Consider the following 144,179-nt stretch of genomic DNA (forward strand, 5'->3'; position numbering starts at 1 on the left):
ATGGAGGCAGTAAGGTGGGACTGATCATCAAGAGTTTTGTTTGAATGTGAGGCACAGGGCAGCTTTACGAACAAGTCTGAAGATATTAAAGGAGTAAACCTGATAGGTTGAATATTCCATTGCAGGGCGTGTTTTTCCTCCTCTTTGTATTACGCTGCGTTGAAATTAAGAGAGCACTTAGAAACAAATTTTGGGTGCTGGGACCATTTCCAGGCCTGACACCACATCCTGGCCTGTGAGTAGGGAGTGATTTTATGGCAGGCAGGCAATGAAGAGACCACCTCCATGGTGGCCACAGGACAGCAGTCAGCTTCCAGAGGTGGGAATGCAACACATCCCAAGCCACACCAATGTGAGACCAATGGGAGCGTTGTAGATGTAATGAACTCCAATTGGCTTTATTGGTTGGCCAATTGGAATATGAGCTCCCTCAATGATAGCTCATTGAGGGGGCCCATATAATCACCTGTGTAGGCTTTGTGAGCCAGACTTAAGTTGACTGGACTGCTGGCAGCACTGTTTGTAGCTGCTCCTGTAATATCGTTATTGTAAATAAATATTGGTGTGATGACGGAACTCCTGCCTCCCGTGGATTACTACAGTAGAGAATGTCATTGATAGATTGGCAGGTAGGCACGACTGGCACCATTAGCATCGGTGGAGTGCATGTGAATGAATATGCCCAGTGTAGATATATACCTCTATTGCTTCAGAATTGAAAGACAAAGCTGTGATATAGGCAGAGAACGGTCTGGCCAATTGATGTCGGTACTGAGCTTCTGCACAGCCTGAACCTTTACGATGCACCAGCCTCCTGCTGTGAGGCCACCACCCCTAACCTGCTGGTTACACAATGTTGGTTGGTAGAGGGTAGGCTGTGGATCATTCACAAGGTCAGTCGGCATGCTCTTCTACCGTTCCAAACTGTATGTAAATTAATTTGGTTGTCGGGCTGTCACAGCTGGGTACGTGAACGGTCCCGATCTTAACCCACCTCTGGCAAAAGCAAAGGAAGATGTTGATCCATCAGAGAAGCAAAACAGAATTTAAAAAACAGGTTTACATCCGATTCATGATTCGATTCATAGACGTTTACAGCAGAGAAAAAGACTATTTGGCCCATCATGTCCACACGGATCAACGAAGATCTGACCATTAATCCCACTTTACAGTAATTGGCACTGGAGGTTATGGCAGCGCAAGTGAATATCTAAATACTTCTTAAATGTTATCAAAGTTTATCACTCAACCACCATTTCAGGCAATGAGTTCCAGACTCCTACCCCCATCTGGGGGAAATTTCTCCTCAACTCCCCTCTTAGCCTTCTATTTCTTACTTTAAGTATATACCCCCTGGGTAATGGTCCCTCTACTAATGGAAAAAGTACATTGCTAGCCACCCTATCTTCTATGACCCTCATAATTCTTTACACCTCTATCAAGTTCCCTCTCAAACTTTTCTGCTCCAGCCTATTCAATCTATCCTTATAGTTCAGACTCTCCAGACCAGGCAACATCCTGGTAAATCTCCTCTGCACCCGTTCCAAAGCTTCCACGTCCTTCCTATAATGAGGCGACCAGAACTGTACGCAATACTCCAAATGCGGCCGTACTAGAGTTTTGTACAACTGCAACATGACCTCATGGCTCCGGAACTCAATCCCTCTACCAATAAAGGCCATCACACCATAGGCCTTCTTCACAACCCTATCAACCTGGGTGGCAACTTTCAGGGATCTATGTACATGGACACCGAGATCCTCTGCTCATCCACACTACCAAGAATTTTACCATTAGCCAAATATTCCGCATTCCTGTTATTCTTTCCAAAGTGAATCACCTCACACTTCTCCACATTAAACTCCATTTGCCACCTCTCAGCCCAGCTCTGCAGCTTATCTATGTCCCTCTGTAACCTGCAACATCCTTCCGCACTGTCTACAACTCCACCGACTTTAGTGTCGTCTGCAAATTTACTTACCCATCCTTCTGCTCCCTCCTCTAGGTCATTTATAAAAATGACAAACAGCAACGGCCCCAGAACAGATCCTTGTGGTACGCCACTCGTAACTGAACTCCATTCTGAACATTTCCCATCAACCACCACTCTCTGTCTTCTTTCAACTAGCCAATTTCTGATCCACATCTCTAAATCACCCTCAATCCCCAGCCTCCGTAAATCTTATGAGGAAAGGCTGATGGACTTGAGGTTGTTTTCGTTAGAGAGAAGAAGGTTAAGAGGTGACCTAATAGAGGCATACAAAATGATCAGAGGGTTAGATAGGGTGGACAGCGAGAGCCTTCTCCCGCGGATGGAGGTGGCTATCACGAGGGGACATAGCCTTAAATTGAGGGGTAATAGATATAGGACAGAGGTCAGAGGTGGGTTTTTTACGCAAAGAGTGGTGAGGCCGTGGAATGCCCTACCTGCAACAGTAGTGAACTCGCCAACATTGAGGGCATTTAAAAGTTTATTGGATAAGCATATGGATGATAAGGTCATAGTGTAGGTTAGATGGCCTTTAGTTTTTTTTCCATGTCGGTGCAACATTGAGGGTCGAAGGGCCTGTACTGCGCTGTATCGTTCTATGTTCTATGTACTCCAGTTGTGGCCTAGTATGACTCAGTATGATTCAAGGAATAAACACTTCTTGAAATCTGCCTGTTACAATTTCAACATCTACCATTGAAGAAAAGAGCTTCCTAACTACCAAATGCTGTTATTGGTAGTTGCATTTGTCAAAGAATAAAGAAACGTGCAGCACAGGAACAGGACCTTCAGCCCTCCAAGCTTGTACCGATCATAATGCCCTAACTAAAAAAAACTTTCCGCCCTTACTCAGTCCATATCCCTCTATTCCTTCCCTATTCATGTATCCGTTCAGATACCTCTTAACTGTTGCTAATGTGCCTGCTTCCACCACCTCTGGCAGTGCGTTCCAGGCACCCACCACTCTCTGCATGAAAAGCCTACCTCTCACATCTCCCTTAAACTTTCCCCCTCTCACCTTGAACCTGTGCTCCCTTGTAATTGACTCTTCCACCCTTTGAAAAAGCCTCTGACGATCCACTCTCTCTATGCCCCTCATAATTTTGTAGACCTCTATCAGGTCTCCCCTCAGCCTCTGTCTTTCCAGTGAAAACAATCCTAGTTTATTCAATCTCTCATCATAGCCAACACCCTCGAGACCAGGTAGCAATCTGGTGAAGCTTCTTTGCATCTCTCTCCAAAGCTTCCACTTCCTTCTGATAATGTGGCCACCAGAACTGCACTCAATACTCCAAATGCGGCCTAAACAAGGTTCTATATAGCTGCAACATGATTCCTCTTGTACCCAATGTACCGGCTGATGAATGCAAGCGTGCCATATGCCTTCTTAATCACCTTGGACATCAGTTACATTGGGGTATATCTTCCGATCCCGCCCACTGTGGAAACATCACTGGCGGGACAGAGAATTTGATGGACTATTTAAAGTTCCGTTGACCTCGGGTGAATTAAAACTTCACCATTCTCCATGGTGGGATTTGAACCCGGGTCCCCAGAGCATGACTCTGGGTCTCTGGAGTACTAGTCCAGTGATAATACCACTATGTCACTACATCCCCATTATCCCCATTCACATATGTGCAAACCGGATTCTCCCAGGGCCCGGGAACTAACAGCCTTGCCTGAGACACCTCGCCATGACGCCGTTCAGTTCTGGTTTTGATAAACTGGCCAAGGTATCTGGGTGCCAGGCTGCCGTGCCAGGGATCAGTCCTGGTGGTGCCATGCCCTTAAGATGTGGGGTGAGGGGGGCTCGAGGGCTCAGTAAGAAGTAAGTTAGGTGCAGTAGGGGGGCCTGCACTGTGCTGGGATGACTGAGGGTGGTCAAAAGATCGGAGTGCTATTTAAAAATGGCACCCCCATCGGCGGATACACTTCCTGATCTAACTGCAGCTTCCGAGGGGCATTCCTCGCTGAGGTCAAACAAAATGGCAAATGTTGCACGTTTTACTATGGGCGTAAAACGCGTTTATTGGAGTGTATTAACACGCCTCCGAGTTCGACGTGTGCTTAACACTGCTAGGCTCTGTTCTATGTAATTATTTAAGCTCTGGAGTCGCCAGCTGCCGTATAGGCAACGTCACAAGTATTCCAAGGTCAAATTCAAAGTAATAAAGACGATACACCGATTAGTCAAGTTCAAACGATCAATATTTATTATACAGTTAATAATAAATACTCATGCACACACACTAAGAGACTAAGCTACAACTAAACATAAGCAAACAGAATACTTATCTAACAGGAACAGGCAAGGTCAGAGAACGAGGCCTTCGTCCTGGTTTTGTCTGCAGCCTTCAGCAAGCGTTCTGGCACTTGGGAGTCTAGCGGGCTTGGATCGCGTAGCGAGCGTTGAACTTACGGTTTCGGCGGCTGGTGCTCAACGGCTGGAGTCAGGATACCAGGTGTCAGTCGGGGCCGGAGCACAGGTTTAACAGACCGGACAACACGAGGTCCCTATCTTTTATAGGGGTTCCGTTGTCCTTCCCTCTTCTCGGGCGGGCTCTACCTATTGGATCAATTTCTTATCGATACTGGATTAATTCCCCAATGCGAGGGGGTCTCCGTGATGGAGGGGGCGTTTCTTATGTCCTTTTGTTCGGAGGTTTCTGGTGCCTCGATGTCTGGGTCTTGATTGGAATGTGTCCATTCAGAACCAAATGTATCTATTGTGTGGGTGTTCAAGTCTGATGGCCTCATTAGCATGCAAAGCGTTTTGCCATTTGCACCTAGCTAAGGTCTCTTCACCTGAGCCCAAACTGGTTTCTGCTGCTGCAGAATGCAAACTGCTCTTTGCAGACTGCTGTTCTGGCTGAACTGTCTGTTTCCCAGCAGCCTTCCATTTTAGTTTGGCTCAGTGTCCATTTTGCGTGGCCAGCATGGCTACATTCCCTCCTTGTGATCCTCACAATCATACTATTGTGAAGGATCACCTATGTACTTTGCCTCCTTGTGTTCTGACCTCTTGCCAGTTCCTGTTCTACTCTGTTCTAAACTATGGGAAGAAGAGAAAAAAAAAATTTAACTAACATTTCTACTTGGCCCTATGTCAAAGGGACATGCATTACTACAATTGGGAACCTCTACCTATCACTATTAACCTTAACCTTAACTTAAACATTTAATCACTCTAAACCTTAACCATTCACACCACAACATCACACTTCCCAACTCGGCAGTCGAGTATGGAACAATATAATACATGGCTGAATTTTATTTACAGAGTGTTGTAATCAGTGAGGGGTTGAGGGGTTTGGTGGAATCCGAAGATGGGGGATTGCACTCTATAGACGGGTGAGGTGCTGGAACGAGAGGCTCTCCTCTTCCATTTCCTCAACCTGAGGGTCTGCACTAGGATGGTGAGGAGCGCAATCACCAACAGTGATTCGATTATGTAGGACATGGAGTACCACGTCATGAATTTAGTACACCAGGTCTGAACCTCGCTGATCAGAGCTGAGCACTGGGGGTTTGTTGTACTAACATTTACGGTGGGGGTTGTGGGGGAAACGTGTCTTGTTTCCACACATATACATATGACATTAAATAGTAATAAGTGGGCTTCCATCATTTTGCTGTTCTTCCTCTTTCTCTTCCTTCTTCCTCCGGTATTGACAATCCTGGCTTCGACCTCTGTCTCGTCCTTTGAAACCTTTGGGATCAAGCACAGTATCTGTCAATACACAGTTTAAGACCTTTACTTGTTAGTGCATCTGTCTTTCAAATCCCAATTGACCCTTTAAAATGACTGGCTAAGTCACACCCTGTGACTCCCCTCATTTTTTTTTTCAAAAAGCGAATTTAAAGACCAGCATACACCTAACAATCCTTCCTTCTGCGAGCCGTCTCGCAGGCTTTGCTGATTTACCATCCGAATGTTCCCGGATGTAAATAGCATGTGGGATGGTGGCCGAAGGGCTACCTAACGTAAAATGAAAACAAAATTTGGAAAGAAACGTCCGAATGAGTTGCGTATGGGCCGCTACGGGTATGAGTTGGATGGGATCCCCGGGTAGGGCGTGCTGTGCCATACCCGAGCTTGGCTGACCAAGGGTTGGTTCTCAGACAGGGCGGGTCCTCAGTGCCGTTTGTCCACTGCCTGAGTAACCTGGAAAAACGGGTACGAATGTGTTTACCATGACTTGCAGCCTCTATTTCGCCGAATAGAGGGGCACCTAAAAAACCAAGGGAGCCAAGATGCTCCAACTGAGGACATCCCTGAAGTTCTCAGAGATATCTGCGGACAAGCTATTTGGCGTGTGGCCTTACAGCTCTGGAAAAGATCTCCAATCAAACCGAAGTTCTCAAAAGTTTCGGCAGACAAGCTAACGTGTATGTGAGGTGGTCACAATCTTTTCAGCTGAAAAGAAGATGTCCATCCTCCAACTGAAACATTGTACAATCCTGAGACAAACAAACATAAAACGAAGACAAACATACGTGCAGGTTCCATCAGAAAGGACATCGTTTCCCTCAAACGATTCCTATCTTACATCATCTGGACACCTCACTTTGATTCTGCCTCTGTGAACAGGGTCACAAAGGGGTTGCCGTGTCGGGAGTCAGACACCGTGTCGTCCTGCTCTCCCGGATCCCACACCCTTGTGTGGATCAGGCATGCTATTTTGGAGTTGTGTGACCGGGGGTCACTTTCATCATTGCGGACAAGTCTGTAGGAATTGTCCCTGTGCCATTGGGTAGCGTCGAGTGTGTTGTCGGGGTAGTCGGGGTCGGGTGGTGGTTCTGGGTTTTTGAGGTAGGTGACTTCCATGGGGTCACTGGAGTCGGGGTCATAGTTGGTGCAGTGTGGGCTGTATGGCTGTGTGGTGTCGCTGTCTTCAGAGTCAGTGTCTGTCCTACTGTCTCTGCTGTGGCAGCTTGTGGGCGTGTCGGGGCGTGGTCTGTAGTGGTCTGGGGGCGGAGTCGTGGGCGAGTCCGTGGATGAACTGGTCTGTGAGGGGGATGGTGGAAAAGTGTTTCTGGTGGGCGGGGTGAAGTGTTCTGCTGCATCCAGCAGGACATGGTGAGCATGGTTGGCCTGTGTTCCATATGCCTTTAACTGGTTTATATGGAACCACGCGGTCTTCCCATTAGGATATTTGATCCTGTAAACGGAGGGGCTAATTTTGTCCGAAATTGAGTAGGGACCGGAATATTTTGGAGCCAAAAAACTGCTGGGGTTATAAACAGATAACATTACCTGTTGCCCAACCTGGAATTCTGTGGTGTGTACGGTCTTATTGAAACAGGCAGTACGTTGCTGTCGGCGTTTCCCTAGCTGGACTGCGGCTGCGAGCTGTGCAGACCTCACAGTCTCAACTAGATCTCTAACTGCCTTTTCATGTGTGAGGGCCGTCACTTCGGGGCTTGTCATGTCCAGTCCTAAAAGGAATTCTGTACCTTTCATAGGGCGTCCGGTCATGAGTGTGTGTGGTGTGTATCCTGTCGATGTGGAGACAGTGTTCCTTATGAACATAAGTGCAAAGGGGAGCACTGAATCCCATGTGGAATTGTTCTCTTGAACCATTTTCCTAAGGGTAGTTTTTAGGGTCCGATTCATGCGCTCCACAATCCCGCTGGACTGTGGATGGTACGCAATGTGGAAGTTCTGTTTGATTCCGAATATTGTCAGGACGTTCCTCATGACCCGTCCTGTAAAGTGAGATCCCTGGTCCGAATCGATACTTCGGGGTAAACCCCATCTCGTGAAGATGTGGTGGGTCAGGATCTTTGCAGCTGTCTTTGCTGTATTTGTTCATGAGGGAAATGCCTCTACCCACTTGGTAAAGGTATCTATCACCACCAGAACGTATTTATAGCCATTCCGACAAGGGGGCAATGGACCTATAAAGTCGATCTGGAGGTTTGTCCAAGGGCCGTTAACTGGGCGAGTATGCCGAAGTTGTGCCTTCTTAGAATACCGCTCCGGGTTATTCTGAGCACAAATCAGGCAATTCTCTATGTAGTGCGTTACATCATTCCTGAGATTAGGCCACCAACAGAGTTGCCTGAGGTGCCTCGTTGTTGCATCAATTCCCTGATGCCCGTGTCCGTCATGGAACAAGGCAATCATCTGATTCCTGTCCTGCTGTGGGACCACATAAAGTTGGTCCTTAATGATCACACCCTCATGTGTGGTCAGTGCGTGTTTACAGTGCTCGTACGCAGGCACAAAGTTTCCCTTGAAAACCTCCCTGAGGTCTCCGTCCTGTTTTTGTGCTGCCACGAGATCTTTAATATCAGGCTGTGAGACTTGGACTGCGCTCACAGGGGCGCTAGCTGGTGCGCTAGCTGGGGGGGTCCATAAGTGTCCTCTCCTGGAACCTGCCTTAGCCAACGCGTCGGCTTTTACATTCCCAGGGGGTGATGACCTATGGTGACTTCGAACTTTTATAATGCCGAAGGTCCTGTCCTTCGCTTTCGCTAAAATATGCTGGAGTAGAGGGGCTGATGGAAGGGGTTTCCCGTCTGCGGAGACAAAACCTCGTGTCCTCCACAGGGGCAGAAAATCGGTTAAACTGTTACAGACATATAAGCTGTCTGAATATATGTCTGCTGGGCTGGGGAAAGAATCGGGGTGGTCCACTATGTACGCTATGGCTGCTAGCTCTGCTGCCTGCGCGCCTAAGTGACCTGGTAACTTAAGAGCTATCTCTTCGAGAGCGCGCCCCTGCGCGTCCTCTACATAGATGCCGCATCCTGTGATACGCTCACCATTTAAAACTGTGGAGGAACCGTCTACATAAATCCTCAAGGGTCCACACGTGTCTGTGGGCTGGGGGCTTTGTTTCGGGTTCCCTATCTTCCTGGGGGGTGTTTTTGCGATAAAGGGTCCTGTGTTATGCAGGGGAGCTACAATTTCACAGTCATGGGGCTGTCCGGGGTATTGGAGGTTGTCGGCTAAGTATGTGTGGGTGCGTGTCCGTTTTACAGTAATGTCCCGTCCTTGTAAAAGTAGGGTCCACCTAGCTGCCCTAATCTGGCTAACTGAACCGTCCTTCAGTCGACCGTCTAGGAGTAGCTGTGTGGGTGTATGTTCGGTTAGAATGGTGATGGGGTTTAGTCCGGTAATGTAGGAGAAATACTGTACTGCCCAGAAGACAGCAAGGAGGTGCCTCTCACAGGCCGAAAATCCTTGTTCTACCGGGTCTAACAGTCGGGAGGCATAAGCCACTGGTCTTAGCTGCTCGTGCCGTTCCTGAAGCAGCACGGCCGAGAGGGTCAGATCTGTGCTCGCTACCTCTATTGCGTACGGTGAAAGTTGGTCTGGGACTAGCAGCGCGGGTGCTGCACTAAGGGCTCGTTTCAACTCTTCCACAGCGCCTGTGTGCTGCGGAAGCCATTCCCAGGGGGCTCCTTTCTTAAGGAGGTCTGAAAGTGGGGCGGCTTTTGTCGCGAATCCGTCGATGTGGTTCCGACAATAGCCAACCAGTCCTAAAAACGACCGGAGGGCTGATACATTCTGGGGAAGGGGCAATTTGACAATCGAATCAATTCTTTTGAATTCGATCTCGCGTTTGCCGTGCGTGATGACTGATCCCAAATACATCACTTTACTTTCCAATATTTGGGCCTTTTTCGGGTTAACTTTACAGCCAATTTCAGTTAAGAGTTCTAGGAGTTCGGCCAGAAGCGAAATGTGCTCTGCCTTTGTGTCTGTCTGCAGTAGTAGGTCGTCTACATACTGTACCAGACATTCGGGTCGGGAAAATTTTTCTAATCCACTTGCCAGCTGTCGGTGGAAAATGGAGGGTGAATTGTGGAATCCTTGTGGGAGGCATGTCCACGTGTACTGCTGTGTTTTAAAAGTGAATGCGAATTTGTATTGGCACGCTTTTGCCAATGGTATTGACCAGAATCCATTACTGATGTCCAATACCGTGAAGTACTTGGCGTTGAGACCCTGCTTGAGCATGGTCTCGGGACTAGTAGCTACCGTTGGGGCTACTGCGGGGGTTACTTTGTTGAGTTCCCGATAATCGATGGTCAGACGCCATGATCCATCGGGCTTCCTCACTGGCCAAATAGGGGCATTGTTGGTGGAGGCTACCGTTCTCAGTACACCTTGGTCCAACAAGCTGCCTATAACTTTTTCTATTTCCACCTCTGCCTCGAGGGGAAATCTATACTGCTTTTGCGGTCGGGGGTCCTGTCCGGTAACATGAACTTGTCCAGTCATTCTGCCACAGTCATGACGGTGACTTGCAAATGCTGTCCTGTGTTTGTTTAGTAGGGCCTTAATTTGTCTGTCGGTGTGGAGCGTAGTCAGGTCGAATGAGTACTCTCCCACTGCGCTAATCCGATTAGCGTAGTCTCCTACTGTGAGGGTGGCTGGGGCTCTGTCTGATCTAGCCATTCGCCAGACACACTGGTTCACTGGGTCGAACGACAAGCTGTGGGCGTTCATAAAATCTATCCCCAGGATGTGCTCTGCTGTCCGGGGAAGATTTACTAAAACTACGGGGTGCCTTGTGCTAATGTTCCCTAGCTGGATCGCTACGGGTGCTGTGATATGTCCCTGCTGCGAGTGTCCGGTGAACCCGCTAAGTGTGATGGTGGAGGTGGTCGGCCACGTGTCTGCGTGTGCCGTGGTTGTGGAGTTAATGGTGGTGCGGGATCCTCCTGTGTCCCACAATAACTCTATGGGCTTCCCTTTGACTTTTGCCGTGACTACGGGCCTCCCTGATGAGTCCCATAGTGTGTCACAGACCCAAGTGGGGGAGCCCGAACACCGTCAGTTCGTCTCGTCCACATTGGTGGGTCCTGACTGTACTGTTACATTGTGGATTGGTTTTGCTTTGTTGCGGTTCAGAGTGCCTGTCTGCTGGCCTCTCTGAGATCGCTGGGGTGCTTGGCACTCTTTAGCCCAATGCCCTAACTGTCCACAGTTATAGCATTCCTGTCCTTTCTGTTGAGGGCTGCTCTTGCCTTCATTTACCCATGCGGGCTTCTGGTGCTCTCTGACTGCTTGGATGTCTGCAGCAGCCTGAGCCTCTTCTGGGGATCTAACCTTTGCTTTTGCCTGAAGCGATTGCTCCCAAGCGCGGGACAATCTTTTGAGGACCCATTTTTCGTTATGGGCCTCTTCTGAGGGGTCGTAATTATTGCAAGCGCTCTGTCCTGCTTCTGTTGCGTGTGAGATAATTGTGCGCGTCCACTTAACCATGTTTTCGCGGGTTAAATGCGCTCTATCTAGTTGTCCGAAAACTGCGCTGAAGTGAATCCACAGCCTTCCTGCGAATGCTGTGGGGTGTTCGGATCTCTTCTGCCTGCACTTATTCAAGCCTTCTACGGGGTCACCTCTATTGTACCCGATGGCATCTAAAATGGCAGTGTGCATCTCCTCTAGGCTGCCTCCTGCCACGTTTTTTGGGTCGGGGAGGGCTGCCACTACACTCTGGTCTAAGCTCAACACGGTGAGCTTAACCTGCTCTCTCTCATCCAGGCCGTACATGGTAGCCTGCTGTTTTACTTTCGCGAAGAACTGGTGGGGGTCTGCGGTGGGGAGGAACGGAGTGATCTTTTCACAAGCGTCCCTTAGCTGGGTTACTGTTAAAGGGGTGGTGTAAGTTATGTCTGGGGCGCCTTCTGATTCGGCTTTCCTCTGTGTGGTTACGGGATTCATGGGTGCGGTTATGATCTGAGCTGTGGGGGGTTGGGGTGCCTGTCGTTTCTGCTGAGCTGCGGGCGCACATGTTCCCTGAACATAACGCTGCGCTGTCTCGCTTAATTCCTGCCAATCTGGGGCGTTTTCCCCATCTAACTGAGCTCCAAAGGTGCTTTGGAAGCCATTCTGCACCGAAAGCAGAGATTGCAGTTCCGCAATCTGTTTCCTGCATTTCGCGTGGTCAACTGTGCTTTGTCTTTGTTCGGTCGTTGCAGCATGGAGTGCTCTCAAAGCTGCTTTGAGATCGGAACATTGCCTCTGCAATGCCTCCACCTGCTTCTCCGATTCCTGTCTTATCAGAACGGCACGTTGCACGTCCTGATAGGCTTTCTCATACTGGGTCTGGGAACTGTTCAGATGAGCTAGACAAGACTGGTGAGCCCTCTTGGCATCATCCACCTCTCTACCCTTCTCTGCCAACTTCCCTTTAAGATCCAGGTTTTCTTTCTCGATGTCCCTGACATCGACCTTACTCATTCGGTTCCTTTCCTCTAAATCTGCCCGGAGCATCCTGATGACCTCCTCTGCGCCTCGCAACTGTGCCAAGCAGGACACAATCGCCATCGGCTTGCGTGCTTTACCTAAACTCTTTTTGTGTATCTGAGAGAGGTTCTCCCACCAAGTATGACCTATACTTCCGGGACCTGTCTCCTCATTTGCACAAAACTCTTTCCAAAGGGGCCATCCCTTTCCCTGCAGATATTTGCGGAGTTCCAGCTCCCACGTGGGACACTGGCCTACTCTGCTACTGCTGCTGGTCGCTGCGACCACAAACTTTGCTGGATCCATCAGACGTTCCATTGCCTGCATGGCCATTTCCTCTGACTCTCTTTTTATAATTTGGAACAGGGGGTTGCTGGGGTGGTGTTTCGTGAAACGGGTACGGCTTACGCTATGTTCCGTTCAAAAACTGCCGAAAGTTTGTCGCAACAAAAAGCTTTCAGTTTTACCTTACAGCCCTGTTAGTACGCATGCACTAAACACACTTCCGAATTTCGCTTATTATTTTGAACACCTTGAATACTTGTGATCTCTTTCTTTCTCTGCAATTTGGAGTTCTAATTCAAATTTCAGGGTCCTGGACACTGTGGTGTTTCCACTTACAACAGGGTCCCGGCGGATGTCGCCACTAAATGTTGCACGTTTTACTATGGGCGTAAAACGCGTTTATTGGAGTGTATTAACACGCCTCCGAGTTCGACGTGTGCTTAACACTGCTAGGCTCTGTTCTATGTAATTATTTAAGCTCTGGAGTCGCCAGCTGCCGTATAGGCAACGTCACAAGTATTCCAAGGTCAAATTCAAAGTAATAAAGACGATACACCGATTAGTCAAGTTCAAACGATCAATATTTATTATACAGTTAATAATAAATACTCATGCACACACACTAAGAGACTAAGCTACAACTAAACATAAGCAAACAGAATACTTATCTAACAGGAACAGGCAAGGTCAGAGAACGAGGCCTTCGTCCTGGTTTTGTCTGCAGCCTTCAGCAAGCGTTCTGGCACTTGGGAGTCTAGCGGGCTTGGATCGCGTAGCGAGCGTTGAACTTACGGTTTCGGCGGCTGGTGCTCAACGGCTGGAGTCAGGATACCAGGTGTCAGTCGGGGCCGGAGCACAGGTTTAACAGACCGGACAACACGAGGTCCCTATCTTTTATAGGGGTTCCGTTGTCCTTCCCTCTTCTCGGGCGGGCTCTACCTATTGGATCAATTTCTTATCGATACTGGATTAATTCCCCAATGCGAGGGGGTCTCCGTGATGGAGGGGGCGTTTCTTATGTCCTTTTGTTCGGAGGTTTCTGGTGCCTCGATGTCTGGGTCTTGATTGGAATGTGTCCATTCAGAACCAAATGTATCTATTGTGTGGGTGTTCAAGTCTGATGGCCTCATTAGCATGCAAAGCGTTTTGCCATTTGCACCTAGCTAAGGTCTCTTCACCTGAGCCCAAACTGGTTTCTGCTGCTGCAGAATGCAAACTGCTCTTTGCAGACTGCTGTTCTGGCTGAACTGTCTGTTTCTCAGCAGCCTTCCATTTTAGTTTGGCTCAGTGTCCATTTTGCGTGGCCAGCATGGCTACACAAAGTGCCGTTAAACAGCGGTGTTGTTCCCAGCGCTGTAGGGGCTGAGAAACACGCTGCTAAATGTGCCCAAAACCAGACATAGGTTTTTCTCCGGTTAAATCACATCAATCATCATGATATGTGTACCTCGATCTAACCAGAATGAAGTGCCATATACAGCACGGGTTCAATTTCCATACCGGCCTCCCCGAACAGGCGCTGGAATGTGGCGACTAGGGGCTTTTCACAGTAACTTCATTGAAGCCTACTTGTGACAATAAGCGATTATTATTCTTTTGATTGGCAAACAAATTGCTCCCGGGAGGCATAAAGAACAGCAAGTCGACTAGGGTCAAAGACTAGGTGCAATTCAGCAGACCTAAGCTGAAGTCCCCTGAAACAGCGCATTTAATGGGGTGTTGCTCGGTGGCGTCGAGAAGCATCTCGCTGTTAAACAACACTTTGCCTTTTTTCTGGGCCTTGGCGGAACGCCCTGCTGGCGATCATGAGGCCATACTGGAAGGCTGCCCTGATCTTCCCCCCTCCCCCTTTCAGGCCCCCGCCCTGCTTTAGACTCCCCGCTTCATCCCCCAAGCTATGGGAGGCCCTTGGGGACCTTACGCCCCCCAACCCCCTCTGCCTATTAAGTCTCCCCCCCCCCCCCCCGCCAAAAGGCCTGATCCCTGGTAATGCCAATGTGGCAGTGTCAAGGTGCCCAGGTGCCAGAGGGAGAGCCAAGGAGCCACCCTGCCCTGTCCCTGACCATAATGAGGTCTCCTATGGCCTGGGAGACCCTCCAGGTGCTGTAAAGCCTGGTCCACGTTTGTACCGCTCAGTACTAAATGGCACCCTGACAAGGTGTCTCAGGGTCATCCGTTGAGTCCTGGGCACTGGTTGAATCGGGCGGATGTATATTTAAATTAAATATGCTGATCTGGGTCACACCCAGTGAGGGCGAGATCCAGATTGCAAGATGTTTCGAGCATCGCGAATCTTGTGAGATTCTATAGCCTCACCCGACACAAAGTTGAGTGCGATAGGGCTGCTGAACCACGCCCTCTGTTCTGATCCGAGTTAATGTTATAACGGGAAAGAAAGATCCCAGAATGTAACACTGGCTCAATGTAACTTATACTTTTTTTCAAACATGAAGCAACAGGACCACTAATTAGTTTTAACAACAAGGAAAACATTTATGAAACATGAAAAAATAGATTATAATAAAATACTCCTTTATTTCCCCCCTTCTGTTAACAAATACACACAGGTTTTATGATTAACACAGATGACAAAGTACATTTGAAGCTACAATGGTTTCATTAGCACACAAAGTCCATCTTTAAAACATACAGATTGGCTGTAATGAAACATACACAGTCCAGTCTGAACCTAAATTAGTTTCAGTGGATATCGCCTCAGAATTCCCCCCAGATGATTGTGACATGAGAGTTCCCAAGTTCCACTCCCAAAAATGTGTTTTAATACATCCTCTTGCAATGAGGATTTCCAATTAGCAAGTTGTATTTCAAAATCCACTCCACATTTTCCAAAGGACTCGTTGGAACTTCCGCTCCACTTCTACTACCTAATTCACTCCAGGGACGGAATTCTCTGCCACCCGGGAATCGGCGGGGGCCGCGATGGGTCGAAGTCCCGCCGCTGACAGGCCGTTCCTGCTGTTGGGAATTAAAGCACGTCTGGTGCTGGCGGGATTGGCAGCGCGGGCGGGCGCCGGGGTCTTGGGGGGGGGGGGGCGGGGCAATCTGGCCCCGGGGGGTGTCCCCACGGTGGCCTGGCTCGCGATCGGGGCCCACCGATTGGCGGGCGGATCTGTGCCGTGGGGGCACTCTTTTTCTTCTGCCCCGCCATGGCCTTCATCATGGTGGGGGCGGAAGAGACCCCCCTCCGCATGCGCCGGTATGACGTCAGCAATCGTTGACGCCGCACCGGCGCATGCGCAGACTTCCGCTGGCCAGTGAAGGCCTTTTGGCCCCGACTGGCAGGGCGCCAAAGGCCGTTCGCGCCGGCCGGCGTAGCGAGAGCCACTCCGGCGCGGGCCTAGCCCCTAAAGGTGCGGAATTGGGGAGGCCCGACGCCGGAGTGGTTCATGCCACTCCGTCCCGCTGGGACCCCCCGCCGGGTAGGGGAGAATCCAGGCTCAGGATTTTACTCCAATCAATTTAGGATTCCTTTGTCTTGACTGACTTCCACTGTGTACACCAACTCTGATATCCAGCCAATACTGCCTTCCCAATTACTTTCAAATTTGTCTTGTAGACTGTGGTAAGACATTCCAAACATTTATGATTACTTTAGAAACTTTCAGAAACTTAACTTACCAGCCGATCTCTTCGCAGTTTTGTCTGTGTTGCCCATGAACAATATCCTGTTCTATTTCCAGGTTTTGTAGAACCAACCGTTCTTCAGTTCATTTGGAGCTTGCTTTGTTGCATTTTAGTGCTCTGAGTAGAACTATGAGAGCTGCCTTTTAACTGTTTCCCTATCTCCAACTGCTGTCAGCTGAATTGTGGGAGATATTCCCTCTCCGGCGGTCTAACTGCACTAACGTCCCTGACTTCCAGTTAAACTAAAGAACAAAGGAAAGTTTTTTCCCTTACAAGGGCCTCTTGCTGCCAAGCAACTATATTTACTCTTGACATCGAAGCTATCGCAGTTGGAACGGAAACCACCCCCAAACACCTTTGTTCAGCATGAATCTATCTATAGGTCCCTTCCAGGCACAGAAACATTAAATTGAACCTACTTAAAATTATACTTTTTTCTTTAAATTTAGAGTACCCAATTATTTTTTACCAATTTAGCGGGGCCAATCCACCTACCTGCACATCTTTGGGTTGTGGGGCAGACACAGGGAGAATGTGTAAACTCCACACAGACAGTGACCCAGGGCCAGGATCGAACCCTGGTCCTCAGCGCCGCAGGCTGCAGTATTAACCACTGCGCCACCATGCCGCCCTTAACATATATACTTATTACTAATGTTTACGAATATAAATATAAATCCCTTAAAACTATCTTTGTTTTCCTAACAACTCTTATTAACAATAATGGCTCTCAGGCCATATTATGAGTTCAATTCCTATAGTTATATCATCTACTGTGCTATACTGCAACAGGAGAACAATTCCTAAAAAAGTCAAAGTAAGAAATCCTAAACAATTATTGAACAAGGCTTCTTTTTAATGTCTGCAAGAAAAGCATTGTAATGACAAATGTATAATAATATAACAATAGTCAAATATCATACACAGAAAATTGAAATGCAACTCTGGAAGTAGTGAACATCTTCAGAAATGTTGTTACAGTACTTGTTATAATAATCTTGTCGATCAACAGTCTATTGTTGTAATTATATGAATTGCAATGGAGAGAAAATACTTTTTTCAGAATACTGTAAGCATTGCATTTGCCAACACTACGGCATTGCTAAGCGTGCGATTGTGCTTTGGAGATGCCAGCGAGAATTTCCCTCACCACGTGCCTTGTGACCCGAGCCATTTTTGCTCATTTTGTTCAGACTGGGATAAAAGTATAAAAATACAGCTCAATCACGAGCTCTTCCACTAAGAAAGATTTAATGAACTTGCACTGCCTAATACTTGTTTTAAAACTATTTGAAATGTCCCATTTCAGTATAGATAACTAGTCTGAATTTGTGACTTTGTAAAAGTGAAACGGCTCATTTTAAAAAGGTATAAAATAAACAAAACAAAAGCTGCAAGTCTGAAGCAGAAAATCCTGGATATGCATAATCAGGCCGAACAGAATCTAATAGAAGACAGTCACCAACAAAGGTGAGATGAAGAATTTCATTGGCTAACAATGCACATCAAAAATTATGGATGAGCAAATCTCAGTTTTCCACTATGTGCAGGAGACAACTGCGATTCTCCACTGCCGATGTGTTTTTTTTCACTTGGAGACTTAGGGACATATTGTTTCCCTCCAGTATTTTATTTATTTTTTTATTTCATTAACTTGCACCTGACACAGTCAATTGTGGGAGGATCATGTAAACTTTCTCTTACAATCTTTTGTTTATTCAACTTCAGTGCAGATCCGACATCTGTTCAGTGGTGGCTACATATATGAACAAACGTATTCCTTTTCTGTCTCTTCCTTTAGATCTAAAGTAAAAAAATAAAAGAATCACATAGCTGTTATTTATTTTTCAATTTCCCCCTTTCTCCTGCAGATCATGTTTTGGTGCTGTCAGAGATCCCACCGCACTCATTGCCCGATGAATGTATTTAAGAGTGGGAATCTTGCTTTATTGCCTTCAGTGCCTAGGGGAAGTGAAACCAACTGCACTCCTAACTTCTCCACTCACCGATAGCAACTGTTATCTCCAGCGTCCTGCAGGAGAGAGGGAAGTGTGCCAGTGAATCGAATATAATCTGTTTTGGCCAATGTGGCTATGAGGTTTGCAGCAGTTATAATTTGAGGGTGAGTTGAGGTTTATGAATGTTAGGTATGAGTCCTGATTAATAGATTGTTGTTTGGTGAGCAATAACAATGTGGTGTATTGCACAATAACTCAGGCTAGTGGTGTAGTTCAGAGGTCATGGCATTTGAAAATGCACTCCCTAGCCTTGACCTCTTGTGTGAACCTTTTGTGGCGCTGCATCCAGGTCAGGACTTGACTCCTGGACAATGACCACCAGGGCTCACAGAGCCCACACTCTTCTAAGAGTGCCTGAAGGGCCTGGTGTTCCTTTGCAGACAGATAACATCACTCCTCCTCTGCACCTCCTCGACCAAGGACTAAACTGCAGCGTGGAAAATCTTAGAGACCCCTTGCTACCATGGGGTGCTATTACTGGGTATTTTCCGACCTACAATAAATTGTTGGATGGCTTCTTGCACCTAATCTAGCCACTAACCTCTCCTTTAAAAGGTGTATTAGTCCAGGTTACTTTTAACTGGCCCTAGACTCACAATTGTGCAACCCCTGCTGAGGTGTGCAGCCACTCAGCAATGGGGTTAGTACTGGCTGAACACTGAAATCATGTAAATCGGTGCGTATGTCAGCTTTATGGAAACCATCTGATTTTCATAGCGGGCAGGCAATCCGTAAAGACAGCTTTACGTCCATTCAGCAATGTGAAAATCAATTCCCCACCATACAGTCTCCACTATAGTTTTTCTGTGTCATCAGCTGAAAACCTATTTGGTATTTTGTGCGGTGACCTTTTTTCTTGACATACCTAAACATTAAAACTGTTGCTAACAGCAGCATGGTGGCACAGTGGTTAGCAGTGGCTGCCAATGGCGCTGAGGACCCGGGTTCGAATCCCTGCCCTGGGTCACTGTCTGTGTGGAGTTTGCAAATTCTCCCCGTGCCTGTTTGGGTTTCACTCCCACAACCCAAAGATGTGCAGGATAGGTGGATTGGCCACACTAAATTGCCCCTTAATTGGAAAAAATTATTGGGTACTATAACTTTATAAAAAAAAACAACTGTTGCTAACATGGCACTAAAATGCTTTACGAATGCATTTTCTGCTTGTCGCTTCTCTTATCTCCTTCATGTTCTTGCATGTTGTCTATCATTTGCAGTATGTGGTACAATCAACACTTTTCTCATTTTAACATGTTCCCTCCTTGCGTCCTTGTTTCAGAAGTTTGAATGGAGTCATTATGACAACGTCATGGTCTGCGAGGCCTTTGAATAGACACGATTAAGCAAGTTTTGCCAACACTCCACCTCTGCTGTTCAAAATCAGTACAAGAGTATTGCAGAACTCCAGCGTACCACACAAACAAATATTGCCAAAGTGCCCTTTCTGAAATATAAGAAATGTTTGTTGCCTCATCATTTTCAACAATTGTTCCACTGTTGTCATGAACATTTTTCTAGCAACAAGAAATTCCTATGTTAAAGAATCATCTGCTCAGCAATATTCAAAGTGTTCTTATTCTTATCGACGAGAAAAACAAAGCAAACTATCTAATGTTCAGATTATTTGAAGAACATGTCAAAAATGTAGTTTTTTGATAAAACAACATTCTCATTATAAAGTGAATTTTCACAAATTCTGCGTTTTACACTAAATGAAGTCATTTTGAAACATAGGAACTGTTGTAAGGTAGAAAAAGGCAGCAGCGAATTTCACACAGCCAGATCTGGTGGGTGGCAATGTGGTCAATTTGCAGAATTGTTAACGCTCTGGAGGCCGTTTGGCCCATCTTTCCTGCACCAGCTCTCTGAATGAGCGATTCACCTAATGCCATTCCCCTGCCTTCTGTCCGTAACCCTGCACATCCTTCCTTTTCAGATAACAGTCTTATTCCCTTTTGAGTGCTTCAATTGAACTTGCCTCAATCACACTCTCAGGCAGTGCAGTCCAGGCCTCAACCACTCGCTGTGAGAAGATGATTTTCCTCACACTGTTTTTGCTTCTTTTACCAATTGCTTTAAATCTGTGTTCTCTGGACCCCTCATGATATGTAATACCTCAATCAAATTTCCTGGCCACCTTCTTTACTCCAAGGAAAACAGTCCTAACTTCCCCAATCTTCATAACTGAATGTCTTCATTCCTGGAACCATTCTTTTGAATCTTTGCTGCACTGTCTCCAATGCCTTTGCATTCTTCCTAAAGTGTCCAGAACAAGGTGCAATACTCCAGCTGAGACCAAACTATTGGTTATACAATGACCTCAACATGACCTCCTTGTTTTTGTACTCTATGTTCCTATCAATAAAGCCCAAGATACCGTATGCTTCATTAACCACTCTCTCAACCTGTCTTGCCACCTTCAAGATCTCATCCACATCTCCGCTCAGGTCTCTCTGCTCCTGCACCCGCCGTGCAATTTGTTTTATATTTGTCCCTCCATGTTCTTCCTACCAAAATTAATCTTTTCACATTTCTCTGCATGGAGAATGTTCTCTGGTTTGTTGAAATAAATTGACCTCAGCCACTTTAACATTTTTCGATTATAAAAGTTGCTGAAATGGAGCAAATAAATAATAATAATCTTTATTAATGTCATAAATAGTCTTACATTAACACTGCAATGAAGTACTGTGAAAATCCCCTAGTCGCCACTCTCTGGCACCTGTTCAGGTACACTCAGGGAGAATTCAGAATGTCCAATTCACCTAACAAGCACATCTTTCGGGACTTGTGGGAGGAAACCAGAGCACCTGGAGGATACCCACGCAGACACGGGGAGAACTGCTGGGATTACAGAGTAAAAGTGCCAGAGACAAGTTGCAAATAATTACTGGCCAGGGGTGTTGCAGTACGAGACTCTGGTGTGTGTGTGTGTGTGTGTCTGTGGGGGGGGGGGGGGGGGGAGAGGAGGAGGAGGAGGGGTGATGGGCATGGGACTGAGGGGTGTAGGGGGCTTTGATTGGAAGGGCAGGAAGGGAGAGGGCATTTAAGGATCCGTTACCTTGGGGGGGGGGGGGGGGGGGGGGTTTATACCTGATCTTCAAAGAGGCCATTCATGGAGGTGTTCCCCATCGCCTCCCCCTCAACCTTTGCTCAATGTCTGGACAGGGTAACTTGCTGAGCTCCCCCCAACTACTCCTCCCAATGTCCCTGAAGCACCCCGGCTGGCCTGGGTGGGAAGGAATCGTTATTGACCATTAATTGGCATTCAGGGGCCTCAATAGGGGCATGGGCAGACTAACTGCCCTAGGCCTCACCCACCCCGATAACATTTTGGACAGGTTGGGGGGAGGGCGGTGGGATGGCCACTTGGGGAATTTTACAGACCTGCATTCTCACAAATTCTGCCCCATGTATTTGAAGCGAGGCTTCAATCCACGGCCTTCTGAATCAGAGGCAAGGCAACTACATCGATGTGACAGTTAATATTTCAGGGTCAGTTTTAGCAGTTGTTTGCACTTTTTATGATAAAAATAATTGTGATGTATAAGTCCTATTAGTGTTGGCATAGCTCAACTTCAGGAAGCAGCTGCCTTCAAAGATTGAATGCCACAATTTAAAAAAAAATCTAGAGTACCCAATTGCTTTTTTCTCCAATTAAGGGGCAATTTAGCGTAACCAATTCACCTAACTTGCACATCTTTGGGTTGTGGGGTGAAACCCACGCAGACATGGAGAGAATGTGCAACTCCACACAGACAGTGACCCAGGGCCAAACCGGGGTCCTCAGCGCCGTGAGGCAGCAGTGCTAGCCACTGTGCCGCCCCTCTGCCACAATTTAACAGTTGGTACAATGGTTTTTTATTGAGAACTCCAGATGCTGTTTCTACAATTGTTAATCTCTGCTTAATCCCCAAAATATTACAAACATTAAAGTATGGGGTGATTAGTAAATGCAAAGATCAGCATTATGAATAGGAGGTGAATATTTCAGCTACTTACATAGTTATTGCACTTTGTCTATAATGAATTGGTGAATTCAGCATCCATTTTCTTGTTCGCTTCATAATTTTCCTAATGTAGCAAAACAATGAAATTCTGTTATATACTGCTCTTCATTTGTACAGACAGACATATGCATTGTAAACATAAATGGTAACAAAATTACTTTGCAACTGAGAAACTTGTTTATTTTGGGAATTATGCTTGCATCTGCCAAGCATGTGTTTGATTTGAAATGAAAATGAAGTGCTGGAAATACTCAGCAAGTCCAGCAACATCTGTACAGAGAGAAAGAGAGTTAATGGGTGCAATTCTCAGGAAACATTTCTAAGTGTGGTAGCGATCGGGAATTGTCGCTTGCATCCCGCCGCTCGGCCCAGCGAGGCCGGCAACAGAATTCAACATTAATTGGTCCACTTAACGAGGCCTCATGGCCTTTTGTCACTAATGAAGGCTCGCCAGCTGATTTGCCGGGATCGCTCTTGCCAGCCTCCCTGCTAACAAGGTCAAGCAGCACTTTTGCTCAGCCAATCCCAGCCAGCTCGCAATAATGACGCCGAGGAAACCAGCCCCACGATTCGGGGACACTGACCTGGGGAGGCGTCTAGACACAGTGGAGGCCAAGAGAGATGGCCTGTTCCCCCGAGGGTCCCGGTGGGTGTAGGGCAGCCAGTGCTGCCTGGGACGAGGTATCGGCAGCAGTCAGCTCGGGCAGTGTGACCAGGAGGACTGGCCTCTAGTGCAGGAAGAAGGTCAACGACCTACACCGGGCAGCACGAGTGAGTAGACACCAATGCCCTCCCACCCCTCCCAAAGCTCCCAAGGGAGCATCCACCCCCAACTCCTCAAGCAACTGCCAACCCTCCCTCCACCACTCTCCCCCTTCAACACCCTTAACCCCCCCTCCACACCCATCTTCCTACCATCGTGAACCATGCGTGTGTCTCCTCAGGAAAAGCTTTCCCATAATTGTCAGGAGAGGGCCCAGACTGGCGGAGCGATGCCGGGCTTAAGAATCCTCACCTCCTTCAAGGAGTGTGCCCTTGAGGTGGCTGAGGACAGGGTGGTCAGCAATGCGGAGGCTGGTGGACGCTGCAGAGGTGAGGAACCACTGGGGTCCACCAAGGGACCTGCCATTGTTATAGGCGCGGCACAGCTATCATCCCCACCCTCCATCAGCGAGGATACACATACCTCGGTGGGTCATGTTAGTGAACAGGCTTCGGGGGCACCATCTGGTGAGCACCGCACTATTGTTGAAGCACATCAGGTGGAGGCAGGAATCCCCAGGCGAGACAGCAGTTGGAGGTCTGCTGGAGCCCTGGACCCAGCTGGGTCCCAGCCTGATGCTGAGCCTCTGGTGCAGGATTACCCGGAGCTGTTGGAGACAATAGGAAGCAGCTCGGACATTCAGAGGGTGCTTCAGCATCATGCCAGCAGATCCATAGCCGCTTGGAGAAGTCCCAGAGGTTATGGGCACAGGAGATGTCGCCAGCAATGCGTGGCACCGAGGTCAACACTGCTAGGGTGGCAACCACAGTGGACAGCCTGGTGCACGACGTAGGCACCATTAATGAAGATGTCAAAGGTGCCGCGCAGTCGGTGATGGCCATGACGGAGGGTCTCAGCAGCATGTCTGCCTCGATGGGCAACCAGTGCCAGGCCGACCTTGATGAGGTTCTGTGGGGCATTTCCCACTCTCATATGGGAATGGGTGAAGTGCTGCGGAGCTTGTTCCAGTCGCAGGTGGGCATTGCCAAGGCACTGCAGAGCATAGCCCAATCACTGAGGAGCATTCCTGAGGGCGTCGACACAATAGTGCGGACCATGGGGAACCGCCAAGGTGGCAGCGCCAGACGATGCAGGGGCAGTTGGGGTTCGAATCAGCTGCGTCTCCGTCCCAAGGTGAACCCCAGGGCCCTATGGGCACTTGGCGGAAGGAGGGGGCGCTGAGTGCCAACTCAAACCCGTCCCATGGAGTGGCAATGGTGGACACCAGCTCCTCCGACTTCCATCCCTCTGATGAGGCTGTGTCTCACATTCAGCACAAGGGACAGGGCAGCACGGCTGTGCAAGTACCGCTGACAAGTGAGCCGGGGCCCTCTGGCCTCAGAGCCTGCGAGGGGCATCGAAGGCCACAGGATGACGTAAGCAGCTGGTACTCTCCACCTCAGATGTGCATCCTAGCAAGACATCTAGACGTAGTGGTAGAGCTAGGAGGGCCAAGCATGTTGAGGATCACTGAGGGCACCGGGGGAGGGGGTGGGTAGGCAGAGGGTGAGGGGGATTGGAGGGTGGAAGGCTGTACCATTGGGAGAGTGGGGTCTTGCATTACACATTAAACACCTTTGTGCACAACCAGTATGATGCCTCTATCACTTTCCTCCGCAACGCGGGCTGACTTCTGAACTCTTGGCCCATCTCTCCAGGCACCTCCCCCTCTCTGTGGCACTCACCCACCCTCCGGCCGTGGACATGTCCCCAAAGCTGTGTTCCGTCCCCTGGGTGTTCGGATGTTGGCTGCTGTGTGTGTGGTGTTGCCTCCTGCAGTGTTCAAGCACAGTGTGCAGGCATCATTGAGATGCTACACAATGACTCCCACATACTACATGGCCCATCCATCCACGGGAATCCTTGGGATGTATGAGCTGCTCATCTAACCATAATTGCCAATTCCCTATTAGCAATAGCCTTCAGCCGCATGGCCCGAGGCCACAACAGTAGGTAGGTTATGGGTGGTCAGTGGGTCAGATGGGTAGGGACAAGGGTTGCCCCCAGAATGGGGAAATACGATCCATTTGGTGCCAGGAGCCCTCCTATGGTGGCCCACCCCAGCCGAGAGTCCCCCATCCCCGCCGAGCAGAGGGCAGCAATCACACCGCCCCCGGGCTGTTTGCCTGTGAGCAAAGGTGGCTACCCACCTCCTTGGCTCCCCACAGAAGCCCTTCTGCCAGGTTCACGTTTTTCAATAGGAGTACTAATCACGCCAGCGGGACCACGTGCTGCTGAATGACAGGAGGCCGTTGGATATTGGGTGGCTCCCATTAATTGTACGGAAATAGGGCTTAAGTGGTGATAATTGGTTTCTTGCCTCGCTATGGCAAGATCCGGATTTCACCTACGGGAGCGGGCTGGTTGCATCGCAAACTGTTTGGTGCCTGGCGCGGTTCTCATTTTTGGCCTCTCCCATTACTCACCAGCCTTGTTTCGCTCAAGCGAGAGCGTAACGAGGCCTGAGAATCGCGGCCAATGTTTCGAGTTCAATATGGATCTTCTTCAGCATTCTGGAGTTCCAAAATTGGCATTTAATTCAGAGCCCTTCCCAAAAAGCGGCAATGTGGGCCTCTTGCCAGGACAAGTCCACCAGTACCTCCATTAAATACCACATCCTGCTCCATGTGGGAATTCGAGAATTATACCCATATCCTGGTTAACCATATGTACAGAAAGCTCCAGCTTTGGATTTCAGAGCTTGAGCAGCAGCTGTATCACTGCAGAGCATCCAGAAGGCTGCAAGCTTCATAGATAGCACATTTATGGATGTGGTCACCCCGTAGCCTAAGGGTATGCAGACAGATAGAGAATGCCTGATCGTAAGGCAGTGAAGGAGCAGGTATGTAGTGCAGTACTCTGAGTGCTTCACATTTCCAACAAGCATTCAGTTCTGGTGTGAGTAGTAACTCATCTGGGGAGTGTAGCCAGAGCCAAATCCATGACACCACAGCTGGTGTCAAGGAGAGCAAGACGAGGATTGAAAGACAATAATAATAGGCAATTCAGAAGTTATGGGAATATGCAGGTGCTTCTATGTATGCAGACATGAAGCCAGGATGGTATTCTGTCTCCTTGATGTCACGGTCAAGGACATCATCGAAGAGCTGCAGAACACCCTGTGTGTGTGTGTGGGGGTGGGGGGGGGGGGGGGGGGGGGGGGGGGGGGGGGGAAGAGATAGAGATTATGGTAAACATTGGTACCAATCACATAGGTAGAAAGAGGGATGAGGTCCTGCAGACAGAATTGAGATAGTTAAAAATGAAACTGGAAATGAGGGCTTCAAATGTAATCATCTCCTGATGCGCAAGTGAGAGTAGAAATAGTAGAATAGAGGAAATGAATGTGTGACTGGAGAGATGGTTCAGGAGGAAGAGCTTCAGAATCCTAGGATATTGGGACAAGGTCTGGGGGAAGATAGGACCTGTACAGACAAGGTGAGTAGCAGCTGAACAGAGCCGGAAGCAATTTCCTTGTGGAATGGTTTGCTAGCGCTGTTGGGAAGGGTTTAGATTAACTTGTCAAGGTTGTGTTAACCAGCAGCTAATGTTAGCGAGGAACACCAAAGAACACAGAAAATTGGGAGAGACAGATAGCACTGGAGGGGGAAAGAATAAGGCATTAGGTGAGGTCAGAGTAAGATGGCATACAATATAATCCAAATTAGTATGTGAATATGTGGAATGTACTAAATAAGGTTAGTAAGCCTCGGCATAGATAACCATGTGGAAATGTTGTGGCAATCACAGAGATTTGCCTCAATGACGGACAGGACTGGGCACTAAATATTCCTGGATACAAGGGGTGGATTCTCTGAGCCTCTGTGCCAAAATCACGATCGGCGCGGGGGCGGAGAATGGGGCGTTGACGCCGAAATCCGGCGCGACGCCGCTCTCGCGATTCTCCAGTCCCCGGAGAATTGTCGCAAATCGTGCGTGCGCGGCCTACGCAGCGCGGGTAGGGGGCATTGACAGAGGCCCCCACGGCACTTCTCCGGGGACAACTGACCGAGTTCCTGATGGCGTGGTTCCAACCACGTTTTGCCTGTTGGTAACGGCTGATGGCGGCTGCGGACTCAGTCTGCTTAAGGAAAGTTGAGAGTGAAACGCCCACATTTTCACGCTGGCGTGGGGACATAGCCCCATTATTGGAGAATCCCGCCCAAGGTGTTCAAGAAAGATAGGGAAAAGAAAGGATGAAGTTTGTAATATTTAATAAAGAAAAAATCACAGTGCTCAAGAAAGAGGATGTCTTAGAGAGGTCAAGGACAGAATCAATTTAGCTAGAGCTAAGAAACAGTAGAGGTACCATTACATTGCTTTGTGTAGTCTATAGGCCACCAACTAGTGGGAAAGATAAAGAGGGGGGGATTTACAAGGAAATTTCAGAGAACTAAAAGAATCGTATAGCAGTTATAATGGGGGTTTTAATTATCCTAATATTGCCTGAGACAGTGTGTTGAGGAGAATTTTCTACATTAACATGTTACCAATCCAGTGAGAAAGGGAACATTTCTGGACCTAGTTCTTGGGAATGATGTTGGCCAAGGGATCACGCGTTAGTCGGGGAACAGTTAATGTACAATGATCATTGTATCACTTTAGGTTGTCCATGGAGAAAGACCAAGAACAATCCAGAGCAACAATAATTATTTGGGGGAGGAAAAACTTTAATGGAGTGAAAACAGATCTGGCCTGGTGAATCTGTGGAATTATTTGCCGCAGAAGGCTGCAGAGGCCAAGTAACTGAGTTTCTTTAAGACAGGGGTAGATAGGTTCTTGATTGATAGGGGGAACCAGGGGTTAGAACATAGAACAGTACAGCACAGAACAGGCCCTTCGGCCCTCGATGTTGTGCCGAGATCACCCTACTCAAACCCACGTATCCACCCTATACCCGTAACCCAACAACCCCCCCCTTAACCTTACTTTTTAGGACACTATGGGCAATTTAGCATAGCCAATCCACCTAACCCGCACATCTTTGGACTGTGGGAGGAAACCAGAGCACCCAGAGGAAACCCACGCACACACGGGGAGGACGTGCAGACTCCGCACAGTGACCCAGCCGGGAATCGAACCTGGGACCCTGGAGCTGTGAAGCATTTATGCTAACCACCATGCTACCGTGCTCCCGTTATGGGGAGAAGGCAGGAGAATGGGAATGAGAAACATATCAGCCATGATTGAATGGCGGAGCAAACTCGACGGGCCGAATGGCCTAATTCTGCTCCCATGTTTTTATGGCCTGGATAAATTGGAACCAAAAATTGACAAGCAAAATTGCAACTGTACAATGGGCTACCTTTAAAGAGGTGATAGTTTTCATAGAGTCAAGCTTATTCTCATGAGGGGGAATGGTCGGGGAAACAAATCCAGAGCTCCAGGATTACAAAAGTAATCAAAAGTAAGAAAAAAGATGTATCTGACAGATGTCAGGTGGATAAATAAAATTGAGAATCAGTCTTAATATGAAACAACCAGAGAAAAATTGAAAAAGACAAATGAGAGATGCAATGAGAGAGTATGAGAAGAGACCAGCAGCTAACATAAATAGGAGCAGGAGTAGCCCATGGAGCCATATGGTTGAAACAATATTCTAAACCAGGTGGAAGAACAGATGGACCTGGCAGAATATCATCAAAGAGCAGAGCAGATTGTGTGTATGGTTGAAAAAGCAAACAACATCCTGGGTGTTATAATTTTGTTAGAGAGTACAAAAACAAGGAAATTATGGTGAACCTGCATAAAGCATTGTTTCAGCCTCAGCCGGAGTATTACATCCAGTTCTGGGCACCACACTTTAGGAAGGATATGAAGGTGTTGGTGAGAGTGCACAAAAGATTCACGAGAATGGTTCTAAAGTTGAGAAACTTTCAAAGTATTTTGGATTGGCATTCTGCCATTAAAGACTTACCCTCCTTATTGCCTGCTGAATGTGCTGAGGAACATCTGGTATCAAACTTGACAGCAGATATTTACATACAAATACAGCATGCTGAAAGAAATAAAAGATATTCTCTTACATATTTAATACAGACTATTTGTTAAAATGCATAAGCTACTGCAGTAGAAGTTACGTTGCATTGGTGCTAAAATATTTTCAGAAAATAGACAGTCGATTGTCAAAATTTTATGTAATTATTGTTATGGTACAGTATTACAAGTTCATATTTATATTGGGATATGTTTATGACCAAACATTCAGCACGTTGGAACAAGTCCATATAGACCAGGAAGATCCCACGTTTCTGCTCAAGTTAGCTGATCTGAGCTAATAGTGATCGGAGTGTTACATAGAATCATAGAACTTACAGTACAGAAGGAGGCCATTCGGCCCATCGAGTCTGCACCAGCCCTTACAAAGAGCACCCTACTGAAGCCCATATATCGACCCTATCCCCATTACCCAATAAACCCCACTTAACATTTTTTTGGACACTAAGGGCAATTTATCATGGCCAATCCACCTAACCTGCACATCTTTGGACTGTGGGAGGAAACCGGAGCACTCGGAGGAAACCCACGCAGACACGGGGAAAACGTGCAGACTCCGCACAGACAGTGACCCAGCCGGGAATCGAACCTGGGACCCTGGAGCTGTGAAGCAAATGTGCTAACCACTATGTTACCATGCTGCTGTTACAGCTGGTCATTTAACAGCAATTGGTGGAATTTTAAATCAATTAATTAATAAATCTGCAATAAAAAATAAGGCCAGGATTCTACATTCCCGAGTCTAAGTGCTCCTGCCAGCAGAGAATCAGGATTGATCTCCACTGGCACTAGCAGCGGTGCCCAGGTGCCGTACTGAGCCTGCAGCCCACTGATCATTACATAGCGAAGAGATCTGTACATGCATGCACCAAGACCAGGAAACATTCTTTCTTGGGCTGATAAGTGGCAAGTAAAATTCATGCCACACAAGTCCCAGGCAATGGCCAACTACAACAAGAGAATATTTTTAAAAAACATTTTATTGGAGGCATTTTCAAATAACTATCTCCCTATGACAGTCAATGGCATTAGCACCAGTGTATTCCCCACCATCAACTTCGTGAGTGCTACCACTGACCAGAAACATAACTGGACTAGCCATACAAACACCGTGGCAACACAAAGTACCTCCTCAGACTCCCCAAACCATGTTCACAAGGCACAAGTCAAGAGTGTAATGGAGTATTCACCATATACCTGTATGCGTGTAGCTCCAACAACACTCAAAAAGCTCAACACCATCCAGTTAAGAACAGCACATTGATCAACACCCTGTCCACCACCATAAATATTCACTCTGTCTACCAAACGTTCACAGTGGCAGCGCTGTGTTCCATCTACAAGATGAACTGCAGCAACTCACCAAGGCTCTTTAAACAATTCCTTCTATATCTATGACCTCTACCAATTGAAGAACATGGGTAGCAGATGTGTGTGAGGACTACCACATGCAAGTTCACCTCCAAGTCACACACCATTCTAATTTGGCATCATATCTCTGTTGCTGCACTCTCATTAGGTCATGATCCTGGAACTCCCTTCCTAACAGCACTGTGCATATACCTGCACAAGATGTACTGCACCAGTTCCTGATGATTAGGGATAAGCAATAAATACTGACCAGCCAGCGATGCTCACACCTCACAAAGCAATAGAAAAATTGCAACCCTAAATGGCAACAGAAGAAAACTTTCATCTTATCCCTCGAGTTCAGATCCTGGAATGGAAGGCCAGTATTTCATAGAATCATAGAATTTACAGTGCAGAAGGAGGCCGTTTGAGCCATCGACTCTACGCTGGCCCCTGAACGAGCATCCTACCTAAACTCCCACCTCCACCCTATCCCCATGACCCAGCAATCCCACCTAATTTTTGGACACCACGGGCCAATTTAGAGTGACCAATCCACCTAACCTGCACATCTTTGGACTGTGGGAGGAAACCAGAGCACTCGGAGGAAACCCACGCAGACAGGAGGAGAACGGCAGAATCTGCACAGACAGTGACCCAAACTGGGAATTGAACCCGGGTCCCTGGAGCTGTGAGCGACAACGCTAACCACTGTGCTACCATGCCATGCATCCTCCAGTTCCTTGTGCCACTATTTCATGCATTGTCATCCGCATTATCAAAAATGTTGAGAAAATTGAAAGGTCACAAGGTTTTTCCCTCCTTGAAGAGATTCATCAGGCGTGTTTTATAGAATTCCTACAGTGCAGAAGGAAGCCATTCGGCCCATCGAGTCTGCACCGACCGACCAAAAGAACACTCTATTCAGGCCCACTCCCCTCCCTATCCCCATAACCCAACCTACACATCTCTGGACACTAAGGGACAATTGGGCATGGCCAATCTACTTAATCTGCCCATCTCTGGACTGTAGGAGGAAACCAGAGCACCCGTAGGAAACCCACACCGACACAGGGAGAACATGTAAACTCCACACAGTCACCCAAGGCCACAATCAAACCCGGGTCCCTGGTTCTGTGAGACAACGGTGCTAACCACTGTGCCACCATTGATATTATACCTTTTAAATTATAGCACATAATACCAGTAAAACCTGTTCTATTGTCTTTTTCTAAACAATATTGTCGCAGGATTTTCCCCAGCAGATTAATGTAAAATGACATTTATTGAAATAATTACCATACCTCAAATACAATCAGGATTATGAGTTTTTCATGAAAGGGCTTCTCCTTCCCAAAGTCTGCAGTAAATGCGATGAGGCAGCCATTGGTTACCACAGCTATATTATTTATTAGATCCAGTATTGTGAACCAGTGACCTGATAATACACAATGTATGTTAGTCGTGGCCCATATCCACAAACTAAATAAAAACATGGTGCAGTAGCGTTTTACTGGCAGTAGAGGGTACATTTTCCCACTAAGCCTTTACACATAACAACCACAGAAAATTAATCAGAAATGGAAACTTTGCTAATGAGTGGTCAGGTCCATTTCCATCATTAATGTTAACAAATGGAAATTAATAATGATTGCTAAGGCATACACCTGCTTTTTGATAATCTTATCAAAATAATAAAATATTTTAATATGAGATTTATAAGCATCTCCAAGCACGGACAAAATGGTTCTCCAGACCTTCTAGCCTGGTAGGATGCCAGGAGAGAACTGTCTGGGGATACAGACCGATACGAATAACCCCACTTTGATAGACAACATCAGCACTTTGCAGCACATTTCAGAGCATCCTGGACAGATGTCGACATCTATGCAGTATGATCACAAGAATGAGGTGCAGGCCAGCATAGAGAATGTGGCTAGTCAGGGCCAATCAAGATCGTAGAGAAAATTTAATGGAGTGCTGCAAAGAAATGACAGTTTGAATAAATAAAGGGAGTGCCGCATAGAATCCATGTTGCCAACTGGGAACAGCCTGCATTCAAATTTGTTGCAAGGAAAGATTTTGCAATCAATAATCCTTAAGAATGATTGTCATTATTTATTGATATGAAATGTAGGTTGTAGCTGCACTGACAATCACAGGAACTTGCACAGGAAGAAACCTGAAACTGTGTCATCTGTTATGTAATAAATGGTGCACCTTATATAAAAACAGCAAGTAGCGCAAATAACTTAGAGGAGGCTGTGGCATAGTGCAGTGTTTTTCAAACTTTTTTATGGGGACCCATTTTTACCAACTGGCCAACCTTTGGGACCCACGCCGGCCAACGTTCGTGATCCATGCCGGTTGACCTTCGCGACCCATGCCGGCCGACCTTCGCGGCCCACGCCGGCTGACCTTTGCGACCCATGCCGGCTGACCTTCGTGGCCCATGCCAGCCGACCTTCGCGACCCACCATTTTCTCTTACCTTGTTTGCTGCTGACAAAATGGAAGAATTGCAATCGCGCCCATAACACGTGATATCGACGTTCGGGGGCTGTGACCTGCTCTCTGCCTCCCTCACGCTGGAAGATTACATAAATTTTTTTTTTAAATCTTTTGCGTCTCCGAATGCGCAAATTCGGCAGCAGCCGGCTTTTATATTCAATTTTTATTTATTTTTTGTAAATTGTAACAATGTTGTTGCACGGCACTTTGGATCAATTTGCCGATGTCATTGTCAGACTCTTCAGATTCTTCCTGTTTCTTCTCTTCCTCTTTCTCTTCAGCAGCTACAGGGGCAGTGGTGGAAACAACAACTGCAGCAACTGGGGCACGATGACCAGCACCAACATTGCAGATCAGACTATTGACATCAATGTTAGCCAATACCTTGGGGCAAGCAGATTAGGCCAGAAAGGCTCAATGGTCCCACCAGCTGTTTTAATCAGGACATTGCATTTGTCTTCGGTGACAGTGACCTCATCGTCGTGCAGGATGAGCGCGCTGTAGATACAGGCAAGTTCCAAGGTGGAGGCCATGCGCTGGATCTCTGCGGGTGGGTCCTATGGTGCTAGTCGCCAGGGGAAACTCGGCCTTACCTTCGTTCAGAAGAACAGAGCACTTCCGAACCGGGCAGACCACGCAGCAGCTGACTTTTAACTATGACGGCTGTGAGCGGCCTTTTTAACCATATTTTAAAAATGTGGCCGCACTGCGCATGCGTGCCCAATCATCAGTGCATTTTTTAACTATGCTGGTTATGAACGGCCTTCAAAAAGGCCATTTTTTTTTTACATGGTCGTGGCCTTTTTGAAGGCCGCTCACAGCCGGCATAGTTAAAAGCTGGATGCTGCGGCTTTTGCGCGCGGATTTGCGCGATTGGGAGCGTCACGATGGATGGCTCTGCGGCCCGACCGACACCCGCCCGCGACCCACCTGCGGGTCGCGCCCCCGACTTTGACAATGCCTGGCATAGTGGTATTGTCACTGGACTAGTAAACCAGAAACCCAGGGTAATACACAGGGGACCCAGGCTCGATGGTGAAATTTGAATTCAATGAATATCTGGAATTAAAAGTCTAATGATACCATTGTCGATTGTCGTTAAAAATCCATCTCGTTTAGGGAAGGAAATCTGCTATCCTTACCTGGTCTGGCCTACATGTGACTCCGGGCCCACAGCAATGTGGTTGATTTGTAACTGCTCCCTTGAGGGAAATTAGGGTGGACAATAAATGCCAGCGACACCCACATCACATGAACAAATAAAATAAAAATTCCAAGCACTGGCCACGCCCAGCTTTCCATTTTCTCTGTTCAACTCATGATTTGCTAGTAACAGGTGATCCAGATGCTGTACTGGGATTGCTCCCTCAACATTGGGATTACGTTCTTGGACAGTGCTACTTTAAGAAACTTCAGTTATGGGAAAGGTTGAAGAAATTGAGAGGAAATTACTGGGGCCTTGACAGAAACCTTTGTATCCTCATTGGTTACAGGTGAGGTCCCAGAGGACTGGAGAATAGTCAATGTTGTTCCTTTGTTGGCAGCACGGTGGCTCAGTGGGTTAGCACTGCTGCCTCACAGCGCTGAGATCACAGGTTCGATCCTGGATCTGGGTCACTGTCCGTGTGGAGTTTGCACATTCTCCCTGTGTTTGTGTGGGTTTCACCACACAACCCAAAGATGTGCAGCGTAGGTGGATTGGCCACGCGAAATTGCCCCTTAATTGGAAAAAATTAATTGGATACACTAAATTTAAAAACAAAGTAGTGGTAGAGTTGGAAAGGATCACTTAGGGCACCGGGGGATGTGGGACGGGGTTGGGGCTAGGTAGGGCATGAGGGAAGGTGGGGGTTAGGAGGGTGAGGGGGCAGAACCATCGGGAAAATGGGGACTTGCATTACACATTTAATACCCTTGTGCACAACCAGTATGATGCCTTTGTCACTTTCTTTGGCAATACGGGCTGAATTCCTGGCCCAGCTTCCAGACATGAAATGAAAATCACTTATTGTCACAAGTAGGCTTCAAATGAAGTTACTGTGCAAAGCCCCTAGTCGCCACATTCCAGCGCCGGTTCAGGAGGCTGGAATGGGAATTGAACCGTGCTGCTGGCCTGCCTTGGTCTGCTTTCAAAGCCAGCGATTTAGCCCTGTGCTAAACGGCCCCTAACCACCCCCCGGGCACACCTCGTGCATGTGATGGATGTGAGCAAGCACTCAGCACACAGGCAGAGGTCAGATTACGGCATTGAGGAGCACTGCCGTTCAGCTCTCTGTGGGTTATCATCAACCTCCTGCCCTCGACAGTGACTCGCTGACGGTGAGGACACAATCCCAGCACCCTGGAGCGATGTGACACACACCCTGGAAGGGTAGAGATGGGGGTGAGGGGTGACGGTCCAGGCCATGTCCGAAATGAATCGGGTGACTATGAGGGCCTCCCTGGCCCTCCAGGCTTGCCGGACCCTCACCGCTGCGCCTGTCCTGCAGCCTCCGGCTGGCCCTCAGGTTCCTCCCTGGCCTTGCCCTCCAGCCCTTGCTGGTCCGGCGTCTCCTCATCATCCTTCTCCTCCTTCTCCTTGGAGGTTGCTACATGGCCTCATCACCAACCTCCAGGGCGTCACCCCGCTGCTGTGAGAGGTTTTGGCGGCACAGCAGACCACCACAAAGCGGGCGACCCTCCAGGCACCCTGCAGGGCACCGCCGGAGAGGTTGAGGCATTGGAACCGCATCTTGAGCAGTACGATGCACCGCTCAATGGCAGCTCGGGTGGCTGCATCGGCCACGTTGTACCGGGTCTCTGCTTCGGTCACTGGCCTCCGTACTGGCATCATTAGCCAGGTCCTTACCGGATACCTCTTAACCCCCCCCAAGAGCCAACCAGCCGTCCTGAAGTGCTCCTCGAAGAGGCCGGGGATGACCGACTGCCCCAGGATGTAGCTGTCGTGCACACTCCCCGGGAAGCGTGCATATGTGTACATTGTCTTCATCTGGTGGTCGCACACGAGCTGTATGTTGTAGATCATAGAATTTACAGTGCAGAAGGAGGCCATTCAGCCCATCGGGTCTGCACCGGCCCTCGGAAAGAGCACCCTACTTCAGCCCCCACCTCCAACCTATCCCCGTAACCCAGTAACCCCCACCTAATCTTTTTTTATTTTAATTTTAGAGTACCCAATTATTTTTTCCAATTAAGGGCCAATTTAGCATAGCCAATCCACCTACCCTGCACATCTTTTGGGTTGTGGGGGTGAAACCCACGCAGACATGGGGGTAATGTGCAAACTCCACAGACAGTGACCCAGGGTCGGGATTCGAACCCGGGTCCTCAGCGCCGTAGGCAGCAATGCTAACCACTGTGCCACCGTGCTGCCCTCACCTAATCTTTTTGGACACTAAGGGCAATTTATCATGGCCAATCCACCTAACCTGCGCATCTTTGGACTTTCAATGTTGAGGGAGTGAAACCACTTTCTGTTTACCAGATGGCCCTGTGAGCACAGGCAATATGTGTGGCATCTATTAGCTCCGGGAGCTGGGGCATCCCAGCAATGGCGGAGAAACCTGCTGCCCGGGCATCTTGCTGGGCTTGGCCCATGTCAAAGACGATGTAGTCTTCCGCCCTGGCATACAGGGCATTCGCAACCTGCCGGATGCACCTGTGGGTTGCGGTGTGTGAGATACCACACAGGCCCCCGCTAGAGCCCTGGAATGATCCCGAGGCTTAAGGTTCGGGGCTGCGGTGACCTTAACCGCCACAGGGAACAGGTGTCCTCCTCCTCCATGTGGTGCCAAATCCACGAGGACATGACACAGGTGCTGCACTGTCTCCTTGTTGAGGCAGAGTCTCCTGCGCCACGTGCTGTCCGTTATCTGCTCAAACGGCCAACGACACCTGTACACCCTGGGCTGTCGTGGGACTCCCCTTCTGGGTTCCTCCCTGGCCTGATAGGTGGCCGGGTCCTCAGGGTGTGGGGCGGGGTCCGGCATATGGTCCGCTGCCTTGAACATCTGCAGATGCTGCTGCCGCCGTCTCCGACATCTGGCTGCATCACCTCGCAGCAGCACCAGTAGGGCTGGGTCCAAAATCACTGCCATTGCGTTCAATGTCTGTAAGGAATTGGGAGAGGGTTTTAGACTGACAAACAGCGGTACTCCCACCCCGGGACCCTCGATTCCCCCATTGACCACTGCCCCCCCCCCCCACCCAGAATACCCTGCCCACGCACATCCTGCCGCAGCGGGCCCCCCTCACTGGACCCCAGACCCTGTACCCCGGACACCCGCTCGTAACGTCACCTGGATCGGGCGCTGGTCCTCTCCCCGTGGCACTCACCCACTCTCCGGCCGTGGACGTGTCCCCGGAGCTGTGTCCCATCCCCTGGGTGTTTGGATGTTGGCCGCTGCATGTGCGGTGTTGCCTCCCGCAGTGTTCAAGCACAGTGTCCAGGCATCCAGGGGTTGGCATGGTGGTGCCGTGAACATTGCCCCCCAGTTGCCTCCCCCCCCCCCGCCTCCAGCGTTCCCCCGTCACCCTCGCATGGCGGCTGGAGAATCACGCCCATAATCTCAGTTGCAGCCCTCTGATGCAATGCTAATGGCACTGGCTTGGCACTGAAGAACGTGGGTGTTAAATCCGGATTGGCATATATCTTGGGCGGGATTCTCTGTTCCGCAGCACCAGATTTCTGGTCTAGTATGTCGTCGGGATTCTCCGTTTCGCGTCTGGTAACTGAGGTTTCCCATTGTGGGGCAGCCCAGGCCGTCGGGAAACCCCCGGGCTGTCGGCAAAACGGAGCATCCCGCCAGCAGAGAATTCAGCCCCTTGTCTTTTAAGCTCTTAATTCAGCCAAATACTTCATGGAAGACATTTTCATACTTTCTCAAGACACCTAGGATGATGCCATCAGATATTTTGAAGATTTCCAGCCAGTTGAGCCTCATCACGTGTAACCGGTCTCAGCAGACTAGACCTATGTCATTCCACAACAACATGGAGCAGCACGGTAGCACAGTGGTCAGCACAGTTGCTTCATAGCTCCAGGCTCCCGGGTTCGATTCCCGGCTTGGGTCACTGTCTGGGTGGAGTTTGCACCTTCTCCCCGTGTCTGCGTGGGGCTTCCTCCGATCCTCCGACAGTCCAAAGACGTGCAGGCTAGGTGGATTGGCCATGATAAATTGCCCTTAGTGTCCAAAAGGTTAGGAGGGGTTATTGGGTTAAGGGAATAGGGTGGAAGTGAGGGCTTAAGTGGGTCAGTGCAGACTCAATGGGCCGAATGGCCTCCTTCTGCACTGTATGTTCTATGTTCTATAGCTCCAGGGTTCCAGGTTTGATTCCCGGCTGGGTTACTGTCTGTGTAGAGTCTGCATGCTCTCCTCGTGTCAGGGTGGGTTTCCTCCGTGTGCTCTGGTTTCCTCCCACAGTCTAAAGATGTGCAGGGTAGGTGGATTGGCCATGATCAATTGCCCTTAGTGTCCAAACAAAAGGTTGGGTGGGGTTAGTGGGTTACGGGGATAGGGGGGAGGTGTGGGCTTAGCTTGTGTGCTCTTTTCAAGGGCAGGTACAGACTCAATGGGCCGAATGGCCTCTTTCTGCACTGTAAATTCTGTAAGTGAAAGACAGATTGGCCTCCTGCTCTCTGTAGGCCCCTGCGGTATTGCTGATCCGAGGATCTTCAAAATCTCCCCAGTGGAAAGCTTGGCTGTAGCACTCTTCAATCTTAAATACTGTGTTTCTACGCACAGATATTGGAAAGTCTGCTCCCCCACTACAGTCACCAAACTGTTACAGGTGTTGACTTCCATTTTAAGGGGTGTACCATTCACTCATAAGATAATTTTAATCGGAGCTGTTTTATTCAATCGGACTGCATTAATCCGATACGTCAAATTCTCTACTCCAGAGCTCCTCTTCACTATGTTCAGTGGCACTGTGGACTGATGCTGCTGTTTGCAATGGCGTGTTTTGCCTCGTATGGCAATGCCCTTTAATATACTCCCTTCGGTTGCAACGGAAACACAAACTCCGGAACATGGCAGAGGCACACAACGATGGAAAACGCAGACTTAATGAGAATGGGGTTTGCCAAATCTGATTTTTAACACATTGCATTTGTAATAAAAAGAAAGAGGAAATGCTCAGCGGGGTCTGACAGCACGGAGCAAAGAGAAATAGAGTTAATGTTTTAGGTCAGTGACCTTTCATCAAAGTAGTTCTGGTGAAGGGTCATTTACCTTTGGACAACATTAGACAACATTTTCCCAAGCTGTTGGAGGTGGGTTCCATGGTGAGAGGAGTGGGAAAGGACATTGCAGCGGGATCTTGACGCGACCCAACCTCTCTTGCAGCTTTACCAGGGGCAACTCATGAGTCCCGGGGTGGATGGGAAGCCAATTATAGTTTAAAAGGCAATTAAGATACTTTTAAGGCTTGGAGTATTTCTTTGCCAATACATTGTGAGCGCAATTGACCAGGTTGGACACGGCAACTGTATAGTGGGAACTCATGGAGTGAAACTGACCTGATAACAACAGTTTTGAGGGTGAAACATTACCAGTGTCAGCTACGATGAAAGACTGGTGCTGACTGAAGTTCTTTCAGCTGACACTCAGTGATTTCACTGGGGACAGCAACTTTATGCAACTTGTTGCAAGTGCCTTAGCCATTTCACCCTGAGGGTCATTTCACCCTGAGGGTCATTTCATCCTGAGGTTCATCTCACCCTGACGGTCATCCTACTCTGAGGGTCATCTCAACTAACTGTCTCTTAAATTTCCCTGTTTCATGGGGTCTGGGTATTCTGAAGTTGACTGGAGCTCTGAGGAGGAGGGGTGGCTTGCTCCAGCTCAGCAGCCACAGCATGAGAGGAAGCAAGTTCAGCAGCAGCAATTGCCTTCTCCATGGCCATGTACAGCTAGAGGAAACCAAGAGAAAGACAGAGGGCTGCACCTTAAAGGAGGGGGTAACATCAGCATAGAGTCTCCAGGCCTCAACCTGTCTGAACAGCAGTGTCCACGGCATCGGCTCAAGTCTGGCTTCCCAATGCAAAGTACCAACTACTTTAAAGGCACTCACGTTATTGCCCAGCTGACTGATCTAATTACATTTTCAGACCCCCAATCAGCCCACTGCAAACTTGCAAAGCATTTTCTGTGCATCTCTACAGGGAAATGACAGCCGCCATTAACAGGATGGGTTCACAGACGTATACTGAGTGATACCATACCACAGCCCCCTCTCAGTATGGCTCCCCCTACCGGATTGGACAGGCACCGTGTATTTCATAGTGACTCTGTCTCTAGCTGTAGGTTTATCCAACAATGAATCAATGTCAATTCCTTACCAATATCTTGAGCCATATGAGCGATGGGACGTTTGTACATCGATAACAGTCGGTTAGCATCCACATGTATGTCGAAAAAGATGGTTAAGAAGAAAATAAGTGGCCCCAGTGGAAATGAGACAGCAAAAAGCTGAAAACCAAATAGCAAGGAATAAAAATTACTATCTTCAGTTGAAATAATTAATTATGGTTTGTCCAAAATAAAATCTGAATATTTCAATCAGAACATTCTGTACATGTTTCATGTCTCAAATTGAAGTAAGTGTATGTCCTAAATTACAGATCAATATTCTAAAGTACTTTCTGATGGATCAAAATTAATTGTGTGCTCAAGACTCGATCTGCGAGCCCACTTCACCCCCGCTTCAATTGCAATTTTTTAACAGAGGGTGAATGTGGTGAATGTATGCTACTACAATTCACCACTGTATTGTGTTGTATTATTATGATGCCCTTGTGGGTCGGGGGCGATATATAAACCTGCAGCCTGTAGGCAGCACTCAGTACAGAGCAGTTGTAGGCAGGCACAGATCTAGCGTATTAAAACCACTGTTCACTTCTACTCTTTATCTCGTGTGAATTGTAAGGGATTTTCCACACCCCCTCGGTGTGTTTCACGGCGACGGAGGCAGCCCGCCATTGGGCGGCGGCGGAATCATCCCACCATTGCTGTCGACGGGATTTCCCGTTCTATGCACATGCCCAGTGTAGGGAATTCCGCAGCAGGGGTTCGTTGTCAGCGGCACGAGAACATCTTGCTGGCAAGAATGGTCGGGAAATTCTGGTCATGTTTTATTTTTATTTTGTATAGTGAAAAAGTGAAGTATGGGTACCACAAGATCAGTAATACAAGAGCAGTCTTTTAAATTGAACACAATTTTCATCAACATAAGCAAAACAAAAACATAAAGTCCAGTAAACAGCTTGCAGCTTTTCTTAGGCATTTGCTCTCAACTCTAGGTATTTGTCTCAAGAACAGAGATGTTCGTTGGGATCTAGGTTCACTTTGATATTCATAGATCTACCTTGATTTCTGCATCCACTAGGAAAGGCTGAGGACATGCGTAAAGACAATTTCTCGCAAACGTTGATGCAAGTCTGTGATAGTGCAGATAATGGAGGAGTCGACTTTGGTCTCCCAACTGCACTATTTGTGATTGTAAAGAAGCAGTTTCTTCTCCTCTCCTTGCTTAATACTAAGTTTGAATGTCACCTGATTTTCCAGGGATGGAAGAGGGGGATGGGATGGTGCAGTGTTATATCTGCCTTGCGGAGTTCCTATGTGAAACCTCATGGTTAAATGTGCACCAGGGTTTTGTGACATCACAACAATGCCAAATCACTTTCTGACCATACTGTATGACTAATGTACAAATTAGTGGCTGCATTTCCCAACAAGAACAATAGTGGTTACATTTCACAAAAATGCACTTGCTGTAAAACACTTTGAGGTATCTTGACAGTGTGGTGGGTGCTTTACAAATGCCGGTTGTATTATGCTTTGCGTTGCTGTACAAGTTTGAACTTAGCAGTATGAAAAGGTAAAATACTCAACGTGAGCCACACTGGTCAGGTTCTGGAATTATTATTGCATGAGGTGCACATTTCAGTCAAAGTGTAGCACGGGTTTCATGTCTCAGGTTTGATTAATCCCATCATTTGGAAGTCAAATATCCAACAGTCGATACTCTTCGAACCTATAATTAGAATAATATTTCTTTCTTTCTGGTAACTATGCAGTAACTAATTTTCAACCTTACCACCTGGAAGCCATATTGTATGGCTTTTTCTGTGTACTCCTCCAGTGTGAAGTCCCCAAGGTCAAGTTTGTTGTAGTCCCGAAGAATATTTTCATCTACTTTACTGCAGTTTCTTTGAGATAAGCATTTCTTTCTACCATTGCAGAATCTGTTCATCAGTTTCTTTAGCCACCTAAAAAACAATGCGTGAAGGTAAAGTGTTAGAACAACAGCAATGAAATATAAAATATCGATTCACGCTGTTCATCTTATTTTTGTTTGCTGAGGATGGGAGATATTTCATTTTTCGCGATACTATGACCTGTGCAATCTTACCACACAAATTCTTAAAAGCACCTGTATCGAAGTTCTCTACCTGAGATATTAATCCTTTTTAATTTAGACAGGTAGACACCTCCACTCCCCCCACACAATTACCATCAATTAATGTAACGGAGAGAATAATTTGATATTGATGCTGTAAGTCCAAAGTTGGTGTCGATTTCTAGAGCTACATCCTCCTCCAGGCCTGACTCCCATCAGTGGATCATCTCTGGTACAGTTCATATATAAAGATACAGGATGTGGGTGCATTAATATTATTTTCCTCACCTACTACAGTAGGCAAGAAAAAGATAAATCTGTGCCCGTATTATATTTAATAATTAATTGATCTACTTACATTAATGTGCTGCAATGGAGTAACTAGGTAAAAGGTATGTGTCATTTACAATTAAAGAAATCTATGCCTCATAGTTGCTTCTTGTACTCAGGATAAAATGATCAGAAATAAAATAGATAAATAATGAAAGATATGCAACGTATAATGTTACAGAATAAAGACACTGGCGCCACAATGCCTGTAGGGAACCACAATCAAAGGGATGGATGTAGGGCTTCGACAATTTAGTGCCGATCCTCAATTTGATGTTCCCTTGTAGTATACAACCTCACTGGGAGCACTGAATATATCTTTACATATGAACAGTGTACAAATTGGAAATATGTGAGCCTTAACAAACATGAATGCAACTATTTAGACATGAGAGCCATGCAGACATGGGGAAAATGTGCAAACTCCACATGGACAGAGACCCGGGGCCGGGATCGAACCCGGGTCCTCAGTGCCGTGAGGCAGCAGTGCTAACCACTGCGCCAACGTGCGGCCCATTTTTATATTTATAACTGCATCAAATTATATAAAATAATATATGACTAAAAGCTCCTTTGCCAGTTGTCTTATCATCAAGCAACTCAGGCATCACCTTGAAAGTACTTTTTGTTTTTTTGTGATTCAGGACCTTCTCCAGCAATAAAGCTGAGAAATTATTGAGAAATCTGATTTTACACTATCACTTTCCACCTGACTGTTGCTACTATATTTGCCATTCAAATCAGTGACATTTAACAATGAAAAGTCTCATTATCTCTTTTGTAGGCAGTGTCTTTCTGTCAAAAGAGATTTTAAAAATTGCTTCAGGCACAGCAAAAATTGAGAACAGACATTGCTTCAGAAAAGTAAAACTGAAAGAAGAAAAGGCGTTTTAAAATATGGCCCTTTCTCCTATACTTCTAAAAAGTTTTGACATGTTGTATTCCTCAGTCTGAAGAGGGATCAATCTTCTTTCTACACACGCTCACTGTACTACTGGGGAAATTTACCAGACAAGAATGGGTGGTTTTCAGCTGGGTGAATAATGAACATAACTGAATTTGACATTGCAACTGCAGCCTCACTTCAAGACACACACTTCCATGTTTAATGGTTATCTGAATGTCAGGAACCATCTTACTGAAATCAGGATTATGATTAGTGCAGGCAATAGGTAATTATTGCTATTTTAAGGGCAAGATCTTCTGGTGCCACCAACAGCGCATCACTGCCTCAGGTTTCCCAGCATCATGGGGGGAATCACGAGGAAATCCCATTGGTAGCTGTGCGACCAGAAAATCCTGCTGCTGGCCAAAGATGGGCCAACCCCAGCCACCAAGAAACACGCCGTGGTGAGGACAGAGAACCCAGTCCTTAATGTCCTTTGGGAGGGTGTTAATGAAGTTTTTTCAACTGTATTTTACTTAGCTTTGAATTTAATGTGTCCAATGGGGCAGCAGGGTAGCATGGTGGTTAGCATAAATGCTTCACAGCTCCAGGGTCCCAGGTTCGATTCCCGGCTGGGTCACTGTCTGTGTGGAGTCTGCACGTCCTCCCCCTGTTTGCGTGGGTTTCCTCCGGGTGCTCCGGTTTCCTCCCATAGTCCAAAGATGTGCAGGTTAGGTGGATTGGCCATGCTAAATTGCCTGTAGTGTCCTAATAAAAGTAAGGTTAAGGGGGGGTTGTTGGGTTACGGGTATAGGGTGGATACGTGGGTTTGAGTAGGGTGATCATGGCTCGGCACAACATTGAGGGCCGAAGGGCCTGTTCTGTGCTGTGCTGTACTGTTCTATGTTCTATGTTCTATGTTGAGACAGATGCATCACATTGCATAAGGATTGGGGTGCGAGGCAATGGTGGACAGTTAAACAGGAAAGTGGTGAAGTGCATAGCAAGTGCAATGCTGCTGCTGTAGCTGAATGAGTGTGAGATATGATGGAGAATGCTTGGAAAAATGGAGTGAAGGGGAAAGGGTATTTGAATCATCAAATGGAATCACTTATCCTGACCATCTTGACCTGCTGAATTGATTTTGGAGTATTCCCTGCATAGTTACTCCTACCACCTGCCAACACCGCCCCCACACCCAACACCCCGTCACCATCTCCCCCCCCCCCCCCCCCCCCCCCCCCCGCCAACAACACGGAAGCTGCCTTTAGATTAATTTCACATTCTCTGACTTGCTACTAATGGCTGTGGACAGGTGGGCCCTACCAGTAGCTTCTCTACATACCATAGCTGAAACTGCTTGAACATGGGTTTTAGGCTCAAAGAGAGATCTTTTAGCTGTATACCTACGGACTGCAAGATTACATTTCCAAGAGCTTCCCTCCTGTGAAGCATTTAAAACTTTAAAGCAAATGATCAGAATCTCAAAGACAGACTTACGGTACAATAACGTCGTTTATAAACTTAGGAAGCGGTTTCGTGATCATCAGTGTAAGGACTTGAAAACAAAGTTCCGTCATGCAATTGTTCAGCTCTCCACAATTATCCTCCAAGCCAGGCAAACCAATTGATGTGAAAAACTGTTCATTGTTCTAAAACCAATAGATCAATGATAAGTATTTTAGAATTCCTATGCAATCAGTCACTTTATAATAAGCTGTTGGATGCATTACCCACCGTTCTGAGAAACGCAATATAAAACAGAGATGAGTAATTGTTGGCAAACTCAAAAGCAAATAACTTTATTATCAATGCGTCATTATAATCAGTCTGAGTCCTGTAGTTTTCTGCAGAGAAAATAAAGAATTAACTGAAGCAATGGCAATGATACATTGTAAACTGCTTTGTGGCACCCAAGGATAAGTGTTAGGCTAATAATGTAAGTTCCTTCCTCTTTCTATACATTAATATCGCTGTCTGGACCAGGGACAGAGTGAGATACACTAATGTTAACACACCCAGAATCTTTAGATTATTTTTCATCTCCTTATCCAGCCACTCTATCAGTGGCTTTGCTAGCTTACCCACAACAGGATGTGCTTCTTTTCTATATCACTTTGAACCTTTCAATTATCTTCAATTTGCAATATTCATAACCATATGCAATAGGCTACTTTGAATAATAATACTTAAATTTGTGGATAACGTCATCTCCTATGGGAAAATGGCTGGTTTTGAAACACTTAAAATAAAAAATCGATAACTGCTTACCCCAATCAGTCATTTTAACTGCGATTACATGATACACCTAAAATTAAAATAACAATTGTCAAATTCCAATAATATATTTTCCATACCAGGACATTGAAATTTCATCCCATAAAAAGGTCAACTGAGCTTATTAAAATTAAAATGTCAAAGCGGACTTCCGATTGCGGCCTTGGAGTGAGTGGTCGCACATTTGGTGGCTCCCACTCAAGGTGGAATTTTTTGGTCTTTTCCCTGCCCGAAAGGCGAAGGTTTTGACGGCAAGGGGTGCCTGTCAAAGGTGTTACTCCTCGAGTGTGACTTCCGGTGGTGGCCATGGAGTGGGAGGTCACTTGTTTGGTAGCCCCTGCTTGTGGTGGACCTTTGGAACCTTTTTCCCCAACTTATGGAGGATTTGATCGGTAAAATTGGAGACTGGTGAGGTAGAGAGGAAGAATCCCCCACCAGTTTATGGAGTCGTGGACCAGAAGTGGTCTGCAAAGGAGAGATTGTTTAGCAAAGAAGGAAGTGGAGCCTGCAGCACAGGAAAACATGGCGGAGGCTCAGGGACTGGAATTGTCACCCAGTCGTCACTGGAGCAGCTGGTCGAATTCCTTCAGAAAAGCTTTGCTAAGCAAAGACAGGAGTACCTGGAACCGATTAAGATGGGGATTGACTGGGTGGAGCAAAGATTGGAAGCCCAGGGCCAGGTGATCCAGAAGGTGGAAGAGGCAGTGGCTGAGCACGAGGACCAGCTAACCGTGATGACGGCGGAGATGGAGCTGATGAGGGACCCCATAAAAGGCTGCAGGAGAAGGTGGAGGATCTGGAGAACAGGTTGCGCGGGCAGAACCTGAAGTTTGTTGGCCTCCCGGAGGGCATCGAGGGATTGAACGCAGGGGCATATGTGGCGGATATGTTTGAGAAGCTGCTGGGGGAAGGTGCGTTTACCCGACACTTGGAAGTGGACAGGGTGCACAGGGCACTCGCGAGGAAGCCGCGGATGAATGAGCTGCCGAGGGCAGATGGTGGTACGATTCGACTGGTTCCTGGACAAGGAACGGACCTTGAACTGGGCCAGGCAGACAAAGAGCTGCAAATGGGAAGATAACGAGCTGCGCATTTACCAGAACTTGGGTGCGGAATTGGCCTAAAGAGGGGCGAGCTTTAACAAAGTTAAATCGGCTCTCTTCAAGAAGGGAGTGAAGTTCGGCATGTTGTACCCAGCTCGTCTGTGGGTCTTTTACAGGGACAGGAACTTTATTTTGGATCGCCAGATGAGGGACAGGAGACTGGCAGGTGATGGAGGACATTGAATTTGGGGGGAAGTGATTCGGTACCTATACTGTTAAATTCCTTTTCTCTTTGGGCTGTGCATGTAGTGTTTTTGCAATACTTTTTGGGCCGTTGCTCAGTTTGTATGCGGGTTAACTTTGTTCTTGTTGGGGAATGGTGGGTGGAATTTTCTTCTTTGTGTTTGTTGGGGATTGTTATATTTTGCATATGTATGTTTCAGTGGGGGGTGGGTGGGGGGGGAGATCAGTGGGGGGTTGGATGCTTGGCGCAATGGGCAGGGGCTACCAGCCTAGCTGGGCGGGCTAGCTCACGGAAGCGCAGTGCTGGTGCCCGGTTTGATATTGGGGGGGGGGGGGGGGGGGGGGGTTGTTTTGTTAGTGGGGGAAGGGGTGGGAATTGGTCTGCTGACAGGGGAAGGACTGGTGCGGGGAGAAAAATTGGATTCGACGAAGGTGGGCACCTGAGGGCGGGCCTGAGGAGGCGCGGGACACGAGCTGGAAGCTGTCATAAGAAGGGTGATGGTTGATCGGCAGGGGGTGGGGAACAGGGTGCACCCCGAACAGGCTGATCACATGGTACGTGAGAGGGCTGAATGGGCTGGTCAAGAGGGCTCACATGTTCGCGCATTTGAAAAGATTGAAGGCAGATGTGGCAATGTGACAAGTGACACACTTGAGGGTAGTGGATCAGACTAGGCTGAGGAAGGGGTGGGTCAGGCAGGTATTTAATTTGGGGCTAGACTCTGAAACTAGGGGGTTGCGATCTTGATCAATAAGCGGATGCCATTTGAGGTAGGGAATATAGTGGCGGACTCAGGGGGTAGGCATGTCATGGTGAGTGGGAAGGTTGAGGGGATGCTGGTGGTATTAGTGAATATTTACGCACCAAATTGGGATGGCGCGGAGTTTATGAGGTGGGTGTTGGGGAAGATTCCGAACCAGGACTCGCATAGGTTGATCATGGGGCGGGGGACTTTGGTACAGTCATTGATCCGAGATTGGATCGGTCGAGTTTAAAGACAGGTTGTCAGCAGTGGCGAAGGAACTAAAAAGGTTTATGGAGCAGATGGAAGGGGTAGATCCGTGGAGGTTCGGATGGCCCAGAGCGAAGGGCTGGTTTAGCTTAGTGGGCTGGACAGCTGGTTTGTGATGCAGAACAAGGCCTGTAGCACGGCCTCAATTCCTGTACCAGCTGAGAATTCTGAATACTCCCTCTGTGTATCTGAACAGGTGCCGGAATGTGGCGACTGGGGGCTTTTCACAGTAACATGTTTGCAGTGTTAATATAAGCTGACTTGTGAGGATAAAGATTAAGAAGAAGAGGAGTTTTCCTTTTTCTCCCATGTTCACAAAGTGAACTCCCGGATTGATTTTTTTCATTTTAAACAGGCTTTGCTGGCGGGTGTAGTGGATGCCGAGTGCTCGGCGATTGCTGTGTTGGACCATGCCCCACACTGGGTGGATGTACAGGTGAGCAAGGAAGGGGGTCAGGGCCTGCAATGGAGATAGGATGCAGGACTGTCAGTGGATCAAGGGTTGTGTGGGCGGGTTATGGAGGCCATCCAGAATTATTTGGAGATAAATGATATGGGGGAAGTTTTGGCAGCAACGATATGGGAAGTGCTGATGGCAGTGATTGGGGGGAGCTAATTTTGAAGGTGGAGCGGGAAGAAATTGATAGGTTGGCTAGAGAGATACTCCAGGCGGATAGAAGGTATTCTGAAGCCCCAGAGGCGGGACTGTTGAAGGAGCGGCAGAAGCTCCAGGTGGAGTTTGGTCTGATATCCACAGGGAAGGCAGTGGGGCAGCTGAGGAAGGCGCAGGGGGCGGTATATGAGTATGGTGAGAAGGCAAGTAGGATGCTAACACACTAGCTAACGAAAAGGGAGGCAGCCTGGGAGATAGGAAGAGTGAAGGGCAGAGGGGGGATCACGGTTTTGGACCCAGTGGGGGTGAATGGGATGTTCAAGGAGTTTTAGAGTTGGCTGTATGAGTCGAAGCCCCAGCTGGGGTGGAGGAGATGAGGCGGTTTTTGGAAGGGTTGAAGTTTCCGAAAGTGGAGGAAGGATTAATGGAGGGATTGGGAGCCCCGATCGGGATTATAGAAGTAGTAGAAGGGTTGGAGGCCATGCAGTCGAGCATGGCCCCAGGACCGGACGGCTCCGCAGTGGAAATATACAAAACGTTTGTAGGGACGCTGGGCCCGCTGCTGGTGAGGGCAATTAATGAGGCAAGGGAGCGGGGTGTTCTACGCCCGACAATGTCACAGGCTTCGATTTCATTGATCCTGAAGTGGGAGAAGGACCCAGAGCAATGTGGGTCTACAGACCAATCTCCCTACTGAATGTCGATGCCAAGTTGCTGGCCAAAATTCTGGCTGCGAGGATAGAGGACTTTGTGCAAGAGGGTGGGATTCAAATTCCTGGGTCATTGGAACCGATTCTGGGGGAGATGGGACCAGTACAAACCGGGTGGTATGCACCTGGACAGGACTGGAGCCAATGTCCTGGGGCGGTGTTTCCTAGTACTGTTGGGGAGGGTTTAAAATGATGTGGCGGGGGATGGGAATCGATGCAGGAAGTCGGAGGGAAGCAAAATGGGGACAGAAACAAAAGGCAGTAAGGGAGAGACGCCATAGTCAAAAATCAAAAAGGGCCATAGTACAGGGTACAGTGACTGAGCAGAGCTCAGTGATTAGGCCCAGTAATACTAAAAGGAATAAAACGGGAAGGAAAAACATAAATGGAAAGCGACGCAGCAGGTTATTACATGAAGACATGGGTTCAACGATAAGGAAAATTAGGATAAAAGTTAAAAGGAAAAATAACTTAGGAGAGGTTACCGATAGAGATGTTAAGATTCAAAACGGAGGTATAAAAGTCAACATAAGGGTACTTTACATAAATGCTCGTAGTATTCAGAATAAGGTAAATGAGTTGATGGCGCGAATCATCGTGAATGACTATGATTTAGTGGCCATTACTGAGGCATGGTTAAAGGATGGTCACGACGAGGAGTTAAATATCCAATGGTATCAAACCATTCAGAAGGACAGAGTGGATGGTAAGGTGTAACTCTGCTATTTAATGATGACAACCTGGCAGTAGTGAGGGATGGCATTGGTGCTATGGAGCATAAGGTTGAATCCATTTGGGTGGAAATCAGGAATAGTAAGGCAAAAAAAATCACTGATAGGAGTAGTCTATAGGCCACCAAATAGTAACATTATGGTGGAGCGGGCAATAAACAAAGAAATAACTGATGCATGTAGAAATGGTACAGCAATTATCATGAGGGATTTTAATCTACAAGTTGATTGGTTTAACCAGGTCGGTCAAGGTAGCCTTGAGGAGGAGTTTATAGAACGATAGTTTCCGAGAACAGTATGTAATGGAACCTACGAGGGAACAAGCGGTCGTAGATCTGGTCCTGTGTAATGAGACAGGATTGATTAATGATCTCATAGTTAGGGATCCTCTCAGAAGGAACCATCACAATATGGTGGAATTTAAAATACAGATGGAACTAAACACTAGTGTTTTGTGCTTAAACAAAGGAGATTACAATGGGATGAGAGAAGAGCTGGCAACATAAGGGTACTTTATGTTATGTTATGTAGACTGGGAGCTAAGACTTTATGGTGAAACAGTGGAGGAACAGTGGAGAACCTTCCAAGCGATTTTTCACAGTGCTCAGCAAAAGTTTATACCAACAAAATGGAAGGACAATAGAAAGAGGGAAAATCGACCGTGAATATCTAAGGAAATAAGGGAGAGTATCAAATTGAAGGAAAAAGCATACAAAGTGGCAAAGATTAGTCGGAGACTAGAGGACTGGGAAATCTTTAGGGGGCAACAGAAAGCTATTAAAAAAGCTATAAAGAAGAGTAAGACAGATTATGAGAGTAAACGTGCTCAGAATATAAAAACAGACAGTAAAAGTTTCTACATATATATAAAACATAAAAGAGTGGCTAAGGTAAATATTGGTCCTTTAGAGGATGAGAAGGGAGATTTAATAATGAGAGATGAGGAAATGGCTGAGGAACTGAACAGGTTTTTTGGGCCGGTCTTCACAGTGGAAGACACAAATAACATGCCAGTGACTGATGGAAATGAGGCTATGACAGATGAGACAATTGTTATCACTAAGGAGGTAGTGATGGGCAAGCTAATGGGGATAAAGGTAGACAAGTCTCCTGGCCCTAATGGAATGCATCCCAGCGTGCGAAAAGAGATGGCTAGGGCAATTGCAAATGCGCTAGTGCTAATTTACCAAAATTCACAAGACTCTGGGGTGGTCCCAGTGAATTGGAAATGAGCAAACGTGACACCACTGTTTAAAAAAGGAGGTAGGCAGAAAGCGGGTAATTATAGGCCAGTTACCTTAACATCAGTAGTAGGGAAGATGCTGGAATCTATCATCAAGGAAGAAATAGTGAGGCATCTGGATGGAAATTGGATGGGGCTGTTAAGCACAGGGCTAAATTGTTGGCTTTGAAAGCAGACCAAGCAGGCCAGCAGCACGGTTCGATTCCCGTAACAGCCTCCCCGAACAGGCGCCGGAATGTGGCGACTAGGGGCTTTTCACAGTAACTTCATTTGAAGCCTACTCGTGACAATAAGCAATTTTCATTTCATTTCATTTCATTGGACAGACGCAGCATGGGTTCATTAAGGGCAGGTCGTGCCTAACTAATTTAGTGGAATATTTTGAGGACATTACTAGTGCGGTAGACAAAGGGGAGCCAATTTAGTGGTCTCTGGATTTTCAGAAAGCTTTTGACAAGATGCCACACAAAAGGTTGCTGCATAAGGTAATGATGCATGGCATTAAGGGTTACATAGTAGCATGGATAGAGGATTAGTTAATTAATAGAAAGCAAAGAGTGGGGATTAATGGGTGTTTCTCTGGTTGGCAATTAGTAACTGGTGGTGTCCCTCAGGGATCAGTGTTGGGCCGACAATTGTTCACAATTTACAGAGATGATTTGGAGTTGGGGACCAAGTGCAATGTGTCCAAGTTTGCAGACGACACTAAGATGAGTGGTAAAGCAAAAAGTACAGAGGATACCGGAAGTCTGCAGAGGGATTTGGATTGGTTAAGTGAATGGGTTAGGGTCTGGCAGATGGAATACAATGTTGAAAAATGTGAGATTATCCATTTTGGTAGGAATAACAGCAAAAGGGATTATTATTTAAATGATAAAATATTAAAACATGCTGCTGTGCAGAGGGACCTGGGTGTGCTTGTGCATGAGTCGTAAAAAGTTTTTTTACAGGTGCAACAGGTGAATAAGAAGACGAATGGAGTTTTGTCTTTCATTGCTCGAGGGATGGAGTTTAAGACTAGGGAGATTATGCTGCAACTGTATAAGGTGTTAGTGAGGCCACACCTGGAGTATTGTGTTCAGTTTTGGTCTTCTTACCTGAGAAAGGTAAGAGGGTATGCAGAGGAGATTCATTAGGTTAATCCCAGAGTTGAGGGGGTTGGATTACCAGGATAGGTTGAGTCAACAAGGACTGTACTTGTTGGAATTTAGATCTTCTAGAAACATATAAAATTATGTAGGGAAAAGATATGATAGTTCTGCTTTCACTGGCAGGCATAGCCTCAAAATAAGGGGAAGTAGATTTCGGACTGAGTTTAGGAGGAACCTCTTCACCCAAAGTGTTGTGAATCTATGGAATTCCTTGCCCAGTGAAGCTGTTGAGACTCCTTCATTAAATGTTTTCAAGATAAAGATAGATCTTTATTTGGAAGAATAAAGGGGCCAGGTGTTCAGGCGGGAAAGTGGAGCTGAGTCCACAAAAGATCAGCCATGATCTCATTGAATGGCGGAGCTGGCTCGAAGGGCCAGATGGCCTACTCCTGCTCCTAGTTCTTATGTTCCTGGATGATAGGGGAAGACCAGACGGGGCTTGTTAAAGGCAGACAGCTAACGGCCAATGTTAGAAGGCTCCTGAATGTGATCATTTTTTTAAAAAATGTTTTATTTAGAGTACCCAATTCATTTTTTCCAATTAAGGGGCAATTTAGCGTGGCCAATCCACCTAGCCGGCACATCTTTGGGTTGTGGGGGCGAAACCCACGCAAACACGGGGAGAATGTGCAAACTCCACACGGACAGTGACCCAGAGCCGGGATCGAACCTGGGACCTCGGCGCCGTGAGGCCACAGTGCTAACCCACTGCGCCACCGTGCTGCCCCCTGAATGTGATCATGATGCTCTTTGCGGAGAGGGAGGTGGAAGTGGTGGTCGCTGTGGATGCAGAGAAGGCCTTCGACTGGGTGGAGTGGGGAGGCGGAGGGGGCCCGAGGGGGGGGGGGCGGAGTGACCACCGGCGACCCTGGATCCATCCGCCATGTTTGTGCGGGGCGGCCTGAGGGAGGGCGGCCACCGCGCATGCGCTGGTTGGCACCGGCCCAACTGCGCATGTGCGGGACCCGCACTCTTTGATGGCGCCCCCTAGCACATGGCGCCCCGGGCGACTGCCCGAGTTGCCGGTACCTTGAGCCGGCCCTGGAGGGAGAGTCGGTGTGGGCTCCAATTTGTAGTAATCACCAGTTTGTCCCGGGAAGGGTGAATGGGGGGTTTAGGAGGTGGCAGAGTGCAGGGATTGAGAGGCTGGGGCATCTGTTTATTGATGTGAGCTTTCCCTGTTTGGAGAATTTGGAGGAGGAGTTTGAATTGCCGGAAGGGAATAGGTTTCGGTATCTGGAGGTGAGGAATTTTGTGCAAAGACAGGTTTCGATCTTCCCGCTTCTACCGCTGCAGGGGATACAGGACAAGGTAGTTGCTAGAACGGGGTGGGGAGGGGAAGGTATCGGAAATCTATAAAGAACTTATGGGGTGGGAGGGAACCCAGATAGGGGAGGTAATGCGTAAATGGGAGGATGAGTTGGGAAAGGAGGTAGAGGCGGGTCTGTGGGTGGATGCTCTGAGCAGAGTCAACGTGACCTCATTATATGTCAGACTCAGTCTGATACAATTCAAGATGGTTCACCGGGCACACATGACGGTGGCCTGGATGAGCAGGTTTTTTGTGTAGAGGTCAGGTGTGTGAGGTGTGCAGTAGGACCCGCAAACCATGTCCACATGCTTTGGACATGCCCAAAGCTCAGGGGATTCTGGCAGGGATTTGCGGATGTCATATCCACGGTACTAAAAACGAGGGTAGCGCTGAGTCCAGAGGTGGCGATTTTTGGAGTGTCGGAAGACCCGGGAGTCCAGAGGGCGAGAGAGGCCGACGTTTTGGCCTTTGCCTCCTTGGAACGCTGATACGGACATTACTAGCGTGGAGGGACTGAAAGCCCTTGAAATTAGGGGTATGGGTTAGTGACATGGCCAGGTTTCTCAGACTTGAGAAAATTAAGTTCACCCTGAAAGGATTAATGTCAGTGTTCGTCCGGAGGTGGCAGCCGTTTATCGACTTCTTCGGAGAAAGTAAACTGTCAGCAGATTCAATAAGGGGTGGGGGTTAGGGAGTCAGGGGGGATGGGGGAGTTAGACTATTTTTTTTTGTCTAGCTTGGGCGGGAACAGTGGGAGATGGAGGGATGTGCTGCTGTGCACTGAACTATGTTTACATCTGTATTTGTATCTTTTATTGTTATAAAACCACAAATGCCTTAATAAAATGTTTGTAAACAAAAAAAGGTGTTACGCCTCGGGTGTGTCTGGTGGATGGATCCACGAACTTGAATTGGGGTGAGAAGAAAAGAGGTGCTGGAACAGGAGAGTCTTCATGGTGTGCCACAGGATATGATGGCGGACGGCAAGGGGGCTGTTCTGCTTGCCCAGTAGTCAACGGAGTAGCTAGTGGCGTTTCTGAAAGCAAAGTTCAGTCAGCAGAGGAAGTTGGCCCTGGAAGACCTGGCCAGAGTGATGGAACTGATCAAATCGGAGATCGAGACAGTGCAACAGAGGCTGGAGTCCCAGAGCCGGGCGATCCAGATAGTGGAGGAGGTGGGGGAGCATGAGGAGCAGTTAGCCTCATTGGTAGCTGAGGATGGGGGTGATGCAGGAGACCCAGAAGAGGCTGAATGAGAAGGTGGAGGATCTGGAGAATTGCTCCAGAAGATAAAACTTGAGGATTGTGGGAATGCCCAAAGGCACAGAAGGTGCGGAGGCCGGCACTTACGTGGCCAAAATGTTGGAGACGTTGATGGGGGAGGGTGCCTTTGACTGGCCCCTGGAGGTCGACCAAGCGCACAGGGTGCTGATGAGGAGGCCATAAGCGGGCGAGCTGTCAAGGGCGATGCTGGTGCGGTTGCACCGCTTTCTGAATAAGGAAAAGATCCTTCAATGGGCGAGGCAAACTATGGTTACTTTACTATTTGTTAATTATCAGTAGCCTGGGCAGCACGGTGGCCTAGTGGTTAGCACAACCGCCTCACGGCGCTGAGGTCCCAGGTTCGATCCCGGCTCTGGGTCACTGTCCGTGTGGAGTTTGCACATTCTCCCCGTGTTTGCGTGGGTTTCGCCCCCACAACCCAAAAATGTGCAGAGTAGGTGGATTGGCCACGCTAAATTGCCCCTTAATTGGAAAACATAATTGGGTAATCTAAATTTATAAAAAAAAAAAAAAAAAATTATCAGTAGCCAGTCAGGTTGCTTCATCCCCACCAAACATAATAACCAAATAAACTTACTTTTCCCAGGATTGAAATGGACAGTGCGTTGAGTAATGAGCTAACAATAGTGGTTAAGAGAAAACTTTCGAACGAGTTACGTGTTGTCACTCGAAATCTGGCCCAAGTTTTATATATTACTACTGCCAAGACACTGATGAATACACAGCCCACCTGTGAATGCAAAAAACGAAAATTGGTACTAAAAAATTATCACATCCATTTTTAACACATTAATTCAATCTCAACTTTGGCCCAGATAACCCGTGGGGGGGGGGGGGGGGGGGGGGGGTGTTCCTTATTGTAGTTTCTATTCTGTAACTTAATATTGTGTTAATTTGCGATGTTGTTAATATGCTGTGTTGTTCATGGAGGTGGGGTGAATGTTTATGATTGCTAACATTATTGTTATTCTTGGTATTTTATTATGGTTCGTTGTTGTATAAATTCAAAATTTTTCAATAAAAATTATTTTTTTAAAAACTTTGGCCCAGATATATAGAGGCACAACAGGTGTATACATAAGAAAACCGTTGCTAGGTATTGGTTATCAGATTTGAGCCACTGAAATCCAACCATGGAGAGGCATGGTGGCAGTGTTTAGCACTGCTACCTCACAGCATCAGGGACCCAGGTTCAATTCCGGGTGCTCTGGTTTCTTCCCTCAGTACAAAGATGTGCAGGTTAAGTGGATTGGCCATGTAAAAATTACCCCTTAGTGTCCAAAGGTTGAGTGGGGATACAGGGGTGGGGCGGGATTTGGGCCCAGGTAGAGTGCTCTTTCAAAGGGTTGGCACAGACTTGATGGACCTAGTGGCCTCCTTCTGCACTGTAGGGATTCTATGATCTCAATTGGTATTTGTATGCTAAGCAGAAAAATATGGCCAGCATTTAGGGTAACCTGATATTGCAGAGGGGGTTTAAATATTCAAATATGCAAAGGTCAAGGTGAGGGCCCTGGACACCAGCTGCGGGATTCTCCGTTGGCGGGATCCTTCGGTTCACCGGCAGTACACCCATGCCCGCGGGGTTCATGACGGTGTGGCCACAGTGGGAAACCCCATTGGCCGGCTGTGAGAACGGAGAATCCCACTGCCGGCGGGGATGTGCTGCATCGGAAAATGGGGCTGCGTGACGGAGAATCCCGCCCCAGATCTTTCAAAAGGCTAATCTAATGGGTTTATGGACTCTCGTCCAAGACTCATTATGTATTCTTGGCTGAGAGTTCACAGATCCATTACAGTACTGAAACACTTGAACTTCAGGGATAACCTTACTTGACAGCACTGGCTCTCTGATCAATGCTGTCAATTTCACAATGCTTATTTACACAAGGTGAAGAGGTTTCAATTGCTTGCATTTTCTACTATTGATACTTTAAAGTGTCTGGATGATTGACATATTTATTGGCCTGTAATAAAATGGATTTTTTTGAAGAATGTGGAAACTTATCCATGATTGACTTTATAAAACTTTATTTCATCACATTTGATGGTCACTATAAGGTTAATTCGTTCTATAGAGTATATAGTCAGCGAATAGCCATGGAAGAGTCATATGTTTGATTTGGGGCTGTAGGGACTAGGGTGGGGGAAATACCATGACATGGGGACAAGAGCGACCATTGGGAATGGATGAGGGGCATCCTGAGGGGATGAGTGAAGTTATACTTTGGGGGTGGCAGTGGCGTAGTGGTATTGTTGCTGGACTCGTAATACAGAGACCCAAAGTCATACCCTGGGGACCTTGGTTCAAATCCCACCACATCAGATGGTGAATTTTGAATTCAAAGTCTATAAGTGGCCACTGTTGATCATCACAAAAACCCACCTGGTTCACTAATATCCTTCAGGGAAGGAAACCTTTTCTTCTTATAAATTTAGAGTATCCCATAAATTTTTTTCCAATTTAGGGATAATTTAGCGTGGCCAATCCACCTCCCCTATACATCTTTGGGTTGTGGGGGTGAAACCACGCAAACACGGGGAGAATGTGCAAACTCCACATGGGCAGTGACCCAGAGTCGGGATCGAACCTGGGGCCCCGGCGCCGTGAGGCAGCAGTGCTAACCACTGCACCATCGTGCTGCCCTAGGGAAGGAAATCTGCTGTTCTTACCTGGTCCGGCCTACATGTGACTCCAGATCCACAGCAATGTGGTTGATTCTTAAATGCCCTCAGCTGCTGGGCCCAGCCAGCGACGCCCACATCCCATGAATGAATTAAAAAAAGGGTGCATGGGACATGGAAAGTGTGTATGAAGGGTGAGGATTAGAGTGCCTTATGTTTTTCATTGCACAGTCCCACAGCATTGAGGCGGGCCATTTAAACAGCCTCCTTAGCACCCAGCAGTTGCTGTGGCAACCTCCGAGCTCTTTCCCAGGTTGACCGGCCTGGCTACAGTGAACATTGCCCCAACCCCCTGCAATGAAACTCCCACATGTCGTGTTCTCTATTCTGCTTTACCTAGCTGGCTCGGGTGCATAGTGTTGAATAAAGAACTCAATGCTTTGTTGACAAACAAAACTATAAATTTATTTACACTACTAAGATTTGTTCACATTCCTAAAGTAGAAGATTATTATATAAATGCTATCTCTAACTTACAGAACTCTCAGGTACACAATTGCTCTCTCTCTTATGCCTCACTATCTTGTCTGTTCTTCTGACTCTATCTGACCCAAAAGGCTTAGCCCCATCCCTTATATACTTATGGGACTAGCTCCCTCTAGTGGCTGTCTGTATACATTTCATTAACTCTTGCATTGCCATCATTTATGATAAGACCACATTCCCCTTTCTTTCTAAAGAAAATTTATTATACTTTGTTTAAGACATTTTTCTTTCACTCTTATGTCATGTAGTATTTTTATTTTTTTTATTTTTTAAAAATAAATTTAGAGTACCCAATTATTTTTTCCAATTAAGTGGCAATTTAGCATGGCCAATCCACCTATCCTGCACATCTTTTGGGTTGTGGGGGCGAAACCCACGCAGAAACGGGGAGAATGTGCAAACTCCTCACGGACAGTGAGCCAGAGCCGGGATTCGAACCCAGGTCCTCAGCGCCGTCTGTCATGTAGTATTAATCATAAATGCATTACCCAATTCTATTACTAATGACTATACATGTCATACTATCCCCCTTTCTTCCTGTTTCTTGTCTGCAAGATAATTGGAGATTGTTACAAACATATATCAAAATCATTGTCTGTTCATCACAAGCATTGAGTACTAGTTAACAATGATTTAAACTGTTCAATCTTATTTACAGTCCACACATTTGAGTATGCACTCGGTCTTTACTGTGATAGTGTGTCATCAGTCCAAATCGATCAGGTGTTCAATTGGTTGAACCATGTTCGTTATCTGATGTGGTTTCTTTCTGTGCTTGTGACATTGCTTTTGTGTTTTCTTTGCCTTCAAAACCAGTTTGGTTTCTGGTTTTACAGCAAATACCAACTCATTAAATTCGTCGGCATGACTTCTTTTGTGTCTAAATAATATCCTGTTCTTCCTGACATTGGTGCCATTGTGCGTGAATTTAGTGCGTGTCTATACACGCATTTGTCTGTGTCACCTTGACCTGTAGTTATGTTTCATCCACTGTCCTGCAGCCCCTTGCTTAGTTGCCATCTGGATTGCTTCCCAGACTGTATGGTCTGTCAATTGTGACTGCAAGTTTCAACACTTTCTTGCTATTGCATTGGACTGTGACAGTTGTCCTTCGGTTTCAGAGTTGTAACATCCATTGTGTACATATGTTGTTCCGTAGTTGCACTTTGTGTGCTTAAGATCTGTTCCTTCTGGATTGTTTGATTTATTTTCAACCTTTATACCATCAGTTCCCTTTGTATTATCTGATGTTTCTCTGCACTTTATGATCTCGGGTTCCTGCGGATGATCAGATGCATCATTGAGCTTTGTGATATCAGTCCCTTCTGGATGATCCGATGTATTGTTTGTTTTTTTTTATAAATTTAGATTACCCAATTATTTTTTCCAATGAAGGGGCAATTTAGCGTGGCCAATCCACCTACTCTGCACATTTTTTGGTTGTGGGGGCGAAACCCACGCAGACACGGGGAGAATGTGCAAACTCCACACGGACAGTGACCCAGAGCCGCGATCGAACCTGGGACCTCCGTGCCGTGAGGCGGTTGTGCTAACCACTAGGCCACCGTGCTGCCCTGGATCCGATGTATTGTTGAGCTCTTGGTGTTTCTCATCTGGTGTCAAGATGCCATTTTCTTGTAGGTTGTTCACAACTGATGTGTTCTCAATTGATTCATTCATTGTTGTACTCTGATTGGCATATTTTATTGTACAGTCCAGCTGAGATCTGTCAGTCTCATTCTTGTTCTGCACAGCTTGTATGCTACTTGTGATCACTTTGACGCTATTCGCAAATACAGTGGATAGATTATGATAGTCTTTTTCTTCTGGTTGTTCATTTGTCCGGTTACTGTTACCGATGTAGCAACGGTATGAAATCCCAAAAATGTATTGGATTCATCTACCTTTGGAAGAGTGGTATTTCACTTTTCAATCTTGTTACGAATATCTCTGCCATATCTGAGTAATAATCTTCAATGTCGGATTTATCTTCTTTAGTTTTAGATTTGTTAACATTTTCTTCTTGTTGCATGCTGCAAACATTTTGTTCCATGGTGCTGCAAAAGTCTTCGTCAGCAATGTTCTGCCTTGCGAGGTAAAAAAAACCTTGTGTTTTGTGCCCTTTAAACTTGTTTTTTCAATTTCCGGGCAGTTTTTTAAAAAGTGGGCGTATCCACAATGTTCTGACGTCATGCGCAAACATGCATTGCGCATGCGCGAATTGATCGGCGTCCGGAGTGCGTTATTTTTTTCAAGTGCGCATGCACAAACTTCTGAGCATGTGTAGAACGCTATTCGTTTTTTTCAAAATGCGCATGTGCAAACTGGTCCCGCACATGCGCAGAACATTCAGAATCCGAATCGCACATTTTTTCTTTTAACTGCGCATGTCTGAAATGTCCAACTTCTGAAGCGTGCGTTTTTTTTGAGTGCACTTGCACAGATGGGTCTTCTTTTCCCCCGCGATGAATTTTTAACTGCGCCACAGCTTGAACGGAGTAAACATTTTGTTTTACTTTGATTCTACGTTTCGGCACTTCTATTTTTAGATTCTTTCCTCGCAGAGGACATTTTAATCAAATCTTCCAGCCTTTTTTTTGTTTCTTTTGCAGTTGTTTACTGAGCTTTTCATTTCTTTTAAGCTAACAATAATGATCACATTTCCTAATGACCACTTCAAAGTTATTTTTTTCAATTTCATTCTCAAAGTGGAAGAGTAATACAATTCTATAGCCAGCGGTCAGCCCAATTCAGTAACAGCACAATTCTTCGCTTTTCAGTGACCGCTTTGAGTTTTAAGGCTGTTTGAAAATTTCCAGTTCACATCTACTTTACCCGATATGCTGAATGCTTTTGGAAACTGCAGACCTTTCATGAAGCTTTGGCTGGCTTTCTCTCCTTGTGATGCTGCTGGTCGTTGCTATGGAGTCTGGTTGCGTTGTGTACGTTTTTTTTTTCTTCGAATGGAGATTATTTTTTTCTCCCTAAACCTGACTAATCTACTCTAGGACCACTCTTGGTACCATATCGGAACGTGATACCTTACTATTTAAAGTTTTCCACTCCTTGTACCGTGTCATGTTCTCTGTTCTGCTTTACCTTGATGGCTCGGATCCATAGTGTTGAATAAAGAACACAAAGCTTTGATAACAAACAAAACTATAAATTTATTTAAAAGCAAATTACTGCGAATGCTGGAATCTGAAAACAAAAGAGTGCATTTTCTCTTTCGTTATAAATTTATTTACACTACTAACTAAGATTCGTTCACATTCCTAAAGTAGAAGGTTATTATGTAAAATTATCTCTAACTTACAGAATTCTCAAGTACACAACTGCTCTCTCTTATGCCTCATGATCTTCTGTCTGTCTGTTCTTCTGACTCTATCTGACTCAAAAGGCTTAGCCCCATCCCATATATACTTATGGGACTAGCTCCCTCTAGTGGTTGTCTGTATACATTTCATTAACTCTTGCATTGCCTTCATTTATGGTAATACCACACCACCTTTGCAAGAACATTCTCCAAAGGTGGGAGGCCAGACTGAAACTTCCAAATTCCTGCTCCCCAACTCAAGCTGAAAATTGTTCCACCGTTCCTTCGCTTTCGCTGGATCAAAACCCTGGTACACCCTGCCTAGCAGCACTGAGGGTGAACCCACACCACATGATCTACAATTATTCTACCACCACCTTCTCAAGGACACTCATGGAGGGGCAATAAATATTGGTCTTGCTAGACACACCCATATCCATGAAAGAGTGAAATAAAAGAGGAAGGAGAGATCAAAGGGAGAAAATAAGTAGACATTCCCTTTCATATAAATTGCTTACCATTATAACCCCGACTGAAAATGAAAGCACTGCTTTTAGCTGTCGGCGGCGGGCTGGGTAAAAGGCTTCAGGTTCACCCGTGATTGGATCCTACAAAATTGATTAATATTATGAATGATCTCTGACATATTCCTCAATTCACTCAATGACAATCTAGTGTATTTTGTTTTACTCAACGGAGACGGTCATTGCAGCCTGGATAGTACTGATGGAATATGTCAGTAAGAAACACAGAAGAAAAATTAACGCTGCTAACTGCCACTGAAGGTGATTGAATTATAAAACAAATGGAAACCTTCAGCAGACCATGCAGCAGCTATAGAGATAAGGGAGAAATTCTGCCTGAAGTACTGATTGCTTCCAGCAGTTTTTGTGTTTGTTCTTAACAATATCGGAAAATGTTACTCCTCCTTTCAAATCTTATTATCCTGAATATTTAGTACGTCTGATGTAATTTTCTTACATGTCCAATAAATTATTATTCTATGTTTCATCTGTCGTTAAAAGCAGATTTTGCGGCCAAATATTTATTGGGGGAGGTTTTTGTCTTCATCATCTGGATGATAGCCTAGTTGACGAGGTCATTGTCCTTTACAGAACCAGCCTGATTTCATTCCATTGAATACCAGTAAATGAAAATCAGGCAGTTCCCTTAAGGACAGGCAATCCACTTTTACAAGTGATGTCCACAGTTTGTCTTGAAATGAAAATTGCTTATTGTCACAAGTAGGCTTCAAATGAAGTTACTGTGAGAAGCCCCTAGTCGCCACATTCCGGCGCCTGTTCGGGAAGGCTGGTAGGGGAATTGAACCTGCACTGCTGGCCTTGGTCTGCTTTACAAGCCAGCTATTTAACCCACTATGCCTTTTTTTATTCCATCATTCCCTCTGCCAATTCTGAGACTGGCTACTAGCCTGCCACAGTCACAGGCACCAGATGACTAATTTGCCCATGTTCGGTCCAAATGGAGTACTTTGTGCATTAGAGAGGGTGCCGAGGAGATTCACCAGGATGTTGGCTGGGCTGGAGCGCTTCAACTATCAAGAGAGACTGGATAGGCTTGGGTTGTTTTCCTTGGAGCAAAGAAGGCTGAGGGGAGACATGATTGAGGTGTGTACAAATGAGGGACATAGATAGGGTGGATAGGAAAGAACTTTTCCCCTTAGCAGAGGGGTCAAGAACCAGGGAGCATAGATTTACAGCAAGGGGCAGGAGGTTTAGAGGAGATGTGAGGAAAAACCTTTTCACCCAGAGGGTGGTTGGAATCTGGAACTCACTGCCTGAAACGGTGATAGAGGCAGAAACCCTCACAACATTTAAGAAGCATTTAGATGAGCATTTAAAATGCCATAGCACACATGGCTATGGGCTAAGCGTTGAAAATCGATTTGAGTTGCTAGGTGCTTGATGCTTGACATGGGCATGATGGGCTGAAGGGCCTCTTTCCGTGCTGTAAAAACTCTATGACTATAAATTCACAAATGCTGTGTTTGCACTTGGTCACTCTACTTTCCACTCTCTACTTTATACAACTTGTTGCTGCTTGACCTCTGTGGCCTCCAGTGAATCGCTCAGAATGCAGCCTTTTGGGCCAATGTGTTAAGCACGTAGGGGCAGCAGGGTAGCATGGTGGTTAGCATAAATGCTTCACAGCTCCAGGGTCCCAGGTCCCAGGGTCCCAGGTTCGATTCCCGGCTGGGTCACTGTCTGTGTGGAGTCTGCACGTCCTCCACCTGTGTGCGTGGGTTTCCTCCGGGTGCTCCGGTTTCCTCCCACAGTCCAAAGATGTGCGGGTTAGGTGGATTGGCCATGCTAAATTGCCCGTAGTGTCCTAATAAAAGTAAGGTTAAGGGGGGGGGGGGTTGTTGGGTTACGGGTATAGGGTGGATACGTGGGTTTGTGTAGGGTGATCATGGCTCGGCACAACATTGAGGGCCGAAGGGCCTGTTCTGTGCTGTACTGTTCTATGTTCTATGTTCTATTGCTCAGCAGAAAAACTCCAAAGCATGTCATCATTTTTCATCACATGTTTTGCATGAAAATCTTTACTGGCTTTCTTCGCATTGGGTCAATGGGCAATCAAGTTGCTATGGTTGCAACTTGGACACCGAGCTCCAGACTCCTGGACACTCCAGCGCCTGACTACCATCTGAAAGGTATGGATGTATGGTGTCCTCAGACATACAATCTATTGGCACCATCAGTTCCCTGAACAACATTTTCTTTTAAATTGTCCTTCTCGACATGGTCCAGGTTGCTTCCCTCCCAGTGTAGGAGTTCCCATCTTTGCCCTCAAATCCTCCACATTTGTAACCTTGCAAAGGAGCAGGTGGAGAATCTGCCACTCATAAGGTCGAGAGGGAAATCCCAAATGTGGTCATGACTGGTAGCATTTGAGTCCTGGCCTTTTTCTAAACCACTCCACCAAACTGTTTCAGAACAGCTGAGGATAATGGCCCCAATACTTACAGATAAATAAAAAAAATTACCGGTTCTGTTCCACAAAACTCAGGCCTGACTATTTCATCATTTTCATAATTTTCAACATCCCACTCGTAGACCAGCTCTGCATTCTTCCTTTTCCAAATTTCCAAAAAAATTGTACCTGGAAATGAAACCAAATGTTTACTCATCCAGCCTGGAATTTTAAAGCAACAATGGATTTAACGCACTCTGTAACCGGTTGGGCGTTGTTAAGCAGTCAAACCCAGATCTTTAAGCCCATCATTTTCGAATCTGTTTTCCTAATCTCCATCAAGCTATCAGTCAAAAGTGAGAATGGGCAAAAATATAACAACAAACAACTTCCATTGCTCTTGTGCACATTCCAGTGGACACCTCGTGAGCAATATTGACAAATGCTTGGGACCAAGTTGGTTGTTTGCTTGTCATGGACCAAACAACAGGACAGTGGAAACATGCCACTGGAGAGCCATTTTCTGTCATATGTACGTATGTGACTAAAGATAAAGCAAAGTTGACTTTGGTTGTAGATAATTGACATCGGAGGAATTACCAGAGATTTGGGGATAGGCTTTAAAGCAAAGCAGAGTAAATTTACAGGATGTCCCAAATGGGATATGCAGTGGGAAGTCTAAACTTTAGGGAAGAGGCAAACAATAGATAAAGAAAACTGAATAATTTGGAAAGATGAGCAATGAGTAGAAACTTCCAACTAATGTGGTTAAATGTCAAGAGATAGGCAATACAGAACAACATTGAGCTCTGATTCGTGGACGCCTCTTTAGAGCGGGAAATAGTGTACACTTAGAGCAGTTCAGACCAATCTCCTGATTGTCTAGTGCAGGGGTGGGCAAACTACGGCCCTTTATGCGGCCCACCAAGTCATTAAAAAAATAAAAAATAAAAATAAAACAAAATTAAAAATTGTAAATTTTTTTTTTAAGGTTAATGGGAGGGGGGGCGGGGCTGTTGGGTTACTTACTGGTACAGGGTGGATACGTTGACTTGAGTAGGGTGATCATTGCTCGGCACAACATTGATGGCCAAAGGGCCTGTTCTGTGCTGTACTGTTCTATGTTCTATATGAGGCGCCCAGAATCATAACCGGGTGAAGTAATTATTTTACTTAATATACTATGCGGCCCTTTAAAATTGTGAATTTCTGAATGTGGCCCTTGCATGGAAAAGTTTGCCCACCCCTGGTCTAGTGTGAATTTTCTGAACTTTCATTGAGTCAAGCAGCAGCCAGGTTTCTGACATTCGGCCTGGCAGCCTAAGGCAAAAGTGAAGTCGCCAACTTTACATCGTGGTGCGAGCCTCTAAAGCCTTCAGCAAAGTGAAGATGAGGGGTTGGCCAATGACTGTCAAGGGGAATAGTGGAGCGGCTCTTGACCCCCAGACCAGGGCTGAGGGGGGGGGGGGGGGCAGGTGGGTGGGCAACCAACCAAGAAAGAAAGAACAGAAACCAGGCCAGGGCAGGCCTGACAAAACCAGCAGCCAGGCAGTCAGCCAGGAGCACACGCGGCCATTGAGGCTCAAGGCCTATCTATCCAAGTGACAGGTGAGCAGTCAGGAGGTGTGAGGGTCCAGGCAACGCAGACTTCATGGTTTTCGGAGAGCAGCCTGCGGGTCCCTCTCAAGTATCGGCTTCTGAATTGTAGCTACTTTTCCCACCTATGTAAATGTCAAAATCAATCTCTCCACAGCCACATGGATGGCATGGTGGCACAGTGGTTAGCACTGCTGCCTAATGTCACCAAGGACCCGGGTTCGATCCTGGCCCCGGATCTCTGTCTGTGTGGAATTTGCGCATTCTCCCCGTGGCTGCGTGGGTCTCACCCCCACGACCCAAAGATGTGCAGGGTAGAAGGATTGGCCACGTTAATTTGCCGTTAATTGGAAACAATTTTGGGGTGGCACGGTAGCACAGCGGTTAGCACTGCTGCCTCACAGCACCAGGGAACCTAGTTCAATTCCAGCCTTGGGTGACTGTCTGTGTGGAGTTTGTATGCTCTCCTCGTGTCTGCGTGGGTTTCCTCCGGGTGCTCCGGTTTCCTCCCACAGTTCAAAGATGTACAGGTTAGGTGGATTGGCCATGATAAATTGTCCCTTAGTGTCCAAAAGATTTGGTGGGGTTACTGGATAATGTTGGGGTGTGTGCCTAGATAGGGTGCTCTTTCAGAGGGTCGGTGCAGATATGAATGGCTGAATGGCCTCCTTCTGCACTGTAGGGATTCTATGATTCACTCTCCAAAGAAGGATTTTAGCAAGAAAACTGGCAAGCACTGAAATAAAAACAAAACATGGCAAAGCATTTAACTTTACGGACTGAATTCTGCCAACCAAGGACAGATGGAGACTATCCCACCTCTGCAAGTCCACTTTAATCCTGCTCACTAGGTTTGTAAAATTCTGTTTTACCAGTGAGGCCCAATTCTATGCCACCTGTACCCCTAAGTACCTAAAATGGGAATCTGTAAGGCGGAACAGCAACACCTTTCCCCCAATTCAACTTATACCCAGAAGAGGTCCCAAATCGCTTCAACAGTGCCATGACATCCCCCATTGTGGGGATCAGATCTGTCATGTATAGGAGTAGGTCAGCAGCGTACAAGGACACCATGTGTTCGACCCCCACCTCATTCCCTCTCCACCCATCTGAAGCTCTCAGGGCAATGGCCAAAGTGGGCTCGGTTATTATTTAAGCCGTTCAGGAAGGCCATCCCTCGGAGCTCCTGGTCACCACATTCTGTACCCTCAGTGACAACGCTATCCCGGTTGCTTTTTTCTGGTCCAGATCAGTTTCACTCAATAAACTTTCTTGGGTCACCCCCTCTCTGATTCCGCAACCCAACTGGTCTCGGATTGGCTCTGATAGCGCCGGCCCAAACCCGCAGAACTCAGTGAGTTAGCGCAAATAGCCCAGGAATTCTCTGCACCACAAACCACAAGGAGGGTCACCATCTGTCTGTCATCCCCGACTATGTTTTTCAGGTGAAGAAAATAGTTCATTTGTTCTATGTACTGGGTCCTATTCTCAGTCTCGGCATTCAATGCCTCAAGCTTACTGATTAATGGCATACCTGCCACCTGAGTGGAGGCCTCCTGAGGTGGGCCAGATGCGGAGGAAATGGCATCTCCTTGTCATGTGAGTGTCCCTTTAAGAAAGGTTTTTGTCTCATCACATGGCTTCAGTTATGTCATTTTGTGGGTGGAGCTGGGCTGTGGCTGTGAGGTGAGAGGGGGTTTCAGTTTTAGTTTGACTGCTGTGGACTACAGAAAGAGAAAAGAAGTGTTTTGTCTGTTTATCTCTGATTTCATTTTAGAAGTTGTTCTAAACTTCTGGGTACGGCTAACTGCCTTATTAACTTTAACGGTATAGGTGTTTTTCTGGAAGGAGTTTGAATCTGCTGATTGGAATTGGATTAGAATTTCAGGAAAAGGACAAGTCCCATTCAAGTGAGAATACAGTGTGCTGGGCCATGCCCTTTAAAAGGGGCTTTGGTTTAATTGGATTTTGTTACTGAATTGGAACAGCTAAGGGGGAATTCACTAAGTGTTGTACATAGATTACTGTAGCTGTGTGGTGTCTTTATGTTTGTAATTGATAATAATTCTTACTGTGTTTACTACTATGTTAACTACATTCTTAGAATAAACATTGTTTGGATTAAAGTGTCTAGGAAGTCTGATGAATCACATGAAGTGAAGTGTTTTGTGCTCATCCTAGTCAAATTCAATATAAAGGCTGTAGGTCAGATGAACTTCATAATATACTTTGGAGTTGTTAAACCCTGGCCCATAACATCCTGCAGCTCCACCTGATCCTCCTCACCAGCAAGTGACCACTCATAAGCGATGTCTAGAAAAATGTGGTTTTATTCAGGTTACGATACACTCCTCCTACACCCCAAATGGTCTCCCGTACCCGGCCCACACCTGGGCTGGGGTATTTATATCCCAGCATTCCTAGGAAAAGGGGTGTTAGCCCCACCCCCTCAGCTGGGGAGATCGTACTTGGGTGAAGCCACAAGGACTCTGATGTTGCAGATCCTTGGGCCTCCTGTGGGTTTATAGCAAGTTTATAAATAGATGCATAAGGTATAAAAATGAAGAGGTTATGCTGAACTGTTAGAAAACACTGGTTTGGTCACAACTGGAGTATTGCATCCCATTCTGGACACCGCATTTTAGGAATGTTGTGAAATTTTTCGAGACCATGCAGTGATGATATAGAAGAACTGGTTCAGGAATGAGGAGCTTCCAAAAAACGACTTTCATTTAAAAAACGTTTTTCACAACCGCCAGGTGTCTCAAAATGCGTCATGGCCAATGAAGAACTTTCGAAATTTAGTCCCCACCGTAATGTAGAAACTTCAGCTATGAAAACAGACTGCAGAAGCTGGGATTGTCCTTCATGGAGAGGAGAAGGTTGAGCGATTTGATAGGGATGTTCAGAATCGTGATGGGTCCAGACAGAGTAGATACAAAGAAACTATTGCCATTGATGAAAGAATCGAGAAAGAAGAAACACAGATTTAAAGTGATTGCAAAAGAAGCAAAAAACTGCAAGGCTCCAGGAAAAGAGCAGGAAAGTGGCACTAGATAAATTGCCAAGTGTCTCCTTCTACTCGATACCAATGATTCTAGGATTATTCCAATTATGCCTGTAAACATTCAGTCAGTCAAGCAATGCACATTGATTTCAAATGCAGCTTGGAATACCATCTCCCACAGACAGGTTTTTGAAATGTACAAATAACACTTCAAATGTTTCTCTTTTCCTTCAGATATGATGTGTGCTGGAATATTTTCTCCCAACTATCACACTTTATTGTAGTGTAAGCAGGATCCTTACCCCAAAGACAGATGATAAGTCCGAAGATTGGTGTAGCAGCATTGTCAAAGGAAGACTTGATTACATTAAATACATCATCTGAAGGGATCCTGTGAGGAAAACAGAATGATTGGGAGAAACAATAAAACTTCCAACAAAAACAATTGGCACATTTTACTTGTTTCACAATTGATCTTCAGGAATCAATTTACATCACGCAGCAGTGAGTAAAATTAATTATTACTCTTCTTGCTCAGACTGTAATTCTGAGACCAAGTAAGTTAAGAATTCCAGTTGGAGCCATGGGAAACTTAAGGTGTCATCTTTAGCACCTGCCTAAAACAAGCACAAAGGTGGTGAAATGCCACATCACCCACTCAGCCGTAGCCGTTTTAAATTATGGTTAAAGTCATTGAACGGGTGTTGCAAAAGCAAATAGGATGTTGGGATGAATAGTTAGAACAATTAAATACAAAGCTGGGAATACAATCCTTTCCTTGTACAAGTCCTTGGTTGGAACATATTTAGAACATTGTCGTGATAAGTGGTTGGAAGTCCTTAGAATGTCGGCAGCCACCTCTAGAGCAACCATTGAAAAATTCTGCTTGTCCTTCAGTGCACACGGAATCTCAGACATGTTGGTTACTGATAATGGAACAAGTGAGGAATTCTTGGGATTCCTGAAGACTAACAGGATGCCACACATCCGTATGGCCCCGTATAACCTGGCTTCAAATGAGTTGGCGGATACGGCACTACAAATGTTCAAACGAGGACTAAAAAACATGGAAAAGCAAATTACTGGGGATATGACATCTGAAACAAAAACGGAAAATATTGGACAATTTCAGCAGGTCTGACAACATCTGTGGAGAGAGAAGGGAGCTAACATTTCGAGACTGGATGACTCTTTGTCAAAACAGACTTTGGGGTCAATGGACACAAAACAGGCATGGGTTTTGTTCCACTATAGGACCACTCCGCATGCCGCGACCGGGGTGGCGCCAGCTGAATTGCTAATGGGCCTGAGGCTTTGAACCCGTCTTAGTCTGGCTTTCCCTGATACAGGTGGGAAAGTACACCCGTAAGGGCGTTATCCTGTTCAATGAAAACCACCCAGACTATTTGTATCAGTTGATGCAGTCTATGTTAGAAACTTTGCAGACAGCGCCCAGTGGATCTCTGGGACAATCGTCCTGACAGACAGGGCCGGTATCTTATCAAGGTCAAGGTCACATCATTAAAAAGCACCTCAATCTAATACGGTCCAGACAACCAGCTTTATGCAAAATTACTCGGGAACGGAAAGTTACAGTCAAACCAAATCCGAAGCCCGAAGATGCTAGAGCCCATTGGGTTATAGATATGAATTCTGACATGGAAACTGAGGAAATGGAGGTCTCCGACAGGGAACACAGAAAGTGCATCTGATCGGAAGCAACGTTTGGCATCCAGATATACGCTGTCAGATCCAACACCGTAAGTGCAAGAAGCAGAGCCAAGGGCGAAGAAAGACCGACGCCCTCCTTCTCCACAGTTGTCAGACGAGTCTTCCGAAAGGGGTGGCATGCGGCGCAGTGGTTAGCACTGGGACTGCGGCGCTGAGGACCCGGGTTCGAATCCCAGCCCTGGGTCACTGTCCATGTGGAGTTTGCACATTCTCCCCATGTCTGTGCTGGTTTCACCGCCACAACCCAAAGATGGTTAGGTGGATTGAACACGCTAAATTGACCCTTAATTGGAAAAGAAAAATAATTGGCTTCTCTAAATTTATGAAAAAAAAAGAAGAGTCGTCCGACTTTGTGCGGGAAGGATGTTATAACCTAGGGGGTTGGAGCAATCAGTCTCGCCAAACAAAAGCTCCTCCGCTAAGGGGGCGTGAGCCCTGGAACATTCATGATTAAGATTTGTATAAAGTTGGCCAGGTATGGCACCAACAGGGCAGACCCAGCTAGGATCTGATGTATATTGTTCATATAATTGCTTTGCAATAAACCGAGATTTCTTTTTATTAACTTGGTTCAGACTTGTTTGTTGTCTACACCCCCTATGAGACCAATCTGTGTCCCCTTCTTAGTTATCAGTTTCCCATTTACAGGCTGAAGGTACCTCCTCAGACTGTGACTGTGGCATCTGTGGTACAGTACCAAGCCACCAACCTCCAGGACCGAAATGTGTGAGGGACTGACCACACCCCGCCCACCTTGCCATGCACAACTGACACCGTAGAGACTCAGCACTCTCCTTCCCTGAACTGGGACCAGGACATGTGCCAGGCACAGCCTTGTAGAATGGTTCACACAGCCCCAGGACTGCCTTTGCTTCCTGGCCCTGGCTACATAGCTCAATGCCTGAGGGCTGCCTTTGTTTCCTGGCTCTGATTACATGATACACACCACCCCAGGACTGTCTCAGGCTTATGCCCCCTTTCTATTTCACCTTTCATCTCCAGTCATATGTCACTGTCCACCCATCCCTCCTGTGCCTCAGTCAACCACCCTGCCACTAGTGGGCACGGAAAATTCCACCTTGGTTATCAGGACAGGCTTAGACGGTTCTGAGAATTATGGTGTTTGAAAACTAGATTTTCAAGGTTAATGATTGAAACTTTAGATCAATGAATGGACTACATTTTGTTCTCATGTATAAATACTTGAGCTGGGCAGGTAGGGAAGACTTACAGCAGCAAGAGTAGAAGTTATAAAAATATAGAATTAAGTTGGGTGGCAAGACTTAATACTTTGCATAAAAAAATGTTGATCACTGAATTTAACTACCCCTAGGTGCATTGAATCTGAATTCACTGCAGGCAGTAAAAATTGAACTGATGAGTTCCTGCAAGTCAAATTATAGAATGTGGGTTGGTTAACAGGGATAGGAATGCAGTTACTACTGTCTCCTGGCAGTTGTTTGATAGATTATAGGGCTGAAAAATCCATTTCATACAAGTATTTCTTTCATGACAAAAGCAGAACAGCATATGAAAGTGTAATTTATAATATTTTTAATGTTAATATTGCTGTGTTAATGATGCTGAAACTAACTGAAAATTGTTACAGTACATGAAAATGCGAAATATTGGAAAATTATGTTGAACAATAAATCACAAAGATTGGGATTATGTTGAAGCCCAGATATGTGAACTGTGTTGTGTTAAAACTTGCTGAATTATGCTTTCATATTCCATTTACAGTTTTGTTCTATGATGTGCACATCCAAAGTTTTTAAAGTGTTAAATTTCAAAAGAATCTTATGTGCACCATGAATATTGTTTGCCTCACCCAGGAGATTGTCTGTTGGAGGGTGAGTTTAATGGTGTGATTTAATGGTACCATCTCAAATGGGCCGGATGTGCTAAACCTATTAGTTTTGCCTGTTTTTTTTACCTGTATATGTGTCAGCAAACTGATTGCCCCAGACCCAGACCAATAATAATTAGGGGCAAGTGTGAGGAGAATCCATCGTTATCATAATGCAAAAGACACAACTGAAGCTAAATAAGAATAATAATTTTTATTGGTGTCACAAGTAGGCTTACATTAACACTGCAATGAAGTTACTGTGAAAAGCCCCTAGTCGCCACACTCCGGCGCATGTTCGGGTACATGAGGCAGAATTCGGAATGTCCAATTCACCCAACAAGCTTGTCTTTCGGGCCTTGTGGGAGGAAACTGGTGCTCCTGGAGGAAACCCACGCAGACACGGGGAGAACGTGTAGACTCCGCACAGACAGTGACCCAAGCCGGGAATCGAACCTGAGACCCTGGCACTGTGAAGCCACAGTGCTGACACCTTGCTGTGGGAAAGATGTTATTAAACTGGAGAGAGTGCAGAAGAGATTTCCAAGGATGTTGCCAAGACTCAAGGGACTGAGTTATAGGGAGAGATTGGACAGGGTCGGACTTTTATCTTTCAAGTGTAGGAGACTGAAGGGAGATCTTATAGAGATGTATAAGATCATGAGAGGCATGGATAGGGTGAATGCAGCCGGAGGAAACCCACACAAACACAGGGAGAATGTGCAAACTCCGCACAGACAGTGACCCAAGCCGGGAATCGAACCCGGGTCCCTGGCGCTGTGAAGCATCAGTGATAACCCCTGTGCTACCGTGCCGCCCAACAAGCTCCCTTTGTAGATGATGGGGAATAAGTTGGCAATTAAAATTATCGCATAGTCAATAATTTTTCATTTATTTGAAATGTCAAGAAGTTCATACTTACTGAAAAAAACAATCAGTTTGTGTCACAGTGGCACAAATCTGATTAATGATTCTTTCAATATTCCTTCTCCTTCCAGCAACATTGTCACAATGCCTGAAAGAAAGAAATATATGAGATCAAGATTTTTTTTCCACTGTACATTGCATGTATGCTAATGTGATTGCTCGTTGTCAAGGATAAACAACAAAAGCTCACAAACCTGACTGGTCTACAAAAGGATCTCAAATTGTGAGTGACTGGGTTTTATTCACTCTATGACCCTTATTGGTCTGGAACACAGGTCTGGAACACCGAAGCAGGAGTAGGCCATTGAGCCCTTTGAGCCTTTTCCGTCATTCAATTAGATCCTAGTCAGTCTTTTTAAAAATAACTTTAGAGTACACAATTCATTTTTGCCAATTAAGGGGAAATTTAGCATGGCCAATCCACCTACCCTGCACATCTTTGTGTCTTGGGGGCGAAACCTACGTGAACACGGGGAGAAGGTGCAAACTCCATAGAGCCAGGATCAAACCTGGGACCTCGGCGCCGTGAGACAGCAATTCTAACCACTGCGCCACTGTACTGCCCAAGATCGTAGTCAATCTGCAATTATCTTTATCCTTCTTAAAACCATCGCCCTTTATACCTTACTTAATCTTAACTAACAATTTTCTGTGTTATTTGCTCAAATAACTTGGGAGTTTAAAGTTTCTCAAAACAGAATTGAATGTGTATAGGATGTATATTTTTGTGTGTGCACAGCAGCAGTGATCTAAACACAATCTCTGTGGCAGAGTGAGTCCTGCGGCATGATAATGGCCTAATGAGTCTGGCCATTTGCCAACTGTTCAACAAGTAGCACAACTCCGCAGCCTAACTCCGACTCAGTAACTCAATTAATGAAAAAAATGGGACTCACCCTTTAGGGTTTCTACCTTGCTGTAACCGCACCTTCGCCTAGAGAGAGGCTGGGTGCAGAGTACCCCCCCCCCCCCCAAATGGGCGTCTAACTGGCAAATAAAATACGACAATGAGGTGGCAAAGCCTTTCAATTGAATGTCTGCCCCCAAGGCAAGAACCTGTTGCACAGATATCCTACTGTCACATAAAGCTGGCAGGTGTCTGTGCCACATTTCCTGTGCTTGGCACCTTGGAATTGGTGTTCCCTGGGATACCAATAAAAACTGACCCTTGGATTTCATGGGCCGAATTCTCCATCCCGCCGCCCCACATTTCTGGTTCAGCATGCTGGCAGGATGCTCTGTTTCGCCGGCTGGTCAATGTATTTCCCCTTGTGGGGCAGCCCCACGCCGTCGGGAAACCCCCGGGCTGCCGGCAAAACGGAGCATCCCGCCGGCGGAGAATTCAGCCCCATATCTTTGAATCTCATTAAAAAAGGCACTTAAGTGAACTCAAAGGGGAAATAACATTTAATAGTACTCCTAAGTTAACATTGCAAGTGGGTGACTATAATTAAACATGACCTAAATTAGCTTGCACTAATAGTTGTTTTATATCTAACACCAACATTTAAAGTAGGATACAAAATAAATCTGTAATATGTTCCTGAATGAGCATTTACCTGATCTGATCCACTGCCTCATCTATTACTTCTGAGGTCATGTTTGGAGTTGAACAAACAATGCTACACTTCTGTCCGTACAAGAAAGTGTTCAGGTCACTGTAGGCATTGGAACATGATATACTGTAAAGAGAAATATATAGCATGTAAACATTGGCAAAACATTAATTCAGACTGGTTTAAATCATGATGTAGTAATCAAATTTATTTGAGTATGTAAATGTTTTACTTACTGCAACAGTAATATATGATTGGGGGGGGGGGGGGGGGGGGTGTCTCTGCAGGTAACAGATGGCAGGGAAAGGTTCCAAAGATACAAAAAGCTGCACAACCTACCTACACTACATGCTCACGGTCCTCACATGCTGATTTGCACCTATTTAAGATGCTGGACACGCAAAGAATATCCTCCTGGTAACAACTCTGCCACCAGTGAGAAGGCATCGCAAATGTAATGCCAAGAAACTGGCATCCGAAAGATGGTTGCAGGCAAAAGGAAGCTCACCAGAGTCGTCATGACAGGCACATTTTGTTAACAAATACACAACTCACATTAGGTAGCCTGGTAGCTAGCAAAGGGGACCTCGTCTGCACAATGTCTCCCTTAAAACCATCAAGCAGTGCAGAGTCATGACTGTGGTGACTGACCTGGATAAGGCATCGCACTTATCTTCTTTGTTTCTTATGACTTTTAGCCAACCTCACACACTCTGTGTGGTAAGCTGCAGATGGCTTCACCATTCACTTCTTCTTATTCTATCATTTTACGTGAAAAACAACTCTTTTATTTCTCTTACATTGAAGATGTGGATGTACCTCTGCCACATTAGGAAGAGAAGGCTAGCCTTCCTGATGAAGCAGCATCATTCAATTTCATTATCCCAAGCACCAACTCAGATAATGGCGCCACATGAGCTTCTGAGATATCCACTTTAGAGATTAGGTGAGAGGATAGGTCTTCACATGAGGAATCAATCAAGCAGAGTGATTTTAAGAGACAAAATAATTACTGAGAAAAGAGATTTTTTTGTTGAAGCTTTTCATCTTGCCCATGTCTGGGAATTTGCAAGAATACAATGCAAGGGAAATCAACAAATTTATACTGCATGAGAAGAGAATGCTGATTGTCGGCAAGTAACTCTGATAGGTAGAGGCATTGCCATGGAGAATGCACCAGTTGATGGTGATCGACAGTTAACTGGCAAGCACTGTTTAAAACTTAAACCAGGTAGCTTGATTCTTATTGGTCAAGGTATTGCCCTGTGGAATGAACCATTTACTTTGTTCAGCTTAAACAGGCGCATGTGTGGACATGCTTGCAAAGAACAGGGCCCTGTGAATTAATATATGTAGCTTCCAGTACATGTAAGTGCGCCACACCACGAGCTTAAATTGATTGTCAGCGTAATTCTTAGCACACTGAGGATTATTTAACAAATGTTGTCCAATCCAAAAGTCACACCCAATGTTGGATATTATGTTTGAGTTTTGCAAGTACAGGCTGGTTGGGTACAGTAACGTGCCTGTTCAATACATGCTACAAATATGAATAAACAAGATCCTCTTTTTTGCAGACAGAAAGAATATGTACATACATTGTGCCTGTGACAGCTGGTTCATTCCTCAGGGTCACTTGATAACCAATCAGCACTTTCTATTCATACAGTATAATTTGTTGATTTTTCTTACAAGGAATTCTTGCATCTTGATGTTAGGAACACAAAGGTAGCTTTAAGTGATTTACATTTGTATTGGTAAACATTAGTAGTAAAGTATAGTTTTAATTGGGTTTAATTAGTGTTTCTGTGCCTGGAAGGATAAAGCCTATAGTTAGATTCATGGTAGACAAAGGTGTTTATATGTGTGGGGGTTGGTTTCCATTCCAACTGTGATCCTATCGTGCCTAGAGAGGGCTACAGCAAGAAGAATAAATACAGGTATTTGGGCATTGCTTAGCAACTGGGGCCTTGTAAGGTAGAGAAGTATTTCAGTTTTACTGAACAAATTAATTTAGCTAATTTGATGGCAGTTAGAGATAGGTAGTGAGAGAGAAGGCAGCTCTTGCAACTCTGCTGGAAGCAGTTGGTTTAGAAGGCTAGAAGGGAACCCTCTTTTAGATTTACTAGAAGAGAAACCATACCATAGAGTAATGATTAAAAGAACAAGTGCAGAGATCTGAAGAACAGCTAGTTAAGGAAACTAAGGAAAGAAACTAAGAGAAGTTTCTAAGAAGTCTGAGATTAAAGGTACTACAACAGAGAACTGTTCAGTAAAGACAGAGAGAACTGAGAAGAAGGCTGAAATGCCAGAAAGATATCTAAAGTGATTTTTAGGTCTGTGTGATTTTACTACAGCTTGTAAAACGTGAGTTGAAATAACTCTGGACACCGGTGGCTGGATTTGGAGTTTATGTAAAAGCAGTTAAATCAAAGGAAGCCTAAAAGAGGGTGGTGTAAAATCCTGGACTGGATTTAACATTAAAAGTGGAGCAGTAGCTTCGATTAAAAGAATAATTTGTAAAACCTGGAAATGATTTTGGAATGCCAACTGCTAAGGGAAAGCATAATTTAAAAGAAGATTTGAAAGTGTGAATTTTTGAAAGCGGATGTTGAAATGACTCGTGTGGAAACTGGAGTTCAGTGAGATAAACTGGCTATAAGAATCATTTAATAATAGTAATAGTAATCTTTATTGTCACATATAGGCTTTCATTAATACTGCAATGAAGTTACTGTGAAAAGTTCCCAGTTGCCACATTCTGGTGCCTGTTCAGGTACACTGAGGGAGAATTCAGAAATACCAAATCACCTAACAGTAGGTCTTTCGGGACTTGTGGGAGGAAACTGGAGCACCCGGAGGAAATCCATGCAGACAGGGGGAGAACGTGCAGACTCCACACAGACAGTGACCCAAGCCGGGAATCGAACCTGGGACCCTGGAGTGGATTAAGCTCCATCTGGCATTTCTGTGCTCAATTCTCCAACCTATCCATATCCTAGGAGTAGGCAATTTAACCCCTCGAGTCTGATCCGCCATTAAATACAATCATGGTTGATCACGGGCAGGTTTCTCCCAGCCCGGTGCCGGGGAATCCCTGCAAACGGGCCACGCCGCCCATCGGCGCCGACGCTTTTGGTGCGGTGCCAGTCGTGGGCCACTGTACGCGGCTGTGCCCGCCGATGCCGGCCTGAATGGGCTGAGCGGCCGCTGTAAAAAGGCAGAGTCCCGCCGGCACCGTCCACACCTGCTCGCAGCCGGTGGGAACTCTGCTCGCAGGGTTGGGGAGGGCAGCCTGCGGGGGGGGGGTTTCCGACCCCGGGGGGGGACCTCCGATGGGGCCTGGCCCGCGATCGGGGCCCACCGATCGGCGGGCCGGAAGGTTGAAAGGGAGGGAAAGATTGGGGCAGCCAGACAAAATGGCACACCAGTCTGCAAGGAGCTGAAGCTCGCCTGCAGGAAATGACTCAAAGTGCGGCCTTGGTGAAGAGAAAATCCCTGAGGCTAAACCCCCCCCAGCAAAGTGGTGTTAAATAGGGGGGTGTTTCTCAGTGCTACAGCTGCCGAGAAACTCCCTGCTAAACCCACTAAATCCGAATTTATTCCAGTCTTTTGAGTTAGGGTTCCATTCTGGGATCTTCCCACCCAGTTATAACATCAACTGGGATCGTAACACTGATGGGTGCAAGACAGAAAAGTTAAGCAAAAAATGTCTCTTTTGTCAGCAATACTCAAGTTCTGTACTACCAAACAACTGTTAGACAAAATAATCCTCTTTCTATGTTAATTTTTTTATCCTGATGATAAGTTGCTATTGGAAAATAACCATACAAATTTCAGTACCTTTGATAAAGGCCATATATGAAAATAAGCAAGCCAATGAGTGCAGGCAGAAATAAGCTGAGGAAAAGAGTTTGCATCACGGCAAAATAAAATGCAATTTTTTCTCCAAAATAGTTTCTAATCTTCCATAACGGCTGGTATCGGTAGGTTCCAGCCCACAGTTTATGAAGCTCGCTCCATCTGTTTTCACAATCTGTAGCAATTTAAAAAGACCATTTTGTTTAATGCACATTTGCGATATAAATTTAACATTGGATGTTACAAACAGTGAAACATGAACTATTTTGATTTCTTTGTTAATACTTAAAATGAGGAAATAAACACAGATTGACATCCAGAAAGGAATAAGATTAAAGTGTGCATTATAGTCATAGCTATCTGCGTGGACTAACTCCCTGTTTTTTGTTCTCATCCTATACTTTTCAATCTGCTTTACTGAAAGTAGAAACATAGAAACATAGAACATAGCACAGAACAGGCCCTTCGGCCCTCAATGTTGTGCCGAGCCAAGATCACCCTACTCAAACCCACGTATCCACATAACCCAACAACCCCCCCCCCCAACCTTACTTTTATTAGGACACTACGGGCAATTTAGCATGGCCAATCCACCTAACCTGCACATCTTTGGACTGTGGGAGGAAACCGGAGCACCCGGAGGAAACCCACGCCCACAGGGGGAGGACGTGCAGACTCCACACAGACAGTGACCCAGCCGGGACCCTGGAGCTGTGAAGCATTTATGCTAACCACCATGCTACCGTGCTGCCCCAAAGTACTGACTTGCTGGGGTTTTGCTCCACAATGAACATTACCTCATCTAATTTACTACTCAAATAAAGAGGGTATCAGAGCCTGTGCCAGGCCCTATCCTCACAAGGTGTCTACATGTGCACATTTTCTAACAAGATTTTCAGGCTAGAGATCAGGAGATCAGTCAGAGTAACTCTGAACAGATAAGACTTGAAGCTAATGTCCCCATATTTATGAGGCTATGTGATTGGAGCAGGGGTAGGGGCAGAAGTGAAATAACACATGATGTAAGATGGTGGCCAGGCGGATCAAACCCATAGTTGGTGGAAGAGATAGCAGGGTGAAGATGGCAGTCAAGGAGCCTGATTATCATGGGGTGAGCAGACAGATTGTGGGGACTTTGTAAGATGAAGAACTTCTGCTCCACCTGACCCACCAGTATTCCTATAATGGCACATAGCTTATTGTTTTAACCCTGAGACCCATAGGGATGACCCGCTTGATCGATCTCCCTGTGGGGCTCGTGGGAAACGAGCTCACCCGTTGAGGGATGGAGGCCCAACAGGGGGGTCGTTAATTCCCCGAGATAAAAGCTGGCCCAGAAGGGAGCAAGAATTTTCAGATGGCCATGGATGGGACTGGGAGTACGATTTGCCGCTGTGCTTTCTTACTGTGAGTAGGACATAAACTTACCATTTTGGGACTCCATATTGATTGCTATATTGATGATGAGGCCAAAATGGAACTGGAGGTGGTACTGCTGAACAACTAGACCATGACTGCATCTCACCAGAGAGGAGCAAGGTTAGCACTAGTTCAGAAATGCCGCTCTTCGGAGGCTCAATGCTTTTGACGTGAGTATAGAACACTTGGCTCAGTAAGCGCTACTTTTTCAGGCTAAACGCCATTACTGGGGAGGACACCGAGAAGGTGATTCTCCTGCCTGCCGGTGCGACCGCCACTTTTAGCGTCATAAAGAGCATAATCTACCCTGCGGCCCCAGACTCCAAGGCATTTGACGAATTGGTAGCACTCATGGTGGACCACTAGACCCCAAACCATCAGTCATTGTACAAATAGGGGCTGGTTTAGCTCACAAGGTTAAATCGCTGGCTTATAAAGCAGACCAAGCAGGCCAGCAGCACGGTTCGATTCCCGTACCAGCCTCCCCGGACAGGCGCCGGAATGTGGCGACTAGGGGCTTTTCACAGTAACTTAATTGAAGCCTACTCGTGACAATAAGCACTTTTCATTTTCATTTTCATTTTTCAATACACCGGTTCCATACGGCCAAGAGAACCCTGGGGAGTCTGTTTCTGGTTTGCTTACACAAACTGGCAGAACATTGCAAGTAGGGGCCATCCCTGTTGGAGCTCCACGGCATGTCAGAGATGGAGGAAGCCTCCCATTCAGGCGAGCGACGCTCCCAAGGAACAAAGCCAATGGACCCACCCCTTGCTCGAGCAATGTCTGGGCCAGACTGTTTGGCTGAGGGCCACTGCAGCCAGGCGAGACATCTCTCTCGAACCACTGGAGTAGGAATCACAGAGGTGCTGCACCTGTAGTCGAAGGAACCTCAGGGACCAGGAACGCCAGGCCAGCCAAAAAAACGTGTCGCCACGGGCAAGGGACGTGCCCGCCCAGAGCCTGGGCCTTCCACCTAGTGCCGCCTGACGAAGACGAGTGCATGCATCACCACACCACAGGTTGCCCCCATCAAAGTCACCGTCCAGGTGAATGGTCACTCACTTGTAATGGAACTTGGCACAGGGCATGTGGTCTTGGTGATAGGATGACAGACTTTACAGAGGTTCCGGTCGGGAATCCAATGTTTGGATTTGAGGAACACTAGGGCGCATTTGGCAATGTACATGGGAGAACCATTAGCCATCATGGGTATGGCAATGATCCCAGTTGCCTATGGACAGCAGTCTGTCCCGTTGCCCTTAATAGTAGTACGAGACCCAGCACTAGTCTGCTGGGCCATGATTGGCTGCAGAGGCTCCATTTGGATTGGCAGTGGCTATTCAGGGCGGACACTGGGGGATTATAAGAGATCCTCAGGAAGTATCCAGAAGGCTTCCAGGATGGTCTGGGTAAGATCAAAGGGGCTGTGGCCAAGACAGAGTACTGGGCTAATGGTAAGATTCTTGATTGTGTGGATGAGCAGAGAGATCTCGGTGTCCATGTACATAGATCCCTGAAAGTTGCCACCCAGGTTGAGAGGGTTGTTAAGAAGGCGTATGGTGTGTTAGCTTTTATTGGTAGAGGGATTGAGTTTCGGAGCCATGGGGTCATGTTGCAGCTGTACAAAACTCTGGTCCGGCCGCATTTGGAATATTGCGTGCAGTTCTGGTCGCCGCATTATAGGAAGGATGTGGAAGCATTGGAAAGGATGCAGAGGAGATTTAGCAGGATGTTGCCTGGTATGGAGGGAAGATCTTATGAGGAAAGGCTGAGGGATTTAAGGCTGTTTTCGTTAGAGAGAAGGTTAAGAGGTGACTTAATTGAGGCATACAAGATGATCAGAGGATTAGATAGGGTGGACAGTGAGAGCCTTTTTCCTCGGATGGTAATGCCGAGCACGAGGGGACACAGCTTTAAATTGAGGGGAGATAGATATAGTCAGAGGTAGGTTCTTTACTCAGAGAGTAGTAAGGGCGTGGAATGCCCTGCCTGCAACAGTAGTGGACTCGCCAACACTAAGGGCATTCAAATGGTAATTGGATAGACATTTGGACGATAAGGGAATAGTATAGATGGGCTTTAGAGGGGTTTCACAGGTCGGCGCTACATCGAGGGCCGAAGGGTCTGTACTGCGCTGTAATGTTCTATGTTCTATGTTCTATGATGTGTCAATATAAATTAATCCAGAGGTCAAATCTTGTATTTCTAAATAATGATTAAAGTTGCTGATTACAGACCCATATTTAACATCGTAAACCACCCAGATAAAAGTGCTTCACAGCAGTGTGATTGGATGAAATTTGTCATTGAGCCACGTAAGGAGATATGTGAACAGGTGAACAAATTCTTGATCAGAGAGGTAGGTTTTAAGATGTCTTAAAAGAGAAGAAAGAGGCTGAGAGGTTTATGGAGAAAAAACAGAAGGTAAGGCAGACACCAATATCTTGCAGCTACTATGCACATGAATAGCTAATATATTATCCATGATGTGGAGATGCCGGCGTTGGACTGGGGTGAGCACAGTAAGAAGTCTTACAACACCAGGTTAAAGTCCAACAGGTTTGTTTCAAACACTAGCTTTCGGAGCACCATCTGAGGAAGGAGCAGTGCTCCGAAAGCTAGTGTTTGAAACAAACCTGTTGGACTTTAACCTGGTGTTGTAAGACTTCTTACTGTAATATATTATCAACCTTCACCAAAATCCACCTGCAATTAATTGCACTGGTCACAAGGCTTGCTCTACTTACCACCATTTTCCTGTGCTGAAGATGCAATGGTTTCCTCTTCGGGTCCTTCATGCAGTGTGAAGGCAGCTTTAAATTCTTTCTTCATGAGCAAGTATGGTAAAGCGGGAATATATTTTACTGCTCCACCCTCTTTCCCACAACCTGTTTGCCAAAACACAACAATGTGCTTTAATATGAATAGTTAATGCCCAATGCTGTTTGCTATCTATATCAACCATTTGGATGAGAATGTACAAAGCACGATTTGTAAGTTTGCGGATGACACTAAAAAAGGTGGTGCGGTAGACAGTGAGGAAGGTTATCAAAAATTGCAGCAGGGTCTTGATCAGCCGAGGTAGTGGCCCAAGAAATGGCAATGGAGTTCAATACAGATAAGTGTGAGGTGTTGCATTTTGGAAGGACCTTAGGAACTATCGTGGAACAGAAGGATCTTGGAGTTTAGGTGCGCGGTTCTCTAAAGGTGGAGTCACAAGTAGATAGGGCAGTTAAGAAGGCTTTTGGCATGCTGGCTTTCATCAGACAGGGCAATCAGTATAGAAGTTGAGAAGTTATGTTGCAATTGTACAGGGCGTTGGTGAGGCCGCACCTGGAGTATTGTGTTCAGTTTTAATAATAATAATAATATTTATTATTGTCACAAGTAGGCTTACATTAACACTGCAATGAAGTTACAGTGAAAATCCCCTAGTCGTCACACTCGGCGCCTGTTCGGGCACACTGAGGGAGAATACAGAATGTCTAATTTACCTAACAGCCCGTCTTTCAGGACTTGTGGGAGGAAACCGGTGCACCCGGAGGAAACCCACGCAGATATATGGAGAATACGCAGACTCCGCACAGACAGTGCCCCAAGCCAGGAATCAAACCTGGACCCTGGGACTGTGAAGCCACAATGCTAATGCCTTGCTATGGAAAAGATGTTATTAAACTGGAGAGAGTGCAGAAGAGATTTCCAAGGATGTTGCCAGGACACAAGGGACTGAGTTATAGGGAGACATTGGACAGGTTCGGACTTTTTTCTTTTGAGTGTAGGAGACTGGGGTGATCTTATGGAAATGTATAAGATCATGAGAGGCATGGATAGGGTGAATGCACTCAGTCTTTTTCCCAGGGTTGGGGAATTTACAACTAGACGACATAGGTTTACGTTAAGAGGGGAAAGAATTGGGGGGCAGCACGGTGGTGTAGTGGGTAGCACTACTCTCTCATTGCGCCAAGTTCCAGGTTCGATGCCGGCTCTGGGTCACTGTCCATGTGGAGTTTGCACATTCTCCTTGTGTCTGCGTCGGTTTCGCTCCTCCACAACCCAAAGATGTGAATTCGAAGCTGGGTGGGAAGGAGGTGCTTTTAACCCTGGTAAGTGACTGGTAAGTAGTTTTCTTTTCATTGTTAATTAATTAATTAATTTATTTTTCTTTCGTTTTGAAATGTAGTTGTATAAGTTTACCTAAGGTTTAAGATGGCAGGAGATCCCAGATCCCAGGCACCGTGTCATGCTCCTTGTGTGCGAAGTGGGAGCTCAGGGACACGTCCACTGTCCTTGGCTCTTTCACGTGCAAGAAGTGTGTTCAGTTGCAGCTCCTGTTAGACCGCTTGACGGCTCTGGAGCTGCGGATGGACTCACTTTGGAGCATCCGCGATGCTGAGGAGGTCGTGGATAGCACGTTTAGCGAGTTGGTCACACCGCAGGTGGAAGTTACCGAGGGAGATAGAAAATGGGTGACCAAAAGACAGAGCAAGAGTAGGAAGGCAGTGCAGGTGTCCCCTGCGGTCATCTCCCTGCAAAACAGATGGCAGGAGATCCCAGATCCCAGACACCGTGTCATGCTCCTTGTGTGCGATGTGGGAGCTCAGGGACACGTCCACTGTCCCTGGCTCTTTCACGTGCAAGTAGTGTGTTCAGTTGCAGCTCCTGTTAGACCGCTTTGGATAGAGTGCAGGTGTCCCCTGCGGTCATCTCCCTGCAAAACAGATATACCGCTTTGGATACTGTTGGGGGAGATGGCTCACCAGGGGAAGGCAGCAGCAGCAAGGTTCATGGCACCGTGGCTGGCTCTGCTGCGCAGCAGGGCAGGAAGAAAAATGGCAGGGCTATAGTGATCGGGGACTCAATCGTAAGGGGAATAGACAGGCGGTTCTGTGGACGCAATCGAGACTCCAGGATGGACGTTGACGTTTCCTCCCTAGTGCAAGGGTCAAGGATATCTCGGAGTGGCTGCAGGACATTCGGGGGGGGGGGGGGGGGGGGGGGGGTGAACAGCCAGCTGTCGTGGTGCATATAGGCACCAACGATATAGGTAAAAAACGGGATGAGGTCCTACAAGCTGAATTCAGGGAGTTAGGAGTTAAACTAAAAAGTAGGACCTCAAAGTTAGTAATCTCAGGATTGCTACCAGTGCCACGAGCTAGTCAGAGTAGGAATGTCAGGATAGATAGGATGAATGTGTGGCTCGAGAGATGGTGCAAGAGGGAGGGATTCAAATTCCTGGAACATTGGGACAGGTTCTGGGGGAGGCGGGACCAGTACAAACCGGATGATCTGCACCTGGGCAGGACTGGAACCAATGTTCTAGGAGGGGTGTTTGCTAGAGCTGTTGGGGAGGGTTTAAACTAATGTGGCAGGGGGAAGGGAACCGATGCAGGAAGTTGGAAGGTAGTAAAACAGGGACAGAAGCAAAAGGAAGGGGGAAAGTGCAAGGCAGAGAAGCCATAATCAAAAATCAAAAAGGGCGACAGTACAAGGTACAGTGACTGAGGGGAGCTCAGTGAGTAGGCCTAGTAATACTAAAAGGAATAAAACTGGAGATGTTAAGATTCAAAACAGAGGTTAAAAAACCAACATAAGTGTACTTTACCTGAATGCTCGTAGTATTTGGAATAAAGTAAATGAGTTGATGGTGCAAATCATCGTGAATGACTATGATTTAGTGGCCATTACTGAAACATGGTTAAAGGACGGTCACGACAGGGAGTTAAATATCCAAGGGTATCAAACTATTCATAAGGACAGAGTGGATGGCAAGGGAGGTGGTGTATCTCTGTTATTTAAGGATGACATCCAGGCAATAGTAAGGGATGACATCGGTGCTATGGAGGATAAGGTTGAATCCATTTGGGTGGAAATCAGGAATAGTAAGGCGAAAAAGTCACTGATAGGAGTAGTCTATCGGCCACCAAATAGTAACGTTATGGTGGGGCAGGCAATAAACAAAGAAATAACTGATGCATGTAGAAATGGTACAGCAGTTATCATGGGGGATTTTAATCTACATGTCGATTGGTTTAACCAGGTCGGTCAAGGCAACCTTGAGGAGGAGTTTATAGAATGTATCCGCGATAGTTTCCTAGAACAGTTTGTAATGGAACCTACGAGGGAACAAGCGGTCCTAGATCTTGTCCTGTGTAATGAGACAGGATTGATTCATGATCTCATATTTAGGGATCCTCTCGGAAGGAGCAATCACAATATGGTGGAATTTAAAATACAGATGGAGGGTGAGAAGGTAAAATCAAATACTAGTGTTTTGTGTTTAAACAAACAATGGGATGAGAGAAGAACTAGTTAAGGTAGACTGGGAGCAAATACTTTATGGTGGAACAGTTGAGGAACAGTGGAGAACCTTCCAAGTGATTTTTCACAGTACTCAGCAAAGGTTTATACCAACAAAAAGGAAGGATGGTAGAAAGAGGGAAAATCGACCGTGGATATCTAAGGAAATAAGGGAGACTAGAGGACTGGGAAATCTTTAGGTGGCAACAGAAAGCTACTAAAAAAGCTATAAAGAAGAGTAAGATAGAGTATGAGAGTAAACTTGCTCAGAATATAAAAGCAGACAGTAAAAGTTTCTACAAATATATAAAACAAAGAGTGGCTAAGGTAAATATTGGTCCTTTAGAGGATGAGAAGGGAGATTTAATAATGGGAGATGAGGAAATGGCTGAGGAACTGAACAGATTTTTTGGGTCGGTCTTCACAGTGGAAGACACAAATAACATGCCAGTGACTGATAGAAATTTTTTATTTTTTATTTTTTTAATTAAGGGGCAATTTAGCATGGCCAATCCACCTAACCTGCACATCTTTGGGTTGTGGGGGGTGAAACCCACGCAGACACGGGGAGAATGTGCAAACTCCACATGGACAGTGACCCAGGGCCGGGATTCGAACCCGGGTCCTCAGCGCCGTAGGCAGCAATGCTAACCACTGTGCCACGTGCTGCCCAGTGACTGATAGAAATGAGGCTATGACAGGTGAGGACCTTGAGAGGATTGTTATCACTAAGGAGGTAGTGATGGGCAAACTAATGGGGCTAAAGGTAGACAAGTCTCCTGGCCCTGATGGAATGCATCCCAGAGTGCTAAAAGAGATGGCTAGGGAAATTGCAGATGCACTAGTGATAATTTACCAAAATTCACTAGACTCTGGGGTGGTCCCGGCAGATTGGTAATGAGCAAACATGACACCACAGTTTAAAAAAGGAGGTAGACAGAAAGCGGGTAATTATAGGCCAGTTAGCTTAACTTTGGTTGTAGGGAAGATGCTGGAATCTATCATCAAGGAAGAAATAGCGAGGCATCTGGATAGCAATTGGCCCATTGGGTAGATGCAGCATGGGTTCATAAAAGGCAAGTCGTGCCTAACTAATTGAGTGGAATTTTTTGAGGACATTCCCAGTGCGGTCGATAACGGGGAGCCAATGAATCTGGTAAATACTGGATTTCGAGAAAGCTTTTGACAAGGTGCCACACAAAAGGTTGTTGCATGAGATAAAGATGCATGGAATTAAGGGTAAAGTAGTAGCATGGATAGAGGATTGGTTAATTAATAGAAAGCAAAGAGTGGAGATTAATGGGTGTTTCTCTGGTTGGCGATCAGTAGCTAGTGGTGTCCCTCAGGGATCAGTGTTGGGCCCACAATTGTTCACAATTTACATAGATGATTTGGAGTTGGTGACCAAGTGCAATGTATCCAAGTTTGCAGACGATACTAAGATGAGTGGTAAAGCAAAAAGTGCAGAGGATACTGGAAGTCTGCAGAGGGATTTGGATAGGTTAAGTGAATGGGCTAGGGTCAGGCAGATGGAATACAATGTTGACAAATGTGAGGTTATCCATTTTGGTAGGAATAACAGCAAAAGGGATTATCATTTAAATTATAAAATATTAAAACATGCTGCTGTGCAGAGAGACCTGGGTGTGCTAGTGCATGAGGCGCAAACAGTTGGTTTACAGGTATAACAGGTGATTAAGAAGGCAAATGGAGTTTTGTTCTTCATTGCTAGAGGGATGGAGTTTAAGACTAGGGAGGTTATGCTGCAATTGTATAAGGTGTCAGTGAGGCCACACCTGGAGTATTCTGTTCAGTTTTGGTCTCCTTACCTGAGAAAGGATGTGGAGGGTGTGCAGAGGAGATTCACAAGGTTACTCCCAGAGCTGAAGGGGTTGGATTATGAGAAGAGGTTGAGTAGACTGGGACTGTACTCGTTGGAATTTAGAAGGATGCGGGGCATCTTATAGAAACATATAAAATAATGAAGGGAATAGATAGGGTAGATGTGGGCAGGTTGTTTCCACTGGCGGGTGAAAGCAGAACTAGAGGACATAGCCTCAAAATAAGGTGAAGTAGATTTAGGACTGAGTTTAGGAGGAACTTCACCCAAAGGGTTGTGAATCTATGGAATTCCTTGCCCAGTGAAGCAGTTGAGGCTCCTTCATTAAATGTTTTTAAGATAAAGATAGATAGTTTTTTGAAGAATAAAGGGATTAAGGGTTATGGTGTTTGGGCGGGAAAGTGGAGCTGAGTCCACAAAAGATCAGCCATGATCTCATTGAATGGCGGAGCAGGCTCGTGGGACCAGATGGCCTACTCCTGCTCCTAGTTCTTATGTTCTTATGACAGCGGCGGGAACAGAGAATCCCACCACCAGTGAACGATGCGCTGCCGATAAACAATGGTTAGGGGATCGGAGAATCCAGCCCGTCTAGTTTTGAGCTACTAGATCAGTCTGATTTTATCCATTTAGTAAGGTGGCAGTGCCACACAACACAATGGCAGGTGTCTTCAGAGGGAAATTTGGAGTTCATCTCCATGAGGATAGTGCAATGATAACTCCTACTATTCTCTGGGCATCTGCGGCAGGTAGATTGGTGAGGTAGTAGGTGTTTCCTTGTGTTGGTGCTCTCCCCTACCTGCCACAGGCTCAGTCAGACTGACTAGTCAGACAAAATCAAGACATTTAGCTAAAGGAGTTTGGACACTGTGTGCAGGATTCTCCATCCCACTGCACCAGGTTTCCGGTGCGGTGCGCCCTCGCCGGCAGCAGGATTCTCCGACCTGAAGGCCAGCCAATGGGATTTCCCATTGTGGGCAGCCCCATGCCGTCGGGAAATTCCCAGCCATAGGGAGAATCCCGGAGAATCCTGACATCAGAAAATCCAGCCCTGTATTTCTAAATTGTGAGAATGGCATACCTTTCTTTGTGTTACTAATCTGCACAGAGCACATTCCTGTCTCTTCATTAGGTTCTCCTGAAATTATTAACAACAACAATTATAAAGATGTAATAAAAGGTAGAGCAAACTGGATACCAAACCATTCATTGAATGTATATACATACATCTATATATATATTATATATATTGTATATAATATATATATTTATATATAAACTTCAGTCGAGTATCACAACGTATCCATAGTGCTATGAGCATTTTGGTGGAGCACACATCACTATACAAAAAGCAAAATATACTTCCTGAACAGAAATGCTGAAGCTGTAAATTGACGATTCTCCAAAGTTACCTCTCTCCTCTTGATTTTCAATGGGCATTTGGATATGATTCAAAATGTGGTGAACCTACAACACAAACAGAATGAGCTGCAATTATTTACAGAAAGAATGCAGTGTATATATGATCTTAGCTTTTTTTTATGCCTATCTCTCTCGGAGGGATAGAACTGTCATCTCGCAGGACTCGTTGATGTAATACTAACTGAAACATTAAGGAAGATGCAGAGTATATTTATGAGTGAGAGGTTCAAGTTCAACCTGTGATTGGACTGATAAGAAATAATAAACTCTTAAATATTCTCTTTGGTATACTTGTCGAAGTGGTCTTGCCATCTAATTATCCAATAACAAAAGGGGTTGAATAGTATTTCCTTATCTAAACAGAATAATTGTATCAGTCACACACGTATTTCTTCAATCTCTTCTATTCCGGCCACTTAGGCACTTGGTAAAAAGAAACCAAATGTAAACCATTAAGCTGCTTTATTTTACAGTATTTGACTATACAGAGAAACAGTTATGATCAGATTTATTTGTGTCAATTAGTGCTGCTTTGTGTAATAATGAACAAATACTTTTTACCCATATCAGGTCATCTGCAGCATTTACTGGAACAGACTGTCATTGCATCATTTCTGTTCAGTAAAAAGTCGAACTGAGTGCCTGTGTTTCTATCACTGTGATGCGACCATCAATTCACACGAGACGATTAGTAGAAGTGAACAGTGGTTTTAATACGCTAGATCTGTGCCTGCCTGCGACTGCTCTGTACTGAGTGCCGCCTACAGGCTGCCGATTTCTATACCACCCCCATGGTGGGTCGGCGATGGGGGGAGGGAGGGTGTAGGCCGTGTAGGGGCGGGGGCGGCGTTCGGTGTAGGGGGGAGGGGGCGTAGGTGATGGTCGCTGGGGAACCGCGAGTGCCAGATCCCGGAGGGAGACTGTATCCTGTTGTCCGTCGTGGTGCGCCATGTAGGCATACTGGGAGTTGGCATGTAGGAGCTGGACCCTCTCGACCAGGGGGTCAGACTTATGGCTCCTCATGTGCTTCCAGAGGAGGACAGGCTCCGGTGTTGTCAGCCAGGACGGAAGCGAGACCCCGAAGATGGACTTCCTGGGGAAGACAAATAGACGGTCGTGAGGGGTCTCATTCTTGGCTGTGCAGAGGAGCGACCGAATGGAGTGGAGCGCGTCGGGGAGGACCTCCTGGCAGCGGGAAACCGGGAGATTTCTTTTTTTATTTTATTTTGTTTTTTATAAATTTAGATTACCCAATTATTTTTTCCAATTAAGGGGGCAATTTAGCGTGGCCAATCCACCTAACCAGCACATTTTTCGGTTGTGGGGGCGAAACCCACGCAAACACGGGGAGAACGTGCTAACTCCACACGGACAATGACCCAGAGCCGGGATTGAACCTGGGACCTCAGCGCCGTGAGGCAGCTGTGCTAACCACTAAGCCACCGTGCTGCCCAACCGGGAGATTTCTAGACCGTAGGGCCAGAAGGATAGTCTTCCATACCATCACGTTCTCTCTCTCCACCTGTCCATTTCACCTGGGGTTGTAACTGGTAGTCCTGGTCGAGGCAATGCCCTGACCGAGCAGGTACTGACGCAGCTCGTTGCTCATAAACGAGGAGCCCCGGTCACTGTGGATGTAAGTGGGGAAACCGAACAAGGTAAAGATACTATGTCGGGCCTTAATGACAGTAGTCACATCGGGGCATGGGATGGCAAAGGGGAAATGGGAGTACTCGGCAACGATGTTGAGAAAATTCACGTTGCGGTCAGTGGAGGGGAGGGGCCCTTTGAAATCGACGCTGAGGCACTCAAAGGGCCGGGATGCTTTCACCAGGTGGGCCTTGTCTGGCCGATAGAATGCGATTTACACTCCACGCAGACTTGGCAGTCCCTGGCCATGGCCCTGACCTCCTCGGTGGTGTAGGGCAGGTTGCGGGCCTTGATGAAGTGGAGAAGCCGGGTGACCCCCGGGTGACAGAGGTCATTGTGGATGGCCCGAAGTCGGTCATCTTGCGCGCTGGCACATGTGTCGCGAGACAGGGCATCTGGGGGCTTATTGACCTTCCCAGGACGATACACAATATCGTAATTATAGGTGGAGAGTTCGATTGTCCACCTGAGGATTTTATCATTCTTGTTCTTGCCCCGCTGTGTGTTGTTGAACATAAAGGCTACCGACCGCTGGTCGGTGACGAGGGCAAACCTCCTACAGGCCAGGTAGTGCCTCCAGTGCCGCACAGCTTCCACAATGGCTTGAGCTTCCTTTTTGACAGAGGAGTGTTGAATCTTGGAGGCGTTGAGGGTACGGGAAAAGAAGACCACGGGCCTGCCTGCCTGCCTGGTTACGGGAAGCGGCCAGGGCGACATCTGACGCGTCGCTCTCCACCTGGAAAGGGATGGACTCGTGCATTGCGACCTTGGTAATGTCTGCCTTGATGCTGCTGAAGGCCAGGCGGGCCTCAGTTGTCAGGGAAAGATGGTGGCTTTGATCAGTGGGCGGGTTTTGTCCGCATAGTTGGGGACCCACTGGGCATAATATGAAAGTAACCCCAGGCATCTTTTCAGGGCCTTGGGGTAGTGGGGAAGGGGGAGTTGCAGGAGGAGGCGCATGCGGTCAGGGTCGGGCCCTCGGACTCCATTTTCCACGACATAGCCGAGGATGGCCAGTTGGGTTGTGCAGAAAACACATTTCTCCTTGTTGTAGATGAGATTGAGGACTTGGGCGGTTTGGAGGAACTTCTGAAGGTTTGCATCGTGGTCCTGCTGATCATGGCTGCAGATGGTGACGTTATCCAAGTACGGGAACGTGGCCCGCTGTCTGTACTGGTCAACCATTCGGTCCATCGTTCTTTGGAAGACCGAGATCCCATTGGTGACGCCGAAGGGGGCCCTGAGGAAGTGGAAGAGGCGGCCGTCTGCCTCAAAGGCAGAGTAGTGGCGGCTTTCCGGGCGGATTGGAAGCTGGTGGTATGCGGACTTCAGATCTATCGTGGAGAAAACCCGGTAGTGTGCAATCTGATTAACCATGTCCGCTATGTGGGGAAGGGGGTACGCATCGAGTTGCGTGTACTGATTTATGGTCTGGCTGTAGTCTACAACCATCCGGTTCTTTTCCCCGGTCCTGGCGACCACCACTTGGGCTCTCCAGGGGCTATTACTGGCCTCAATGATCCTCTCCTTCAAGAGCCGCTGGACCTCCGACTTGATAAAAGACCTGTCCTGGGCAATGTACCGCCTGCTCCTGGTGGCGACGGGTTTACAGTCGGAGGTGAGGTTGGCGAAGAGCAAGGGAGGGGCGACCTTAAGGGTCGCGAGGCTACATACGGTGAGACGCCGAACGTCAGGGTCAGGCCTCTGAGGTTGCACTGGAAATCCAGTCCTTACAAGAGAGGAGCGCAGAGATGGGGAAGGACATAGAGTTTAAAATTGGCGTACTCGGCGCCGTGTATCGCAAAGTTTGCGACACAGAATCCCCGAATCTGCACTGAATGTGATTCGGAAGCAAGGGAGATTGTTTGGGATGCGGGGGAAATCTGGAGGGAACAGAGCCTTACCGTGTCCGGATGGATGAAGCTCTCCGTGCTCCCAGTGTCAAACAGACAAAGAGCGTTTTGTGCCCATTGACCCGGACGGTCGTCATGGAGTTCTTGAGGTACTTGGGCCGTGACTGGTCAAGAGTGACAGCGGCAAGTTGCGGGTAGCCGGCGTGGTCGGTGGTAGCGAGGTGGTCCCAAGATGGCGGCCCCCGTCGGTCGCACGTGTCGGACGGCGTTAAGGATGGCGGCCAAGATGGCGGCCCCCATGAGTCGCACGTGCCGTGCGGAGTTAAAGATAGTGGCCCCCAAGGATTTCACAAGGCGGATGACGCGTCAAAAGGGGGTGGTACCGGCAGGCATGCAGCCACACTGCGGGGTCTGCGGGCCTGTGAGTCTGTGAGTCGGGCCTGCGATTTTGGAACTTTGGGTATGGCCAAGCAGACTTTGGCAAAATGTCCTTTCTTGCCACAGTCACTGCAGGTCGCTTTCCGAGCTGGGCAACGCTGCCTGGGGCGCTGGTTCTGACCGCAGAAATAGCAAGGTGGCCCCCCCACCGGGTTGGGCGCGCAGTCGCGCGGCACAGGCCTGGGACACCCTCGGGTCGGGTGATGGTCGCGCCTCCGGCGCCCACGAGGAAATTGCATAGTCGGAGGGGAAAGCATTTAGGTTCTGGAAGGCCTCTAAGGAGGTGGATAGTTTTACCGTCTCTTCTAGGTCGAGGGCGCCCTTTTCGAGCAGACGCTGTCTGACATAGTTGGCCTGGACTCCAGCCACATAGGTGTCCCGGATGGCGAGTTCCATGTGCTGCGAGGCCGTGACAACCTTGTAGTTAGTTTCGAGTGAGTACCCTCAGGACGCGTAGATATTCCTCCAGTGATTCCCCGGGACGTTGACGACGTGTGGTGAGGAGATGCCGCACAAACACTTCGTTCACCGGCCTCACGTAATGTCTTTTCAGGATCGCGACCGCGTCTGCGTACACGGTCGCGTCTTCGATTAGTACAGAGATTCTGGGGCTCACCCAGTCATGGAGGAGACTTAGCTTCTGTGCCTCTGTGACGGCGGGCGAGGAGGAGGCGGCGAGGTAGGCCTCAAAGCAGCAGAGCCAGTGTGACAAGATTCCTTTGGCTTCAGCTGCCTGTGGGTTGAGTTCCAGTCGGCCAGTTTTGAGGGCGGCTTCCATTGCGATATCTTAGCTTATTAAATTGATGCGACCATCAATTCACACGAGACGGTTAGTAGAAGTGAACAGTGGTTTTAATAAGCTAGATCTGTGCCTGCCTGCGACTGCTCTGTACTGAGTGCCGCCTACAGGCTGCAGATTTATATACCACCCCCGAGGGGGTGGTGCCACATACAATACAGTGGTGTATTGTAGTAGCAATACGATTACCACACACTGTTTTTGTTATATATCTTCCTCTAAATATAGCCTAAAGTGCTCAAATATTTCCCAAGATAACGAGTGTGAGCAGATATTGCTACGCATGCAAGGTTTTATAAGATTACTATATTTTGTACTGTCTTAATTGAGGGCAAAATCGAGTGAAGATGAGAGTCATGTGACTGTTATGAGTTCTGCCCAACCACAAGGCTGACAACCATGGGTCTAGGTCAGATTGAAATGCTCATGCCAGGTTTAACACCTGGAACCAAAGGCAGAAGCAGATGTACTTGTTATTTCAGACTTTCTGTCCCAGAGACTTTGAAAAACAACAGAGAGAGGGATATAAGGGGAACAGTTGCTGCATTGTGCAGACAGAAAAGGCTGTTTTCTGTTAGCTACCGGACAGAATACTATGGAAAGCTTGCCCAGTGGTTAAAGATAAGGAACCCGCAGCAATTTAAGGCTGCGAGAAGTGGATCTTACTGCTGAAAGTTTTTTTACATAGAATTTACAGTGCAGAAGGAGGCCATTCGGCCCATCAAGTCTGCACCGGCTTCCGGAAAGAGCAACCTACCCAAGATTAACACCTCCACCCTATCCCCATAACCCAGCAACCCCACCCAACACTAAGGGAAATTTTGGACACTAAGGGGAATTTATCATGGCCAATCCACCCAACCTGCACATCTTTGGGACTGTAGGAGGAAACCGGAGCACCCGGAAGAAACCCACACACACACGGGGAGGAAGTGCAGACTCCGCACAGACAGTGACCCAAGCTGGAATCGAACCTGGGACCCTGGAGCTGTGAAGCGATTGTGCTATCCACAATGCTACCGTGCTGCCCCTTGTTAGTTCAGGAACTCTCAGGAAGTTGAGGGAAGTGACCTTCAATGGTCACAGGACATTAAAATTCAGTGAAACAGGGAGAAGTGAATCCATTGGATGTTGAGACTGACGGTGGACTATTTCCTGTAATCCTATGATGAGCAAGTGGGGTTATTGATCATGTTAAGATATTATTAAGGGTTATCTTTTTTGTAGTTGACAGTATTACTTGCTGACAAAGTAATGTTTAGTCGGTGTCGATTTTAGTTGGTTTGATACCACAAAAGTCTTAAATCCTTATATATTGCCATGCAATTCCTTTAGGTTGGCCACAGGGAATTTAAATTTCTAGCTTAAAAGTTATCAATCTCTACAGGGATCATAGAAAATTGCGATCCCTGGCAGGATAAAATACAAAGGTTGGGAATGAGCAGACTGGAATTTTCTCGATTTGAACTGGACAAGATTTCACAGTTACATTTGCTGCATTCACTGAAATGTTAACATGGTTATGTCCGTTGTTGAAGCATTTCACGAAAGGGGCGACCTGACCATGAATATCTTACAAGAGTTAACAAAGGCTAATTTGAATGCTCTGGTAGAAAAATGAGAAATAGAGTGAAAATTAGAACTTGCAGAGATTTTTAAAGTACTGGTTCAATACCAGAATCTTGAACTTGAGGAAGAAAAAGTAATCCAGATAGCACTCAGCTTGAGTTAACTACAATTCAACTACAAATGAAATAACTGGAAATGAATCATAGAATAGAACCATAGGGCGTGATTCTCCGAGGCCGCGCCGGAGTGACCTCGCCGTAGTGAACTCCGTCGAGTTTCATGACGGCGTGAAAAGGCCCCGATCGCGATTAATTCTGGCCCCGGAAATGGGCTAGGAGCGGGGCCGCGAGGAACACGGGGGTGCGTGGCGCGAAATCCGCGTCGTCAGCGCGTGACGCCCGAATGGCGCCGCACCGCGTCTTAAAGGGCACGTTCTGCGTACGGAAGGACCCGGCAGCAGAAGAAGGAGGAGAGATGGCCGAGCCCCGAAGAGCCACCCCGAGGTTCCGGGATAGATCTGGACGCCCTCCTCGATGAGGTGGAGCTACGTAGGGCCACCCTCTGCCCAAGATGTGGGCACGCCAGCCGTCTAGCACAGTGAGACGCGCCTGGAGTGAGGTTGGCACCGCAGTGAGTGCTGTGGGTCAGACCCCTCGGTCCGGGGAGCAGTGCAGGGAGAAGCTCCACGACCTCACCAGGGCTGCCAGGGTAAGTGCCAGAACGGTGCCCCCGGGTCACAACCAACAATCCCCCATGTCCCTCATCAACCGCCCCCCCCCCCCGGACACGAGGGGGAGGGGGGGCGAGGGTGAGTGGAGGGGGGGTGAACAACGTTGTACCCGACCCACATGAGCACTGTGACCCCCTGGAGAGATGCCATGGTTTGGCTCCAACTTTCCCCCAACATTAACGTAGCCTATATCTCAATGCCCTGACGATACCCGCCTAATTGTGATGCTGTATCCATGCCCCCCCCCCCGCCAAGACAGCTCACAACAACAGCGAGCGTATGAGATCCGGAGGGGGTTCGCCTGTGCTGCACCCCCTAACCGTTTACGAACAGAGGGCATTGGACCTCGCTGGGGGATCCGCCACCCGGGAGGTCGCGCAATGTGAGGTTGGAGGCGCAGAAGCGAGACAACCTTGCATGCTCCCCCCCCCCCCCCCCCCCCCAGCCCATCCTCTCTCCCCTCACACTCTGCCCACTGGACCACCCATCCTCTCACCCCTCACACTCTGCCCACTGGACCACCGTACACCCAGCCGAGCGTGTCTAACAAACCCCGTATCATTCTGTTCCCCAGGGGCAGCCACCGAACGTCCGGGACAGTCTCGGCCAACACAGCGCCGACCATCCGCAACGTCACCCGCACCCAGGGTCGCACGCCAGAGGGTGGCAGGAGGTCGGCCAGGAGGGCCATCCTCTCATTCCAAAGTCTGGAAGGGGTCGCACAGAGGACGGACAGAGACAATACTGAGGGCCACAGGACGGACAGTGATGATAGTCATGGCTGTGCGTTGCCTGAAGGTCGGGCCATGAGCCACGACAGTGACAGGGACAGGACGGAGTCACCCGGTGTGGAACAATACATGGGCCGCGTGCGCCCTGCGCCGGGCCATGAGTGGGACCAGGACACACCGGACTTACTAACGGACGAGGACCTAGAGCTTGCGGCTCTGCTATCTCCCACACCATCCACCATCGCAGAGACACTCACCTCGATTGGGCAAATAAGTGATGAGGCTCCTGGGTCACGGTCTGGTGTGCACCACACAGCCGAGCCGGTACAGCAGGTGGAGGTCGGAGCAGCTGAGGGGCTGGAAGGTCGGAGGGCAGCCCAGGCCCAGCATCCAGCTGCCGCCCAGACGGTTCCCGGGTTCCTGGATGTACTTGACCCACCCGGAAACCCGATGCATGTGGAATCCCAGGGACACAATAACGGGATGAGGGCCATCTTCCAGCAGCTGCAGACGCAGTTGGAGACGTCCATCCGCGTCCAGGAGCAGGAAGTGGTGACGCTCATCGCAGCCACCAAGGCCGACACCGCACGGGTGGCGTCCGCGGTCGAGGCAATGGGTGAAACGGTTTTGGTCATTGGTCAGGTTCTGCAAGGCGTCGGGCTTCACGTGCACGTGTCATCCATGGCCCAGGAGAGGGCTGCCGTCTCACAGGCAGCCATGCGCCAGAGCAAAAACGACATCGCCGCCACGCTCCGGGCCCTGGCCGAGTCTCACCGGGCCATGGCCCAGTCCCAACAGGCCACGGCACAGTCCCAGCAGTCAGTCGGGGAGAGCATCAACCGCCTGACGCACGTGCTGGATGGCATCACGCACTCACAGGTTGAGGTCGCACAGTCCCTGGCGGGAATGTCTCACTCCCTGGACTCCGTCTCTGCGATCGTTCGGACCCTGGTCGATACCGTTGCAGGCCTCCAGGACTGGCAGCGCCAGGTGTCGGTGGGATGACGGGGCACGTCTCCGATCGCACCTCCGTCCCACAGTGCGGCCCGGATGCCACCGGGCTCCCCGATGGAGGAGGAGGTTCTGGGGCCCGCCCCATGAACTTCATCACAGTGCGTCCCTGAACACTCGGCCTCCCCCCGTTCCGTCCCTGGCGCATCTGGTGGGCAGCGGGCAGAGCAGGGTGGCACCAAGTCATCCAGCACGCCGCCGAGCAGCCTGGCCCATCGAGGCCGGGTCGCCCCAGGAAACGAATACCGACGGGGAGCCATGTCGCAGGGCGTGATTCTCAGCAGTCCGCCTCCACTCCCGCTGTACCATCTGGGGATAAACCTAGCCGTAGTGGTAGGGCCCGTAAGGCAAGGAAGTTGCACACATAGTAAGTTGGCACAGTTGCAGGGCACAGTTTAGTTGTAGGGGCTAGGACATCTGTATGTAACGTTCACTATTAAACTCACTGTTGCACCTAACTTGTAAGACTGTGCTATGTCCGGTGCCACGGGGCTCCTGATGGTGACTGAGTGTCACTGGGGTTGACAAGCAGTTCAACGTCGGTGCCGGGTGTGCAGTCCTTCCCCCCCCACCCCCCTCCCACAGTCGGACACCGTAGTCCTCGGCACTTCGACGCCAGCTACCCCACACGGGCACGTGATCGAGTGTCCGTGACGAACGCAGTGACCACCGAGATGGATGGTTCAGCTATTGCCATGAGTCAGACTTTGTCTAACGAACCTGAGCTCACAGTTCATCGCAGAGCGGGCTGTCACCATTCAACATGGCACTGATCACACCCGCTGACACAGCCATCAATGTCGTACCATACCGAAGTGCAATAATGGTCAGGTGATGTGGAATTGGAGCCGTGTACGCGGGGGTGGAGGGGGTGTGGTGGTGGTGGGGGGGGGGGGCTGTGTGGTGTCCGTGTGCACGACTGCCGATGCAAGTGGTAGTGTTCAGCGAGCCCCTCCCATGCGGTTGCGGCCACCAACATGTCGCATGCCCGCTGTCCTCGCCGGTGCCGTCATGCAGCCTCCTGGACATTACCAGCACCCGGGTCGTGTCTGTGTCCTGCACCCAACGCCCCACCCTGCTGCATGCCATCCTCCTCCACCTCCTCCTCCTCATCCTCATCCTCCTCCTCCTCATCCTCATCCTCCTCCTCATCCTCATCCTCCTCCTCATCCTCATCCTCCACCTCATCCTCCACCTCATCCTCTTCCTCATCCTCATCCTCATCCTCCTCCTCATCCTCCTCCTCTTTGTTAGCGTTAGCACCACTGCCATCGGCTTCTCCCTCTGACTCCTCCACCAGGGCATCGCCCCTCTGCATAGCAATGTTGTGCAGCGCACAGCATACCACAGCAATGCGACCGACTCTGTCGGGCCGATACTGCAGGGTCCCTCCGGAGAGGTCCAGGCACCTGAATCGCATCTTCAGCAGTCCGAAGCACTGCTCCACCACAGCCCTGGTTGCTGCATGGGCCTCGTTGTATCGGGTCTCCGCATTGGTCTGAGGCCTCCGTATCGGCGTCATCAGCCATGACCTCAAAGGATAACCCCTGTCGCCCAGCAACCAGCCCCTCAGCCTGGAGGGGGGGGGGGGGGGGGTCCCTCGGACATTGCGGGGTTGAACGACTGCGCACGAATGTAGGCGTCATGCACACCCCCGGGGAACCTTGCGCACACTTGCATGATCCTCATGTGGGGGTCGCAGACCACCTGGATGTTCATGGAGTATGTCCTCTTCCTGTTAGTGAACACTTCCCTGTTGCCTGCAGGCGGGCGCATGGGGATGTGAACACCATCGATCACTCCCTGGACCATCGGTATCCTTGGCGAATCCATGCGCTCGTGCTTCCTGATGTGCTCGGTCCTCGGGGAATGTAATGTAACGGTCCGTGATGGTGAACTGGGCGTCGGTCATGTCCTGGATGAACCTGTGATATCCCAGATAGGTCCCCGCTCGGAGCCTGGAAGGAACCGGTAGCGTAGAAGTTTAGGGCCACCGTCACCTTGACGGATACCGGTATTGCATGTCCTCGTGGTGCGAGGTTTGCCACGAGGTGGCAGATATGTGCAACCGTCTCCCTGCTGAACCGTAGTCTCCTCCTGCATGTGATGTCCAGTAGGACCTCGAACGACATTCGGTCACGGTACACCCTAGGCTTTGATGGTCGCTTGTGGCGCCCTGGCTCCACCATCAGTGGCTCCTCCTCCCCCCCCATGCACTTCGATATCAGTGCCCGCATCCTGTGCCTTCCTCACCATTTGGGGGTCAATGTTCCCCTCGGCAGCCCCCTGAACATACCGGCCATGAGTGCCTGTGGCCTGCGCGGTGACGACCGGCCACTCCGCGGCCATGCCCTCTGCTGCAGCACAGCCCCTGCATCTGCATCCACTGTGGGATGTCGCTGTCGACACTGCTGGATGGCCAACTGCAGTGCAGCGGCTCCAACCACTGCGGTGAACATCGCTGTCTGGTTGGCATACATGGTGACCTGCAGAAGGGTGGTGGGGGGCAAATAAATGATATGTTACACGGAGGTTCTTCGACACCTCGGCAGCCGGCTGCCATGGGATACCTGTGTGCCCCGGTGGCCTGGTTGCGCTGCTGACACGCGGCCAGCCTAACCCCTGGTCACTGTCTGTGTCCGACGGTCAGTTAGCACCGTCCTCCTCACCAGTGTGCCAGTCGGCTCTGCCCATCAGCCACATGACAACCTGCGGGCGTGTCCTCGTCACCATCCTGCCATGGCAAGGTGGCTGACATGTGGCGTCCACGGATGGACGACCCCCTCCACTCCCTCCCACTCCCCTCCCACCTCCACTAACTCGCTCCCTCTCCCCCTCCCACCTTCACTCACTCCCTCCCTCTCCCCTCCCACCTCCACTCACTCACTCACTCCCCCCCCCCGTTCGCCGCAGCGTTCTCGGGGAAGCCTTCCCCAGTCTGCGCAGACTCTGGGACAGTCCGCTCACCCACCTCTGTGCTCAGCGTCAGCCAGCACGACTGGCTGACGACTGTATATAGCAGGTGTGAACGGCGACGGCGTGAACTGGGGTCACGCCTTCGGGACTTCGGCCCATCCGGGCTGGAAAATAGCGGGGGTACCGGAGAATCGCCATTTTGGGTGTCTCGGGCGATTCTCCAGCTTGCGCCACACGGACCCCGACGGGACCGATTTCGCCTCTTGGGAGAATCGCGGGAGTGCGTCGGACTGGCGTCGCGTAGAAAACTGGCGCGGCCAGCGATACTCGCAACCAGTGCGGCCTCGGAGAATCGCGCCCATAGATTCACCACAGTGCAGAAGGAGGCCATTCGGCCCTTTGGGTCTGCACTGACCCTCCCTAACTAGGCTCATTCCCCCACCCTATCCCTGCAATCCCACCTAACCATTGGACACTAAGGGGCAATTTAGTGTAGCCAATCCACCTGACCTGTTTGACTGTGGGAGGAAACCGGGTCACCCGGAGGAAACCCATGCAGTCACGGGGAATTAGAACTCCAAAGAGCAAAAGAGAAGGAAACCCTTGAATTACAATGAGAGGCAGAAGATGGAAAATGTGAACTGGAGCGAGAAATCAGTGAATGGTAGATAAGCATGATAATGATTCAGATTTAACTCCTTGTTTTGATTTGGCAAGGAATATTCTCCCAGTGCTCAAATTCAGTGAGGAACGAATTGAAATGTATTTTGTGTTCTTTGAGAATTGCAGAGGTACAATGACCATAGGAAAATTGGATGGTTGCCTTGGAAAGCGCATTCATGAAGAAAGGGTTAACAGTATATTTGTCTCTTTCAGATATGTAATCTAGTCATTATGATATCATGAAGAATGCTGTTCTGAATGCATATGAGTTAGTTCAGGAAGTTTACATGCAAAAACTTCAGAATTTAAAGAAGAAACAGAATCAAACTTTTTGTGGGATTTGCTAGAGAAAAGGAAATCAATGGCAGAATTTCCTGGTGCCACCAAAGTCAACAGACTTTTGGCTGGCTTGCCGCATTTGCCGCGTTGAGACCCATCATGGAGAGGCTGGAAAATTTCAGCCGATATTTCAGCGGTTATATAATACTACAATTGCTGAGCAAGATTTTGAAAACCTTAGAGAGGTAATGCTAATGGCAGAATTTGAAAATTGTGTCTCTTTAGGAATAGCAAGGTCCATCGAATAGCTGATGCTATGAATTGTCTCACAAATATATGTGGTGAGTAGACCACTGTTTGCAAACCTACACAGAAATTGAAGATATAAAAGATCAGATAATGAATAAAATACTGGTCACAGTGAGTAAGATAACAATGATGAGAAATATTCAGATGTAAAAAGAATAGTACTGTACCATAAAATTACTTTCCTCCACGGATTTACCAGAACCTATACAGCTGTACTATATATGGCTCGTAACCTCCAAGCTCCAGAGCAGTATAACTGGGGTTACCCCAAAGGTGTGTCATAGAACACTATACTTCAGCTCCCCAGTGGAAGTTCCCATTTAAGGATTGCACAGCAAAGGCCTGGGAAGGTCAAACTTTCAATGGGTAACAAACTTCAGATGGTTCCAACTGTGTTACATCAATAGATACTCAGAAAGAATTAAAACAGCTTCTAGCTTCTGGGTATCTGTAGTACTTACCCACTCCGGCCCATCACAGGACATCCCCCCCCCCCCCCCCCCCCCCCCTCCACCTCCGCCCACCACAGGACATCCCCCCACCCCCGCCAACTCCGAGGGCAACTCTCTCCTGACTGTATACCACTGTGCCGCCACCTCTGCTGGTTCTATCCTGTCGGTGAGACAGGACATGCCCAGGAATGGTGATGGTGGTGTCTGGGGTATTAAGGAATGCTGATACCCTAGCAGAGGGAGACAAGACACAGTTTAAGTTAGACACAAGTGCAGCAATTTTAGTTCTTCCTGATGCTGAGCCGTGTTTGGAGAAACGTTCTCTTCAGCCATCATGCAAAAACTACATTGGCCAGGGGCTTCAGAACTCACCGTCATAGGACAACTGAGTCAACGGAATCCGAGGTGAGGTAGCCAATGGGATACAAAATTGGCTTGATGACCGAAGCCAAAGGATGGTTGTGGAGGGTTGTTTTTCAAACTGGATGACTGTGAACAGTGGTGTGCCTCAGGGATCGGTGCTGGGTCCATTGTTATTTGTTACATATATTAATGATTTGGATGAGAATGTAGGAGGCATGGTTAGTAAGTTTGCAGATAACACCAAGATTGATGGCATAGTGGATAGTTAAGAAGGTTGTGTAAGATTGTGTAAGATTGCAACAGGTACTTGAACAATTGGGCCAGTGTGTCGATGCATCGCAGATGGAGTTTAATTTGGATAAATGTGAGGTGATGCATTTTGGTAGATTAAATCAGGGCAGGACCTACTCAGTTAATGGCAGGGGGTTGGGGAGAGTTACAGAACAAAGAGATTTAGGAGTACAGGTTCATAACTCCTTGAAGGTGGAGACGCAGGTGGACAGGGTGGTGAAAAAGGCATTTAGCATGCTGGGTTTTATTCGTCAGCATGTTGAATGCAGGAGTTGGGACATCTTGTTGAAGTTGTACAAGACATTGGTGAGACCACACATGGAATACTGTGTTCAGTTCTGGCCACCGTATTATAGGAAGGAAATTGTTAAGCTAGAAAGAGTACAGAAGAGATTTACGAGGATGCTACCAGGACTTGGCCTGAGTTATAAGGAGTGGCTGGATAGGCTGGGACTTTTTTTCCCTGGAGCGTAGAAGGCTTAGGGGTGATCTTACAGAGGTCTATAAAATAATGAGGAGCATAGATAAGGTAGATAGTCAACATCTTTTCCCAAAGGTAGAGGAGTCTAGAACTAGAGGGCATAGGTTTAAGATGAGAGGGGAGAGATACAAAAGAGACCAGAGGGGAAATGTCTTCACACAGAGAGTGGTGAGCACCTGGAATGAGCTGCCAGAGGCAGTTATTTTTTCCTTTAAAAAGCAGTTAGACAGTTAAACTGGGCAGCATGGACAAGCTGGGCCGAAGGGTGTTTCCATGCTGTAAACATCTATGACTCTAACCCTTCAACATAGAGAAAGAGAAAAATCACTGCAAGCTTATATCTGGTTCTGAACCAGAGCTGTTCACTCTGTACTAACTTGCATCTGACTTGCAGAACAGAGGAACTGGAAAGCCGAGTAGACCAGCCTATAAATGTCAGAGGGGCGTTTCCACGGCTGGTGACAGGACTAGGAAAGCTGAAGACAGCATAGCATATCGCACCACATCCTGAAACAAAGCCAGTGTATCTATTTATACCCAGAAAGGTTCCTTAGCCACTCTTACCAACAGTAAATAAGGGAATTAACTCCATGTTGAAGTGAGAGGTTAGTTCACCTGTGACAGAGCCAACAAGCTGGTCTCAGTGCCAACACGCACCAGATCTTTCAGAATTTGCATACATCATTGTTTCTCAACCTTTTTTCGATCAACCCCTGTTTACTGAATGGCCGACTACCACGCCACATTCACAAAAGATTCTCCATAATGACTTTTAAAAAGTCACACTCATTGTTGCCACTTCTGTATTATTGAACATAAATTTGTAAATTGAGCTGCTGTTTTACCTTAAACAACAGCTCTACCCTGATACATTGCGAAGGGGTGTAACTCAGGATTATTTGATTGTTTTATTTTTTCACACCCATTGTTAGCATTTGGAACATTGCGTGCCAGCGCTGGAACAATTAACAGGCTCAGTATTGCAGTTTTAACAACGTTGTGTTCACCATTCAAAACCTAACACGACCTTGGATAGGAAATTAGGAAACTTCAACTTCAGAAACAGGAGTCCTAACTGCTGAACGAAAAACACGATCAGACAGAATGTCAGTGGACGCCTGTCAGTACCATTTCCAGGTAATTATGTAACAGACTGAAAGCATGCTAGAAAAAAACAATGCTGGGCACAGCTCAGCTGGCAAATATGCAAAATGTGCAGACACATTCCATTCCATACACATACAGCATTTTACCAGCCATCTTAGGCGAACAATTCAACTCCCAATAAAGGTAGATGTAAAAGTCCTTGCTGTGGAGGAAAAAGATTCAGCTGATGGAGTCCATGTACCACACGACAGAGACGGATGCTTGGGGACGAGTACCTGAGAAGAGGGGGTGGATAGTGGCAGGGAACATGATGAAAAAACGAAGCATCCTTGAAGGACAAGAGCCCTGGTATGGAGAGACAATTTGGAAGTGGAACGAATGGACAGAGGAGCTTGTAGGGCTGGAGGAAGCTGTAGGTCCAGCTTAACTGAGAGGATGATAAAAGACGCACGGGGTTTGTTCGTGACACACTGAAGTCAAGAAATAATATAGATTCTGACGCTGAACACAGTAGCAGGAAATAGCACCCAAGAGAATTTTACAGGTCTCTGACTCCAAATTGCCCAACTATATTCTGGCCCAGAGAGGCAAGGAAGTCCATGGCACCGACTTCTGCATCAGCCTTGCGCGGTCATACACTGTACTGCAGTGAGAATTTACCTGGAGAGAAAATGGTAAACATGATCAGGCGATATTTGGGGATCATTTTGGTGACCTTTTGGCGACCCATCCTCCACTATACGGTGACCCATTTTGAAAATCACTGGCATAGATCTTACGCAGCTGAACAAAGCAATCAAACCTGAAGTTCATTCTATGTCATTTATGAATGAGAGCTTAGCAAAATTTGGAAAGCGTTCAATTTTCACCAAGCTAAATACAAATAGTGTTTTGTGGCAACTATCCCTCTATGACATGTCTAAGTTGTTCACAACTTTCATTACAGCGTTTGGGAGATTTTATTTCAGTAGAATACCGTTCGGCATAAGGTTAAAACTTTAAAAGTTCGCTGATGATTGTACAATGCCCAGCATCATTCACAACTCCTCAGTTACTGAAGCAGTCCATGTGCAAATGCAGAAAGGCCTGAACAACCTCCAGGTGTGACTGGAAAAGTGGCAAGTAGCATTTGTGCCACAGTAAAAGTGCCAGGCAATGACGATCTCCAAAAAAGAAGAATCTAACCATCACCCCTTGACATTCACTAGTAGTACCATTGCTAAACACCCCCCACCCCCACTGTCACGATCAACATCCTGAGGGTTAATATTGACCAGAAACTGAACTGAATGAGCCATATAAATAGTGTGGCAGGAAGAGCAGGTCAGAGACTAGGAATTATGCGGTAAGTAACTCACTCCTGACTCCCAAAACCTGCCCACCATCTGCAAGGCACAAGTCAGAGTGTGATGAATTACTCTCAACTTGCCTGGATGAGTGCAGCTCCAACAACACTGAAGAAACATGACATCATGCAGAACAAAGCAGTCCGCTTGATTAGTACACCATCCACAAACAGGATTGGGAGATCCTACTCTTTCAGATACAGATGAATGGAAAGCATAAACTAGTTGACTATGCATCCTGTTCAATGACAGACTGAACTGGGATATGCAGTGGTAGAGAAAAAAGTATTAGCTGCCGGAGGACCTTGATAAAATTTTGCAGATTATATTCTTGGTCTCCACTTCAAGATAGAGTACAAACCTTTAGCGTCACTCTTAAATTCGAAGCAGTCAGCAAAAGTGTTCCACAAGTATGATTCAGACTGTGGATGGTGTAGGTTTGATACAAAGCCAAAATATGTTCCCAGAAAACAGCAGACCAGAGTAGAGGCTTTGTCCCAGTGGCAAGGTTTGAACTAGGTGCTGTAGTTCTTGTTGAAGAGGTAGAAAGCTTTGCATCAACAGCAACCAGCAACAACTCAGCAACTCAATAAAATCAGCAATACGCAAAAATCTAATCAAGAATGTGTTTAGGTCAGAGCGTAATGCATCCATAGATTCCAAAGAATCCCTACAGTGCATAAGGAGGCCATTCAGCCCTTCGAGTCCACATCCACCCTCCAAAAGAGCACTCTACCTAACTCACTCTCCCGCCCCATTCCTGTAACCCTGGCCAATCCACCTAACTTGCACATCTTTGGACTGTGGGAGGAAACTGGTGCACCTGGAGGAAACCCACGCAGACACAGGGAGAATGTGTAAACTCCACACAGACAGTCATCCAAGGCCGGAATTGAACGTGGGTCCCTGATCCTGTGAGACAGCCATGCTAACCACTGTGCCAACATGGCACCATGTCACCATCAAAGGATGGCGAGCATTCATGACACAGAATCCCATTCGTAGACAGTACTATGAACAATGGGTTAGTCCCGTGTGAATTCCTCATGGAGAGAAGACTGAGGACTAAACTCCCAACTATCCCGCACACAATCATACTGCAAGTACAAGATGACAACTTGGACAAGGTGAGGGAGAAAGAGGATAATTATCATTCCAACCAGATGTGGAACTATGGCAAACATCGAAAAATTCGCAACCTGCCAGACCTCCAGCCAGAACAGCCAGTTTGGAATTGAGACCAAGCTCATTATGGACAAATGATTGACCAGACAGATCCATGATTCTACCCCATCCAAACAGACAATAGTACAGTGACACAGAAGAGGTGTGCACTAATACTCAAACAGAAGCAACTTTTGACACAGTCAAATCAGTCATCTGGTAAATCGAACAGAGCAAAGATGTTGCATTCATCTACCATTCCAGACGACTACCAGACTGGTGAACCTGATTTGTTTATTAATTCTCCTCCTGCTTATCAGAGCCTGTGATATCACCTGCAGGACTTACATTCCCAATCTCCTCCTAAAGAGCTGAGATTTGGGTAGACTAGTGATATTACCACAGTGGTTGTCCCTATTAAAAATAAATTCAAGTCAGAGACTTGGTGGGAGATGTAGAATAACAGGGAGAATCAGAGATTTGGGAACAGATGTAGCATAAGCAATTAATTATGTGATATGCTAATAAGACACAATACATCATAACAGCAAATGATGCAATGTCTGATGAACTTGCTTTCTCTCTTTTGGACATCATGGCAAGGAAGCCATTGTAAGATGTTTCTTAACAAAGTTTAAATTTTCACGATCTCAGCAGACTCTACAAATATTCTGCGTCGGCACAACAAGGCCAAAAATATTATAAAACAAGGACTTCCGGTGGTGACCATGGAGTGAGTGGTCGCACATTTGGCAGCTCCCGCTTGTAGTGATCTCTACCACTGTATATATGAGTGTGCGAGCATTAGGGGATGTATGACAATACCTGTATTACAGGTTTGCTGGTAAGCCCCTGCCGGCTAGCTCCGCCCCCAGGGAGCCGTATAAATATGGAGGAGCGGGCTAGGGGAGGTGCGGGATATGGGCCACAGACTGGCCTAGGGAGGTTATGCTTGATCGGGAGGGGGGGGGGACCCTGACCAGGCCGGTCACGTGGAACGTTCGGGGACTGAATGGGCCAATCAAAAGGGCCCGTGTGTTTGCGCACTTGAGGCAACTGAAGGCGGACGTGGCCATGTGCAGGAGACACATCTGAAGGTGGGGGATTAGATTAGGTTAAGGAAGGGATGGGTTGGGCAGATGTTCCATTCGGGATTAGACTTTAAAACGATGGGGGTGGCAATCCTGGTCAATACGCGGATGGTGTTCGAGGTGGGGAAGATAGAGGCGGACACGGGGGGGGGTAAATTTGTTATGGTTAGTGGGAAACTGGAGGGAATGGCTGTGGTATTGGTAAATATATATACCCCAAACTGGGATGATGCTGAGTTTGTTAGACGGGTGCTGGAGAAGATCCCGGACCTGGATTCAGATCGACTGATTATGGGAGGAGATTTCAACACGGTCCTGGATCCGAGGCTGGATCGGTCGAGTTCCAGGTCTGGGAAGATATCAGCTATGGCAAAGGAGCTGCGGGGGTTTATGGAGTGCATGGAGGGGCGGATCTGTGGAGATTTGGGAGGCCAAGGAGTTTTCATTCTACTCCCATGTGCACAAGTTGCATTCCCAGATGGACTTCTTTGTGTTGGACCAAACGCTGCTGGCTGAAGTGGTGGATGCTGAACATTCAACAATTGTGGTGTCAGACCACGCCCCGCACTGGGTGGACCTGCAAGTCAACAAAGAAAAGGCCCAGGGGCCAAAATGGAGGTTGGATGTGGGGCTGTTAGTGGAGGAGGAGATGCGCAAGCAGGTGAGGGAGGCCATTCAGGGATATATACTCAGGGATGACACAGGTGAGGTCTCAGCTGGGGTGGTGGCTCGGGAGACAGATTTTGGCGTTTTGGCCTTTGCCTCCCTGTGGCCTGGAGACATATTTTGTTGGGATGGAGGGACTCGGAGCCTCCAAAGTCGGGGATGTGGGTCAGTGACATGGCAGGGTTTCTCAGGCTAGAGAAGATTAAGTTCACCTTCAGGGGTTCAATATAGGGGTTCGCTCAGAGGTGGCAGCCGTTCATCGACTTCTTAAAGGAAAACTGACTGTCAGCAGGGTGGGGGTGGGGGGTGGGGGGGGGGCATGGCAGTTAAGAATAAGAATCTAATATATGGGTAGCTAGGAGTTAGGGTGGGGGGGGGGGGGGGGAGTTGGGTATGCTACTGGGGGTTTTTTGCGTGTGTCAGACCGCTCTGTTGATTAGAATGTTAAAATGTTAAAATTATAAATGCCTCAATAAAATTTTTTCTTTAAAAAAATTTATAACAAACCATTGCTGTATAAACAGAAGAGTATGAATGAAAACAATGCCTATCACACCAAGAATTACAACTTACAATTAGAGATCTCACGGCAGGACGGAAAAAGGTAATTTTGTTCTCAATTCCTTTAAATAGTGTTTGTTTATCATGTTTATAAGGTGCACTGAAGTAGTTTTCTTCGTTGTCAGTGTGAAGATAATTTAATACATACGACAGGCCAGTTGTTGGAGTGTCAGCAATCTGAAATTGCCAAAACAAATATGTAAGCACACAAAAATGAACTTGCAATTTTGAATATCTATAATTTGTCTGAAAATATTTCATTTTGTAATTGTTACAAGTACATCTGCAAGGATTCTGATACCAATTACGGGGCTAGGTGTGGAAAGAATGATCTAGAGATTAAATTGGTTATTATTGTTACCTCAAACCTCTGAGTTCCAGTATTACCTGGCACATGAACTTACCTTAACCAGCTCTCAGACCCACAATATTGAAACGTTAAACATTAGGTGCATCGGGCTAACAGGTGGATGTTGCTTTAAGTTGTACCTCAACACCTGCAGACAGTCTTTTTTTAATGTATTTATGGATGTGGGCATTTATTGTTCATCCCTAATTGCTCGAGAAGGTGGTGGTGAAATACCATCTTGGACTGCTGTACTCCATGTGATATAGGTCCACACACAGTGCTGATAGGGAGGGAGTTCCAGGATTTTGTTCCAGTGACAGTGAAGGAAGGACAATATGTTTTCAAGTCCAGATGGTGAGTGGTTTGATTGAGAACTGCCACGTGGTGGTGTTCCCACGTACCTGCTGCCCTCATCCTCCCACAATCTAGATGGTAGAGGTTGTGGGTTTGAAGATGATTCCTAAGGAGCCTTGGTGAGTTTCTGCAGTACATTTTTCAGACGGTACACACTGCTACTACTGTGCATCAGTGGTGGAGGGAGTGAACGTTTGTGGAAGGGGTGCCAGTCAAGTGGGTTGCTTTGTCCTGGATGGTGTTGAGCTTCTTGAGTGTTGTTAGAGATGCACTCACCCAGGCAAGTGAAGAGTATTCCTAGTGTTTGACCTTGTCCTGGTAGCCACAGTATTTATATGGCTAGTCCAGTTTTTCCTGGTAAATGGTAACCTCCAGGATGCTGATAGTGGGGGATTCCTCAGTACTAATGTAATTGAATGTCACGGGGCATTGGTTAGATTCTCTCTTGTTGGATATGGTCATTGCCTGGCACTTGCATGGTGTGAATGTTACTTACAACTTGCCAGCCAGGTCTTGCTGCATTTGGACATGGACTGCTTCCTTAGCTGAAGAGTCATGAATGGTTCTGAACATTGTGCTACCATCAGTGAATATTTGCACTTCCGACCTGATTATGGAGAAAAAGGTCATTGATGCACCAGCTGAAGATGGTTGTGTCTAGGATACTGTCCTGAGGAACTCCTGCAGTGATGTCCTGGAACTGAGAGGATTGAGCCCCAACAACCACCACCATCTTCCTTTGTGCCAGGTATGACTTCAATCAGCGGAGAGTTTTCCCCCTGATTCCCACTGACTCCATTTTGTCTAGGGTTCCTTGATGCCACACTTGACTAAATGCTTCCCTGATATCGAGGGTAGTCACTCTCACCTCGCTTTTGGAGTTCAGCTCTTTTTTTCGTGTTTGAACCAAGGCTGGAATAAGGCAAAAGCTGAGTGACCCTGGCCGAGCCCAAACTGAGCAGCTATTGCGGCTGAGCTGATGTTTGAGAGTAGACTGGTGGGGCGGCAATTGGCTGGGTTGGATTTGTCTTGCTTTTTGCACACAGGACATACTCTGGCAATTTTTCATATTGACGATGGAATGTGTTTTTCAGTCCAGGTTAATGGACTGTGGTTTTACTGGGGAGGTCTCTGGGGAGTAAATGTGCTTTTGCAGCCTGCAGAGATCATTTGTGTTTTTAGCTTAGGGAGCTGAGGTCGTGGCTGGGTGGAGCCCAGAAAGGCAGAGAGGCAGGGAGTTTGGAGAGGTTGATGTACCATCGATTGTACGCGAGGCGAGTGATTTACCAAAGTCTGGCTTTAATTGACTAGAACACAGCTCTGCGATCGTCTACAGTGGAAAGGGACGATCGTCAGGCGTCTGAGCATTTATACCTCATTAATAGAGGCGTGGTTAACTCAGCCTCTCGGCCAATCGGTCGAGAGGCACATGACTGACCAGGGCCAATGGTAAGCCGACGTTCTGGCCCAATGGCAGACGAGTATGCAGATCATATCACCACATTCACCCCTTACGGAGAAGGAAGGCGGGGGGGGGTGTGTGAACGAGACCCAGGGTGGGGGGGGGGGGGGGGGTGGGGGGAGAACTGGTGATATGAGTAGCCGTCGGGAAAATAATTTTCTCTCCGTACCCTTATCGAATTTGGGGGCTTCCCACTGGCCCAGACATAACGATATTTACAAAAAGAAAGTCCATGGGACTGTAGAACTCTAGAAGGATTCGATCAGTCTTTTGGTGGTCCTTGACGTCCTGGCCGAGCGCCGCAGTGGAGGAGTTGTCGTCGGATCGGCTGATGGTCCTGCTGATGTCCTGGAGTCCGGGAGCGATAGATTTCGAGTAGTCTCCGTCACCTGAGCTGGCCGCGGAGACGCCATGGATGAGGGATGGGGAAGCTGAGTGGGGTGCTGGGGTGAAAAAGGGGAGGGGGGGTCTGTGGTGAGGGGGGCGCACGCCGGCGGGTGCCAGGTCCCGGAGGGAGACCGTGTCCTGCCGACCGTCGGGGTACTCCACATACTCGTACTGCGGGTTAGCGTGGAGTAATTGGACATGCTCCACCAACGGGTCGGACTTGTGCACCCGCACATGCTTCCGGAGCAAGATGGGTCCGGGGGTGACCAGCCACGTCGGGAGAGGAGATCCGGAGGACGACTTCCTGGGGAAAACAAGAAGACGCTCATGAGGTGTCTGATTAGTTGCAGTACAGAGGAGTGAGCGGATAGAATGTAGGGCATTGGGGATCACTTCTTGCCATCGGGAAATAGGGAGATTTCTGGACCGGAGGGCCAGTAGTATGGTCTTCCAGATGGTACCATTCTCCCGCTCGACCTGTCCGTTACCCCGAGGGTTATAGCTGGTCGTCCTGCTAGAGGCGATGCCCCTGTCGAGCAGGAATTGACGCAGCTCGTCGCTCATAAATGAGGACCCCCGATCGCTGTGTATATACGCGGGGTAGCCGAACAGTGAGAAGATGGAGAGTAGGGCCTTAATGACGGTCGATGTGGTCATGTCAGGACAGGGAATGGCGAAGGGGAAGCGGGAGTGTTCGTCAATAACCGCCAGGAAGTAAATGTTGCGGTTGTTAGACTGAAGGGACCCCTTGAAGTCAATGCTAAGACGTTCAAAAGGGCAGGATGCTTTGATCAGGTGTGCGCGCTCGGGGCGGTAGAAGTGCGGTTTGCACTCGGCGCAGATGTGGCAGTCACGGGTTACTGACCTGACTTCCTCGATGGAGTAGGGCAGGTTGCGGGCCTTAATGAAGTGGTGTAGGCAGGTCAGCCCTGGATGGCAGAGGCCTGCGTGGAGGGAGCGGAGGCGGTCTATCTGCGCGCTGGCGCAGGTACCGCGGGACAGGGCTCATTGAGCTTCCCAGGACGATACAAGATATCATAGTTGTACGTGGACAACTTGATCCGCCACCGTAAAATCTTGTCATTTTTGATCTTGCCCCTTTGTGCATTATCAAACATGAAGGCTACTGACCGTTGGTCTGTGAGGAGGGTAAACCTCCTGCCGGCCAAATAGTGCCTCCAATGTCGCATGGCTTCGACTATGGCCTGGGCTTCCTTTTCCACAGAGGGATGGCGGAGTTCGGAAGCCTGGAGAGTTCTGGAGAAGAAGTCCACGGGTCTGCCCGCTTGGTTCAGGGTGGCCGCCAGAGCTACTTCTGATGCGTCGCTCTCGACCTGGAAGGGGAGGGCCTCGTCGATGGCGCGCATCGTGGCCTTTGCGATGTTCGCTTTGATGTGGCTAAAGGCCTGGCAGGCCTCCGTCGACGGCGGGAAGGTCGTGGTTTGCATGAGGGGACGGGCCTTGTCCGCGTAGTTGGGAACCCATTGGGCGTAGTATGCGAAAAACCCCAGGCAGCGTTTGAGGGATTTGGGGTTATTGGGGAGAGGGAGTTCCATCAGGGTGCACATGCGTTCGGGGTCGGGGCCTATCACTCCGTTACGCACTACGTAGCCGAGGATGGATAGGCGGTCGGTGCTAAACACGCATTTATCCTTATTGTACGTGAGGTTAAGGAGTTTTGCGGTTTGGAGGAATTTCTGGAGGTTGGCGTCATGGTCCTGCTGGTCGTGGCCGCAGATGGTGACATTATCAAGATACGGGAAGGTAGCCCGTAATCCGTACTTGTCGACCATTCGGTCCATCTCCCGTTGGAAGACCGAGACCCCATTTGTGACACCAAACGGAACCCTAAGGAAGTGGTAGAGGCGCCCGTCAGCCTCGAACGCGGTGTACAGTCGGTCACTCGCGCGGATGGGGAGCTGGTGGTAAGCGGACTTAAGGTCCACAGTGGAGAAGACCTTGTATGTCGCGATCTCGTTTACCATGGTAGAAATACGGGGAAGAGGATACGCGTCCAGTTGCGTAAACCGATTGATGGTTTGGCTATAATCGATGACCATCCGGTTTTTCTCCCCCGTCCGGACCACCAGCACTTGGGCTCGCCAGGGGCAGTTGCTGGCCTCGATGACCCCTTCCGTCAGCAACCTCTGGACCTCGGACCTGATGAAGGATCGGCCCTGGGCGCTGTACCGTCTGCTCCGTGTGGCGACGGGTTTGCAATCGGGGGTGAGGTTAGCAAACAGGGAGGGAGGGTCCACTTTGAGGGACACGAGGCTGCAGACAGTGAGGGGGGGTATAGGGCCGCCGAATTGAAAGGTCAAGCTCTGCAGGTTGCACTGGAAGTCCAGTCCTAGGAGTGCCGGTGCGCAAAGGTCAGGGAGGACAAGGAATTTATAATTTTTAAAAACCTTCCCTTGGACCGTGAGGTCCGCGATGCAGCACCCGGTGATGTGGACGGAGTGCGAACCTGAGGCTAAACCGATTTTGCGTGTTACGGGATGGACAGGGAGCGCGCAGCGTCTTACCGTGTCAGGGTGAACGAAGCTTTCCGTGCTCCCGGAGTCCAGCAGGCAGACCGTCTTGTGGCCGTTGAGGTGGATCAGCGTAGTCGTTTTGGCGAGCGTGCGTGGACGAGACTGGTCGAGTTGAACGGCCGCGAGCCGTGGAGAAAATCCGTCGTCGCCGTCCGATTCGATGCTGGAGGGACCTTGCGTGGCAGACCTGGAAGTCGGTGGCCAGGAACCACATGTGAGGTCTGTTCCCCAAGATGGCGGCGCCCAGTATCCGCACGTGGGGTTGGGGCCCCAAAATGGCGGCGCCCAGGACCCGCACGTGGGGTCGGCACACCAAGATGGCGGCGCCCAGGAAGCCCACGTGGCCGCTGGTGGCAGAGCTAGCGTTGCCGGCGCTGCGAGCTGATTAGGTGAGGCGCGCAGGCCGGCTCCAGGAGGCGAGCCGGGTGCATCAGCTGTGGGGACGCGCAGGCCGGCTCCAGGAGGCGAGCCGGGTGCATCAGCTGTGGGGACGCGCAGGCCGGCTCCAGGATGCCGGTTAGGTGCATCAGCTGTGGGGACGCGCAGGCCGGCTCCAGGACGCCGGTTAGGTGCATCAGCTGTGGGGACGCACAGGCCGGCTCCAGGATGCCGGTTAGGTGCATCAGCTGTGGGGACGCGCAGGCCGGCTCCAGGAGGCGAGCCGGGTGCATCAGCTGTGGGGACGCGCAGGCCGGCTCCAGGACGCCGGTTAGGTGCATCAGCTGTGGGGACGCACAGGCCGGCTCCAGGATGCCGGTTAGGTGCATCAGCTGTGGGGACGTGCAGGCCGGCTCCAGGCCACCGGTTAGGTGCATCAGCTGTGGGGACGCGCAGGCCGGCACCAGGAGGTGAGGTAGGTGCATCAGCTGCGGGAGGAGGTAAGGCGCGCAGGCCGGGTGCGGGGGCTGGGGGCGGGGGGAGCAGAGTCGCGCTGCGGCAGGCACGGACTGGGAGGGCCCGGAGTGGCGAGCCGGTCGGGCGCCGGGGCCCAGGGGCGGCGGGGAGAAACGTGCGGGGCAGGCCGGCAGAGGCCTGGAGGGGCCGGGGAGGTGCGCTTGTCGGCCCGCGAGGCGCGAGTCGGGAGCGGCTGGAGGGGCCCTGGGGGAGAGAGAGAGGCATACAGGCCGTTCGCAGAGGCCTGGGGGCGGGGGGGAGAGTGCTGTGCAGCTTCCAGAAGCGCCGCAGCCAGCGTTTTGGCCTGGCAGACCGTGGAGTAGTGGCCCTTCTTCCCGCAGCTCTTACAGAGGGCGGAGCGGGCTGGGCAGCGCGAGCGAGGGTGTTTAGCGTACCCGTAAAAGTAGCAGCGGGGCCCCGCGGATTTATCGGGGCGCCCCGCGGCACAAGCCTGAGGGAGGCCGGGAGCGGCGGGTGGCGGGTGGGAAGCGTGCCAGGAGGCGGCCTGGCCAGGGTCATAGGTGCGAGCGCTTAGATCTGCGACCTCCAAGGAGGCGGAGAGAGTCAGCGTCTCAGTTAAACTGAGTTTGTCTCTTTCCAGCATCCGCTGGCGGATCACGGGAGACAGCATCCCAGCCACGTAAGCGTCTCTGATGAGTAGCTCCATGTGCTCTGTAGCGGACACCGCTACACAGGCGCAACCTCTCCCCAGGGCATAGAGGGCCCGGGCGTATTGGTCTAGAGACTCACCGGGGACCTGTTTTCTGGTGGCCAGCAGATGTCGAGCGAATACCCTGTTGATCGGTTTGATGAATTGTCCTTTTAGCTTTTGTATAACGTCATCATAATCCGTTTCCTCTTTGATTATTACGTAAGCGTCAATACCCACGCTGGAGTGCAGGACGTGCAGCATCTGTGCCCCGGTGGGGGGGAGGGGGGGGGGGTGGTTGTAGATGCTAGGAACCCTTCGAGGCAAGTCAGCCAGAGTTGGAAAAGTTCTGCAGAGTTCGGAGTTTGCGGGCTGATGCGGAGGCATTCAGGCTTGATGCGGAACTCCATCTTCAAAGTCGTAGTCAATTAAATTGATGTACCATTGATTGTACGCGAGGCGAGTGATTTACCAAAGTCTGGCTTTAATTGACTAGAACACAGCTCTGCGATCGTCTACAGTGGAAAGGGACGATCGTCAGGCATCTGAGCATTTATACCTCGTTAATAGAGGCGTGGTTAACTCAGCCTCTCGGCCAATCGGTCGAGAGGCACATGACCGACCAGGGCCAATGGTAAGCCGACGTTCTGGCCCAATGGCAAACGAGTATGCAGATCATATCACCACAGAGGTCTGATCTGAGATCGTAATACTGGGCATTAAAGTCCCTCACCGAGAGTACATTCTGCACCTTTGCCACCATTGAACACAAATGATGTTCAACATGGAGGAATACCAATTTATCAGCTGAGGCAATTTGGTAATCAACAGGAGATTTCCTTATCCATGTTTGATTTAATGTGGACAGAGTTGATATTGAGGAATTCCAGAGCAACTCCTCCTAGCCACATACCACTGTGCCACCGCCATTTCTGCTGGGTCAGTCCTGACTGTGGAGGAGTGCATATCCAGGGATGGTGATGGTGGTGCCTGGGACATTGTCTGTAAGCTATGATTTCATTGGTATGACTATGTTAAGACGTTCCTTGACTAGTTTGTGAGACAGCTCTCCTAATAATTGCAGAAGCTCCCATGTGTCAGGAAGGAGAACTTTGCAAGGTCAACGGGGGTTTCTGTTGTCACATTCACTGCATAGACCAATTTCATTCCTTTGAGACGTTTTAGCTGTTTGATATACAACTGAGAGGCTTGCTAGGTCACTTCAGAGGGCATTTAAGAGTTAACCACATCACTACAGATCTGAAATCACATGTAGGCCAGACCAGGTGAGGATGTCAGATTTCCTTCCCTAAAGGACATTAGTGAACCAGATGGGTTTTTATGATAATCAAGAATTCCACCATCGGCCGTGGTGGGATTCAAATCTTGGTCGCCAGTACATTACCCTGGGTCTCTGACTAACAACCCAAAGTCAATACCATTGCACCACTGCCTCCCTATATATGTGGAAATACCATTGGATTTGGTTACCAGGGAATAGGGATGGGGCATTGTCAAGCACATTCCTGCACCAGCACAGAAGAAAGTTGCACTCAGTTATCACTGAGTCGGAGGAAGAAAAGTACCAGTGTTTCTGATCCTTGGTGTCCAACAAGCCTTGCTGAAAGTGGTTCTTGGTTAGAGACAAGATTGAGCTCAGTTGTGATGCCTGCTATTATCAAATAGCTTGCCAAGAACACTCACTGTTAGACTCATACTTGAAGTTACTTGTGAAACTTTATCAGATACTAAAATACAATTAATCTTCTGTAGTTGATACACTTGCAAAATGGTATTATTGTATTTTAGACTTTTTAGATTTGCTTTTCAAAATGTTATTTATTTTTAACATTTCTCTTTCGCAGGAAGCTAAAGGTTGAAATGTTTATTCTATGTCAATTGGTGCAGGAGAACACAAAACAACCTCTGACGAACAAGATTTAGAGAGGCAATATAAACAATGGGATTGCAGACGTTAAAAAGCTTTTTTTAAACTTGAAATTTGAATTTTTTTGATAAAACCAACCCTACCAGTCTTTACAAAGTGCACTTTATACAGGATGCTCCTTGGAAAGAAAATCCACGATGACTGAATGTTGCTAAAATATCATACATTCTTCCAAGGACACCACAATGTGTTTGCACTAGAGAGGGTGCAGAGGAGATTCTCCAGGATGTTTTCTGGGCTAGTACGGTTCAGCCATGAAGAGAGGCTGGTTGGGCTCTGTCCAGCAGAGAAAGCCCAGGGAGGACTTGGTTGAGGTGTACAAAATTATGAAGGACACAGATAGGGTAGATAGGAAGAAAGTTCTCCTCTTGGTTGAGGGGGTCAATAACCAGGGGACATGGATTCACCCAGAGGGTGGTGGGAATTTGGAACTCTGCCTGACAGGGTGGTAGAGGTAGGAACTCCCAACATTTAAGAAGCATTTCGAGAACCACTTGAAACACCATAGTGCACGGACCAAGTGCTGGAAAATGGGATTCGAATAGATAGGTGCTTGATGGCAGGCGCTGACACTATGGACCAAAGAACCTGTTTTTGTGCAGTAAAACTCAATGACATTATGACTGTTTCCTCCTGGCACGGGTGTAAAGTCCAAGAATGCACGTTATAAAGGACTTGTGTAAACAACACACCTTTTTCACGAAACGAAGGGATCATAAATTCTAATCAATAACTAGGGTCTTTCTGAGATATAGGTGTTTCTGTGTAGATGCTATAGTTCTAAGGGGCTGGTCGCCCGGATGCAGCACGGAATCTTTACAAACTTAAATTCAGCAGTGGTTTTCATAATACCTGCACATCCAAAGGCATCTTCAATCTCATTTTCTCCGCCGCTTGGCTCAGTACCTCAAACGGAGCGTAGATTTTAATGATTTGATTTTGTTCCTTGGGTTTGTTGTCATCGTGCTCCATCTCGCCGTTCCGCAGCGTCTCCGCCTGTTGTCTGTCAGGGTCGGGATCCAGTGTGAGCCCAGCCCCTTTCACCTCCCTCAGAAAGTCCAGTGTCTGTCTGGAGTAAGGCTGGACAGTGTTCTTCTCACACACCAGCACATAGTCAATCACCTGCAGCTCCTTTTCACTGCCCATTGCCCGTCTGGATGCTCCCTCTTTCGGATGTTAAATCTCAACCAGGTATAAGCAGCAACAGGAACGATGAGAATGTGAGCCCCAGGCAGAAGCTAAAAGACTGGCACCTGCACTCTGCTCACTGTGCATATTTGAGAGAGACGCACATGCGCAGATTTGATCTGATCTTGCCTAATTTAAAGGCTTGGCTTTAACTGATGGGCAGAGCAGAGAAATCAGGCGGGAGAATTTTGAAACCTTCCTGAGCAAGGACGGTTTGGGTAATAACTATTATTGACGCCACGTTGCCAACGTCTCCCCCCAAATCTTCAGCATTATGAAGTCCTCGGAGTTCTACATATTTGCTCGCTCGTCCTGTACTACCTTCCTGTCAGCTATCCTACTGTATGATTGTACAATTTTGCTGTGCAGAATAGGCTTCAAAGATCATGAGGGGATTCTCTGACCCCCCGCCGGGTCGGAGAATCGCCGGGGGTCGGCGTGAATCCCGCCCTGCCGTCCTCCAAATTCTCTGGCCCCCCAAAAATCGGCCTGGCGTGAATCGCACCGCCTGCCTCAGAGAATGGCGGGGTCCGACGCGACTCAATGGGCCCCAGGGCTGCCCAAATTCTCTGGTCCGCGATGGGCCGAAGTCTCGCCTGCGTAAATTGGAGTAGGTCCCTTACCGGCGGGACTTGGCGGCGCGGGCGGCCTCCAGGGTTCTTGGGGGGGGGGGGGGGGGGGGGGATGCACGGGGGGATCTGGCCCTGGGAGCTGCCCCCATGGTGGCCTGGCCCGCGATTACGGCAGAATCCTGCCTCATATATTTGACCAAGTGCCTTAGAAGGACAGCTAACCACAATAAGAAGCCAATTATTTACAGTTTTCACAATTAAACATCACAATTCCACAGTTCAATCTCAAAATTCAGGCAAAAAGACCCCCCATCAATCAGTGGCTCTGGTTGTGTCACCTCCATGAGCAAAAATGTTTGAAGTAAAAACTATTATTGGCCTGCCACAATGCTGTCACGGTCTGCAGCAATTTACTTTTTTATGTCACCTTTAATGTAATTAAACATTTCAAGGCACTTTTAACAGAAGAATCAGCAAACAAAATATGAAACCAAGTTAGGAGATATTAGGGTAGACGACCAAAACCGTTGCCAAAGAGGTAGGTTTTAAAGAAAGTGGAAAGCAAGGGAGACCGGCCGAGAAGTTCGGGGTGGGGGGGGGGGGGGGGGGGTGGGGGGGGGGGGGGGGGGAGGGAAGTTCCAGAGTTTGTGTCCCTTGCCGCTGAAGGCATAACTATTAATGATGGAGCGATTGAAATGGAAGATGCCCAGGTGAATGCAATTGGAAGAGTGCAGACATCTCAGAGGGTTGTGAGGCTGGAGGCAAGGCAATGGAGGGATTTGAAAACAAGAATGAAAATTTTAAGATTGAGGATTTGCTTAACTAGGAGTCAATGTTGGTCAGGAAGCACAGGGGTGAGGATGGAACAGTGCTTGGTGCAAGTCGGAACACAGGCAGCAGAGCTTTGGATAACCTCAAGTTTGCACAGGGTAGAATGCAAGGGGGGAGGGGGTCCGGAATAGTTAAGTCTAAAGGTAACAAAGTTCTGAATGACGGTTTCGGCAGCAGGTGAGCTGAGACCGGGACAAAGCCAGGTGATGTTATGAAGCTGGAAGTAGGTGATCTTAGCAGTGATTCAAATTTGTGGTCAGAAGCACATCTTCAGGTGAAATATAATGGTGGATGCTGTGGTTCAGCCTCACACATTTGCCAAGGAAAGGGATTGATTGGCAGTTCGGGAAGAGTTTGTGGTAGTGATCAAAGACAAATTCCGTCTGTGACCCATTATGTATTTTCTTATTGTCCATGATCAAATAACTTTTATTTTCAAGGTTAGTATGTGTTCTTAGCCTCAGAGTGGTTTGTCCCAATTTAAAGAAATTCCAGCAGCATGCTTTTGATAAATTTACAACCAAATATTTATGAACAAATATTTTCCCCGTAAGTTAAAGTGCAACATCTCACATTGATTAACATGCACACAAAGATGAAGGACAAAAAATACAGTTGCATTCTGGGTTTATTTCAGTCACTTTTGCAGCAGACCTCTAGGTTCTGAGATGAATTGATACTCTGGCTGGAGTTTATGTTTCTAAGCAGAGAATTGTCAGATATCTGCAGCAGAGAAAAGAAGGCTGGTGTAATATTTGCATGTCAGGATTAACCTGAAACAGTGAACAGTTTGGCAGACAATAATAGGACCTAATATGTGGCCCAACTAGACCCAGTGGTCAATTGCCAACCAAACCAATCTTTGTAAAGTGCAACATCCATTCAAACCTCTGTCTTTTGTATTAAGGACCGAGTTGAGGGCTGCACCAGAGGGTCCAATCAGGGTGAGAGTAATGGTTTTAATGAGGAATAGAACATCAGGATGGAGGTAAGGGTGCGGTTGATCAGCTTAGTAGCCACAGAAATGTTATGGCGAAAGGAGGACCAAAGTCTAGACAGTTGGAATTTCAACATGCAGTTGTACGTGAATTGGAGGGAGTTTTTCTGAGGAAAATGCATAGAAGGAAGCAGAGTTGGGATTGGGAAGTGGAATGTGGTTGGAGATTGTTTCGAGGAAGTCAGAGATGGCCTAATCAGTAATCGAAGTGATGGAGTAACAAAGCTACGTGGGATGACAGGGTTAAGGCATTGAGCGTGAATGTAGGTGAGGAAGCTTACTTAGTAGGATAGTAGGGTAGTAAGCCGAAAAAAATTGCTTTAAAATTTAAACAATGGAACATCAGGTGAGAGACACACTAACTGAAGCTTATGAGGTTAATCCAGTACAAAAGATTGTCCAGGAACTTTGATGTCAAATTTAAGATCTAGTGCTTGCTAAGGAAAACAAGGTTGTGGAACTAGCAGTTAACGTGTAGTTAGGAGTATGCATCCATTATTAGAGCCAGAAAGAACTTAAACTGTGGAAGTGAGGAGACTGGGTTGAAAGGACAAAGGATGGCAGTGGATGCCGAAGGGTGCAAGTGGCTGGTAAGGAGCTCTCTAGAAGCTGGCAACAAGGAACCACCTTGAATCCTACATCAGTTCTTCAGTTTATTTAGAGTCACAGAACCAAAATCAATCTCTGAAATTAATGTCATTCCTGTGAAATTTGGCACAGTTTCTAAGTGATTGGTTGTACCTCACACCTGCTGAATATTACATTTTACAGGACAGGTTTTGGCTTGCAATGTAAAATCAGTTTTTGCTGCCTCCATTCCTGACTGATATCGTTAATTAGGCGGAAGGGACTGGGAACTGCATTTCATAATAAATATTAAACAAGGGGGATTTTTATAAGAGGCTGTAGGAGCCAGAGCCTTCAGCTGAAGTGGAGGGAATGAGGCGATTTTTGGAGGGATTGGAGTTCCCAAGGGTGGAGGAGGACCTGGTAGAGGTGCTGGGAGCTCCCATCAGGCTAGTGGAGGTGGTGGAGGGTCTTGGGGCGGTTCAGGCAGGGAAGGCCCCTGGCACGGACGGGTTTCCAGTGGAATTTTTCAAAATGTTTTCGGGGGTTCTGGGGCCTCTTCTGTTGAGGGTGTTTAATGAGGCTACGGAGCCGGAGCACACCCCCCAACATTATCGCAGGCTCAATCTCCTTAATTTTAAAGAAAGACAAGAGCCGGGATTCTTCCCTACCTGGTGGGGCGGGGGGGGTCCCGGTGTGTCGGATTGGCGTGAAACACTCCGGCGTCGGGCCACCCAAAAGGTGCATTTAGGGGCCAAGCACTCACATATGAGGGGCTAGGCCCGCGCCGGAGTGGTTCCCACTCCGCCGGCTGGCGTGAACGGCCTTTGGCGCCATGCCAGCCGGGGCTGAAAGCACTTCGCCAGCCGGCGTAAGTCCGCGCATGCGCCGGAGCGTCAGCAGCTGCTGACGTCATACCGGCGCATGCGCAGGGGAGCGGGTCTCTTCCGCCTCCGCCGTGGTGAAGACCATGGTGAAGGCGGAAGAAAAGAGTGTCCCCACGGCACAGGCCCGCCGGCCGATCGGTTGCCCCGATTGCAGGCCAGGCCACCGTGGGGGCACCCCCTGGGGTCAGATCGCCCCCCCCCCCCCCCCCCCCCCCCCCCCCCCCCCCCCCAGGACCCTGGAGCACGCCTGCACCGCCAATCCTGCCGGTCAGGTAAGTGGTTTAATCCACGCCGGCGGGAGAGGCCTGTCAGCGGCGGGTCTTCAGCCCATCGCAGGCCTGAGAATCACCGCGGGGGGGCCTGCCGACCGGCGGGGCGCGATTCCCGCCTCCGCCGAATCTCGGGGCGCAGAGAATTCGGGACACGGCGGGGGCGGGATTGACGCCGGCCCCGGGCGATTCTCTGAATCGGAGAATCCTGCCCAAGGATCTGGAGCAGTGTGGGTCCTATAGTTTTTTGTTAAATGTGGATGCCAAGTTACTGGCCAAGATTTTGGCCTCAAGGATGGAGGACTGTATGCCGGGGGTGATAGGGGAGGACCAGACGGGGTTTGTTAATATCTGTCGGTCAACATCAGGAGGCTATTGAATGTTATAATGATGCTCCCGGAGGGACGACGTATGGAGGCGTGGTCGACATGGATGTGGAGTAAGCCTTCGATTAGGTGGAGTTGGATTATTTGTGGGAGGTGCTGGGGCGGTTTGGGTTCGGACAGGGGTTTGTGGACTGGGTCCGGTTATTGTACCAGGCACCCGTAGCGAGTATGTGGACAAACTGGGTGAGCTTGGAATATTTCAGGGTGCACCAGGGGACCAGGCAAAGACGTGCCCTCTTGCCATTGTTGTTTGCCTTGACTATAAAGCCATGGAAATGGTGCTGAGAGCGTCAAGGGATTGGCAGGGGATAGTACGGTGGGTGGAGCATAGGGTCTCGCTGTATGCGGATGACTTGCTGCTGTATATTTTGGACCCGTTGGAAGGTACTGGGGGGATTATGAGGATTTTGGAGGAATTCGGCTGGTTCTTTGGGTATAAATTGAATATGGGGAAGAGCGGGGTCTTTCCGATCCAGGCAAGGGGTCAGGAGAAGAGGCTGGTGGAGTTGCCATTTAGGGTGGTGGGGGGAATGGAACAGATGAAGGTGGACTTTAGGAGGTGGGATGTCCTCCCGCTGTCATTGACGGGACGAGTGCAATCAGTGAAAATGATGGTCCTCCTGAGGTTCTTGTTTGTGTTCCAGAATCTCCCGAGTTTTATTCATTTTTAAAAATTTTTAAAAATAAATTTAGAGTGCCCAAATCATGTTTTCCAATTAAGGGGCAATTTAGTGTGACCAATCTACCGAGCCAGCACATCTTTGGGTTGTGGGGGTGAAACCCGGGGAGAATGTGCAAACTGAATACGGACAGTGACCCAGAGCTGGGACCTAACCTGGGACCTCGGCGCCATGAGATAGCAGTGCTAACCACTGCACTACCCTGCTGCTTGCGATTTTTATTCATAATGCTTTCTTTAGGATGGTGAATGCGATGACTTCAGGGTTTGTTTCGGTGAGTATAGCCCCGCGGGTGAAGAAGCTGCTGTTGGAGAGAGTGGGAGGTGGGGTGGGGGGGGAGGGATGTTTGGATCTCCCGAACTTCATGAACTATTACTGGGCAGCAAATATAGCTATGGTTAGGAAGTGGGTAATGGGGGGAGGGGCTGGTGTGGGAGCGCATGGGGGCAGCCTCTTGCACAGATACAAGTTTGGGCGCATTGTTGACCGCCAGGTACCCCACAAGCCCGGTGGTGATGGCGGCCCTTAGGGTGTGGGGACAGTGGCAGCAGCCCCTCGGACTGGAGGGGGCCTTGTTTTGGACACCTATTTGTGGAAATCACTGGGGGGGTGGATGGGGGGGGGGGGGGGGGTTTTGGGGGTGGCATTGGGCGGGGATGGTTCTGTTTTGGGATCAGTTCATTGACGGAGGCTTTCTGAGATTGGAGTTGGAGGAGGAATGTGAGCTGCCTGTTGGGAATGGGTTCCAGGAGACTTCCGGTTGCGGCTATGTGGAGCTAAGCCGCACGTTCGGCAGCTCCCGCTACTTAAGGACTTGTGGGCCGATTTGAGGGCCCCAAATGGCGCTGTTTCGACGAATCCCGGTAGGGGAAGGTGTCTAAAGGAGCATTCCCCATAATTTATGGTGCTCACCCGGAGTGGGGCAAAGGAAAAAGCTGCAGCAGCTCCCCAAGAAAAGCGGGGGAAGGAGGACAAAATGGCGGCCGGCGGAGCACCCGAGGACTGGTGGAAGTGGGCGCAGGAGCAGCAGGCCTCTCTTCTGCGCTGTTTTGCAGAGCTGAAGGCTGAGCTGCTGGACTCCCTGAATGCGACTACCAACAAGCTGCTTGGGACCCAGGCGGCCCAGGAGGTGTCCATTCGGGAGATGCAGCAGCAGGCCGCTGAGCGGGAGGGGGAGGCCGTGGTCCTCATGGGGAAAGTGGAGTTGCACGAGGCACTTCACAAAAAGTGGCAAGACCGCTTGGAGGAGCTGGACGTTCGCACGAGGCGAAAGAATTTGAGGATCCTGGGCCTGGCGGAGGGGCTGGAGGGGTCGGATCTCCCAGCGTATGTGACCACGATGTTGAGCTCGTTGATGGGGGCGGGGTCCTTCCATTTGCCCCTGGAGCTTGAGGGAGCTCACAGAGTGCTGGCCAGGAGGCCTAAGGCAAATGAACCCCCGCGGGCGGTGCTGGTGCGGTTCCATCGATTCAGCGACCGGGAGTGTGTGCTGCGCTGGGCCAAGAAAGAGAGGAGCAGCAGGTGGGAGAATTCGGTAGTGAGAATCTACCAGGACTGGAGTGCGGAGGTGGCAAAGCGGCGGGCCGGGTTCAACCGGACGAAGGCGGTGCTGCATGCCAAGCAGGTCAAATTTGGAATGCTGCAGCCTGTGGGTGACATACAAGGACCGGCACCACTACTTCGAGTACCCGGAGGAGGCGTGGGCCTTTGTACAGGTGGAAAAGCTGGACTTGAACTAGGGCCTGGGGACACACTATGGCCGTTGCTGTTTTCGCTGTTGCTGCTCTTCAACTTTGACATGTGTGTTTTTTATGCTGGTTTTCTTTTTGCTCTGTTTCCGGGTGGGTCTGTCTGTTGGGTATGGGTGTGGGGTATGTGGGGAATGTTGGGGGTTTGTATTTTATATGTTCTCTTCTGTACGGGGCTGGGGGTTGGGGTGAAACTGGATTTTGGGGAGCTGCGTCAGAAGGGTGGGGTGTGGCAGTGTGAAAGCGCGGGCTTTCCTCTGGTTTCCCGCGCTGCGGGGCAGGGGGGGCGGAGCTGGCGGTGGGGGCGTGGCCTCTACTGGTTTTCTTTCCCGCGCTGAAGCGGTGCCAAGGAGGTGTGGCAAGAGGGGGATGACCCCATGCCGGGAGGGGATGGGTTTTGGCGGGAGCTGCCGGGGTCAGCAGAAGTCAGCTGACTCACGGAAGTACCATGGAGGGTGCGTCGCGGCTAGGAGGGGTCCTAGCCTGGGGGGTGGGGGGATACCGGGTTGCTGCTGGAATGGCCAGGAAGGAGCTGGTGTGGACCGGGGGGGGGTAGAGGAGAGGCGTTATCGCCATGGGGAACGGGTCGGGCGGGGCGAGCTGGCCTGGGGCGAGCAGTCGATAAGCTATGGCTAGCCGGCGGGGGAGGGGGGCGGGTTGCCCTCTGATCTGGCTGATTACCTGGAACGTGAGGGGGCTGAATGGGCCGGTTAAGAGAACCAGGGTATTTTCTCATCTGAAGGGGTTGAAGGCGGACGTGGCTATGCTCCAGGAGACCCACTTGAAGGAGGCGGACCAGGTTCGTCTTAGGAAGGGGTGGGTGGGGCAGGTTTATCACTCAGGATTGGACGCGAAGAACCGGGATGTGGCGATTCTGGTGGGGAAGAGGGTGGCGTTCGAGGCGGCTGAGGTGGTGTCGGACAAGGAGGGCAGATATATTATGGTGAAGGGTAGGCTGCATGGAGAGAAGGTGGTGCTGGTTAATGTATATGCCCCGAATTGGGATGATGCTGGCTTCATGAGGCGCTTGTTGGGCCGCATTCCGGACCTGGAGGCAGGGGGCCTGATCATGGGGGGAGACTTTAACACTGTGCTGGATCCCCCACTGGACTGGTCCAGTTCAAGGATGGGTAGGAGACCAGCGGCAGCCAAAGTACTGAGGGGATTCATGGACCAGATGGGAGGGGTGGATCCCTGGAGGTTTGGGAGACCGAGAGCGCAGGAGTATTCCTTTTTCTCCCATGTCCATAGGGTTTATTGCCGAATAGATTTTTTCGTCCTGAGCAGGGGATTGATCCCGAGGGTGCAGGATGCCGAGTATTCGGCCATAGCGATTTCAGACCATGCTCCGCACTGGGTTGATCTGGAGATGGGGGAGGCGCGGGACCAGCGCCCGCTCTGGCGCCTGGATGTGGGGATGCTGGCTGATGAGGAGGTGTGTAGGAGGGTCCGGAGAAGTATTGAGGGGTATCTTGATACCAATGACACGGGGGAGGTCCGGGTGGGGATGGTCTGGGAGGCTCTGAAAGCAGTGATCTGGGGGGAGCTGATCTCCAACCGGGCCCATAGGGAAAGGAGGGAGAGTAAGGAGAGGGAGAGACTGGTGGGGGAGCTCATGGATGTGGACAGGAGATACGCGGAGGCACCGGAGGAGGGGTTGCTGGGGGAATGGCACAGTTTGCAGGCCAAATTTGACTTGTTGACCACCAGAAAGGCGGAGACACAGTGGAGGAGGGCGCAGGGCGCGGTATATGAGTATGGGGAGAAGGCGAGCAGGATGTTGGCGCATCAGCTCCGTAGGCGAGATGCGGCTAGGGAAATTGGTGGAGTGACGGATGGGGGTGGGAATGTAGTGCAGAAGGGGACAGAAGTAAATGGGGTCTTTAGGGACTTCTACGAGAAACTGTACCGGTCGGAACCTCCGATGGGGAGAGGGGGGATGGAGAGCTTCATGAACAAGCTATATTTCCCAAGGGTTCAAAAGGAGCTGGTAGAGGGGCTGGGGGCGCCGATAGAGTTGGAGGAGCTAGTCAGGGGGATTGGACAAATGCAGTCATGTAAGGCCCCGGGGCCGGACGGGTTCCCGGTGGAATTTTATAAAAAGTATGCTGATCTGGTGGGCCCCCTGTTGGTGCGAGCCTTCAATGAGGCATGGGAGGGGGGGGCTTTGCCCCCGACGATGTCGCGGGCACTGATCTCTCTGATCCTAAAGCGGGATAAGGACCCCTTGCAGTGTGGATCATACAGGCCTATCTCGCTCCTCAATGTTGACGCCAAGTTGCTGGTGAAGATCCTGGCCACCAGGATAGAGGACTGTGTGCCAGGGGTGTACACGAAGATCAGACAGGATTTGTCAAGGGACGGCAGCTCAACACGAATGTGTGGAGACTGCTAAATGTTATCATGATGCCGGCAGTGGAGGGGGAGGCGGAGATAGTGGTGGCGCTGAACGCAGAGAAAGCGTTTGATAGAGTTGAGTGGGGGTACCTGTGGGAGGTGCTGGAGCGGTTTGGATTTGGGGAGGGATTCATCAAATGGGTGAGGCTGCTATACGCGGCTCCGATGGCGAGTGTAGTTACAAATGGAAGGAGATCGGAGTACTTTAGGCTCTACCATGGGACCAGGCAGGGGTGCCCCCTGTCCCCCTTGCTCTTTGCACTGGCAATTGAACCTCTGGCTATGGCATTGAGGGAGTCAGGGAGATGGAGGGGTCTGGTGCGGGGTGGGGAGGAACATCGTGTATCGCTGTATGCGGACGACCTGCTGTTGTATGTGGCGGATCCAGAAGGGGGAATGCCGGGGGTGATGGAGCTGTTAGCGGAATTTGGGGGCTTCTCGGGCTATAAGTTAAATTTAGGCAAGAGCGAGGTATTTGTAGTACACCCGGGAGATCAGGAGGAGGGAATTGCGAGGCTCCCGTTTAAGAGGGCAGTGAAGAGTTTCAGATACCTGGGGGTGCAGGTGGCCAGGAGTTGGGGGACTCTCCATAAGCTTAATTTTACCAGGATGGTGGAGCAGATGGAGAAGGAATTAAAAAGGTGGGACATGGTGCCGCTATCGTTGGCGGGTAGAGTGCAGTCCGTCAAAATGACGGTTCTCCCGAGGTTCTTGTTCCTCTTCCAGTGTTTGCCCATCTTTATCCCTAGGGCCTTTTTTAGAAGGGTGACCAGCAGCATCATGAGCTTTGTTTGGGCGCATGGGACCCCGAGGGTGAAGAGGGTCTTCTTGGAGCGGGGTAGAGATGGGGGGGGCTGGCGTTATCCAATCTCTCGGGGTACTACTGGGCGGCCAATGTGTCGATGGTGCGCAAGTGGGTGATGGAGGGGGAGGGGGCAGCATGGAAACAGATGGAGAGAGCGTCCTGTGGGGATACAAGCCTGGGGGCCCTGGTAACGGCGCCGTGGCCGCTCCCTCCTACGAGGTATACCACGAGTTCGGTGGTGGCGGCTACCCTCACGATTTGGGGGCAGTGGAGGCGACATAGGGGAGAAGTGGGGGGCTCGATGGAGGCTCCGTTAGGGGGGAACCATAGGTTCGTCCCGGGGAACATTGATGGGGGATTTCAGGGTTGGCACAGAGCGGGCATCAGACAGCTGAGGGACCTGTTTATCGATGGGAGGTTTGCAAGCCTGGGGGAGTTGGAGGAGAAATTTGGGCTCCCCCCGGGAAACATGTTCAGGTATCTGCAGGTAAAGGCATTTGCTAGACGACAGGTGAAGGGATTCCCTTCGCTTCCCGCGAGGGGGGTGAGTGACAGGGTGCTTTCGGGGGTCTGGGTCGGAGAGGGGAAGATGTCTGATATCTACAAATTTATGCAGGAGGTGGAGGAGGCGTCAGTAGAGGAGCTGAAAACTAAGTGGGAGGGGGAACTGGGGGAACAGCTCAAAGACGGGACATGGGCTGATGCCCTGGAGAGGGTTAATTCTTCCTCCTCGTGTGCGCGGCTTAGCCTCATCCAATTCAAGGTGCTGCACCGGGCCCACATGACTGGGACGAGCATGAGTAGGTTCTTTGGGGGTGAAGACAGGTGTGTCAGGTGCTCGGGGAGTCCAGCGAACCATGTCCATATGTTCTGGGCATGCCCGGCACTGGAGGAGTTCTGGAAGGGGGTGGCGAGGACGGTGTCAAGGGTGGTGGGATCCAGGGTCAAGCCAGGATGGGGACTCGCGATCTTTGGGGTTGGGGTAGAGCCGGGAGTGCAGGTGGCGAAAGAGGCCGGTGTGCTGGCCTTTGCGTCCCTAGTAGCCCGGCGAAGGATTTTGCTACAATGGAAGGATGCGAGGCCCCCAAGCGTGGAGACCTGGATCAATGACATGGTGGGTTTTATTAAGCTAGAGAAGGTCAAATTCGCCCTGAGAGGATCTGTACAAGGGTTCTTTAGGCAGTGGCAACCTTTCCTCGACTTTCTGGCTCAACGATAGGGTACTGGGACAGTAGCAGCAGCAACCCGGGGGGAGGGGGGGGGGGGGTGGAAACGATGACTAGGTTTGTTTATTTAATTTTAATTTATTTTTAAGTTTTCGGGTTGGGGGGGTGGGGGGGATTTGATACATGCGTGGATACGGTCTGGGGGGTGTTACAGTTGTTATGGGTTATTTTGTTGCATTTCATTGTTTGTTGTTATATTTTATATTTTCTGTAAAAAATTCCAATAAAAATTATGTTAAAAAAAAAAGGGAATGGGTTCCAGTATTTACAGATGAGGTACTTTGTTAGGAGGCAATACCATCTTTCCTCACCTGTCGCTCCAGGGGCTGCAGGACAAGATGGTGTCAAGGACAGGGGTAGGCGAGGGAAAAGCTTTGGAAATTTACACGGAGCTGATGGATTGGGAGGGAGCCCCAATACCGGTAGTGAAGCACAAGTGGAAGGAAGGGTAGGGTAATGAGTTGGAGACTGGGTTTTGGGAGGAGGCTCTGGGGAGGGTGAATGCATCCTCGTTGTGCGCTAGGATTTGCCTTATCCAGTTTGAAGTGGTCCACAGGGCACATCTGACTGTGCCAGGATGAACAGGATGAGCAGGTTTTTTGAAGGGGTGGAGGATAGGTGTGGGCGTTGTGCGGGTGAACCCGCGAATCACGTCCACATGTTTTGGGCCTGTCCGAAGCTTGGGGAATTTTGGCAGAGGTTTGACAACGTTATGACGGAGATCCTGAAGGTGAAGGTGGTCCCAAGTCCAGAAGTGGTGTTCTTCGGAGTGTCAGAAGGACCAAGAGTCCAGGGGCAAGATGTCTTGACCTGTGCCTCCCTGGTAGCCCAGAGATGGATATTGTTGGAATGGAGGGACTCTGGGCCCCCAAAATCAGGGGTGTGGGCGAGTGACCTGGCAGAGATTCTCAGGTTAGAAAAAATAAAGTTTGCCTTGAGGGGTTCTTTGGATGGGTTCGCCCGGAGATGGCAGCCGTTTATCAACTTCTTCAAGAAAAGTTAAGATGTCAGCAGTTGGGGGCGGGGAGGGGGTTAAAATGGGGAGGCAGGGGAGTTGGGAAGTGGGGAGTGGGATGGTGGGGTATTTTGTTAAGTTTATTTTTTAAAAAATAAATTTAGAGTACCCAATTCATTTTTCCAATTACATAGATTACATAGAGTTTACAGTGCAGAAGGAGGCCATTCGGCCCATCGAGTCTGCACTGGCTCCTGGAAAGAGCACCTACCCAAGGTCAATACCTCCACCCTATCCCCATAACCCAGTAACCCCACCCAACACTAAGGGCAATTTTGGACACTAAGGGCAATTTATCATCTCCAATCCACCTAACCTGCACATCTTTTGACTGTGGGAGGAAACCTTAAGGGGCAATTTAGATTGGCCAATCCACCTACCCTGCACATCTTTGGGTTGTGGGGGTAAAACGCGCGCAAACACGGGGAGACTGTGCAAACTCCACACGGACAGGTGCCGTGAGGTGGCAGGGCTAATCCACTACGCCTCCGTGCTGCCCTTTGTTGAGTTTCTTAAATGCAGCCCTGTTGGTTTGTTTGGATTTGTGATTATGTTTGTAGTGTGAAAATATAAATGCCTCAACAAAATATTTTTAAAAAAACATTGAACAAACATTTCTTTATGTCGACTATAATTTTCTTTCTATATCATTCCCCTAAAGGTTCTGAATATTCTCCCCGTGTCTGTGTGGATTGAAGCCCCACACCCAAAAGATGTGCAGGGTAGGTGGATTGGCCTTGACAAATTTTCCCTTAATTGGAAAAAAAATAATTGGGCACTTTAAATTTAAAAAAAAGGCTCTGAACATGCTAATTGCATGGGCGGAGGCCAACTGCTCCCAGGGCCATTCTTATGTATGAATGGGTAAGCCTCTGCAGGTTGTACACATGCGCACACATGTCCAACAACCCTTCATAAGAACCAGGATGACAACCCTGGTTAATATTTCTGTTTTAATGGGTGACCTTGACCTCGTTATTGTCCATGTGGCTAAGGCAGGGAAAGAAAATGCACAACATCCATATCAGCAATATTGATTGACATTCAGGACAAGATTAACAATATGCGCTCTTGGAAGTGTTTAATAAATTGTTTAGAAGAAATTAAATATGAGAGTAAATTCTCTGATCAGTTATTGAGTGTAACGAGGGTGCAACTGATCAAAAAATGCACAGCAATGCATTATTCAAGATTTGTGCCTATCCAGCATCTCATCTAATTTTCCAAAAGGGTTTTATACAGGCACAAAATCTGTTGGACATCTAGCAGTTAAATATTACTGAGGTTTAAATAAAGTTCAATATAATTATGTAGTTTCCTAAACTGGGAAGGACAGCATGGAAATGTCGCTGGAAGGTGTTGAGGGTGTTGGGTACAGATATACGCTGCTGGGCTGGAATGGTTGAAACATCAGTGGATTAAGTGGTGTGGTGTTTGTCCCCTTTATGGGGTGATCTGCCAAGAGGGTCATGTGGCCCAGGTAACCAACCAGCGACCTGGGTGCCCAAGATGTGTAAGTTACGAAGGGTTACAGCAATAGGTTGGGTGAGTGGGTAGGGTGCCCTTTCAGGGGGTCGGTGCAGACCTGATGGGCCGAATGGCCTCCTTCTGCACTGTTGGGATTCTATGGGTGGGAATCACCCTAGCAAGCATGGGTTTCTGTATCTGTTCAGTCCTAGAAACTGACTTGCAGCCACATGTCTGCAAGCCTCTGCATTGTAGTTAGATGTAAAGAAATGTTGTAGTTGTTATTTACCTAGCTGATGAACGGAAATATTACACTGGTGACAAAGAATTTTTTTAAACGGTCTCACTGTGGTGAATGTATAATATAAATTCACACTGTGTATCACTGTGTCCCTGTGGGCTCCATCTGTGAGCCGTTGCGCAGCTCTGCCCACAGGGGGAGATGAGGAGCATGTACAGGGCTCCACCCTTGGCTCTGCCCATGGCTCCGCCCATGGCTGCTCCCACAACCGGAAGTATAAAGGGCGCGATTCTCCCAAAACGGGAGAAATCGTAAAGCTGCCGTAAAACCCGGGCGGGTTTTACGGCAGCGCGCCCCTTCCCGACGGGGGACCGATTCTGGTCCCCGGTCGGGGCTAGCAGCCCGACGCCGTAGGCTCCGGCAAGACGGGCTTAACGAAAATCGTTAAGCCCGCTTACCGGAGTTAGCGCCGGCTGACGCGTCATATGACGTCAGCCGCGCATGCGCAGTTTGGAAGACTCCAACCCGCGCATGAGCGGGTGACGTCATCGCGTTTTTGCGCGAAACCCGTGCATGCGCGGGCCGGGTTGCCCCTCAGCCGCCCCGCGAATGGATACTGCGGGGCGGCGGAAGGACAAGTAGTGCGCGGGCATCGGGCCCGCTGCCCGCGATCGGTGCCCACCGATCGCGGGCCCATGGCACCCTTGGCACGGCCGTGGTACGGCCGTGCCAATCGGTGCCATGGTTATTAATAGCGAGTTTGTGACGCCGTTTTTACGAACGGCCAGACCAGGTGTGTTTGCCGTTCGTAAAAACGGCGGAAAGGGCTGGGACTTCGGCCCATCTAACAGCTGTGAATCGCTGCCGGCCGTAAAAAAACGGCGGCAGCGATTCGGGTCGGGACTTCGGCGGGGGGGGGGGGGGGGGGAGAATAGCGGGAGGGCGGCAAAAATGTCGGGAAGGCCCTCCCGCTATTCTCCCACCCGTCGTGGGGGGCGGAGAATTTCGCCCAAAGTGCTGCGGTCTTGCGAGCCTGCCCTCAGTTCATCTGGTCGCAGGCAGGCTCAGTTGTAAGTCGATTAAAGCAACAGTTTACTTCTACTCGTGTCTTGAGTGAATAGATGGTCGTATCAATTTAATCGACTTTAAAAAACTACCATGGAATCAGCCCTCAAACCTGATAGACTGGAACTCGATCCACAGGCCGCAGAAGCGAAGGAAATATTTCTGCATTGGCTTTGGTGCTTCAAGGCCTACCTGGCTGCGTCGAGCCTGCCCTCAGTTCATCTGGTCGCAGGCAGGCTCAGTTATAAGTCAATTAAAGCCACAGTTTACTTTTACTCGTGTCTTGAGTGAATTGATGGTCGCATCACTCACGAACGTGAGCATTCAGTCGGGTTGATGTTCAGTTCGAGTTGAGAAATCTAAGACTGCTTTCAGGTATGCCTTTATTCAGACAGATGGATCCTTTTGATGCCTCTGTGGAGGATTGGACACAATACATTGAAAGTTTGGGCTACTTTTTTTCAGACCAACAAAACATAGGAGGAGGGGACGAGAATGACCATTCTTTTGAGCAAGTGTGGGACCCAGGCCTACAAATTGATACACAGCCTCACATCCCCAAGTGCACCCAACTCCAAGTCATTCACAGAGATAGTCGAATTGGTGAAAAAACATTACCACCCAAAGCCATTGCAGCGATTCAAGTTTAACTCAACCGGGAGAGCCTCTGGGGGAACTACTGCAACTTATATGACCAAAAAGACAGACCACGTAAGGACAGAAGATTTCCTTCCCTAAAGGATATTAGTGAACCAGGTGGATTTTTATGACAATCGACAATGGTTTCACGGTCATGATTAGACTTGATGTGGAGATGCCGACGTTGGACTGGGGTGAGCACAGTAAGAAGTCTTACAACACCAGGTTAAAGTCCAACAGGTTTGTTTCAAACATGAGCTTTCGGAGCACTGCTCCTTCCTCAGGTTGCTCAGGAATGGAGACCTCTCCATTCACCTGAGGAAGGAGCAGTGCTCCGAAAGCTCGTGTTTGAAACAAACCTGTTGGACTTTAACCTGGTGTTGTAAGACTCCTTAGTATGATTAGACTTAATTTCAGATTTTTATTGAATTAAAGTTTCACCATCTGCAGTGATGAGATTTTCACATGAAGACGGCAGTTTTTGGCGCAAGACCAATTGATAGATAACTGATGAAAACTAAGAAGTTCAGTTCAAAAGGACACTGCAACACCTCCAAACAAATCATTTCATGTTTACTTTGTGTAAATCAGCCTCTGGTGAATTGAACGCACTCCAGTTCAGTAAAGTATGCTGGAATATTCATGAATTCCATTATCATTGAAGTGGCCCCAGTGAGTTCTTTGTAAATTTTTAGGTCTAAGTCCTGGTGTTGAGAATTAACATTTATTTTCTTTAGGAGAGTTAGGATTTTACAACAACTATTATATGTACAGTGTGAATGCACACAGGTTGTTTATCAGACTCAGGTACGTCTTCATTCTAAACGTAAATACTTTGGTTTCTGTTTAATACATCTCTGTGAGGGGAAAAAAAGGTGTTTTGTATGTGTGAGTTAGGGAATGGGATAGGGTTCTTTTACGGTTGGGTTAAGATAATTGCAATTCATTGCAGAGTAAAGTTGAACTCAGCCTTTTGGGGCACAAAGCAAATTCACTATTAATAACTTATGTGTGAGTAGACTGTGGCTGAGGTCGATACCTATTACACAGCTGATACTGTGAATTTTTACTGTGCTGTTTACTTTTATTGAGGTTGAAGATGAGTAATTCCACTCTGGAAATGTTGGTATTTCTAGGATGATAACCCATCTGATCATGTTCAGAATTCTTTTTCTTCTTTTCAATGCCTCATTCACCTGAGGAAGGAGCAGTGCTCCGAAAGCTAGTGTTTGAAACAAACATGTTGGACTTTAACCTGGTGTTGTAAGACTTCTTACTGGAAATGTATGTAAGCTGGGCCATGCGATCCTGCAGACCAGCAGTTGTCATTGTTCAACTTGACTCCCAACATTTAGTTTCAATGTCACCACTGGAACATTACAGCTGAACGTGATGGTAACATACACACTTTTCAATAGAGGTCGTTGATTTGCTGTTATGACCATAAATCTTCAATAAATGGTCTTCTCAGACCATCCTATCTGGCTGCATCACAGCCTGGTATGGCAACTGCTCGGCCCAGGACCGCAAGAAACTTCAGAGAATTGTGAACACCGCCAGTCCATCACACGAACCTGCCTCCCATCCATTGACTCCATCTACACCTCCTCCTGCCTGCGGAAAGTGGGCAGCATAATCAAAGACCCCTCCCACCTGGCTTACTCACTCTTCCAGCTTCTTCCATCGGGCAGGAGATACAAAAGTCTGAGAACACGCACGAACAGACTCAAAAACAGCTTCTTCCCCGCTGTTACCGGACTCCTAAACGACCCTCTTATGGACTGACCTCATTAACACTACACCCTGTATGCTTCATCCGACGCCAGTGCTTATGTAGTTACATTGTGTACCTTGTGTTGCCCTATTATGTATTTTCTTTTATTTCCTTTTCTTTTCATGTACTTAATGATCTGTTGAGCTGCTCGCAGAAAAATACTTTTCACTGTACCTTGGTATACGTGACAATAAACAAATCCAAATCTCTAGCCAGGAGCACTGTGATCAACTTTTAACAACTCATTAAAATCCTGACAGTAATCAGTTAATTTAATGGATTTGAGAAGGGATGGGTTAACAATCTGCTTTTAAATCATGACAAAGTATTTTGCTTTAACATTTGTCCTATGTGTGAGCAAAGTATTTGGACTCTGCTAAAGTTGGAGGGTTGGAAACAGGCGGACGAGTCCTAAAAGCACTGCCTCCAGCCCCAGGCCTCCATGCAGCAAGTAGCCAAATAGTCTCACTTAGCCTCCAATTCAACCTGACGCTCTCTGTAGCTGCAAGGCCTCTGATTGGTCTTCCAGATTCGAGAGCCCACATGCCACACATAATTGGGCAGAAAAGCTGTCCCATTGGCAATAAAGAAAATGACAAAGGGTTTCTCTCCATGGAATTCAGCACCTGGAAACAGTTCTGGTTCCCGTTTCCCACTCCATTAGGAATATCTGGCCTTGTAGTCTAGAATTAAGAAGAGTAACAGAAAGTAGGAGAGGGTATATGCAACTGTGCTGAGGTAGAGGTACTAATCCATCCACTGCTTCAGGTTGAAGAGGCCTGCAGCAACAGCAATAGCCAGCAGCTACAGATCCATCTGGCTACTATTATGAACACCAGTCAGAAGGCCTCCAACCCTAGTCTGCTGGATGACAGCCTTGTGAAAGCAAGCAAGTTCACTTCCAGTTGGTTTTTCAGGGGCAACCAGATCTATTGATCAGTCTACAAGTTTCAACTCCTGTTTCTTATGGGTACCTTTGCTATGAGGCAGACCACCTTCCATTTACTTCAGATGAATGAAGGAATGAGTGACATAAGACCATAAGACATAGGAGTGGAAGTAAGGCCATTCGGCCCATCGAGTCCACTCCGCCATTCAATCATGGCTGATGGGCATTTCAACTCCACCTACCTGCATTCTCTCCGTAGCCCTTAATTCCTCGCGACATCAAGAATTTATCTATCTCTGCCTTGAAGCCATTTAGCGTCCCGGCCTCCACTGCACTCCGCGGCAATGAATTCCACAGGCCCACCACTCTCTGGCTGAAGAAATGTCTCCGCATTTCTGTTCTGAATTTACCCCCTCTAATTCTAAGGCTGTGCCCACGGGTCCTCGTCTCCTCGCCTAACGGAAACAGTTTCTTTGCGTCCACCCTTTCTAAGCCATGTATTATCTTGTAAGTTTCTATTAGATCTCCCCTTAACCTTCTAAACTCCAATGAATACAATCCCAGGATCCTCAGCCGTTCATCATATGTTAGACCCGCCATTCCAGGGATCATCCGTGTGAATCTCTGCTGGACACGCTCCAGTGCCAGTATGTCCTTCCTGAGATGTGGGGCCCAAAACTGGACACAGTACTCCAAATGGGGCCTAACCAGAGCCTTATAAAGGCTCAGTAGCACATCGCTGCTTTTATATTCCAACCCTCTTGAGATAAATGACAACATTGCATTTGCTTTCTTAATCACAGATTCAACCTGCATGTTTACCTTTAGGGAATCCTCGACTAGCACTCCCAGATCCCTTTGTACTTTGGCATTATGAATTTTCTCACCATTTAGAAAGTAGTCTATGCTTGGATTCTTTTTTCCAAAGTGCAAGACCTCACATTTTCTCACGTTGAATTGCATCAGCCATTTACTGCACCACTCTCCCAAACTGTCTAGATCCTTCTGCAGCCTCCCCACTTCCTCAGCACTACCTGCCTGACCACCTAACTTTGTATCATCGGCAAACTTCGCTAGAATGCCCCCAGTCCTTTCATCCAGATCATTAATATATATGGTGAACAGCTGCGGCCCCAACACTGAACCCTGTGGGACACCGCTGGTCACCGGCTGCCATTCCGAAAAATAACCTTTTATCCCAACTCTCTGCCTTCTGTCAGACAGCCAATCCTCAACCCATGCCAGTAGCTCACCTCGAACACCATGGGCCCTCACCTTACTCAGCAGCCTCCTGTGTGGCACCTTATCAAAGGCCTTTTGGAAATCCAGATAGACCACATCCACTGGGTTTCCCTGGTCTAACCTACTTGTCACCTCCTCAAAGAATTCTAACAGGTTCGTCAGGCACGACCTCCCCTTACTAAATCCATGTTGACTTGTTCTAATCCGACCCTGCTCTTCCAAGAATTTAGAAATCTCATCCTTAACGATCGATTCTAGAATTTTACCAACAACCGAGGTTAGGCTAATTGGCCTATAATTTTCCATCTTTTGTCTTGATCCTTTCTTGAATAAGGGGGTTACAACAGCGATCTTCCAATCGTTCGGGACTTTCCCTGACTCCAGTGATTTTTGAAAGATCTCAACCAACGCTTCCGCTATTTCTTCAGCCACCTCCCTCAGAACTCTAGGGTGTAGCCCATCGGGGCCAGGAGATTTGTCAATTTTAAGACCTTTTAGCTTTTTTAGCACCATCTCTTTTGTAATGGCAACCATACTCAACTCAGCCCCCTGACCCTCTATAATTTTTGGGATATTACTCATGTCTTCCACTGTGAAGACAGACGTAAAGTACTTATTAAGTTCTCCAGCCATTTCCTCGTCTCCCATCACTAGCCTTCCGGAATCAGTTTGAATTGGCCTAATGTCTACTTTGGCCTGTCGTTTGTTTCTTATGTATTCAAAGAAACTTTTACTATCATTTCTTATATTACTGGCTAGCCTGCCTTCATATTTGATCCTCTCCTTCCTTATTTGTCTCTTTGTTAACCTCTGTTTGTTTTTGTAGCCTTCCCAATCTTCTGATTTCCCAGTGCTTTTGGCCACTTTATAGGATCTCTCTTTTTCTTTGATACATTTCCTGACCTCCTTTGTCAGCCATGGCTGTCTAATCCCTCCCCGGATAATCTTTCTTTTCTTGGGGATGAACCTCTGTACAGTGTCCTCAATTATGCATACAAACTCCTGCCATTTTTGCTCTGCTGTCTTCCCCACTAGGGTCATTTCTTTGAATACATAAGAAACAAACGACAGGCCAAAGTAGACATTAGGCCAATTCAAACTGATTCCGGAAGGCTAGTGATGGGAGACGAGGAAATCGCTTCCAGTCGATTTTTGCCAGTTCCTCTCTCATGCCCTCGTAATTACCTTTATTTAACTGTAACACCATTACATCCGATTTTGCCTTCTCTCTTTCAAACTGCAGACTGAACTCAACCATATTATGATCACTGCTTCCTAAGTGTTCCCTTACTTTAAGATCTTTTATAAAGTCTGGTTCATTACATAGCACTAGGTCCAGAATAGCCTGCTCCCTTGTGGGCTCCATGACAAGCTGTTCCAAAAAGCCATCTTGTAAGCATTCCATGAATTCCTTTTCATTGGATCCACTGGCTACGTTATTTACCCAATCCACCTGCATATTGAAGCCCCCCATGATCACCGTGACCTTGCCTTTCTGACATGCCTTTTCTATTTCCCGGTACATGTTGCGCCCCTGGTCCTGACCATTGTTAGGAGGTCTGTACATAACTCCCATTATGGTTTTTTTGCCTTTGTGGTTTCTCAATTCTACCCACACAGACTCCACATCATCCAACCCTATGTCGTTTAGTGCCATAGATTTAATTTTGTTCTTAACTAACAAGAAAAAGGGAATGCAAGAGGGGAAAGCTAGAAGCAGGAGTGAGAGAAAGAGATCGGGAATGAAGGAGAGAGAGAGAGAGAAGGGAATTAGAACTTTGAAGTGCAGGGAGAGAAGAGAATTAAAAAGACTGAGCGTGACAGACACAGGGCAGGTAATGAAAGGATAATAAATAAGAATTAGAGAGAGAAAGGGTGAATATATAACAATGAAGGAAAGATGGTATGAATGAGAGAGGGAATGAGAAAGAACCAATAAAAAGTGAGAGCCAATGAAAGTGACAAGAGACCAAGGAAAGGAGACAAGGAAGAATGTAAACTTGGCATCATCCAGGATAAAACAGCCTGCTTGATCGACATGCAATCCACTACCTTAAGCAGTCGCCCCCACCACCACCACCAGCAGTATACCATTTCCAAATGCACTACAGCAACTGACCAAGCCTCCTTTGACAACACCTTCCAGCCGTGGACTCTAACAGCTTGAAGAACAAGGGGAACAGATGTACGGGAACACCACTATCTGCAATTCCCCTCCAAGACACACACACCATCCTGGAGCAATGCATCTCACATAAATAGAAACAATGTGCAGGGGTACAAGGAAAAGACAACGGTACAGGGAAAAGTCAGGGGAATGGCACTAAATCATTCTTCCTTGTCTCATCCCCTTGGTCTCATGTTTTATTGCTTCTTTCTCATTCCCTCTATCATTCATACCATATTTCCTTCATTGTCATTTATTCACCCTTTCCGTCTTTCATTCCTTTTTTTCATCCTTTTGTTATATGCCTTTTGTCTCTCATGCTAGATCTTTTTAATTTCCTTCTCTCCCTGGACTTGTTTTCCATCTGGAGAGCTTCTCTTTCTGCACCATACCAATTCTGTGACTTGGAACAAATCGCCATTCCTTTACCGTCACTGCGTCAAAATCCTAGAATTCCCTCCCAGCACTATGGGTTACCTACACCAGATAGCGAACAGTAGTTCAGGAACCCCTTTTTAAAAATTCTTTTTGCCCATCCCTAATTGCCCTTCCGAAGGCGAGCTACCTTCTTACCACTGCAGGCCATCTGCTGTAGGAACACCCACAGCGCTGTTCTGAATGGTACTGCCAAACAATGCGATGGATGGTATCTCAGTGTGAAGACAGATCAACACACAGGGGCTGCGCAGAGGTCATTGCCTGCAATAGTGTTGTGGAGAGGTGCATCTGTGCCATGAGGCCCAATCTGACAGATGTGTCCTTCAGCTAGTGCTACTGAGCTTCTTTTTGTGATGGACATTGAAGACCCCCACCCGAGTACTCTTGCTCCTCTCAATGTTTTATCCAAACTGAGGAATACTGATTCATCAGCTAGGCAAGGTGGTAATCAGCCATAGGCGTCCTTGCTCATGTTTAATCTGATGCCATGAAACGACATGTGGTATGGAGTCAATGTTGAAGACTCACAGGGCAATTAGGGATGGGCAACAAACGATGCACAGATACTATGAATGAAATTTTCAAAATGATTTCTTAGGTTTTAAACATTGCTCAGCAAAACCCCATTAGCCTCAAACAGAGTAGACGAAGGTTTTCATTGCTGTGGCCAGAATGTTCCGTACCCGCCAGTAGGATCTACCAGTCCCGCCCAAGGCAAGCCCCGATTGCAGGTTTCCCAACAGGAGGGGGCGCAAACAACCGGAAACTCCATTGACAGCCGCAGGACTAGAAGATCCTGCCAGCAGCTAATGGTGGGCAGGCTCCACCGCCTCAAAACATGGCACGGGGCATATTGAAAACATCTCTGCTTCTGTAACTCATGACAAACTAGGTCAGCTTTATGATGGCAATTTGCATTTATTACCAGGTTATGAAAAAGCTGTTGGGTGTGCCGCCTACAAATAAACTAGGCTTCAATTATATTTGTTAGATAAACATAGTTAAAGGCATGTTTATTTTGATGAATGTTCTATCCTGCAACAAAGTTTCTCACCTATTGCATGGGAAAAAAGGAGAATCATCCCTTTATCCATCATAATTTGGAAAAATGGTCCTTTTTGGAGGACAAAAGGTACTTTTATGTATAAAGACTATCTGGGTGACAGTTTGAAACTTCCAACTGAACCACTTATGCAAGACATGAACAATTTGGTGTATTATCAGCTCAAAGTCGACAGTGACAATTGGTGTACTATCAGTTCAAATGTTTTTCGTAACTTGACTGTGTAATATATATATTGTAACGAGCAGGCCTTGTGGGTGTAAGAGTCCAGTTCTAGTGCCTCTAGATCTAATATGCCGAATTCCAGATAAGAAGCAAACATCTTCATACTAAAGATGATATTGAATAGGGCCAAAATTGCAATGGAAAACTGAACACAAACATTCATAAGCAATATAGGAAAGGCTAATACATTAATGAGGCACGAGTCCGCAAGGTGATTTGTGACATCACCGCCATCGACAGGATTGACCATCTTTGCATTTTAAATTGACTTAGCATTTATATTTTAGGAGATTGCTTAGAATTGGTAGGAACGTTTATGTAAGTAAATAAAACTGTTACTATCATACCCACTGATGGGACTTTTGGTTGAATCAATAGTAAACAGGTAAGATAAACTAACATACTAG

The 144,179-nt window shown here is 48.0% G+C and overlaps 1 protein-coding gene across 3 annotated transcripts; it reads right to left on the reverse strand.

The window, feature by feature from the left end:
• Positions 1-16,965: 16,965 nt before the first annotated feature.
• Positions 16,966-120,251, reverse strand: LOC119977639 (anoctamin-1-like). 3 transcript variants are annotated; one of them, XM_038818791.1, is made up of 21 exons: positions 119,847-120,251; positions 110,430-110,594; positions 89,938-89,992; positions 89,607-89,663; positions 83,136-83,276; positions 78,949-79,141; positions 75,109-75,231; positions 73,545-73,637; positions 69,345-69,433; positions 64,513-64,628; positions 62,024-62,113; positions 55,596-55,748; positions 45,671-45,707; positions 45,137-45,246; positions 44,900-45,051; positions 41,881-42,052; positions 40,121-40,250; positions 31,573-31,706; positions 28,839-28,919; positions 22,151-22,222; positions 16,966-17,933 (listed from the first exon to the last, which is right to left on the reverse strand). In XM_038818791.1, exons 1-20 carry the CDS (start codon positions 120,138-120,140, stop codon positions 22,169-22,171), a joined length of 2,439 nt encoding a protein of 812 aa, XP_038674719.1. In that variant the 5' UTR covers positions 120,141-120,251; the 3' UTR covers positions 16,966-17,933; positions 22,151-22,168. The 3 variants fall into 3 exon arrangements, with proteins under 3 accessions (XP_038674719.1, XP_038674720.1, XP_038674721.1); XM_038818792.1 differs by lacking the exon at positions 89,607-89,663; XM_038818793.1 differs by lacking the exons at positions 45,137-45,246; positions 45,671-45,707.
• Between the last annotated feature and the right edge of the window lie 23,928 nt (positions 120,252-144,179).

The sequence above is a fragment of the Scyliorhinus canicula genome, chromosome 14 (genome assembly GCF_902713615.1).
Source record: "Scyliorhinus canicula chromosome 14, sScyCan1.1, whole genome shotgun sequence".
Lineage (NCBI taxonomy): Eukaryota > Metazoa > Chordata > Chondrichthyes > Carcharhiniformes > Scyliorhinidae > Scyliorhinus > Scyliorhinus canicula.

Coding starts and splice junctions, on each gene's coding strand:
- LOC119977639 (XM_038818791.1), bottom strand. CDS start 120,140: ATGGGCAGTGAAAAGGAGCTGCAGGTGATTGACTATGTGCTGGTGTGT. Junction 69,434..73,544: donor CAAACTGATTGTTTTTTTCA/GTAAGTATGAAC, acceptor TTTTCCTCACAG/GATCCCTTCAGATGATGTAT. Junction 45,247..45,670: donor AGTTAAAATGACTGATTGGG/GTAAGCAGTTAT, acceptor TTTTCTCTGCAG/AAAACTACAGGACTCAGACT.